The sequence below is a fragment of the Lepus europaeus genome, chromosome 3 (genome assembly GCF_033115175.1).
Source record: "Lepus europaeus isolate LE1 chromosome 3, mLepTim1.pri, whole genome shotgun sequence".
Classification (NCBI taxonomy): Eukaryota; Metazoa; Chordata; class Mammalia; order Lagomorpha; family Leporidae; genus Lepus; species Lepus europaeus.
Window position 1 is genome coordinate 44,226,476 of NC_084829.1, and position 142,560 is coordinate 44,369,035.

Below are 142,560 nucleotides of genomic sequence, written 5' to 3' on the forward strand. Positions count from 1 at the left end.
AGCACTTGGGCCATCTTCTACTGCTTTCCCAGGCCATAGCAGAGAGCTGGATCAGAAGAGGAGCAGCTGGGACTTGAACCATCACCCATATGAGATGCTCGCACTGCTGGAGGCAGCTTTACCCATTATACCACAGCGCCGACCCCGGAAAGTGGCATAGCAAGGATTTGAACCCAGGCAGCCTGGTCCCACAACCTATTCTATTAAACACCACGCTCCACTTGGATCCCTTCTGATTTGTGTGTGTGTGTTTAAGACATGCAGCTTTAAAAAGCTTAGGTATTTGGTTTTCCACCTGTCAGCAGATTAGGAAGTAGGCTCATAAGAGACAAATACACCTCATACTGAGAGGCAGACTGGCAGCCAATGGTGACCGAGGAGATGGGGAATCTGTAAACTCAGGCAAGCTGGGCCTTGCTAGGCGTCAGCCCTGCACACTTCGTATGTCCTTGTGGGAGCCACCTCAATGCAATGGAGCAGCCAGGATTAAGGTTTATGAAGATGGGGGCCGGCACCGTGGCATACTGGGTTAAACCACCGCCTGCAGTGCCAGCATCCCATATGGGCGCCGGTTTGAGTCCCAGCTGCTCTTCTTCTGATCCAGCTCTCTGCTATGGCCTGGGAAAGCAGTAGAAGATGGCCCAAGTCCTTGGGCCCCTACACCCACGTTGGAGACCTGGAAGAAGCTCCTGGCTCCTGGCTTCAGATTGGCTCAGCTCTGGCTGTTGTGGTCATCTGGGGAGTGAACCAGTGGATGGAAGATTCTCTCTCTTTCTCTCTACCTCTGCCTCTCTGTAACTCTGCCTCGCAAATAAATAAATAAACCTTAAAAAAAAAAAAGGTTTATGTAGATGACCATGGCAGACATGTAAGCTGTCCCCAACATTCAATTTCCTCTTCTCTCTTAGCAGTAGAACAACAGGGGCCACAGCTGCCCAGTCTGTGACGGCTTGGCATGGCCTTGGGCTGCATGTGACCCCTGGAGTAGGAGCAGAAGTGGCAGGCGCCGAGTCGCACAAGCTCTGCCCTCCCGCCTTTCCCTCTTCACCAGCTGTGATAGGATCTTAGGGGGTCAGAGGTCACCAGGGGTGGCTGAGTGAGAGGATGGAAACAGCCCGGGGCCCTGGCCCTGTGGGAGCCTCGAGCTATTAATTCCCGCAGTGGCATATGCAAGAGAGAAATAAACTCTTGTCAAAGCCGTTTTAAGTCTCCGTGTGGGGGCTACTCAGAGGTCACGGTTATGTGGAATCCAGACAGGCAGGTCTTCCACGAACTTCGGGAAGCCCCCTCTTGTTCGAGCAGCCCAACTCACAGGCTGGTGAATCCATCCCAGGAGGTAAAAGAAAGGTTGTATTATGTTTGCTGCATTTTGGTAACAAGCCAATGAAATATTTAAAATAAAAAAAAAATCCAAAACCAGATAGGCTTTGAGGCTCAGTAGGGGTACTACTCCTACTGAAATCTCCCTGGGACATTCCTTAGTGATGGCAGAGAGAGGAGGAGGCGTCCCCGACGTGGCCGATGTGATAGGAGAGCACAGGTGTTTCTGGGAAGGCTGCTGTGTGCCAGGCTGGGCTGAGGAGGTCTCGCCCTCGGGGTTCTCTCGACCACAGGGTGTGCGGGACAGGGAGAGGCAAGCATGCCAGCTCCCCGCCTGTGGACCCGTGGTGCAACAGCCTGGCTCAGCGTTGGGGCAGCGAGGTGTGGGGGGCGGGCAGGGGAGAGACGTCCAGGCAGAGTCCGAAGTTCCCGGAGGAGAAGCTTGGCTGGGCAGCAGTGTTGTTGTTGACTTTTTTCTTTGTTAAGGATTTATTTATTTATTTGAAAGGAAGAATGACAGAGAGGGAGAGGAAGAGAGAGACAGAGAGAGGTCTTCCATCTGCTGGTTCACTCCCCAGATGGCTGCACCAGCCAGGGCTGGGCCAGGCTGAAGCCAGGGGCCTGGAACTCCTTCTGGGTCTCCCACGTGGGAGGAGCACTTGGGCCCTCTGCTCTGCTTTCTCAGGCACATTGGCAGGGAGCCGGATCAGAAGCGTAGCGGTCGGGACTCGAACCAGCGCGGTGATGTGGGGTGCTGGTGTCGCAGCAGTGTCGCACCTGTGTTTCCAGGCGGCAGGGGCTGGAGGGCCCATCCGGAGGCTCCTGGGCCGTGTGAGAAACCCACGTTGAGGTTGCCCCTTTGCTTCTGGCCCCAAGCGCCTCTCAGCTCGTCCCAGGGGCACTTGAGGGTGGCCGTGTGCTCTCTGGGACACGGGTAGGAGCCGCAGCCCCGCTGATTGTGGCTTTTCCTTCACCTTCCAGGACCCTAGAGGTGAAGGCCGAGGGGCAGCCAGGCCTGAAGATTGAGGCAAAGCCCACAAAAGCCCTGTGTGTGCCAGTCCTTGTCAGTGACAGGCGGGCCGGTGACCGGGACATCGCTCAGCCCAGGTGTCGGCTCAACGGATGCTGCTGCGGCCCTCCCCCAGCCGGGGACTGTGCCGGATGACAAATGGGAGGTATTAGATGGCACTTGGCAGCCGGAGGGAAAGACGCCCGTAATTCATGGCTTTGGAGCCGGCTCACGGAAACATGATGCCTGAAAGACACCGGACATTTTTTTCCCCTCACACAGTGTTGACTCAGGAAGAGCTCAGATCTGAGGAGCTGGGGCGGAGGGGCAGGACACAGAGGAGGGGCGGAGGAGGGTGGGTCACGAGAGCTTCCGTTGCCTGAAATGTGGTTTGAGGCTGGCTTCCTGGGGTCTCAGCCGCACCGTTTCCCCTCACTCCTGTAGTTGTCACAGATCTGGCTCTGATCTTGGCTGAGCCCTAAGTCAAAGCCAAAATCCAGCAGTACACGTGGTTATGGACTTTTCAAAAGATTACCTGTGATTCATTACAGCTTAAGGGAAGTTGTTTTCTTTCAAATAAACAGTGTGTGTGTGTGTGTGCGCGCTCACACACACATATATGTACACACACATATACACACGTGCATATACATAAATATACAAATATATGAGGGCACTTTAAAAGGTTTGTGGGAGAGGCCAGCGCTATGGTGTAGCAGGTTAGTTAAGCCATTGCCTGCAGTGCCGGCATCCCATGTGGGCGACAGTTCCAGTCCCGGCTGCTCCACTTCTGATCCAGATCTCTGCTATGGAAAAGCAGCAGAAGATGGCCCAAGTCCTTGAGCCCCTGCACCCACCTGAGAGACCTGGTTGAAGCTCCCGGCTCCTGGCTTCAGCCTGGCCCAGTCCTGACCATTATGGCCATCTGGGGAGTAAACCAGTAGATGGAAGATCTCTGTCTCCCTCTCTGTGTCACTGTGCCTTTCAAACAAAATAAATAAATCATTTTTTAAAAGATTTTATTTACTTATTTGAGAGGTAGAGTTACAGACAGTGAGAGGGAGAGACGAAAAGAGAGGTCTTCCATCCGATGTCACTCCCCAAATGGCCGCAACGGCCGGAGTTGTGCCGATACGAAGCCAGGAGCCAGGTGCTTTTTCTGGGTCTCCCATGTGGGTGCAGGGGCCCAAGCACTTAGGCCATCTACTGCTTTCCCAGGCTGTAGCAGAGAACTGGATTGGAAGAGGAGCAGCCAGGACTTGAACTGGTGCCCATATGGGGTGCCAGCGCTGCAGGTGGAGGATTAACCTACTGCGCCATGGCACCGGCCCCAATAAATCTTTTTTTAAATAAATAAATCTTTAAAAAGAAAGATTTGTGGAAATTGAATTAAAAGTTATTTATTTTGCTGCAAAATTTGTTTTGAAATCCATGCACAGGCTTTTCATATTATATATTTTCCATGAACTCTTTGAAGGTCCTCGTATGAATGAATTTTAAAAGGTTTTGCACCAAGATAAGCGTACCTTTTAATTCCCTTTTCTGTAATTTTTTGACATACCCTCATAGGTGTGTATGTATGAGCATATGTATATCACACATACACACATAATATAAATATTTTATTTGGCTTTTAATAAAGATTTATTTCTTTGTTTTTCATGCAAAAACTTTGCAGCTAAATTTTTTAAAAGATATTAAAATAGAATAAATAAATGCTAAATGAAAAGCCTTGAAGTTTGCTGAAATGAAATTTTTTTTTTTTTTTTTTTTTTTTATTTTTGACAGGCAGAGTGGACAGTGAGAGAGAGAAACAGAGAGAAAGGTCTTCCTTTTGCCGTTGGTTCACCCTCCAATGGCCGCCGCGGTAGCGCGCTGCGGCCGGCGCACCGCGCTGTTCCGATGGCAGGAGCCAGGGGCTTATCCTGGTCTCCCATGGGGTGCAGAGCCCAAACACTTGGGCTATCCTCCACTGCACTCCCTGGCCACAGCAGAGAGCTGGCCTGGAAGAGGGGCAACCGGGACAGGATCGGTGCCCCGACCGGGACTAGAACCCGGTGTGCCGGCGCCGCAAGGCGGAGGATTAGCCTGTTGAGCCACGGCGCCGGCCTGCTGAAATGAAATTTTAATTGGAAATGAGAACTCTACCCTGAGGTAGCTTTTTCCAATTTGTCATAATAGATAAATATATTGAGGTGTAGATAGTTGACACACTGCACTGAGTTCTTGATTTTAACTTAATCTCTCCCTGCACTCCCCACCCAAGAAGAAAATGTATAAATTTCTTCCTGATGTTCTTAGGAGAGTTAAATTCATAGCATAGTCTACCAAGTTCTATGTCCTGAGCCCCGTCTCTCCCTCCTTCATTCTGCATGCCTTCACCCTGTGTCAGTTTCTTCATAGCATTTATTTATTTCTCTCTCATTTTCTTACTTATTTTTCTGCCATTTCAGTGTTCATCATGGAAGTATAACAGGTGCACATAGGTGAATGCATCTGATAGGTTTCTCCAGTGGTATGGACTTAAAAACATTCTACTTGTATATTTTAATATAAAATATAGCTAACATTTGCCATTTTAACGATCTTAAAATTTGTGTTCACACTGTTGTGCAACCGTCACCACTATTTATCTCCAGAACTCTTGCGTCAACCTGAGGCTCTGCACCCCTAAGCACGAACCCCCCGTCTCCCCTCCCCCAGCTGGCAGCTACCACCGTTGTACTTTCTGCCTCTGTGAGTCTGACCATTCCAGCTTCCTCTCCTACGGGCTTTGGCTATGCAATGGCCTGGCCGTGACCCTGAGCACCACGCGAGCGACGTGCCACCCGATTCTCTGTATGCCGTGTGAGTGTTCAGCCGTGTGATCGCAGCCCCCAGCTGGCTCTTGTGCCTGGAAGACAGCTGTCACCGGTTTTCTCTGACTTCCCACCGTCCCTGTGAGACACTGCCCTGCGGCACGTGTCTCAGTGTCCGGCCAGCCGTGGTCTACAGCTGGAGGCGGCAGTTAGCGTCACAGCCAGCCCTGCCTTCCTTCCGCTTACGCGGAGCCGACAAGGGCTGGCAGGTGGCCGAACATCTCTCAGAATAAGTGGAAGCCACGTGGGAAGGGTGCTGCTGCTGTCAGTGAGGATGTTAGAGTTCTCATTTACATCTGCTCTGAAAGATTTCTGCGGAAAACTGCTGGTTTTATACCCGAAAGCATGTCTGTTTTTAAGGAATGTGTTCAGTCTGCAATTCTGCCTCCTTCCCACCCTCCCCCGCCCCCTGAGCCTGAATCCTGTCTGGCTGAGCCAGGGACATCTGGCCCCTCCCATCCTCCAGAGAAGGCACATCTGGCTTAGAATCTTGCCGGAGGGTGAGAAAGCAGAAAAGGAATTTGCAAAGGTGGAAGTGTGTTGGGCAAACACGTCTGGGGTGAAGTATCCAGAGCATGAGAGTGTGAAGACGTGTGGGTTGAGGAGGTGGGCAGCAGGGCAGCAGGCGCCTTGCTCTCCCCAAAGCCCAGTAGGGAGTGGCGGGCAGCCCCATTGTCACAGGCGTGGACCGCAGGTATCTCGGGAGTGGGAGAAGACTGAGGAAGGAGGCATTTTCTCCTCCATGGGTAAAGCAACAGGGACCACCCCTCCCCCAGCCCCAGATGCCTTGGAGGAGCTGTTGAAGACGGGTGCAAAGCTCAGGATTAAATCATTGCTGTTGACATAGCCCAGGCTCCCTGGACTAGAACCGCACAGCCGCACCCTGAGCCCTGTGCCTTTGTGTTCTCTCCCACTTGTGCGGAGAGGGTGTGACCTCACTGCGCTGGTTGCAAGTTTCCCCCTGGGACTGGCTTTGGCCAGCTCAGGAAGGGTGGAAGTGACAGTGCAACAATATCAGACGGAGGCCTCTGGTGCCATCTGATACCAGAAGAACACGCCTCGGGCAGCTGCTGACCCCCGGGGAAGTCAGATTCCAGGGGGCGGATCTGAACATGAGCTGCACCCAGGAGCTGGCTCTGGCTGGTCTCCAGGCCCACCGGTGAGAAAACTCTTGTGTTGTAGGCCCCGTGATAGGCAGTCTGTTACACAAGACGATTGTGGCAATTGCCCACACATACGAAGACCAAAATGCAGAAGGCCAGAGTCAAGAGGGAGAGCTAAGCAAACAGCTGACCCGTGCGTCAGAAGGAAGTGGTGGTGGTGGGGTCTGAGCAGGGGGCAGGGAGGGAGGGGCCTCCAGGAGGAACAGGGTAGAGATCGTGGCAGGGAATCAAATACTGCAGCAGCTCCACCACTTGCTGGCTGAGTGGAGGGAGGAGGACACACAAAGACACACGCACACAGACACACACACAGACACACACGCACCCTCCTCTGGGCCTCTCTGCTGCCTGTGTTCAGTGCTGCCAGTGTCTGGGAGGCACCCAGAAAGTAGCCCTTTGATTCCTAATGCAGTCCAGACTTCCAGTTCTGAGGGCGACTTGGACTCATGGTCATGTTCAGTGTAGCAACGACAGAAAGCAGGTGCCTGTGAGTGCTAAGGACAGAACTCTCCCGAAGGGAATATTGGCACCAGTAGCTGAGTGCTCCCTAGCTTTCAACAGTTGTTACACAGGGAATCAGTCCTCCAAAGTGGAGACTCGGTGCTGTACTAGCAGGAGCTGGGCTCCGCCAGGTCCTGGGAACTTGGGGAAGTGCCTTAGCCCGTCCGTGCTGAGGTTCGGAGACACTGCAGATAATAACCGTACCTAACCCACAGGGCAGATACGAGAGTTAAATAAGAAGGAGCATCTAGCACACAGCCTGGCCCAGGAGGAAGCCCTCCATGAATTAAATCAACAGCTGTGCTGTCGCTGAACTGGTGTCTGCTGCAGTAGGAAATGGACCCACCGTGTTATTCTGAGCCTAGAAGTTTGATGGAAAGCAGGAGTCCTGCCCAGTGGGCTGTAGCACCAAGTCTGCATGCTCACCGGCCATACCCTGAGCAGCAGTCACGCCTCTGGTACCTCAGCCAATCTGCCAGCATTTGCTTTCCTCTTCCTTGGGGCAATCTGTCTCTTCTCATGTACATAGGGGAGAAAGGTGGAGGCGGACTTGAAGGAGCAGGTGGCCGAGCCCAGCCGGATGCTCTACCTCACCACCAGCCTGGGCTGTGCACACCAGGGGCACTCCAGGACGTTCAGGGAGAAATAGCACTAACGGGTAAGCTCAGGGGTGGGTGTTGTGGCATAGCAGGTAAGGCCACTGCATGGGAAGCCTGCATTGTATATCAGAATGCTAGAGATTGAGTCCTCTTCTGCTTCCAATCCAACTTCCTGCTAATGTGCCTGGGAGGCACCCAAGGGCTTAGGTTCCTGGCACCCACGTGGGAGACCTGGATGGAGTTTCTGGCTCCTGGCTTCAGCCTGGCCCAACCTTGGCTGTTGTAGGCTCTGCAGGCTCTCGGGGGGAATGAACCAATTGATGGAAGATTCTCTCAACCTCTCTCTCTCTCTCTCTCTCTCTCTCTCTCTCTCTCTCTCCCTCTCGCTCTATCACTTTGCATTTCAAATTTTAAAGAAGTTTCACTTTGATGCAAAAAACTTTGAAATCCATGCACAGCTTTCCCCACAATATGCATTTCCCACGAGCTGTTTGAAAGAACTCTTGTATGCATAGATTTCAAAACATTTTTGCACTGAAATAAACTTCTCCTTTGGCTTCATAGTCCGTGAACTTTCTGGAGTGCCTGAATCACTTTGGAGGGGGCTCCGCCACCAGGAGCCAGGCAGCTGCCCTGCTGTGCCTGTGGTTTGGGAGATGGAGCAGGTGATCCTTCTGCACCGCAGTGAAGGCGTTGTTAGCCAGACCGATCTGTTGACGGGAACTTGCGTTTCTTGTCCTAGCCTACTGGCGGGGTTTGCTCCATTTCGGCCTTGCATGCTTCCTTTCTAGGGGAGAATTTCCCAGAGCAGTGGGCTCCCTGCCCAGCCATTTCTGCATTTATCCTTGAGTTTGTGTGGAGAAACCCATCTGTCCCGGGAAGGCTCGCTTCTCTGTCTCCTTCCTAAAGCCAGCCCTCCTGGAGGCTCTTTGTCTGTCCCTGGTGCTGGCCTGAGGTCCTAGTGGGGATGTGAGAGGATTCAGTAGCTCCCTCGTGCAGTGCGTGGTGAGCAGGGTTGGGGGTGACCTAGCTTCTTCCCAAAAGGCCCGTAGCAGGAATGACGATCTCTTCTGCTGTTTCCTCTCCTCGATCTTTCTCCAAGAGAACGAGCCGAGTGCTGTTCCGTTCCGCCGGCTTCAGGTCTGATCTTGCATTTCATTATGATAGCGGTCCTGCAAAGAAACGCTCTCCATGACAAAACCACACAGTTCTTGACTTTTAAATGGATTTTATTATTTATTTTGTTTGAGAACCAAAGTGATAGAGAGAGAGAGAGAGACAGACAGACAGACAGACAGTCAGAGAGACAGAACTTCCATCTGCTGGTTTACTCCCTAATGCCTGCAATGGGTCAGCCTGAAGCCAGGAGCTAGGAACTCACTCCGGATCTCCCACGTGGGTGGCAGGGACCCAGCTACCTGTGCCATCACCGCTGCCTCCCAGGGTCTACATTAGCAGGAAGCTGGAGTTGGGAGTGGAGCTGGGCACTCCAACATGGGATGTGGCATCCTAATAGACATTTAGCTGTCAGGCCAAATGTTCACCTGCAGTTACTGGCTTCTTACCATGTGTGTGTCACTCTAAGTGACTGAGAGGGATCTGCTCGCCAGTCATCTCAACAGCCTTGTGACGTAAGTATTGTTGTGGTCCCCCTTTGCAGATGACGAAGCTGCGGCTCACGCGGACTGAGTAACCTGTGCGGCCAGGAAGCAGGTGCGGCAAGATCTGCATCCAGGGAGCCTGGCTCCGACGCCTGCTCTTGCACCTGCTGGGTCAGGTTGCTTATTTTCACAGTGTTATCTGGTTGGAAGGCCACAGTAACATGTACTGACCTATTTTTTTTTTCTGGGAAAGTAACAAGCATTCAGCAAGGTTCAGAGGTTTGGCAGCCTCTTCTGAGGCCCCGGGAGAAGCCAACCTCCACTGGTGATTATCCTCTGTAGAATATGCATTCCTTAATGCCTCTTTGTGTCCAACTGGAGCCCAGATTCGTCCCCATTCCAGGCGACAGGAAGAATCCTTTCCACATCCTATTAGCTGGCCAGCCTCTCCCACTCAGCCTGCCTGAAGCCAGCCTCAACATTTCCCCCACCACCCGTTTTCCTCTCCAGTTCACACCAAAGCTAACGGACAGTTACATCCGTTTTCCAAGACCTGGTGTCCTCCTGTTTGGTTGGCTTCTCACATCCAGCAAGTCCCTTCCGGCCTGGCTGAGAGCCTTCCTCTGCAGACAGGGGCCTTCCCATGGGCCTCTCCGCCTCACCACACTGATCTCCATAGGGCTCCGGGCTACCAGTGCCACCCTCAACCTGGGAGATCACAGGGAGGAGTAAATGGACTATGCACACAGGTGCAGGCGGGGCTTAGGAATACCAGCAAGGGATGGGGCATTGCCCAGGGCAGCAACAGTGGGACGTCACAGCCACCCCTAGGCCCACAGGATCCAGGGAAAAGCAGTTATGGGGCTCCAGAGAGAGCTGTGTGCAGAAGGCCCCATGGCAGGAGCTGTGGCCTTACTGAGAGGGACAGACGACTGAAACCCCAAGACAAAGGCCAGGGAGTAAGTACCTGCCTTCAAGCCCCTCCGCCTGGCCCCAGTGGGAGCTAGGGGTTGTAGTCCACGTGAGCCAACCTCCCACACCCACAGCAGGGTGGGGACAGCGGGGAGTGGGCCTGGATGGGCAGAGGGAGGGCATAGGGGTGCTGGACACGCACCACCTTTGCCTCATCCTCTGATGCCAGAGATTGGCAGGGACTTCCTATTCCAGCCTGGGTAAAACCTGGTGCTCCAGGAATTCCCCCACCACCCCACCTGATTCAGTCTGTTCCCTTCCTGCTGGCGAGAACAGGTCTTCCACTCATTCGGCCAGCGTCCTCATTCTGTCTGTTCTGTATACTGCGCACGTTAGGGCTGTTCTTAGATCTCTGTCATGGGGTTATGCTACTCCGAAATGCAAGTCCAAAGGGGTTTTTGTGCTTCTGGGGATGGGCATCTTCCCAGGCCTCTCCTCGATGGTCTGACGGCTTTTGCTGGGCGTGATGGTAGCCTGGCAGGCACTGAGAGGACACGTGGGCCTTCCATGCTCACAGCACACATAAAGAAGGCTCTGGGCAGTGCTGAGAGCCCATGCTTGGAATCCAGAGAGCCTGGGTCCAGGCTCCAGCTTAGCCAGTTACTAGCTGGACTGACTAGTCACCCCTCCCCAGGCCTGGCTTTCTCATTTGTAAAATGGGGATGACTCTGGGGGCTGGTGTTCTGGCACAGGGGGTTAAGTCACCGCCTGTGACGCTGGCAATCTCATGTCCAAGGGCTGGTTGGTGTCCCTGCTACTTCACTCCCAAACCAGCTCCCTGCTAAGGCGCCTGGGAAAACAGGGGAAGATGGCCCAAGTCCTTGGGCTCCTGAACCCATGTTGGTGACCTCAATGGAGTTCCTGGCTGCTGGCCTCGGCCTGGCCCAGCCCTAGCTGTTGCAGCCATTTGGGGAGAGAACCAGTGGATGCAAGATCTCTATCTCTGTCTCCATCTCCATCTCTATCTCTATATCTCTATCTTTGTCTCTGTCTCTATCTCTCTCCCTACCTTCCAAATACAAATAAAAAAAATCTTAAAAACCACAGGGCTGGGGCTGGTGCTGTAGCATAGTGGGTAAAGCCACTGCCTGCAGTGCCAGCATCCCATATGGGCACCAGTTCGAATCCTGACTGCTTCACTTCCAATCCAGCTCTCTGCTATGGCCTGGGAAAGCAGTAGAAGATGGCTCAAGTGCTTAGGCCCCTGCACCTGCTTAGGAGACCCAGAAGAAGCTCCTGGCTCCTGGCTTTGGATTGGTCCAGCTTGGGATGTTGCAGCCATTTGGGAAGTGAACCAGCAGATGGAAGACCTCTCTGTCTCTCCCTCTGTCTGTAACTCTACCTGTCAAATAAATACATAAATCTTAAACAAACCAACCAACCAACCCATGGGGCTAACTCTATTTTCACTTTACTGTGCAATAGCCAAGACAGGTAACAAATGTGAAGGGATTGTGTTCTGCCTACCTGGGAACTCCTGTGCCTGGCACAGAGCCTGGGACATAGTAGGCGCTTGACAATTGTTTCCTGACTCGAACGGCTGGTGATGCATTTTGAAGGCTTGGGGGCTGCTGGTGGCGGCCAGTTCTGAGCTAGCCGAGCTCCCTGGCGCCTGTGTTGGCCGGGCCCCTCTGCCTGCCAGGCAGCTGTGCTCAGTAATCCACGCAACACCTTTTCCCAGCGCCCTTTTTAAGACCCTGTGGCGCCTCAGCCTGGAGGCCACAGCAGAGATCCTGGGCTCGCGCTGTGGTTCCCAAGTCTGGGTCTACACTGCCCTCTGGTGTGGTTTTATGGGATGAGCTGGTTAGATGCAGTGTGTGGTGGGTGACCTTTGTCTGACATTGGGAAAGAGCGGTTCCTCCCAGACCACCCTCCCCAGTGCCCCGCCCCCACCCCCTCTTGTAGCTTGCAGCTCCTGAGGTTAGCAAACGGGGATTTTTCTATCAACGTCTAAGATCCCTCAGCCGTCGAATAACACCACCCTGCTAAGCTCAAATTTCCCTCCATGCAGGCACTTTTTGCTCTGCTGGGACCTGAGAGAAACAGGCTAGAATCTGTTTGGTATCTCTCCTCCCTCTGCTTTCTGTTCTCCTCATTCTTTTTTTTTTTTTTCTTAAAGATTCATTTATTTATTTGGGGCCAGCGCTGTGGTGCAGCAGGTTAAAGCCTTGGTGTGAAGCGTCGGCATCCCATATGGGTGCCAGTTCAAGTCCTGTTGCTCCTCTTTTGATCCAGCTCTCTGCTATGGCCTGGGAAAGCAGTAGAAGATGGCCCAAGTCCTGGCTTCAGATCAGTGCAGCTCTGATTTATTTATTTATTTATTTATTTTGACAGGCAGAGTGGACAGAGAGAGAGAGACAGAGAGAAAGATCTTCTTTTGCCATTGGTTCAACCTCCAATGGCTGCCGTGAGACCGGCGTGCTGCGGCCGGCGCACCGCGCTAATCCAATGGCAGGAGCCAGGTGCTTCTCCTGGTCTCCCATGGGATGCAGGGCCCAAGCACTTGGGCCATCCTCCATTGCACTCCCTGGCCACAGCAGAGAGCTGGCCTGGAAGAGGGGCAACTGGGACAGATCCAGCACCCCGACCAGGACTAGAACCCGATGTGTCGGCGCCACAAGGTGGAGGATTAGCCTATTGAGCCACAGTGCCAGCTATTTATTTATTTTAAAGTTAGAGTTACACAGAGAGAGAAGGAGAGGGAGGGAGGGAGGGAGGGAGGGAGGGAGGGAGAGAGGGAGAGAGAGAGAGAGAGAGAGAGAGAGAGAGAGAGGTCTTCCATCTGCTGGTTCACTCCCCAATTGGCCACAACAGCCCGAGCTGCACCAATCCGAAGCCAGGAGCCAGGAGCTTCTTCCTGGTCTCCCACGTGGGTGCAGGGGCCCAAGGACTTGGGCCATCTTCTACTGCTTTCCCAGGCCATAGCAGAGAGGTGGATGGGAAGTGGAGCAGCCAGGTCTCAAACTGGCCCCCATATGGATTGCCGGCATTACCTGCTATGCCATAGCACTGGCCTCTGGGCACTTCATTCTTATGGCTTCCCCCAGGTGCCTCATTGTTTGTCACCCTTCCCAGAGCCACACTCCCATCCCTGGCAGCAAAATGGGGTCCTCCTGGGTGGAGGAGGGAAGCTGGGGGCTAAAGTCCAGCCCCCTCTTCCTCTGACTTTGTCCCGGAAACTACTAGAAAGGCCCACCTTCCATGACTAGGTTGGCTAGCGTGAAATTGCTGATGTGCGATCCTGTTTGACCTCCAGAACAGCAACTCCACGTGCTTAGTACTTAATACTTAGTTAGCACTGAATTAGCATGTAATTCTTCCTGCCCAAACCCCGCATGTGCTGAGGCCACCTGCAGCCCCAAGATTCCTGGGCTCATTCGCATCCGGGAGAGCCAGGCTCTGGGCACATCAGGTGTGTGGACTGTGGAGCTGGAAGGAGGGCCCTGAAGCTGGACAGCAGGCAGAATTGGCTTCCAAAGCCTGGGGCCAGCCCCATGCCCCTGCGTTCCTGTGCAGGTGCCACAGGGACCTCCAAACTGGGCCTGGTTTGAGGCCCCCAGCCAAGGGCTGGTGAAGGAACCCTGGAGAAGCCCTTCTTCTCTATGGCATTCGCCCTCCTGGTGGTGCGCCAGGTTTTCTGGGAGTTTCAGCAGGCTTTGAGGGCAGACCAGGATCCTCCACTCCTGTCTCTGCTGCTAAACACAGGTGACAGGGCTGCTAGGCGTGGGAAGTCCTGGGCACCTGTAGGCTGCACGGGAGGCCAAGTTGAGCTGGGAGAGCTTTGCAGCCCCAGAGACCCCCTTAGGTGGCTCCGGGGTGCACCAAGCCTCAGGATTGCTGCCCAGCAGGCCCCATGCAGCAGGCATCTCAGATTTCTAGCACTGTAGCCTCGGATGCCCACGTGCTGTATCAGAGTGCTGGGTTCAAGTCCTGGCTCTCAAGCTTCCTGCTACTGAGTATGCACCCTGGGAGGCAGCCGGTGATGGCCTGAGCACTTAAGTCCCTGCCACCCACATGGGGGGCCCAGATTGAGCGCCAGGCTCCAGTCTGGCTCAGCCATGACTGTTGTGGGCATTTAGAGTGTGAACCAGCAGATAGGAGCTCTCTCACTGTCTGTCTGTCTGTCTCTACCTTTCAAATAAAAACAAATACATGGAAATAAACAAAACTTGCCCAAGGATGGAGAACAAAGTGGCTGGGAGGTTTAAGCAGCAGTGTAACAGAAGGGTGTGAGCCACAGGTCACAGAACTCCACTCCAGGTTTCACACACTTGTGTTGCCGTCACTGGACCAACAGCTAGATCTTGACATCTTGGCTGTGTGTGTGTGTGTGTGTAGAACCTGGTTTCTTTCCTCTCAGGAGAAGGCAAACAGGAGAGAGCGAGGCTCAGCTCAATCATTTTAATCATCCACCCATCCTTCCATCCATCCATCCATCCATCCATCCATTTGCCCACCCTCCTATCCACCCAATTATTCTATCATTGAAACAAATGGTCATTGAGTGTCTCTGTGTGCCAGACACTTTGCTAGGTGCTTAGCCCAGAGCAGTGGACTAAGACAAAAATCACTGTCTTCCTATCATTGCCAGCATCCTGGGTCACGCCATTAATAGCTCTGCTGTTGCCCAGCAAACATTTCTGTGATAAAGCTATTATCTCTTCTATCACAGGAGAATTAAATAGATAAAATGCTTATGTTTTGAAAAACTCTAATCAGACGGAAATGCTCAGGATAAAATACCTTAAAAGCCCAATTGGATGTATTGCTAGATTGTAATTACATTAACATATATGGCTGGTGCTGTCACGCAGCGGGTTAACGCCCTGGCCTGAAGTGCCGGCATCCTATATGGATGCCAGTTCTAGTCCCGGCTGCTCCTCTTCCAATCCAACTCTCTTCTATGGCCTGGGATAGCAGTAGAAGATGGCCTGAGTCCTTGGGCCCCTGCACCCGCGTGGTGCTCCTGGCTTCAGATCGGCACAGCTCTGGCCATTGCAGCCATCTGGGGAATGAACCAGTGGATGGAAGACCTCTCTCTGTCTTTATCTCTCTCTGTAACTCTGTCTTTCAAATGAATAAGATAAATCTTAAAAAAAAAAAAAAAAAAAAGAGAAAGGACAGAGAGGAAGTAACCTTATACTTAAGAAGTGTGGCATCTTGTGTTCTCCAGGACAGCAGTAAGATTCCCCCATCCCCCAGGCTCTTCATTCTTCTGCTGGGAGGTGGGGCCTAGGTTCCCTCTCCCCGAAGTGGAGACTTGGAAGGCAGTACTGTTTCTGCCTGGTGTTTCTGGGATGCGTGCTTCTGGAACCACGAGGAAGCACATGGATGCCTGTAGGTAGGTGACCTGGCAGAGGCCCCAGCGGACAATCCACTTGAGTCATCAGACTCCGGCGGAAGCTCTATCTGCCACCTGATGCCACTGCAGGAGAGCCCCCGAGGGTGAACAGCCCAGCTTCACGTAGCCAGCCCTCAAAACCCAGAGATACGGTGACTGTTGTGGCTAAAAACAACAGAATTTGAAGTGACTTGTTATTCAGCAGTGGCTCAGTAGCTACCTACCTGGAACAGTGGTTGATCGCTGAATTGTGAGACTGTGGGTATTAGCGATAACTTTCATTGTTCCCAAGATTTCTATGAGGACCACTTACTTTGTTATCTGTACATTTTTTAAAATCAAAAATAAAAGCACATTTTTGGGGTCACTTCACCAAAGGTGAAACTAAGCCTAAGTATGAATTTAGGGGCTTAAGCTAGATTTGGAACAAAAAGTTTTGTGTAAAAGACCTAATAAGGTTGGAAAGAGTCATCAAAGTTGTGGAGGATTTGGAATGAGCAGACTCAGAAATGCAACCCCGCCTTCCCGGCGACCTTGAGCAGGTCCTTGCTCAAGGTCGGTTTCCTATTTTGAACAATGCAGCAGGCTGTGTTAGGAAGATAGCATCACCAGGGCGCCTGGCCCAGAAAAGGCACTCGGTAAGTGGCAGGTGAATCCTGTCCAATCCAGGCCAACTGTAAGGGCACCAGCCAGCTTTGTGGAGGCGCATCCCCAGCTCCTGGAGGGCTTCCGTTCTAGCAATAAAAATGTCCTGGAAAACACCCTAACTCTTAAAAAAAGAAAAACAACCGAGAACATTTAAGCTGCGATGGCTGGCCCTGGCAGGAGCCGCCTCTCTGGAGGCTCCATCCTGCACGGAGGGACCCGGAGCCTGGATGCCGCGGGAGAGGAGGACCCGGAAGCCCGGCCCGCCTGGGCGCGGGGCGGGCGCGGTGTCCCAGCAACCGCGGAACGCGTCTTGGCGATGGAAGCGCCCCGCGGCGGCGGCCTCCCTCTCGCTCTCAGCGCTGGGCTTTCGGCTCCTCCGCCGGGCACCTGGCAGTTCAGTGGGTTGATCCGGGCACAGCCTGGGGCCTCCCTTGGGCAGGTGCTGGGCAGCCGCGGAGGCACGAACGACCTGTAGGGGGAGGCCAGCCCTGACCTTGGCCTCTCCGGGGCGCGTGGGGTGCCGCGGTTTGTGGCGACTGGCGCCTTTCTCACAGGGCTCTTTCCTTTATGTCTGGGTTGCTTCTGATGTTTCCCATCACCTCGTGCGTAGAGGATTCCATGTTCCCAAGGGGGCCGCATGCGGAGTCGCCACCTCCACTGCACGTCGAGAGCTATCTGCAGCACAGAGCTGGAGAAGGTTCCAGAGAAAGGGGATGCCGGCATGGCCCAGGACGAGAGGAGATACAGTTGAGTTCTTGGAGAGGCCGAGGGCTGGGTGTGCATCCGGCGGTCGTGGTATCCCAGGGCCCGGGGGCATGGTGGGAAGCTTCCGAGCAGGCCAGTTTGGGGCACACGGAAAGGACTGAGGAGTGGTTGACGTCTCCCTTACCCGGCCTGGACCTCCCTCGGAGCAGCGCGGGAAGTCTGTTATGGACCAGGCAGGGAGCAGAGGCTGCCCTGTCCAGTGCTTGGCGCACGACCGTGAGGCTGGGGTTTGGCGTGAGGCTGGGATTTGGCGTGAGGCTGGGGTTTGGCGTGAGGCTGGGATTTGGCGTGAGGCTGGGGTTTGACGTGAGTCTGCGTTTCCACAGGCCCCTACCCTTTCTGTTTTTCTTCTGCTCGGACCTTAGCAGAATTGTGGCACTGTTGGATGGGCAGCCTGAGTGGAGATTAGGAACACTCTAAGGAAAGGCTGAAATTGAGTACCGGCTGGTAGCTCAAAAATGGATGCTTTTTTTAATTTAAATTGTTTTTAATTAATTTGGGAGGCAGAGGAAAAAAAAGAGAGAGTTCCAATCCACTGGTTCACTTCCCAAATACCTGCTGCAATAGCTGGGACTGGGCAGGGGTTAGTGCTGGGAGCTGGGAACTCAACCCGGGTCTCCCATGTGGGGGTCGGGGACCAACCACGTGAGCCATCACCGCTGCCAGGCTGGGTGTGCAGTAGCAGGAAGCTGGGGTGAGCAGCCAGGCATTCAACCCAAGGACTGATTTGGGTCCCCGGCTTCTTACCTGCTAGGGCCAATGCTCCCCCGAAGTAATAACTGGCTCCTCCGGCAGAGGAGGTGTCTGGGAGCACATGGAGCAGAACAGTCTCCCAGAATGCCTCGGGCTGAGCGTGTGCTCTGAGTGTGGCTTTCCTGTTCCAGCGTGCTGTGTGCTGCAGGAGGGGTTGTAGAATGGGCTATCTTTGTCCCAAAGGATCTTAGCTTGCTCCCTGGTCATCTATAACCCAGAGGGGTGGCCTTCTTCCTCACGGTGGGGAAAGGAGAGGCAGGTACAGTTTGGGACACCTCGGGGCCAGGAGAGCTGCAGGAGGAAGAACCAGTAAGAGCTCCATATGGCTGAGAGGCCGAGGAGAACAGGGTTCTGGGATTCTGACTTCAGACTCCAGACTTTCTGCCATTCCTACTCTGGTTTGGGGTCAAGAGCGAAGCTGCTATTTACAGGGTAGGCCAGGTTAGCTCCATGTTCCTGAGTTAGTGGTGCCAGGAGAGCGGGAGGCCCTGGGATTCACCAGATCACATTAACCGAAGACTTCTGGTTTCCTTTTCTTTTGAAAGATATATTGATTTGAAAGGTAGAATGATAGAAAGAGTGATTTTCCATCTACTAGTTCACTCCCCCAATGGCTGCAGCAGCTAGTGCTGGGCCAGGTGGAAGCCAGGAGCCCCATCCAGGTTTCCCAGGCTCATGCATATGGGCCATCATTCTCTGTTTCCCAGGTGCATTAGCAGGGAGCTAGATGGAAGTGGAACAGTTAAAATTGGAACCCATGATCTGATGTGGATGCTGGCTTCTCAAGTCGGGGAGCTTAGCCCAGTGCTCCACGGCACCTGCCCCTCCTTTTCTGCTCTGTTGGTGTGTCCACTCGGACCAGCTTAATATAGAGTTCCTGGGTCTTAGGAAGGAAGGGGCTCCACAAATTAGTTGACGATACATGCATGTGTGTGTGTGTGTGTGTGTTTCTAGAAGGGAGAGCCACCCACTGCTTTTTTCTTTTTTTCTTTTTTTTTCTTTTTTTTGGACAGGCAGAGTGGATAGTGAGAGAGAGAGAGACTGAGAGAAAGGTCTTCCTTTGCCGTTGGTTTACCCTCCAATGGCCGCCACGGCTGGCACGCTGAGGCCGGCGTATTGTGCTGATCCGAAGCCAGGAGCCAGGTGCTTCTCCTGGTCTCCTATGGGGTGCAGGGCCCAAGCACTTGGGCCATCCTCCACTGCACTCCCGGGCCACAGCAGAGAGCTGGCCTGGAAGAGGGGCAACTGGGACAGAATCCGGCGCCCCCACCGGGATTAGAACCCCGTGTGCCAGCGCTGTAGGCGGAGGATTAGCCTGTTGAGCCACTGCGTTGGTCCCATTGCTTTTATTGCTCCCAAGGAGGGAAGCAGGTCTATAGTGTGGAAAGGGCTACATAAGCCAGTGCTCTAGAAACTTAAGGTGCTTATGGAGCAGATAAGCATGGCTGGGAAACCAGGTGTTTGGTTAAAAAGGTCTCCCCAGTAAAGGAACATAACTCGATGTATTGTTTTTCTCCCCGGTAGACTGAGCGTTTGTGAAAATCAGCCAAGATGAGAAGTGTGTGAGAGCACTTTGGTTATGTAAGGTGTTATTCCTGCCTGAAGAAATGGAAATCAGTTTCTTGAATCCCACAGATGGTACCAAAGAACCAGACTTTCTTCTAAACTCTCATTCCCCTCAGATTCTTTTGTGGCCGCCAGAACCTTCTCTTGAGATTTTTTTTATTGCATCATTTTTTCTTATTTCCTAGTGTTTAGAGTCTTGTTAGTGTGTCCTGGTTTATGGCTTACTTGGCATTTATCGCATTTGAGTGATGATTTTCCTGAGGAACAGGGACCCTTTCTAGAAGGGTGCACCAATGGATGGAGGATCTCTCTCTCTCTCTGTAAAATAAATCCTAAAAACAAAAAACAAAAAATAAAACACCTTGGTTTTATGCCTGGATTCAGTTGCTGATTCCAACATTAGGCTCACCCAGACTCTGAGAGGCAGCAGTGAGGCAATTATGTTCCTGGGTTCCAATTTCTAGCCCTGGTTTTCAAAGACATTTGGGGAGTGAATCAGTAGGTGAGAGCTAGTGCTACCTGTCTGCCTGCCTCTTTTTCTTTTAAAATATTTTTTTTATTTGAAAGACTAACTTACAAAGAGAGGTAGACAGTGGGAGAGAGAGAGAGCGAGAGCGAGAGAGAGAGAGAGAGAGAGATATCTTCCACCCGCTGGTTCATTCCCCAAATGACAGCAATGACTAGAGCTGAACTGATCTGAAACCAGGAGCCAGAAGCTTCTTCCAGGTCTCCCATGTGAGTGCAGGAGCCCAAGCACTTGGGTCATACTCTGCTGCTTTCCCAGCTGCATCAACAGGGAACTGGATCAGAAGTGGAGCAACTGAGACTCAAACCAGTGCCCATATGGGACGCTAGTGCTACAGGCTGGGGCTTTAACCCGCTATGCCACAGTGCTGGCCCCTGTCTGCCTGCCTCTTTTGAAAACATTTTAGAAAAGAGAAAAGGAAATTTAGTAGTTAGACTTAAATTTTATTTATTTGAGAAGCAGAGAGAGAGAGAGAGGGAGAGAGAGAGAGAGAGAGAGAGATCTTCCATCCACTGGTTTAATCCTCAAATGCCACAACGGCTGAGATTGGGCCAAGCCAAAGCCAGGAGCTGGGAACTCAATCTGGATCTCTCACATGCGTGTCAGAGACCCAGCGACTTGAGCCATCACCTAAGTGATGCATTAGCAGGAAACTAGAATAGGAGGCAGAATCCAAGAACCATGATAGGGGATATGCATGTTCCAGGTGATGTCTTAACCACTGGACCCAACACCTGTTGCACTATTCAGATTCTTTTCTTTTTTGACAGGCAGAATTAGACAGTGAGAGAGAGAGAGAGAGAGAGAGAGAGAGAGAGAGAGAGAGAAAGGTCTTCCTTCCATTGGTTCACCCCCCCCCCCCTCCCAAATGGCCGCTATGGCTGGCGTGCTGCGCTGATACAAAGCCAGGAGCCAGGTGTTTCCTCCTGGTCTCCCATGCGGGTACAGGGACCCAAGCACTTGGGCCATCCTCCACTGCCTTCCCTGGCCACAGCAGAGAGCTGGACTGGAAGGGGAGCAACCGGGACAGAATCAGGCGCCTCAGCCGGGACTAGAACCTGGGGTGCAGGCGCCGCAGGTGGAGGATTAGCCAAGTGAGCCGTGGTGCCAGCCAACTATTCAGACTCCTGAGTGTGAATAAGGCTCAAGGATGTCTTAACCAATTAATTTTGCTTATATTTTATATATGCATACAGGTGACTAATCAGCACGTAAGGAAGGTTACAGGAATGTTTGTAGTGAGTTTAAAATAAACCTTCTGCTGCTAAAGCACTGGGCCATAGTTTAGTTGGCAGTCTCTGTCCTTTGTGCTACAAAAAATGTTCCTGACACTGATGGATTCTTTTTTATCTTTGAAGATTTGTTTATTGACTTGAAAAGCAGAATTACAAGGCTGGCGCCGCGGCTCACTAGGCTAATCCTCTGCCTGCGGTGCCGGCACCCCGGGTTCTAGTCCTGGTTGGGGTACCAGATTCTGTCCCGGTTGCTCCTCTTCCAGTCCAGCTCTCTGCTGTGGCCAGGGAAGGCAGTGGAGGATGGCCCAAGTGCTTGGGCCCTGCACCCGCATGGGAGACCAGGAGGAAGCAGCCGGCTCCTGGCTTTGGATTGGCGCAGTGCGCCGGCCATAGCAGCATTTGGGGGGTGAACCAATGGAAGGAAGACCTTTCTCTCTGCCTCTCTCTCTCTCACTAACTCTGCCTGTCAAAATAAAAATAAAAGCAGAATTACAGAAAGAGAGAGAGAGACAGAGACAGAGACAGAGAGAGAGAGAGAAGGAGAGATTGGTCCACCTGTTCATTCTTCAAATGGCTGCAACAGCCAGGGCTGGGCCAGACTGAAGCCAGGAACCCAGAGTTTCTTCTGGATCGCCCACATGAATGTGGGGGGGCCCAACCAGTTGGACCATCCTCCTCTACTTTTCCAGATGCATTAGCAGCGAGCGGGATGGGAAGTGGAGCATCCAGGACTCAAACCAGCACCCATATGGGATGCTGGCATCTCAGGCGGAGGCTGAACCTGCTGTGCCACAGTGCTGGGCCTAGTGGTGCCTTACATTTAGTGGAACACCGTATATGCACTTAGGGCTCCAGGTCTCTAATCACTGCTTTAGCTGAGTCCCACAGGTTCGATGTATAGTTCATTAGTTATTAAGCACCTCGAGATTTCCATTATGATTTCTTCTTTTATCTGAATTATTTAGTGGTTTGACTTCCCACGCTTGTGGATGTGTTTTGGCTGTCGTTTGATGGTCTTGCGCTGTGATCTGAGTCACACCTGTGGGTACTTGTCTTGTGGCTGAGGATTTGGGTGGCTGCTCCTTTGGCTGCTGGGGACCCGTCCTCTCCTCCACACAGCTCTGCTGCCTTCGTGCCCTCTGCTGGCCTTGGCTCCGTCCCAGTTACTCACGCCGCAGGCCCTGTCTGTGCCTGGGGCTGCTGCACGTACCAGGGAATATTCCAGAGCGGCACTTCTCACACGCGGCTCGCCCCCAGGGTCACCTGAGCTTTTTCCTAAACACACTCATCTCCAGACGGCCCATCTGCCCAGAGCCCTGGAGTGCACGTTAGGTGAGTGCACCAAGGGGATTCTGATGGCAACTTTGGGAAATCCGGCGCAGCTGGGCTTCGGCACGTGGGGTTGGCTAGAATGCGGGGCAGTGGTGGAGTTGGACGTGAAGAAGAGAAAGAGCACAGCCAAGGCCACGAGCTGCTGTGGGAGGGGGCATCTCTAAGGGGCAGGTTCCTAGGCCTCTCTAGGAAGGGTTCTAACTCAATTGGTCTGTGATGGAGCCCAGGCATCTGCATTTGTAAGTGACCTCCTAAGCATTGCCAATGCAGCCAGTCCTAATGCCATACTCCCCGATGGAGGGTGTAGGAGGAAGGAAGCAGCTCAGATGTTTTTTGTTAAGATTTATTTATTTATTTGAAAGTCAGAGTTACACAGAGAGGAGAGGCAGAGAGAGAGAGAGAGAGGTCTTCCATCCTCTGGTTCACTCCCCGATTGGCCGAAATGGCCAGAGCTGTGCCGATCCAAAGCCAGGAGCCAGGAGCTTCCTCCAAGTCTCCCACGTGGGTGCAGGGGCCGAAGGACTTAGGCCATCTTCTACTGCTTTCCCAGGCCACAGCAGAGAGCTGAATCAGAACAAGAGAAGCTGGGCCTCGAACTGGTGCCCATATGGAATGCTGGCGCTTCAGGCAGCGGTTTTACCCATTACGCCACAGCGCCTGCCCCGTTAGCTGGTTTTTAAACTGTCTAGAATCACAGGGGAAATCCTCTTAAGAATGAAGGGTTGTGGGTGGCGATGGAACATGAGAAGAGTGGGAAAGATAGGATTCACTTGATACTCGACTCATGGAGGAAATGAATGGAAAGATGACCCGCAGAGCAGTCCTGCTGATGGAGCGTGGGGATTTGCCGAGGTTTGTATAACACGTGGTTTATATCGTATGCTCAGGAAGCCTGACGCTGTGCAGGTGGAATTGCGGCCAGTCTAAGAGTACACTCAAGAGTCAGGGAAACCTGACTGACTTCTTGTCATTTTCTTATAGCTGTTGGGTTAACACTGTGCGTACGGAGTTTCCGTGCTCTACGAAGTTATGCATGAAGAAACCCATGAAGTTATGCATGTGATCCAAAGGTACACAGCTATGTAGAGTTATGAGAGAACAGATTGACTCACAGAGTGGTGACTGAATAGAAGAGTGGGTGCGGATGGTGGTTCCATCTCTCCATCTGACCGTCTCTGGCTTTTGGGACTCCCTTACTTGTGGCTGTGGTTGGAGAGTTACACGTCTTCTTCATTGGTTCATTCGCTCAAACACTTATTGAGCATCTACTTTGTGCCAGGCGCTGTCCTGGATGCTACTGAGATGAGTAAGACCAGTCTGGTGGGGAAGCCATGTTCATCGATGAACAATGACGCTGCAGTGGGAGGGAGCCCTGGGGCGTTTCTGATCTCCAACTGTATTAGGAGTTGTTCTGTGGATGAATCCCTGGGCAGATTGCACTGGCAAGCTTGGTTTGATGTAGAGCGTTATTGAACTTGATTCAGATTCTTCCGCTTAGGTCAGAGCAGGTGAGCTGTGTGTAGGGGCAAACAGTCTAGCATGGTGCTTGGGAGTTTTGGACTTTGCACTGTGAACCATGATCGAATCTAGGCCTAAAAGTTTATTTGCTGTGTGATCATAGGCAAGCTGCTTACCTCTCTGAGCCTCTGTTTCCTTGGCTGTGAAATAGAGGAGGTAATAATTATAAATTGTCACTGGGGTTAAATTGGATAACGTGTGTAAGGCATTAACATTAATCTCCAGTACACTGTAAGTGCTTGCAGATTTTTTTTTAAAGATTTTTTTATTTATTTGAAAGGCAGCATTACAGAGAGAAAGAGAGAAATCTTCCATGTGCTGGTTCATTCCCCATGTGGCAGAGGGCTGGGCCAGGCAGAAGCCAGGAGGCTCATCCAGGTCTCCCACATGGATGGCAGGGGCCCAAGTACTGGGGCCATCTTCCACTGCTTTTCCCAGGCTGTTATTGGCAGGGAGCTGGGTTGGAAGCGGAACATCTGGGACACAAAGCAGTGCCCATGTGGGATGCCAGCGTCTCGGGCGGTGGCTTTACCTGCTGTGCCACAGGGCTGGCCCAGATATTTCCAACAATGCAAGTAAATAACGCTATTTGTGTGTTGCAGGTGCTAACCATGGTGATTTCCTGGAGTCCAAGGCTGGCTGTGCCAGTACAGCCCTCTCCGCCCGGAGAGCCGACTCCTCATCTTCTGTTGGAACAGGTGCAAGTGTCCGTGAGCCTCCAGGCATCCACAGAGTGAATGCTCAGCTAGAGTAAGTAAGAGGCTGGTGAAGAGCTGTCACTGTGGGGGAAGTTCTGTCCAAAAAGCCAGTAGTCTGACGGGGGCACGAGCATGGATTCTGGAACTAGACTGTCAGGTTCAAATCCCAGCTCTGCTACATGGTATGTGCATATTATACTTCACCTCCTGGCCCTCAATTTTCCTCTCCCTAAAATGGGCATAAAATTTCATAGGATTGTTGTAAGTATTGCATGAGTTGATAGATGTAAGGTGACTGAAAGACTCCCGGCATATGATAAGTGCTTAGTACTTACACAAAGTGCTTGCTGTTAGGAGGTTCAAAAGTGAGTGGAACTAAACTATAAATATTTTGAATACATAGGCACATACATAGGTGTGAAACTTAAAGAAAAGCAAGGGAATGAACGGTTATTCTGAGAGTTGCAGTCAGGATGGCGGCCACCTCTCAGCACAGGGACACACGGCGGGGGGGGGGGGGCGGTCAGTGCTTTGTTTGTTGACCTGGACATTGGCTTTGCTATTCTTTGTAAAATTTTATTAACATAGTTTTCTTTTTTTAAAAAAATCACTTATTTATTTTATTTGAAAGTCAGAGTTACACAGAGAGAAGGAGAGGTGGAGAGAGAGAGAGAGAGAGAGAGAGAGAGAGAGAGAGAGAGAGGTCTTCCATCTACTGGTTCACTACCCAATTGGCTACAACAGCCAAAGCTACACCGATCCGAAGCCAGGAGCCAAGAGCCTCTTCTGGGTCTCCCACATGGGTGCAGGGGCCCAAGGACTTGGCCATTTTCCATTGCTTTCCCAGGCCATAGCAGAGTGATGGATCAGAAGTGGAACAGCTGGGACATGAACTGGTGTCCATATGGGATGCCGGCACTGGAGGTGGCAGCTTTACCCACTGGGCCACAGTGCCGGTCCCTATATAGTTTTCTGTTTATGTTTCTTCTAAAGTAAAAAGTTTAGAAAAACCTTTTCTCAACTTGCTTGTTATAATAAAAGTATTTTCCGTTTATTCTAGAAAAGTTACAAATATAAAAAGAGTATTAAAACCACCCACACTAATTTCACATCTTAGAGAATAAATTTGGTATTTGTTTTTTCCTTATCCATAGATACATAAATTTATTTTATACGTTAAGAGCATAGTATACCACTGTTTCATAAAATCTACTTTTTTTTTAATTTCAGTATCATTTTTTCTATATCTGAGAAGAATGTCTTTGGTATTTTGATTGGTATCACATTGAATCTGTAAATTGCTTTTGAAAGTATGGACATTTTGATGGTTTTGATTCTTCCAATCCATGAACATGGAATATTTTTCCATTATTTTATATCTTCTATTTCTTTATTTAATGTTTTGTAATTCTGATCATAGAGATCTTTGACATCCTTGGTTAAATTTATCCCAAGATATTTCTTTTTTTTTTTTTCTTTGTAGCTATTGAGAATTGGATTTTTTATTTTTCTTTTTTTAATTTTTGACAGGCAGAGTGGACAGTGAGAGAGAGAGACAGAGAGAAAGGTCTTCCTTTTTGCCGTTTGTTCACCCTCCAATGACCGCTGCGGCCGGCGCACTGCGCTGATCCGAAGGCAGGAGCCAGGTGCTTCTCCTGGTCTCCCATGGGGTGCAGGGCCCAAGCACATGGGCCATCCTCCACTGCACTCCCTGGCCACAGCAGAGAGCTGGCCTGGAAGAGGGGCAACCGGGACAGAATCCGGCGCCCCGACCGGGACTAGAACCCGGTGTGCCGGCGCTGCTAGGTGGAGGATTGGCCTATTGAGCCATGGCGCCGGCCAAAATCTACTTTCTAAAAAGACGTGTTAAGGATTTTACTCTTTCAAAGCAGTTTTAGGTTCACAGCAAGTTTAAGGAGGAAGGTTCCGCAAGTTTCCGTATACCTCACTGTCCGTTTGTGTGCATAGCCACGGCCGATATCAGCATCCCCACAGAGAGATGCACTTGTTCCGGCTGGTGAAGCTCACTGCCACAGCCGTCCACAGCGTCTGTGGGTTCATTCTCGGCCCTGTGCCTTCTGTGCACTTGGATGGATGCACAATGACATGTGTCCCTCATTGCAATTTCGCTCAGAGAGCCTCACGGCTCCGCACACCTGCCTCGCTCTGCTGCTTCACTCCCCGCTCCTGCATCCCGAAACCCCCACCCACAACCACTGACCTTTTTATTCCTTAAAGGGTCTTTCTTTTCCCCGATCTTTTAAATGTCTCCATGTTTCCTCCTTCTCCAGAATGCCGTATAACTGGACTCACAGAGCATATAGCCTTTTTCAGATCGGGGTCTTTCACTTAGTAGATGCATTGAAGGCTCCGCTGTGTCTGTCCCCGGCTTGTTAGCACATCCTTTTCAAGCGTTAAATAGTACTCCCTTGTCTGGGCGTACCAAGGCTTAATCATTCATTCACCTGCTGAAGGACATCTTGCAAAGCCTGCATTTCCACTGAACAATACACAGAGAGAACTTTCTCATATCCTGGAGTGTTTATCAAGAGCACGTTTTTTGAAAATTACTTGCTAGAGATGAATAGGCAGCAATCCAGCCAGCACCCTATGGACTCAAAGAGTTTGCTCTTACAATCAATGCTCTGATGAGCGAACCTGTACGCGTCTTTTGCCCGTCTCTGGTTTTATCATGAACGTAAGTCCCTAGAAGTGGAATCAGTGTGTCAAATGGAAGAGAAGTCACTCAAGTGATTCTGTAATAAAATCCACTCCAAGTGGGCTTCTCGGCCCCTCCCACTAGGTGTGAAACAGGTTGGCAAACATTTCAAGATCTGCCGCTTCGGTTCCTCTGCAACGGGTGTGATTTGCCGCAGCAGCAGTGGGCCCCTGTGCTGGGAGGGGGAGAAAGCTCGGATGGCAGGCTTACGTGCTGCAAAACGGGGGGCTGGGGGATCAGTGCTGATTCCACATTCATAACTCCCCCATAAATAACTCTTTTTCATCTGTCGTGAGGCCTGGGATAAAGAGGACCTCATTCAAAGTATGCACACTCAGGTCTGAAACTCCAGGCCTCAGACTGATACATTCAACTGCATCTGGATGTCCCAACAGGCTCCTGCAACTCCTCATGCCTTGACTGAATGGATCACCCCTCCCCCAAACCAGATTCTCCTTCTGGGTCCCCTGTCTCAACAGATAGTCTCTGTTTGTGCAGTTGCAAGGGACAGAGAGATCCAGGGGTCAGCTCGGCTCCAGGCATCCATCCACTGGCATCAAGTCCTGAAGTGTGAGTCCATCTCTACTCCATCTGTATTGCCACCAACTCACTCCTGGTACCGCCAAGCTCTTGTCTGGACCAGCACAAGACCTTCTGCATTAGTTATCTGTTGATGTAACACATCACCCAAAATTTAGTCTGAAAAAAGGAACATTTATTGTGTCGCATCTTCTGTGCGTCAGGAAGTGGGATATGACTTAGTTGTGTGCCCCTGGCTCAAGGTGTCTCTCACAAGATTGTCCTCAAGGTGTTGGCCAGGGCTCCCCTGAAGGCTCCACTGGGGCAAGGATCACTTCTAGGCTCACTCACGCAGTTGGTGGCAACAGCTAGTTCCTTGCAGGCTGTTGGGACTGAAGCCTTCCGTTCCTTGCTGGAGGTTGTCCAGAAGCTTCTTTAATTCTTTGCCTCTCCAAAAGGCAACGCCCACCATGGCAGCAGGAGAGCCAGAGTGTACGCAGGACAAAGCCAGTGTACCCAGTCTCAGGAGTGAAAGCCCCTTGTCACTTCTACTGGGTTCTGTCTGTTAGAAGTGAGGCAGGAGATCTGGCCCACACTCGAGGGGAGGAGATTTCAAACAGGAGTAAATACTGAGAGGCAAGGTCATTGGCAGGGAAGGATTGCCTACTGCACACTCCTAAATAGACACCCTACCTTATGTCATTGATATTATATTATATTATACTACATATAATATATTAGATTTTATTTATGTATTTGAGAGGCAATGTTACAGAGAGGGAAGGAGAGACAGAGATCTTCCGTCTGCTGGTTCACTCCCTAAATGTCTGGCATGGCTGGAGTTAGGCCTGGCAGAAGCCAGGAGCCAGGAGCTTCTTCTGGGTCTCCCATGTGGGTGCAGGGGCCCAAGCACTTGGGCCATCTTCCACTGCCCCCCCCAGGCACATTAGCAGGGAGCTGGATTGGAAGTGGAGCAGTCGAAGCTCCAACCGGCACCCATATGGGATTCTGGCACCAGTCCCCATGCTATACTTTTTTTTTTAAGATTTATTTTATTTATTTGAAAGTCAGAGTTACAGAGAGGCAGAGGGAGAGAGAAAGAGAGACGGAGAGAGAGAGAGAGAGAGAGAGAGAGAGAGAGAGGTCTTCCATCCACTGATTTACTCCCCAGATGGCTGCAATGGCCGAAGTTGCGCCAATCCAAAGCCAGGAGCTAGGAGCTTTTTCTGGGTCTCCCACACAGCTGCAGGGGCCCAAGGACTTGGGCCATCTTCTACTGCTTTCCCAGGCCATAGCAGAGAGCTGGATGGGAAGTGGAGCAGCCAGGACTAGAACCAGTGCCCATATGGGTTGCTGGCACTTCAGGCGGTGGCTTTACCTGCTACACCACAATGCCAGCCCCTCTATAATATACTCTTTTTTTTTTTTTTTGACAGGCAGAGTGGACAGTGAGAGAGAGAGAGAGAGACTGAGAGAAAGGTCTTCCTTTGCCGTTGGTTCACCCTCTAATGGCCGCTGCGGCCAGTGCGCTGAGCTGATCCGAAGCCAGGAGCCAGGTGCTTCTCCTGGTCTCCCATGCCGGTGCAGGGCCCAAAGACCTGGGCCATCCTCCACTGCCTTCCCGGGCCACAGCAGAGAGCTGGCCTGGAAGAGGGGCAACTGGGACAGAATCCGGCGCCCCGACCGGGACTAGAACCCGGTGTGCTGGCGCCACAGGCGGAGGATTAGCCTATTGAGCCGCGGCGTTGGCCTCTATAATATACTCTTAAAGTCCATTTCTCATGCAGCTTCCAGAGTTTATGAAGACAGAAACCTGCCCAAATGTGAGCATGCCATGTCCTTGCCTACCATTATTAAGTGATACCCAATTAAATTGTGATAAAGGAGCATCTGTTCCCCCATCCCCCACCCCCAGACTGCAAATCCTCCAGCTCGATCTTGTCCAGCCTCGTGTCCAGCACTGCCACCCCCGCATGGACTTTCTTCATTGCCTGCCATTTCTCCCCTCCTTTGTTGTCCCTGAGGCCTTTTGCTGTGTCTACAGATCCTTCCTGGTGGCTTTGCCCATGCTACCCTCTGTTTTCAAGGAGCTGTTCCGCTGTCCCTCTCTGCCCGGTCTTGATGAGGGTTTCCCATTGGGAGCTGCCATCTTATGTGACTTGTTTCTCGTCGGATGGATTTAAGCGGACACATGGCCCAAGCTGGTGCAGCAAGAGCCCTTCCCTGCGCTTTTTCACGCTGGAGGTGGGGCTGGAGCTTGGCTGGAGGGCTGTGAGAATCTGCATCTGAGGTTGGCAGACCCCTTCCTGCCTATGTGGAGACGCTGGTCTGTGGCTGGCAAAAGCGACGCCAAGATTTCAAGACAAGCAGACACCAGCGGGGCAAGTGACAGTTATGGAGATCCTGAGCTCCAGGTCCAGCTGTCTCCAACTATACCCTTGTCATGGAAACTGGTACCTCCCCATCATTCTTTAAACTTCCATGGTTTGAGCTGGGTTTCTGTCGCTTCGGGCCCAGAATATTGACGGCCACATATAGTGACTTCATACCCGCTTTTGAGATGCAGTTCAGGTATGCAGCTATAAAATCTTTCCAAGCATCTGCTCCGCTGCTGCCAGCCTACCTGGGTTAGGTACGCTTTCTGGATGCCCCTTTAATTCCCCAGAAGGGTCTCTTGCTGCATTTGCCCACTCTCCCTCATTCATCTGTGTTCATATCCACGCCCTGTTCCTCTAGACCTGAATTCCTTTGAGGGCAGGAACTGTGTGGAGTCATCTTTGGGTTCCCGAACATCTAGAATAGTGCCAGCCACAAAATGAACGTGCGAGCTCAGTAAACAAAGTAGGTCGATACTTTGAAAGTTCTTTTGGGAAGTTTTCTGTATCCTTGCAGTGTTTTATACACAGTTGGTTCAGCAAAACCTTTTTGCCTTGTGTTTAGGTGAGATGATTTTTGCCCCAATGTCAAGACTGTCATATGCTGAGTTGGTGGTTGGGGGAGCACCAAGTTTCTGAGCTCAGCTTCTCCATGACTTCTAGGTCATACAGTCTCAAGTTAGGAGATCTGGGCCTCCGATCCAGCTCTGACCATGTCTAGGTTCGTTTTTTATCCAAAGAAGTTAATTCTGACAGTCCATTTCCTTTTTTTAATTAAAAACATTAAAATTTATTTATTTTCATCTTATTTGAAAGGCAGAGAGACAAAGAGAAGGAAAGAGATAGAGATCTTCCATCTGCTGCTTCATTGCTCAGACGCCTACAACAGCCTGGGCTGGGCCGGGCCAAGGCCGGGAGCCTGGAATTCAGTCTGGGTCTCCCATGTGGGTTACAGGGCCCTAAGTCCCTGAGCCTTCACATCCTGCCTCCCAGGGTGTGCATAAGCAGGAAGCTAGAATCTGAAGCAGCATACGGACTTGACCCCAGGCATTCTGACATAGATGTGGGAGTCCCAAGTGATGTCTTTGCTACTGTGCCAAACGTCCACTCCAGTCCATTGCCTTGTTAAATGGAAATGATTGCCTCAGTCCCACCCACATTGCAGGACTATGAGTAGGGGGCGGTCTGGACAAGCAATGAGGAGTTGCTTTAAAACCACTTAAGGATGAACAGTGATGCAATAGGATGAAAACAAAAGAAGATCCAAAGACTTGGTAGAAGAGAAGTCCACTTGGAAGCTTTGTCTCTCCGTGGCTAAGCCGCTTAGACCAGAGTGATTGCTTCTTCTGCCGACACTACGGCAGTTTGTGGTGGGCCTTTTCCAGCTGCCAGCAAGTTCAGTGCTAAATATAATGCTCCATTACGGTCATCCTTTCAGTTTAGGTTTGCTTTTGATTGTTTCTTCCTCTGCTCCATGTATGTAATGATTTTTTTTAAAGTTGCATTTAATGATTTTATTGAACATGTATCAGTTTTGGTAACAGACTTATTGAAACATAATTCATATACTGTATAAATTAGAGTGCTCCAGAGAGAGCTGATAGGATGCATATAAATGGGATATGTATGAGAGAGGATTTGTGTGCTAGGGGAGTTGGCTCACCCAGTCCTGGGGGCTGAGAAATCCCATGACAGGCTGCCTGTCAGCTGGAGACCCTGGGGTACTGCCAGTGTGGTGCCAGCCAAGACCCAAGGTCTCAGCGGCACTGAGTGGTGGTGGTGGCACTCTGAGTCCCAGGCCAAAGTCCTGGGAATGTGGGGTGGGGTGGGAGGGGACAGGGGCACAAAGGCCAGGAGAGCCTGGGGTTCTGGTGTCCAAGGGCCAGAGGAGAAAGGTGTCCAGTTCCAGGAGACAGGGAAAGGAAAGGCCTCTTTTCTCTGCCTTCCTCTTTCGGTTCTGGCCCCAGCCAATGGGATGGTGCCTGCCCAGGCTGAAGGAGGATCTGCCCCACTTCGTCCATCAACTCTCATTCCAGTCTCCTCTGGAAACACCCTCCCTGACACACCAAAAAGCCCCTTAATCCAGTCAAGCTGACACCCCAAATCAATTGTCACACCGTGCAATTCACCCATGTCAAGTATATAACTCAACAGTTTGTAGTAGATTCACAGAGTCGTGCAGCTCTTTGTGCAACCAATTTCAGAACACTCTCATCACCTGTTAGCGTTCACCCACACTGTCTCCCTCACCCCCAGCTCTAGACAATGGTCACTCCACTTTCTGTCTCTGCAGTTACATTTCACATAAATAGAAGAATATTAGCATGTGGTCTTTGGTGTCTGGCTTCTTTCACTTAGCATAATGCATTCAAGGTTCTTCCGTGTTGTAACATATATCATTATATAACAGTCCCTCCTAAACAATATGTGAAGTAGCATCGCCATTTCATCTGTTATTAAGTATACAATTAAGTGCCATTAATTCCACATATAATATTTTTTAAAAAGATTTATTTTTATTTTTAATTGAAAGAGTTACACAGAGAGAGGAGAGGCGAGGGGGTGGAGGGAGGTCTTCCATCCACTGGTTCAGCCAGAACTTTGCCGATCTGTAGCCAGGAGCCAGGAGTCAGGAGCCAGGAGCTTCCTCCAGGTCTCCCACGCAGGTGCAGGGGCCCAAGCACTTGGGCCATCTTCTACTGCTTTCCCAGGCCTTAGCAGAGAGCTGGATCAGAAGTGGAGCAGCTGGGACTCAAACCGGCACCCATATGGGATGCCAGCGTTGCAGGTGGTGGCTTTACCCACTACGCCACAGCACTGGCCCCCACATATAATCTTGTGGAACTGTAGCTGCTATCTGTTTTGAAACATTTTCCCACTCCAAACAGAAACTCTGTACCCATTAGGCAATAACTCATCCTTCTTCCCTATTCCCAGTTCCCATAACTTCTACTTTGCTCCCTGTCGCTATGAATTTACCTGTTCTAGATACGTCACGTAAGTGCAATCACACAACATCTGTCCTGCGGCTGGCTTCTTTCCTCCATGCGGTAGCATTGTCAGAACTTCATTCCTTTTGATGTCTGAATATTCTTCCATTGTATGCATAGACTACATTTCGTTTATTCATGCATCTGCTGATGGACACTTGGGCTGTTTCCACTTTGGGGCTATTATGAATAATGCTGCAACGAACATTTACGTGCAAGTCTCTGAGTCTCTGTTTTCAATTCTTTGGAGATATACAGGGGAATGGAAGTGCTAGGTCATGAGCCTTGTTGAGCTTTTGAGGAACTATCTCATTCTTCTTCAGCCTGCATCTTTGAAATGTATTTCAATCCCCTCAAGTGTGAACAAAGAAACAGTACCCTCACGGACTCTTTAAAACGGATTTACGCATTTATATGAAAGGCAGAGTTAGAGAGAGAGGAGGAGACAAAGAGGGAGCGAGCGCTTCTATCCATTGGTTCATTCCCTAAATGGCCATAACGGCCAGAGCTGGGCCAAGCCAAAGCCAGGAGCCAGGAGCTTCTTTTGGGTCACCCACATTGGTGGCAGGGTGCTGTTTTCCCCAGGCCGTTAGCAGGGAACTGGATCGGAAGTGGAGCAACTGGGACTCGAACCAGCACCTGTGTAGGATGCTGGCATCGCAGGAGGCAGCTTTCCCTGCTGCACCACACACTGGCCCTGCTCTTTACAGAGGAGCAGGCGCAGTTCTTGGAGAAGAGGGCGATTCTAGGGTGAGATGTGTAAGGCCAGGCTCGAGCTGCCTGCTGACTCACGCGGAGACAACGACCCTTCTGCTTTCTTTCCAGCATTGTGGCAAATTTGGATCAGACATTCTCCTCCTCGCATTCGAATCACTCTGAAATGTCTCCGACTGAGGGCCGAAAGGAGAACCATCCCGAGGAAGTCAGCCTGCTCAAGTTGCAGACGAGTGAGTAACCTGGAGCCCCTCCTCACCGGCCTCTGCCCAGGGCCTTCCCAGAAGTCTGCCACACTGCTGGCCACAGTCTTGAAGTCCCACAAGTGCCAGGCATGGGACATGTTTCCTTTCTAATTCTTGCAGCAGCTCTGCTGGGAGCAATGGTTAGACATTTCTCCAAAAGGAGGTGCCTTTATATAAAACTCATAGGGGTATTGAGCAAAACACAGTCACACGTCTATCAACAATGAGAGTGTGCTCCAAGAAATGTGGCCGTCATTGTCACCATCACAGAGTGTGCTTACATCAGCTAAGACGGCAACAGCATCACTAATCTTATGGGGCCACTGTCGTGTATGTGGTCCCTTGTTGACTGGAATATTGTGATGGGGTACATGACTGCACGAGTGTGAAAATCACGTGGGCATCCAAGAGAGTGTAAAAACCCCATCTCCAATAGTCCCCAGTATCCTTCACTCCACCCCTGAGTGTGAAGAGTTGATACACATTTTCCCAGAATTTTGAAATGCACTTGTGTGTTTTCAGAAATACATATGTAGTCATACATTTGGCCAGTGATGGGCCACATAGGTGATTATAATGCAGGGGAGGGGAATCTTTTTTCTGGCAAGTGCCATTTGGATATTTATTTTTTTAAAAGAATTATTTTATTTATTTGAAAGACAGAGTTACGGAGAGAAGTAGAGCCAGAGAGAGAAAGAGGTCTTCCATTCCACTGGTTCACTCCCCCAAATGGCCACAATGGCCAGAGCTGAGCTGATCTGGAGCCAGGAGCCAGGAGCTTCCCAGGTTCCATTAGAAGTATATAATGATTGGGGTTGGTGCTGTGGCATAGTGGGTAAAGAGAGATCCAGAGAGCTGGAACAGAAGAGGAGCAGATGGGGACTTGAACCCGTGCCCATATGGGATGCCAGTGCTTCAGGCTGGGGCTTTAACCCGCTGCGCCACAGCGCTGGCCCCGCCATTTGGATATTTATAGTATTATTCACGGGCTATATACAATCATCAACTCAAAAATTAGCCTGCTACAGACTCATTGAATTTCGAGTTCCATCTGCGGTTGACTTGGCAGAACCAGACCCCATGATTGAGCCTTATATGGCCAGTGGGCCAGGTGTTCCTCATCCCTGATGGAGCTGCAAAATTCCTATTGCCAAGTGATCTGGGAGCTGTTGTGATGCAGGGCAATGCACGTTACTTGTGAGTTCATGTGATGCTGCACTGCTGGCCATGTCAAAGAACAGCACACATGACCTTGTGCTGTAATGGGTGCTTGATAATAAAGACTGTGTTGCTAGTTTGTGCATTTATTATACCATTTATACTGTTCTTTTTTTAAAAATTTATTTATTTGAAAGTGGAGTTAGAGAGAGAGACAGAGAGAGATTGTTCATCCAAATGGCCATAACAGCTAGGGCTGGGCAGGCCAAAGCCACGAGCCTGAAATTCCATCCAGGTCTCCCACGTGGATGCAGGGTGCCAAGCACGCACTTATACATTTTTTATTGCTTTCCCAGGTGCAGTAGCAGGGAGATAGATCAGAAGTGGAGTAGCTGGGGCTTGGGACCAGCGCCCAAATGGAATGTTGGCATCACATGCAGTGGCCCAACCCACTATGCCACCATGTCAGTCCCTTTCTTCATTGTTTTAGATCGTATTCCTACTTAAACGAATAGACAGTTTACTGTAAAACAGTCTGCCATGTTACACCGGCAGCAACCTCACCCATCTCATGTTTATGTCAAGAGGCTGTGGGGCTGGCACTGTGGTGCAGTGGGTTAAAGCCCTGGCCTGAAGTGCCGGCATTTCATACGAGCACTGGTTCTAGTCCCGGCTGCTCCTCTTCTGATCCAGCTCTCTGCTATGGTCTGGGAAAGCAATAGAAGATGGCCCAAGTCCTTAGGCCCTTGCACTCCTGTAGGAGAACAGGAAAAAGCTCTTGGCTCCTGGCTTCGGATCGGCACAGCTCCGGCCGTTGCAGCCAACTGGGGAGTGAACCAGTGGATGGAAGACCTCTCTCTCTATATATATCTCTCTGTAACTCTGACTTTCAAATAAATAAAATAAATCTTAAAAAAAAAAGAGGCCATGTCCATGGGGCAGGTGTTTTGTGAAGCCAGCATCCCCATGTTGGAACACCCAGTTTGAGTCCCGGCTGTTCCGCTTCCAGCTTCTTACTGATACACCTGGGAGGGCAGTGGATGATGATGGCCCATGTGGTTGGGCCCCTGGCACCCACCTGGGAGACCTGGAAGGAGTTCCAGGCTCCTGGCTTTGGCTTGGTCCAACCCTGGCTGTTGTAGGCATTTGGGGAGTGAAGCAGTAGCTGGGAACTCTCTCTCTCTCTCTCTCTGGGTGTGTATGCATTCTGCCTTTCAAATAAATGTCTTTAAAACAAAAATGAGGCCACTTCAGTGATTCTGTAGTATCTAGGTTTGTGTAAGTCACTCTGGGGTGTTCACATAATAATGAAATGGCCTAATGAAGACTTTCTCAGAATGGATTCCTATTGTCAAGTGGTGTGTGGCTGTATTTATACATACATAGACACATATGTGTATGTATATTGCATATATCTCTATTACATATATATGTATAACAATGTGTATATATGTAATAGATCACCTTCTGTGGTCTACTTGCCTAATATAGACCTACCTATTTTCCAGAGAGGGAAATTGAGGTTTGGAGAGATTTAATCACTCAGGAAGTTGAAAGATGGGATTGAAACAAAAAGTTGCCTACCTTTAACATCTGTGTTCTCTCTTGGCCCCTCCAGAGCCCAGGTTTTTTTTTTTTTTCCCAAGCAAGCCTAGAGCTGCTAGAGGATCTTTTCTTGTTTAAAATCACCATTAGCAAAGTGGGCGTTTAGCCTGGGGGTCACCATACTCGTGGCCCGCATTGGAGTGTCAGGGTCCGATTCTAGGCTCTGGCTCCTGACTCCAGCTTCCTGCCAGTGCAGACCCTGAGAGGCACAGGTGACGGCTTAAGTGGATGGGTTGCTGCTACCATGAGGGAGATCCAGCTTGAGTTCCCAGCTCCTGGTTTCAGTCTTGACTCAACCCCTGCTGTTTTTGGTATCTGGGGAGTGGACCAGTAGAGAGGAATGATCTCTTTCTCTTTCTCTGCCTCTCAAATAAACTTTTTTTTTTTTTTACAAAATGAAATCATCCTTAGCAATTATACATGGGGCTGGTGCTGTGGTGTAGCAGGTAAAGCCACCACCTGCAGTGCGAGCATCCCATATGGGTGCCAGTTCTAGTCCTGGCTACTCCACTTCCAATCTAGCTCTCTGCTGTGGCCTGGGAAAGCACTAGAAGATGGCTCAAGTCCTTGGGCCCCTGCCCCTATGTGGGAGACCTGGAAGAAGCTCCTGGCTCCTGGATTCAGATTGGTGCAGCTCCAGCTGTTGCGGCCAATTGGAGAGTGAACCAGTGGATGGAAGACCATTCTCTCTCTCTCTCCCTCTCTCTCTCTCTCTCTCTCCTCTCTCTCTCTCTCTCTCTCTCTCTCTCTCTCTCTCTCTCTGCCTCTCCTTCTCTCTTCTCTCTCTGTGTAACTCTTTCAAGTAAATAAATAAATGTTTTTTTTTTTTTTAAAAAGCAGTTATACAGGAAAAGTATTGAATGATGAGACAGAGGCACCGAGAGGTCCGGGAGCTAGCCCTGGGTCTCACAGCCTTGGGGTACATTTGAGCTTGTCACCTGTGCACGGTTCCCTATATCACTGTAGTGCATGCCTGTGCCGTTGTCACTGCCAGCGCCATGTTACATCCAGGTAGGGTGCCACAGTTGGCCTAGTTACTCCCTGGTCGAGGGCTGTTCTGTTTTTCCTACACAGTTCTTAGAAGGAAGGTTGCATCATAGGTACTTGTGAGGTTATCTCTGAGCTTCTTAATACATGACGTCTTCTTCTTTTATTTATTTATTTGGGAGGCAGTGTTACAGACAGAGAGAGGGAGAAAGAGAGAAAGAAAGGTCTTCCATTTCTGGTTCACTCCCCCAAGTGGCTGCAACGGCCAGTGCTGAGCTGATCCGAAGCCAGGAGCCAGGAGCCAGGAGCTTCCTCCAGGTCTCCCACATGGGTGCAGGGTCCTATGGGCCATCCTCCACTGCTTTCCCAGGCTGTTAGCAGGGAGCTGGATCGGAAGTGGAGCAGCCAGGACTTGAACCAGTGCCCAAATGGGATGCTGGCACCACAGGCAGAGGCTTAACCTACTATACCACAGTGCCAGCCTGCATACATTCCTTCTAAACATAAAATTGTTGAATTTTTGAAGGAGAGGGTAAAATGGAAACAAACAAAAACACGGGGTCTCAGGTAGCTTCCCTCTCATTTTTGTGGAACCATGGAATCTCACACATTGATAGAGCCATATGGCCCAATAATACCTGGGGGTTCACAGCTCCGTGTCGTCGTTGTGTTATGAGGCTGGAGGTGGTATTCATGGAAGGGTTTCTGATGTCTTGCAGAGGATGGACAGCGACCAGAGTGGACGTTTTACCCCAGGTTTAGCAGCAATATCCACACGTACCACGTGGGAAAGCAGTGCCTGTTCAACGGGGTCTTCCTCGGCAACCGGAGGTCGCTATCAGAGAGGACGGTGGACAAGTGCCTTGGGAGAAAGAAATATGGTACAGCTTCCCCCTCGGGCCTCGCCTGTGCGCGGCCTGCTTCTGCAGCCCCGTGGGGTCACCGTGCCTCCCTAGTGCAGTCAGGAAGATAGGAGAGTGAAGGGGACGCTTGGCAGCCTACAGGTTTGGCAAAGAACTCGCAACATATGCGGATCCACATTTCTGCTTTTCTCTCAATTTCATAAAATGCTAATGTGACATTTAAGTCATCAGATAAGTTCTCTCAGATACTTATTAATAGAAGCCCTCATTGAAGTCCGGAGAAAATCACTTATGTTTTTTCCACTAGATGCCACCTGTCCTATGTGTTAAAGTGTATTTTATATTCCCCACTAGGAAAATAGCCCCTAAACCTCAGCCTGAAGTGCCTGTGGTTATTTTATAGCTCATTTAACTAAAGACAATTGAGATGAACACGTGATAAGAGAGGTCTTCAAAAAGTTTATGAAAAATGCAGTGTGAAAAAAAAACTGTGTATGGGTTCAGGATTTTTTTGTACCAAAATACACATTACTTTTTTTATTTTTAAATTTTTATTAGAGAGAAAGAAAGAGACAGACGGAACGACAGACAGACCTCCCACCCACTGGTTCACTCTTCAAATGCCTGCAGTGGCAGGAGCTGGGTTGGGCCAGAAGCAGGAGCTGGGAACCCAGTTGAGGTCTCCCACGTGAACGGAGCACTGCTGCCTGCCAGGGTCTGTGTTAGCCAGAAGTCAGAGTCTAGACAGAGCTGGGAATCGAACCCGAGTGCACTGATACGACGTCAGTGTCCTAGTCGGTATCCTAACTGCTAGGCCAAACACTTGTCTCCAGCTTATCTTTCTTTTTTTTTTTTTTAAGATTTATTTATTTATTTGAAAGTCAGAGTTTCACAGAGAGAGAAAGAGATGAAGAGAAAGAGAGAGAGAGGTCGAGACAGAGTCAAAAGAGAGAGAGAGAGAGAGGTCTTCCATCCGCTGGTTCACTTCCCAAATGCCGCAACGGCCAGTGCTGCGCAGATCCGAAGCCAGTCTTCCAAGTCTTCCACGCAGGTGCAGGGGCCCAAGGATTTGGGCTATCTTCTACAGCTTTCCCAGGCCATAGCAGAGCTGGATTGGAAGTGGAGCAGCTGGGACTCGAACCTGCTCCTATATGGGATGCCAGCGTTGCAGGTGGCAGCTTTACCCACTATGCTGCAGCGCCAGCCCCAACCCAAGCTTCTCTTTCAATTCCATTTCCCATGAATTTTTTGAAGTACCCCAATCAGTATAATATAGGTTCCTTTGGATTTTAGATTGGTGAGTTTTCTGCTCCAGTTTCCCTTACCAGGTCTATTGAAAGATCCTAGAGTTGCTGAGTACCCACGGGCGTGGCTGTCTCACTCTTCCATGGAAACATGTGTGTAGGAGGCAGCCATTGCTTCAGGGCTGGATACGATTGCTGTGGCAGGGCTACAAAGGGAGAGAACCAGAAAGCTTTCGTCTCTGAGCTTCTGAATAGACGTTTAAACTGATTGCAGAGACAAATAGTCTTCAGAATTGAGGCTTGTATTTCTTTGGACAGAAAACATATGAGAAGCTCACAGCTAGGTGAGCTGGACAGGGATGTGGGAGTCTTTGAGGACTCAGGCATCCTCCTGACACATCACAAATACGTGGGATTATCGTGAGGATCCAATCCTAACCTTAACCCATCGCTTTCCCAACTCAGACGTAAACGTTGTCCTAAAGGTTTATGAATCTTCTCTCCCCTTCCCTCCCCTGCCCTGCCCTCCCCTGCCCTGCCCTGCCCGTCCCATCCAGTCCCGACCCTTTCCTCTTCCTCTTCTTCTTTTCTTCTCTCCATCCCTTCTCCCTTCACTCTTTTTTCCTTTCTTTATTTTATGACGTTAAAAATGATGAATAAAAACAAAGTAATGTTTATGGAATATTTGTTGAATATATGAAATAAAATTCCACAATTATGTATTTCTTACATAATTTAAGAAATAGAATATTATCTCTTTAAATTTTTTTTATTTATTTGAAAGGCAGAGTTAGAGAGAGGGTGACACACACACAGGAGAGAGAGAGAGAGAGAGAGAGAGAGCGCGCGCTGTTTCACTCCCCAAATGGCAACAATGGCTAGGGTTGGGTCAGGCTGAAGCCAGGTGCCTGGATTCCATCCACATCTCCCATGTGGCTTCCAGGGACCCAAGTACTTGGTCCATCATGCACTGCTTTCCCAGGCACCTTAGCAGGGAGCTGCATTGAAAGTAGAGCAATGGGGACTCAAACTGGCTCTCATGGGATGCTGGCATCCCAAGTGGCAGCTTAACTCCTTGTGCCAGCGCACCAGCCCTGGAATATTATCTTTATGCTTGAAGCGTCCAATATGCCTTTCCCTGAATACTGCATCTTTCCTCCCCCTCTGTTGGTGACCCCTAATTTGCCTTTATTAAAAAGAAAATCAACTTGTTAGATAAGTTTCCAGAAGTCCTCAGGTAGGGAGATTAGCATGATGTAATCTGATGTGCGCATGCACTTGGCTTCAGTAATCATCAGCAGACAGCCACTCCTGCCACCTTCACCCCTCCCCTCAGAGACTATTTTAAAGCAAATTCCAAGCATCATTATCATTTTATCTGTAGATTTATCGTTATATACTTATTTTTTAAAAAACGATTTATATTTATTTATTTGAAAATCAGAATTACACAGAGAAAGAAGGAGAGACAGAGAGTCTTCCATCCGTTGGTTTACTCCCCAGTTGGCCTCAACGGCTGGAACTGTGTCAGTCCCAAAGCCAGGAGCCAGGAGCTTCTTCCGGGTCTCGCACGTAGGGGCAGGGGCCCAAGGACTTGGGCCATCTTCTACTGCTTTCCTGAACTATAGCAGGGAGCTGGATCAGAAGTGGAGCAGATGGGACTTGAACCAGTGCCCATATGGGATGCCGGCACTGCAGGCGGTGGCTTTACCAGCTACACCACAGCACCAGCCCCAATATCATGTCTTTAAAACATTGAGGGGCCGGCACTGTGGCAAGGTGGGTAAAGCCGCCGCCTGTAGTGTCAACATCCCATATGGGTGCTGATTCGAGTCCCAGCTGCTGCACTTCTGATCCAGCTCTCTGCTATGGTCTGGGAAAGCAGTAGAAGACAGCCCAAGTGCTTGGGCACCTGCACCTGCAATGGAGACCCGGAAGAAGCTCCTGGCTCCTGGCTTCAGATTGGTGCAGGTCTGTTTCTGCCTTTTAGGCAAATCAATAAAAATTTTTAAAAAGTTAGCTGGCGCCGTGGCTCAATATGCTAATCCTCTGCCTTGCGGCGCCGGCACACTGAGTTCTAGTCCCGGTCGGGGCGCTGGATTCTGTCCCGGTTGCCCCTCTTCCAGTTCAGCTCTCTGCTGTGGCCAGGGAGTGCAGTGGAGGATGGCCCAAGTGCTTGGGCCCTGCACCCCATGGGAGACCAGGAGAAGCAACTGGCTCCTGCCACCGGATCAGCGCAGTGCACCGGCCACAGTGCACCGGCCGCAGCGGCCATTGGAGGGTGAACCAACGGCAAAGGAAGACCTTTCTCTTGTCTCTCTCTCTCTCACTGTCCACTCTGCCTGTCAAAAATTTTTTTTTTTAGAAGTTGGACTAGGGGCATTAGTCCAGTAATAATCTATCCATTGGCATTACTTGAGTGCCAGCTGTGTGCTTTATCCACCCTATCTAGTACTCATAGTACCTGCAAAGTAGACATTTGGAGTAAGCAGTGTATAAATGAGGTTGCTAAGCCCTGGAAAGTTAAATAAAGAGTTCAAAGGCACAGAGCTAGAAATTGCTGCATTGAATCTGCACTCACGTGTGACTGACCTCAAAGACCAAACCCTTCTCATCTCCTCTTGCTGTCAGTGGAGCCTTGGCTTGGACATCAGAAGATAGGATCACTCCGCTGTGCCTGCATTGAAGCCTCAGCATCCCATGCCCAGCAGGCACTCAGGCGAGGGTACAGTTGAGCTAAGCAAGATAAAGATAACAAGTTAATTCCTCCAGTAACTCGAGCCCCTGGATGTCCCGCAGATGGCTTAGTGAGAGGGGTTTGGGTGAGTAGAAATCAGCTTGTATTAGGTTGTTTTCTGTTGCTATAACAAAATACTGAAACTGAGTACTTCCTGAAGAGTTGGCTTAGCTCACGGCTTTGGAGGTTGAAAGCCCAAGGTCAGGCACCCCGATCTGCTCAGCATCTTGGTGGCTTCACAATGTGACAGAGGAGTGGGAAAGCAACCACCAAAGTGCCGATGAGCCACGTGCAGGGGTGGCCTCACCTCATAACAGTGTATGCTCAGGGCCGGTACTGTGGCACAGCGGGTTAAGCTGCCATTTGCAATGAGGTTGAGTGTCGGCTGCTCTGCTTCTGCTCCAGCTCCCTGCTGTTGATAGCCTGGGAAAGCAGTGGAAGGTGGCCCAAGTTCTTGGGTCCCTGTGCCCACGTGGGAGACCCGGATGAAGCTCCTGGCTCCTGGCTTCAGTCTGGCCCAGCCCTGGCTGTTGCGGCCATTTGGCTAGTGAACCAGCAGATGGAAGAACACACACACACTCTCTCTCTCTCTTTCTGTTTTCTCCTCTCTTTCTCTGCAACTCTTTCATATAAATAAATAAATCTTTAGAAAATTTAAAAATTACCACCCACACTCAAGAGAACTCACTCCGTGAGATCAGCATCCACCTTCTGAGGTGTTGCCCCCAGGCCCTAATCATGTCCCCACTAGGCCCCACCTCTTAAAGGTCCCACCACCCTCACATTGTCACACTGGGGACCAAGCTTCCTGTACATGAACCCTTGAGGGATGCACTCAAACCATATCATAGCGTAGTTTATTGGAAGTCCTCCCTAGCTCTTCCTTTGGTTTTGCATATCGTGGGTACAGTTGAGTTAAATCATATCAAAATAAATCTTGAGGGTCCAGCACTGTGGCGTAGCGGGCAAAGCCGCCCCCTGAAGTGCCAGCATCCCATATGGGTACCGGTTTGAGTCCTGGCTGCTCCACTTCCAATCCAGCTCTCTGCTGTGACCTGAGAAAGCAGTAGGAGATGGCCCAAGTCCTTGGGCCCCTGCACCCATGTGGGAAGACCCGGAGGAAGCTCCTGGCTTTGGATTGGCCTAGCTCTAGCTGTTGTGGCCATTTGGGGAGCCATACAGCAGATGGAAGACCTCATTCTCTCTCTCTCTCTCTGCCTCTGCCTTTCTGTAACTCTGCCTTCCAAATAAATAAATAAATCTTTAAAAAAAAATGAGCCTTGAGGGGTGGGTGTGGGAGGCTGGGGCCCTCTCCCACAGCCCTCTGGACAGTGTACGTGCTGGTCGACCTGACCTTGTGCAGTTCTGGACGGCGTCAGGGAGTCTGGCAGCAAAGATAAGAACTTGCATAATAACAGGCAGCGAAGAACATACCAAGGACATGATGAGAAAATACCAAGCAATGCATGTGACACGTAGAAGCAGCATGGACAGGAGGATGATTGGACGGCGCTCTCGTGATCTAAGAACTGATTGGTTGAGCAGAATATATATGCCAAACAAAGGACTGGCTGGGACTTTCTCTCTCTCCTTCTTCTCTCTTTTACTTTTCTATATGCTGTTCTTATTCTTTGTAATAAAGCCCTACTGAAGGGGAATCAACAGCGTTCCTGGTCGTTCTTCTGCAGGTGGGGGAGCGACAGGTGGGCATTGGCATAGTGGTTAAGGCACTTCTTGGGGCTATTGTATTCCATATGACAGTGCCTGGGTTTGACTCCTGGGTTCATTTCTGATTCCAGCTTCCTGCTAATAAGCACCATGGGAGGCAGAGAGTTGTTGAGTCCCTGCCACTGGCGTGGGAGACCTGGATTGAGTTCCTGGCTCCTGGCTTTGCCTGGTCCAGCCCTGGCTATTGTGGACATTTGGGGAGTGAACTAGCAGATGGAAGACCTCTCTCTCTCTCTCTCTCTCTCTCTCTCTCTCTCTCTCTGTAACTCTGCCTTTCAAATAAATAAATCTGAAAAAAAAAAAAAAAAAAGTGGACTTTCTCCAGACTGCCTCTGGTCTGGAAGGAATCCACTGCTGCTGCTGCACAGCCCCAGGCCTGAAAACAGCCGGATGCAGGATGCTTATCACCTGGTTTTCTCCCACACCAGCTCAGAGGGGCTGGGCCCCACGCACAGCTGCTTGCTGGGACTCCAGGAGTCAGGGATCTTTTGGATCATTGCTAAGACCCCTCTGATTCACCTTATATGTGTTTTGAACACAGCGCCTCATCAGAGCCTACACTAGCATCCCACACATGGGATGTTGAATGATCTTATTTTCAAATATTTCTCACAGATATTGATTCCAGGAATGGAATCCCCAAGTTGACTCCAGGGGATAATCCATACATGTCCCCAGAACAGAGTAAAGACTTCCACAAAGCTGGATCAACTCTTCCACCAGTGAACTTTTCAATGTAAGTGTATCTGCTAGTATGTAGGTAGCCTTAAAGGAATTCGATCTCTCTCCACTAAATATAAAGTGGTAGGGCTCAACAAGGCATGATTGGTGAAGATTCCTTAAACAGTTTGTCCTTGATTAGTACATATACACATGCATGTGTGTAATTGAAATTATACACAGGATTTCAAAAAGAAGTGGTTGTTAATTTTGTGTCTATTTTTATTACCACAAATTTGAAGACTCAAATTTTCCTACCAAACCGGATTGTTGGGTAGTGACTATTATGTGGGTTAACTTAAACTTGGAACTGAAGTTAGATCAACGTGATTGAAGAGAATGGAGCATCATTAAACAAGTAAAATAGATGGTGTATTAGATTTAAAATATGTTTTTAAGAAATTAATCAAGTGGCATTTAATGATTTGATTAAAAGTGATCCAAATAGTAAAAAGATGGCTCGACGGTTTTAAAGTCTGTACTTGAAAATCAAAGCAAGGAAACAGGACATTTTATTGACCAAATAAGGTATTGTTCTCTATGCTTTGAAGCCATACCAATTTTATGGTTGCCTTTTCTGTTTTTCAGAGTGCCTTACGTAAAGAAATTTGATACCTTTATTCCACTTGAGCCTCTGCCACAATCTCCCAAGTGAGTTCTCCCACTGTGTTTTATCAAGTACGTAGTCATTTCTCTTGTGGTGGAGCCTATGGACCAACACTTAGGGATCTTTTGAATCCTTGCAGGTGGGCATTTGGGAGACCCATGGAGGTCAAGTGTCTGCGGATTTTATCAGTTGGGATGGTCACAACAGATGTGACTGGGAAAGTATCAGCTGTCCTGTGCTATGGTAGGTTGTGTGTGTGAGAGAGTTTACAAGGGGTAGAAAGAGAGGATTCCTGCTTCCAGAACATAAAAGTTTGTTGGTGGGGCTGGTGCTGTGGCACAGTAGGTTAAAGCCTCGGCCTGAAGCGCCAACATCCCATACAGGTGCCGGTTCAAGTCCCTGATGCTCCACTTCTGATCCAGCACTCTGCTGTGGCCTAGGAAAGCAGTAGAGGATGGCCCAAGTCCTTGGGCCCCTGCAACCACGTGGGAGACCTGGAAGAAGCTCTTGGCTCCTGACTTCAGATCAGCTCAGTTCTGGCTATTGCAGCCCTTTGGGAAATGAACCAGCAGATGGAAGACCTCTCTACCTTTATCTATAAGTTTGTCTTTCAAATAAATAAAAACAAATCTTAAAAAAAAAGAGTTTGTTGGAAAATAAAGACACATACTTAGAGGTGGGTATTCAGCCTAGTGGTTAGGACGTATGCCTCCCACATACGGGTATCTTTGTTCCATTCCTGACTCTCACTTCTGACTCTAGCTTCCTGCTAATGCACACCCTGGAAGGCAGCATTGACGGCTCAAGTGATTCCAGTGATCAGGTTTCTGCCACCCACCTGGGAGACCTGAATAGCATTCTGGCTTTGGCCAAGTTTTGTCATTGCAGGCACCCATGGGTGAACCACCAGATGGTTAGGCTCTTTCCCTCCCCGTCTCTCTCTCTCTGTAGCTGCCTCGCAAGTAAATGAATGATTTAAAAATGACGCATATTTAGATGACTGCACGCAGGGAGAGTTTTGAGAGACAGAAGGCCAGCTGAGCACTGCTGGATTTGAGGGGCAGCGTCATCCCTCTAACTTCATACTTCTCAGCTGCATTCTGGCTTGAAGCAGTTTCTGAACAAGAGAGTTTTGTTTGTTTGTTTGTTTTTGTTTTTGTTTTTACCTTCCAATATTAAGTAGTCTCATGTAAGTATGGCTAGTGCGGGCAAGCATCTCACAGTCTTACCCACCAGGAACAAGCTAGGGGGACAAACCCTGAGCTTGATGGGAATAAATGTTTTTTATAAAAAACTTGGGACCTTTGATACCTTTGTTATACAGCATTATTATGTACAACACACACATAATTAGGGCATCTCAGGTCTATAGCCTACATTTTTTATAACTACTATTCTAGAATATTCAAAATAATAGCAATTGTCTAAATGACATCACCCTACCAATATACTTTACCTTCTGTACAATTGCCATTCATATGCAAATATGTTTTATGTGTATAAATCATAGACTACTAATTAATCTGGATTTTTTTAAAAAAATGGCATTTTAAAAATATTTATTTATTTACTTGAAAGACAGTGACAGAAAATGAGAGACAGAGAGATCTTCCTTTTGCTGGCTCACTCCCCAGATGGCCTCAAGAGCCAGGGTTGGACCAAGCTGAAGCCAGGAGCCAAGAACTCCATCTAGGTCTCCCACGTGGGTAGCAAGGACTCAAGCACTTGGGCCATCATCTACTGTCTCCCAGATTAATTCCTTTTTTCTTTTCTTTTTTTTAAGATTTACTTATTTATTTGAAAGGCAGAGTTACAGAGAGGCAAAGGCAGAGAGAAAGAAGTCTTCCATCTGCTGGTTGACTCCCCAAATGGCCAATCCAAAGCCAGGGGCCAGGAGCTTCTTCTGGGTACAGGGGCCCAAGGACTTGGACCATCTTCTACTGCTTCCCATATGCATGCCATAGCAGACAGCTGGATTGGAAGTGGAACAGCCAGGACTTGAACTGACACACATATGGGATGCTGGCACTGTGGGCAACAGCTTCACCCACTACCCCACAGCGCCAGCCCCCTAGATGCATTTCTAGAGTAGCCTTTACTCTAGGAAAAGTTCAACCCTGCTACTAAGGTGGACCCTTTTGAGGTCTCCACTGAATGGCTTGAGTGATGAATAAGGAGTCTTCTCTTTAGTTTGTGGGAACTCAAAGGATTTTTGGCTCTTTGGGAGCCCTGGAAACCATCCAGTTCAGTTCCCTAGTCACCTTATTATCCATTCTTGTGGCGTTCTACTTTATACGTGTGCCTTAGTATTCAGCAAAGACTCAAAGGGTGTGCTTCGCCAAGTTCTGAAGCATATTTTCTGTCTGGCTCCTCCAGAGCTGTGCCCTGTCGCTCCAGACCACTAAAACACTCTGGACTCTGCTCTCGACTCTTTAAACTCAGCAAGAACATCATGCTCCGCCTGGGCTTGCCCATCTCTGCTCTGTGGCCTTCAACGTGCCGAAGCTGGTGACCACAGGGCTCTCCCCTCTGTTTGCCTTTTCCCCAGGAAAATCCTATGCTGTCTGTTGCCTCCTATCTGAAAGCAATTGTGTCACACATTTTGTCCAGCTTTCTAGTTGATTTAGTCAGGAGAGTAAATATCATCCTTGCTACTCTATATGTCTGGAAGCCAGACTCCTGGTTACCTGTGAATAAAAACTGTAGGTATTTTCTTGCCTGAGTTATTTGATGAATCAGTTTTGTATATGTACAGTACTCTCATTAAAATCATTCACATCTTTTTTTTTTAAGATTTATTTATTTATTTGGAAGTCAGAGCTACACAGAGAGAGAAGGAGAGGCAGAGAAAGAGAGGGAGAGAGGGAGGTCTTCTATCCGCTGGCTTACTCCCCAATTGGCCGCAACGGCCAGAGCTGTGCAGATCCGAATCCAAGAGCCAGAGGCTTCTTCTGGGTCTCCCATGCAGGTGCGGGCGCCCAAGGACTTGGGCCATCTTCTACTGCTTTCCCAGGCCACAGCAGAGAGCTGGATTGGAAGTGGAGCAGCCGGAACTCGAACCAGTGCCCATATGGGATGCCAGCACTGCAGGTGGTGGCTTTACCCGTTACAGCATAGTGCTGTAACACTGTAAACACATATTTTTTATGTGCTGTCAACACATATTTTTTTAAAAAAAGATTTATTTATTTTGAAAGTCAGAGAGAGAGAGAGAGAGAGAGAGGTCTTCCATCCACTGGTTTTTCACTCCCTAGAGCAACAGCCAGAACTGGACCGGGCTGAAGCCAGGAGCTTCATTGGGGTCTCCCACATGGGTGGCAAGGGCCCAAGCACCTGGGACATTTTACACTGCTTTTCCCAGGTCATTAGCAGAGAGCTGGATCAGAAATGGTGCAGCCAGGACTCGAACTGCACCCATATGGGATGCCAGCGTTGCAGGCAGTGGCTTTACCTGCTACATCACAACACCAACCCTGTTTACATTTTTAAATATTGTACAAATTGTGTTTTAAAATCTAAAAATGCAAAAATTTGCAAATGCAACAATCCAACTTTAAGACAAGGACTAAACTTGATAACAAGAGTTTTTTTTATGACTTGCTCAAGTCTTTCCTAGATAGTTGGTGACAGAGCCAGAATTAAAATAAAAATTAGGTGGATGAGATAAGTTACTGAAAAGATCCCTATCATTTGTACTATCAGTGACGATTTCATCAGCTCAGCAGATGTCAATAAAGCACCATTTGTGCACTGGGCCTAAGGAGAGATGGGAAAGCGGTGAGGTGAGAGAGGCAGGGGGCCCCAAGGGAAAGAAGACATGATGCTGGTTTCAAGGCTCGCTGGCTGGAGGCAGATAGAGACCAGTACGGGAGCAATCATAAAAGAGCTGAGAGTGAACAGGGTACAATGTGCACATAGAGGGAGGATGATTGTGGGGAAGCTGGGAATGTGTTGTAGAGGGGGCAAGTTCTGACATGGGTCCTAGATGAGTAGTAGAAGTTTGCCAGGAAAGAATGGAAGAGGGCTATTACAGTGGTTGTGTCCTCCAAGGAGAAGGTATTAGGGTGCCCTTCCATATTATCACGTGTAGAACTTATTTTTCAACATTTTAGTCATTCTGAAGTCAGCATTCATCTTTCACTCAAAGAAGGGCAGGTGTTGTTGCTTCATGAGACTCTTCCATGTTCACTGGAAAAGAAAGCATATTCCACCTAATCCGGGTGCAGAGTTAGATACCCAAAAGGCTGAGCCGACTATTTCTGTGGTTTCGTTTCTGTATGTCCTTGCTTTTTTTTTTTTTTTTTTTTTTTTTTTTTGTGGTCCTCTTGGCCTAGATTGGACTGAGAGCTGGTGTGTTCAAGAGTCTGAATAGCAGTGTGTTCCTCTCCTTGTTGTGGAGTGTGCCTTGTCGTATTATACAAGTACCTTTATTTTTCTGCTGTAATGCTTTTTGCCCTAATTATACCTTGCCAGATATTAAGATAGTTCTTACTTTATTTTGTTTGTGTTTGACTGATATACCTTTGCCAATTCTTTTGCTTTTAAATCCTTCATTTTTGGGTTTGTCTTTTACATTTAGAATTGGATTTTGCTTTATGAGCCAATTTGAAAATATTTTTTTTCCTTAATAGGTGAATTAAGGCCATTTTTATTTATTGTTTTGACTTATGTATTTTATTTCAGATCTCTCATGTTATGTTGTTATATCTATTTTGTGTATTCCATTAAATTTACTGTGACTTTTTCACTGTTTTCTTCAATTGCTTCAAGAAAAGAAAGTCTTCCTTTTCATACTGATAAATGCTTATGTTGTTGCTTTAGTGGTTTTTTGTGCTTATATATATATGTGTGTGTGTGTATATACATATATATATACACACACGTATATATATATATATATATATTAAGATTTATTTATTTGAAGGAGTAACAGAGAAGGAGAGAATGACAGAAAGACAGAGATCTCCCATCTGCTGGTTTATTCTCCAAATGGCTGAAATACTTGGGACTGGGCCAGGCTGGGCTCGGAGCCAGAAACTCCATCTGGGTCTCTCATGTGGGTGGCAGGAACTCAAGTATTTGAACCATGACCCACTGCTTCCCAGGCATATTATCAGGGAGCTGGATGGGAAGTGGAGTAGCTGGGATTCGAACTAGCACTTTGATATGGGCCGTGGGTGTCTCAAGCAGCAGCTTACCTTGCTGTAGCACAGCAACCACCCCTATATTTAATTTTTAATCCTGTTTTTCTTACCAGGGCTTCTACTATTTGGCTTGTCAGCTCTAAGTGATCACCTTGACTCCTGCCTCTTACCCACGTGCTGGCCCTCTTCCTTCTCGTAGAAACTTCCTACCTCCAGTGGTTCTAGCAGGGCATTTTCCTAGTCATGGCACATTCCTTCTTAAAAGTACAAGAATTCCAGCTGCCGAAAGCTAAAACCATTCTCGCCCTCCCTGCTCACACTTACCCCAGGAGTCCTACTTCCTGCAACCTCTTGGAGCACACTCAGTGTTCCCGCACACGCCCAGCATGTGCCCTTTCGAGGTGCAATGGACCTACGAGGGCCTTGGTATCTGCCTTAGCCAGGGCCTCAGCAGAGAGTAGAAAGCACACCCAGCTGGGATTCTGAAGACAGCTTAGTGAAAGGGACTCCTTACGGGTATGTGGGCAGAGTTGGGGGAGGGTGCAGCGTCCAGAGGTTTGAGTAGCAAGAACAGAGATCATGGTTCACAGAGCCATGAGAGCAAAAGCCTTGCAAGAAGGGCTGCCCCACGGGAGCTATGACGTTGCAGGATGAGCCACCACTAGGGTGAGGTGTCTCAGAAGGTAGGGTGACAATCAGGGTAAGAAATACCCCAATCTCTCTTTTTTCACCTTCCAGTCTCCAGCTGGTGCCTCTTCTTAGCCAAGCTCAACCTCAAAGGCAGGGGTAGGGAGGAGCCAGGGTGATGCCAGTTGCCAGAGTCAGCCTCCTGGCAGAGAAGGGCAGCAGGGAGACCTGGGGAGGGCGAATGGTGAACAGGTAAGGTGGTCTTTTGTTTTGAAGCTGGTCTCCTGCATGGGAGGCCTTTTTACTTTGGAGCCTGTAGTGCCTTATTCACCAACAGTGCTTGTGAATTTTGCATTGGACAGATTCACACTCAGGGTTCTCTTCTCCCTACAGCTTGCCCTTCTGGGTGAAGGAGAAGGCCAACAACCTGAGGAATGAGATAACAGAAGTTGAGGAGCTCAACAAGTGGCAGCCAGCGGTGTCCTTGGCCAACAGTTTATTTGCTTCTGGTGGGTTAAAGAACCTTCCAGAAATACCAGAAAAACTGGACGAGTGCAGAAAAGCAGGTCTTTGAGAGGTTTTGCAATGCTGAGGAGAGAATGTGAAGCCTTTCTGGGGTGGATGTATCGTCTGCCTCGAGATGGTCCCTTGGGCAGGGGCCATGGCTGTGCATCCAGGCTCAAAGATGTTGTCAGAGAACTCCTAGTCTTGTAGTGGAACACATCACAACTCCGTGCCTCTACCCACAGGTGCTTTGGACTTTCCAAGACAATCCTGAGCCTCAGCAGGTCCTGCAAGGATGTACTGAGCACATCTGGTTAGCCTCCTGCAGTCGATGGTTTTTGACAGTCTGACCACTGGAAATCAAAAGTTTGATTCTAAAGGGAACGCTGTGTTTTGCCTTTTTTAATCTTATATTTTGTAAAGGTTTACACTGAAAACCTGCCTACATCAGCGTGGATTCCCCCAAGATCATGGATATCCTCTAACGACCACAATACAGATGCCAAAGTCAGGGAACTTAATGTTGATACAATACTGCTAATATATAGTCAGTCCACATCCAGTATCATTCAGTTGTATTTTGTTTCTAAGGATACCCTCAAGTCCATGGTAAAATGCAGATACCATGCAAATGTCTTAGTCTGTTTGGGCTGCTGTAACAAACTATCATCAACTGGGTGTTTTTTAAAAGAAGCTTATTTATATATTTTTGAACTGCTTGAAAGGCAGAGTGACAGAAAGAGAAAGACAGATCTTCTATCTGCTGGTTCCCTCCCCATACACCGACAACTACAGGGGCTGGGCCAGGCTGAAGCCAGGAGCTAGGAACTCAGTGCAGGTCTCCTACATGGGTGGCAGGGACCCAGGTACTTAAACTATCATCTGCTGCCTCCCAGAGTGTGCATTAACAGGAAGTTGGATCTGAAGCAGAGGTGAGACTTGATCCCAGGCATCTGACATGGGATGTGGGCAGTCCAAGTGGCAGGTTAACCCATTGTGCCCAAATGCCCACCCCAACTGAGTGTCTTATAAACAACAGGAATTCATTTTTCACAGTTCTGGAGGCTGGGAAGTCCAAGCTCAAAGTGCGGTAAATTTGGTGTCTGGTGAGGGCCCTGTCCTGTTTCATAGACTGTGCCATAGATTCTTGCTGTGTCCTCACACGGTGGAAGGGGCAAGCAAGCTCTCTGGGCACTAATCACACCCCTGGGAAGGGATCCTGCAGGACCTGGTCTTCTCCCAGTGACCTTACCTCCTAATACCATAACGTTTGGGGCTAGGTTTCAACATAGGCACGCGTGCATGTGTGTGTGTGTGTGTGATGGCGGCTGAGTGGGGGAACACAGACTTTCAGACCATAGCAGTGAGCTTTCATTATTTATTGGTAAAACCAGTCTCATTTTCTGAATACCTTTTGGTATTTTCTTGAATATTCACTTGGTACATGTGAGAAAAATGTGAATGGTGGATCCATACTAGATAATTATTTTGATTACCCTGTAGCCCATTCCCTACTTCAGTGTTTGCCTACACAGCCAACTACAGCGAGAATTCAGTGGCCACCAATCATGAATATAGGACCTCCCACCAATCAGAAAAAAACCAGATATTTGGGATGAGTGTTTGGTGTAGCAGGTAAACTGCTGCTGCGATGCTGGTTCATGTCGCTGCTGCTCCACTTCTGACCCAGCTCCCTGCTAATGGGCCTGGGAAGGCAGTAGAAGATGGCCCAAGAGCTTGGGGCCCTGCCACCCACATGGCAGACACAAAAGAAGCTCCTGGCTCCTGGCTTTGGCTTGGCTCAGCCCTGGCCATTGGGGTCATCTAAGGAGTGAAACGGGATAGAAGATCTTTCTCTTTGTAACTCTGACTCTCAAATAAAATCTACTTTTTTTTTTTTTTTTAATAAACAACATTTAGAGGAAAAGATGGGAGCAAAAACCAACCTTATACAGTCGGGCTGTGACAGTCAAACTAATGACTCCCAGCATTCTCATAGCCAATCTCCTTTCCTCCTAAGGGGGCTAGTGAGGTGAACGAGGGCTGCAGCTCTGATCACTCCAAAATCTTAATGTGGAAAGGGAGACTTGGGGCCCGTGATGAGACTAAAAAGGATTTGTGAATATTCTGGGGAATCCACTAATTGTCTACATTTCTAATATGAGATATTCAGTTTGGCTAAACTGTTTCCTCTTAAGCCCTCTAAAACTAGATAGATAAAAATGTTGTGTATAGAGCTTGACTTGGTAAAACATTTTAGAGCTTGAGGCCCTCAAGATTATGCCAGCAGCCTAGAGAGGATTTCCACCCCTCCCCGGCTGGATATATAAATACCTCCATTCAGGACTGAACAGTATGCTAGGTGGTGGTAAGGCAGTCACCTTGTAGAGGGAAAATAACATGGGCATTGAATGGTGCCCTTCTGATGCTGGGGAGATCCAAGAGGGACTTGACCTGACCCCATCTTAAGAAATGGGGAGGACACCGCCAACTTGAGAGCCAACCCTGAGGCTGTAGCGCTGGCCCTAAAATAAATAAATCTCGGGGCCAGTGCTGTGGCACAGTGGGTTAAAGCCCCAGCCTGCAGTGCCGGTATCCCATATGGGCACCGGTTCGAGTCCCCGCTGCTCCACTTCTGATCCAGCTCTCTGCTATGGCCTGGGATAGTAGTAGAAGATGGCCCAAGTCCTTGGGCCCCTGCACCCACGTGGGAGACCTGGAAGAAGTTCCTGGCTCCTGGCTTCAGATCAGCTCAGCTCTGGCCGTTGAGATCATTTGGGGAGTGAACCAGTGGAATGAAAGATCTCTCTCTCTCTCTCTGGCTCTACCTCTCTCTGTAACTCTGTCTTTCAAGGAAATAAAATAATTCTAATAAATAAATAAATAAAACTTTAAAAAAGTGTATTTGCTTCCTAGCATTGCTTTAACAAAGGACCCCAAACTGCATGCCTGAAACAAGACAAATGGATTCTCTCAAAGTTCTGGAGGCTGAGAGTCTGAAATGAAGGTGTCAGCAGGGTGGGCTCCTTGTTGGAGGCTCAGAGGGAGAATACTTTCCATGCCTCTCTCATAGCTTCTGGTGGTTGCTGGCAATCCACCGAGTTCCTTGGCTGGCATATGCACCGCTCCAATCTCTGCCCCCGTCTTCATGAGGACTTCTCCCTGTAAGCCCATCTCTCTTCTCAGAAGGACACTGATCATTGAATTTAGAGTCAGCCCTACTCCGGTGTATCAGCCAGCTTTTTGTCACTATAACAAAATACCTGAGATGGCCAAATTTTAGAAAGGAAAAAGGTTTGTTTTGGCTCTTGTTTCGGAGGTTCACAGTTCAAGATTAGGCAGGCCCCACTGATTCAGTCTCTGCTGATGGCTTCTCGCTGTCAGGGTCCCAAGGCAACACAGAATACCACATGATAAGAAGAAGCATATGTCTATGTTTTTGTCTTTTATAAAGCTACCAGGATTTAATCATGGAGGTTCCACCCTAATAACCCAATTCAAGCCAATCCCCTCCCAAAGTTCCACCTCCAAAAATCAAAATTGGATTATAGGCCGGCGCTGCGGCTTAACAGGCTAATCTTCCGCCTGCGGCGCCAGCACACCGGGTTCTAGTCCGGGTCAGAGTGCCGGATTCTGTCCCGGTTGCCCCTCTTCCAGGCCAGCTCTCTGCTGTGGCCCAGGAAGGCTGTGGAGGATGGCCCAAGTGCTTGGGCCCTGCACCCCATGGGAGACCAGGAGAAGCACCTGGCTCCTGCCTTCGGATCAGCGCGGTGAACTGGATGCAGTGCGCCGGCCGCGGCCATTGGAGGGTGAACCAACGGCAAAGGAAGACCTTTCTCTCTGTCTCTCTTTCTCACTGTCCACTTTGCCTGTCAAAAAAAAAAAAACTGGATTATGTTTCTACCTTCTTAGTTAACTTTAGGACAAAAGCCCTGAGGTCAAGGGGACAAATATCAAATTGTAACATCCAGTATGACAAAACCTTTTAATTTTTTTAAAAAAAGATTTATTTTATTTATTTTGAAAGGCAGAGTGACACAGAGAGAAGAGAGATAGGGAGGGAAGTCTTCTATCTGCTGGTTCATTCCCCAATGGCTGCAACAGCTGGAGCTGGGCCGATCCGAAGCCAGGAGCCAGAGGCTTCCTCTGGGTCTCCCAAGTGGGTATAGGGCTTAAGGACTTGGGCTATCTTCCATTGCTTTCCCAGGTGCATTAGCAGGGAGCTGGATAGGAAGTGGAGCATCTGGGACTCAAACTGGTGCCCATAAGGGCTGCCAGCACAGCAGGCAGCAGCTTAACTTGCTATTTCACAGCACTAGCCCCTGAATTTTTTAATTTGAGAAGCAAGTGCATAAACATACACACAGACACAGAGGGAGAGTGAGCTTCCACAAGCTGGTCTACTCACCAAATACTTGCAATGGTTAGGACTGGGCTGGGCTGAAGCTGGGAGCTGGGACTCAGTACAGATCTCCCATGTAGGAAGCAGGAACCCAATTACTTGAGCCATCACTACAGCCTTTCAGAGTCTATACTGGCAGGAAGCTGAAATTGGCAGCTGGAGCCAAGAATGGAATCCAGGCACTCCAATATAGGATGTGGGTGCCCCACCAGTGCCTTAAATGCTAGGCCAAAAGCCTGCCCTGGTACGACCTCATTTTAATTTCATAACATCTGCAAAACCTCTTATTTCTCTTCATTAGGGGAGCCCCTCAGACTTGGCTGGTGAGGCTGTGGTGATATAGTGAGGGAAACTGGCCAATCCATGCCATCCTATAGGACAGTTTGTTTATGGCCATGGGGCTCTGGTTTCAGATATCCCAGAAGTTGCATATGTTGTATTTTCTGAATCCGGAAAGGGGACACACAATTTGTATGTTCAAGGGTAACCTGAAGGAAAATTGACAGGGCTACTCTCTTCAGGTCAGCTGGTTGTACAATGCATGTCCCTACGGGAGTCTAATTCACATCCTAGATGTGGTAGATTTAATTTTCTTCTAGCAGAGTGTTCTGTTCACAAAACATAAGTATTTTGCAACAGTTCCCCCAGATGTAGCAGCAAAATATCTTGATGCAGGGGCACCTTTTTCTAGCTGGTGTAAAAGTGACATGTGGCATAGAGGTAACCCTGAGTGGGAAGGAGGAAGCCATTATCATGAACTCTTGAAAATGATACTGAGAGAGAAATGACACTGGATTTGCTAGAACTCTTGCTTACAAGTAATAGAAACCTGACTCTAACTGTCTGAAGCCTAAAAGGGAACTAACCACCAGAACCCAAGAATAGGGATGTGGGTAGGACTCAGGAACATAATAGGTCCAGGGATGCAGCATGGTAGAGACCTACCTCTATCTCTCTACATGTTCCAATCTGCTCCTTTCACTGCAGCTGAGAGCGGCCTTCTTAGTCCACCTAGTCCAAAACAAGGTGGTAGACAATACCTGGGTGTCACACATGGGTCCCATCCTGGAGGTTCAGCAGCCAGCAGAGCTATTGACCTCTTCTCGTTTGCAGAGTCAAAATTCCTTGAGAGAAGATTTAATTGGTTCAGTCTGGATCAGATCAATCAAATGGCTAGTGTGTATGTGTACATGAGATCATAGCCATGGCAACAGAGTGGACATTGTGGGTGGAGTAGGCAGGAGGTAATAGCCACACATGACACAGGGGAGCACTGCAGAGAGGTCCACACAGAAAATGGCTATCACCAGTCACACCTCCAGTTGACAACAGTGATAGGAGTGAGCCTAGATCTTAGATGGCCAACTCTGAATGCTCTTCATAATTCTACACTGCCTCCCTTTCAACAGAGGGAGTGATTTTGTTGATAACAGACCCCATTTCAAGATTAGAGGGGTGGAATGGGGGTAGATAGATTCAAGAGATCCTGAGGAGGTAAAATAAAAAAGATAGAGGGGGCTGGCACTGGGGCATAGCGGGTTAGGCCGCCACCTGTAGTGCTGGCATCCCATATTGGTGCCAGTTCAAGTCCTGGCTGCTCCACTTCTGATCCAACTCTCTGCTATGGCCTGGGAAAGCAGCAGAAGATGGCCCAAGTCCTTGGGCCCCTGCACCCATGTGGGAGACCTGGAAGAAGCTCCTGACTCCTGGCTTCAGATCAGCACAGCTCCAGCCATTGTGGCCAATTGGGGAGTGAACCAGTAGATGGAAGACCTCTCTCTCTGCCTCTGCCTCTCCTTCTCTTTCTGTGTAACTCTGATTTTCAAATAAATAAATAAATCTTCAAAAAAACCCTTAATTGTAAAAAGGTCAGGGAGGACACAGATCAGAGTCCTGGACTAGAAGCAGCACACCTGGTCCATTCCAGCCCCCCATTACCTCACTGGTCCAGGGACAGCATCCCCAACACTCACAAGACAGTCTAAAATGGCTGCAAAAGATCAGTCCTCTGCCTGGCCCACTAATGTTGCAAGTCACACGCTGCAATCCAAGACCTGAACTTCCAGGAGCGGAATTTGTTCAGGTCACTAGGTTGAACAAACCCACAAAGATCACAGCAGAGCAGGGTGGCCCACACTGGCCTTCCCAACATGGTTCCTGGACGTGTTCTGTTAGATCTGAATACTGTTTTCAAGAAAGGGCTTGGAAAACAGCAATGCTGTCATTAGTTGCTGCACACACAGGGAGGTCAAGTACACATTGGGAATTATGAGAAAAATATTTGACTAAATGTACAGAATAAAAAGTATAGTCATTCTAAAGATACTACATTGTGGGGCTGGTGCTGTGGCATAGTAGGCTAAGCCTCTGCCTGTGGTGCCAGCATCACATATGGGCTCTGGTTCTTGTCCCTGCTGCTCCTCTTCCAGTCCAGCTCTCTGCTATGGCCTGGGAAAGCAGTAGAAGATGGGTCCCTGCACACGCGTGGGAGACCCGGAAGAAGCTCCAGGCTCCTGGCTTCTGATCGGCCCAGCTCCTGCCATTGCAGCCATTTGGGGAGTGAACCAGTGGATGGAAGACCTCTCTTGCTCTCTCTGTAAAGCTACCTCTCAAAAAAATAAATTAAAAAAATCTTAAAAATACCATGTTGTATCTGAATAATTTTTATGCCAACAAATGACATCAGCATCATTAAAAACACCTAAAAAGTTCCCATTTCAAGATAAAAAAAACCCATCAGAACATTCTGTAGTTTTTCCAGAAGACGCAAATGGAGAAATGAAGAAACCTAAAGAAAAAGGCTCTCTATAAAGACCCAGGACTTTTCCTCATCCATTAACTAAATATTTCCATATTTCCCAGGACTGGCGTCAAAGCGATGTTCTGAAATGGCAAAGAAGTCTGAGTAACTGGGAAGTGGGGTGGTGGAGAGCTGGACAGCTCTTATCCAAGGTTAGGTGTTGGTTTGTCACAGCCAGTCCTGCCCCTCCGACTGCTGAAGCGGGTGTTGCTGGCTCCACTTTTCAGACGAGCACTCTGAGATTCAGCAAGGGCCTGACCCAAGCTGACGAGAGAGCCAAGATTCCGGCCCAACTCCAGTCCGTCTCCCTTAGTTCCAGCGCCCATAATGCTCTTTGTCATTAATTCACACAGACTGAACGGCGATGGACGAAAAGCGCTGAGGGGACATGGGTGGGGGCTTCCGGGACAGCCGTGCCCCCTCCCCGGGGGTGGGTGTAGGCGCTGGCCCCCTCGGAGTCGCAGCGGCGCGGTTTGGGAACCGTCGTCTGTCAGGTCTGTACTCCGCGGGGGATCTCAGTTCTCGGCAGACTCCCTCTGGGGGGGGGGGACTATTATTACTACTCTGTATTACAGGTTGGGAAACCGAGCCGCAGATCAGCTGTTCTCCTCCTCCTGCGTCCTCTACTAGCGCAACGCTCAATAACGCGCTAGATCGCAACGCTCTCTTCGGACCGGCTACTCTGCAAGGCCACACACAACCCGTCTGCACCCCCACCGCCGAGTGACGTCACGACGCCGGGCCGGCCGCCGCTGCGGATGTCTCGCGAGAGCCATGGCTTCCTCCAGCCTGACTTGGACATGCGCGCGGCGCGCGGCGCTTCGGCCACAGCAGTTTGACGGTTTTCTGTCAGTCTGTACACTAGAGCTTTGAGAAGGCACTTCTAAGCCTTTCAGCCTCCCGAGATATCGCGAGACTTGCTATTCTGCCACCGCCCCCCCCCCGCCCGCCACCTCCTTGCGCCTGCGCAGATCTCTTCAAAGCAGAAGGTCGCGCTTGGAGGAAGTGGCGGCTCTGGGTCCCGTGACCGAAGCGCCGTTACTACTTTTCTGAAGCTCCTCTCGGCCGCTTGCCGAGACCACCTGTCGCCAAGATGCCTCGAATTATGATCAAGGGCGGCGTGTGGAGAAATACCGAGGTGAGTCTCTTTTCCCGCCGTCCGCTGCCCTCCGCCCCCTCCGGCAGCTTGTGCGCACGCGCGCGCGGGGGGCCGGGGAGCGGACGACGATGCCCTGCGGGGTCTGCGTGGGGCGGGCTGGGCCGCGCAGCGCCGGGGCCGGCGACCCTCGGCGCATCGGCGCGGTTCCCCGCCAGGGGTGACGCGAGCGCCCCAAGGACCGGCGGCTCGGCTCCGAGCTCACCGTCAGGCACTTGTTAGGCCCTTCGCGAACATTTGTTGACTCGAGGCCGCGCCGCCCCGGCCCCCTGTCCCCGAGGTCCCCGCTGGGTGGCAGGAGGGGTGGGACATCCAGGAGAGGTGATCTTCCGGGACGCTACCCACCCCCCCACCCCCAGCTCGCGGCTGCCTCTGGCACCCCAAAACTGAAGAACTTGGTGCGGCCACAACTTTGTTTTTTCGCTGACTTCTTGCAGAGAGGGAAAGCAGCTTGCATACCGAGTTCTCGGCGCCCGTTTCTGCCTGCGTCCGTCGGGTTATCCGTCAGCCAGGCACAGCCTGCGCGCTCTCCCGACAGATGCCAAGGCCTGTCTCTCTCTTAGCTTCCCGTCTCTCCGCCTTGGCGTGGCGGGAAGCCAGATAGGACAGACTGCCGCGGGTAGCGTCGTAGTGGATCGTGCCATCCGAGAGCCGGAGAGCAGTAGAAAGGGAGCAAGACAGAAATGAGATTGGAGTGCGTTTCGTGGCGAGTGCCGTGGACCGATCCGTTTCTGAGCTTATCTCGTGCCTTTTTATTACATCTGTGCCTCCTGGCGGTATCCTCGACCCGCTTTGGCATCCTCCTGACCTGGTTCAGAAGCCCTTGGTGGCCAAATCTTTGCCTGCTCAGCCTGTGAGCGCTGGTAGCACCCCCCTGTGGGCCCACGGTGCCTGTCATCCCTTTGTTGTCGGCTTGCTTTGACTTTTGCCAGTGTCACAGCCTTGGGAGTGATGCTGGCAAGTTTCTCCATTTCTCCAAGCCTTAGATTCCTCGTGTTTCTGTGGGGATTAAGTGAGCTGCCACATTTGGGACATTTGGAACAGTCGGGAACACAGTAGCCTTTCAGCAAGTGCTAGGCACCTCTTACCTCACCAGACAGCACTGGGGTGGGGTGGGGAACAGGTCCTGCTCTTCCTGGAGCCCAGGAGAGTAGCCAGCATGAAGTAGTAGGTTGCTTGGCAGATCTTTGTGGAATGCATCTAGGCGGGTACGCGGGTACGTAGCTGCAGTGTATACTCGGTTGAAGTTGTGATCTAAGTGTTAGAGGTGCAGCACCACGTGACAAATGAAGGCAGTGCAAGTTCCCTCCCTTGCGCTGAGGGAACTAGGCTGTTTGAATTAGAGAGGAGTTGACTTGTGAGGGAGAGACCCGTAAAAAAAATCAAGTAGTAGCAGGATTCCTGTGCTATGGTCAAATCTGCCGACAGATTTCCACAGTTGGGTGTGGAACAGAGCCTGCAAGTGAAATGTCTCCAGTGCATTCACATCTGGCTCCATCGTCCTCGGCTCCAGTGGCTTGGCTTGCCAGGCTGCTCTGGGGTTGGTACATTCCGTGTTTGGATGGCAGCCCTGGTGAAATAGTATCTAGAGTCTGGGGGAGACTGGAGAGAGAGATGACTTGGGAGGGGTGTGCGGAGAGAAATATTTGAATCTCAGGTTAGAACTGAGATATGGTCTAACCTGAGATGTGGATTCTTGGGTCGTGGTGGGGCGGATGGGGCTGGCCGTGCTTACACTGGAGGCAGGAAGTGTGAATTGGAGAATGGTTTCATCTGAGTCCCAACTTGCTTTTTGAGGCCTGGATGTTGTCCTATTTGATTCTCTTACCCCGAAGTACACAAGACCTGGTGCAAGGCAAGTGTTCAGGAAGTGTTTTCTGAATGAAGGTATAAATGCATGAGCTGTACCTGCTTGAAGAAAATGACAGCCACATATTGGAGAATACTTTTTGTTAATCTCTGTCCGAAAGTAGGATTGCTCAGAGGTGGCTGTTCCTACACACAATTGGGTGTGTGTTTAAGGAACAGTAAGATGTCCTAAGGGATTTCTTAATTTATTGAATTTTGCTGGTTGCTTACTGTTTATCATTATGGTCAATGAGGTTTTTTGTGCATTTAAAAATTCTTATTTCTTAAATACCATTTGAAATATTTATTTTAAAGATTTATTTTTTATTTATTTGAAAGAGCAATGGGGGTAGGGAGGTGGCAGGGAGAAGAGATCTTCCATTCGCTGGTTCACTCCCCAAATGATTAGGGCTAGGCCAGGAGCCAGGAACGCCATCTAGGTCTCCCATGTGGGTGGCAGGGGCCCAAGCGCTGGGGCTGTCTTGCACTGCCTCCCGAGGTACATTTAGCAGGGTGCTGGATTAGAAGTGGAGAAGGTGGGACCCGAACTGATGCTCCAAGACACAAGATTCCAGCATTACAAATAGAGGCTTAATCTGATACGCCACAATGCTGGCCACTTATGTCTGAAAAGTGGAGTGACGGAGATCTTCCATTCACTGGTTCATTCTTCAAATGATCATAACAGCCAGGGCTGGATCATGATGAAGCCAAGAGCTAAGAACTCCATCCAGATCTCCCACATGGATGGCAGAGACCCAGGTACTTGAGCCTTCATCCGCTGCTTTCCCAGGCTCATTAACAAGAAGCTGGACTGGACGTGGAACAGCTGGCGATTTTTTTTTTTTTTAAGGTTTGTTTATTTGAGGGGTAGAGTTACAGACAGAGAGAAAGGTCTTCCATCTGCTGGTTCACTCTGCAAATAGCTGCAACAGCCAGAACTGAGCTGATTGATCAGGAGCCAGGAGCTTCTTCTGGGTCTCCCATGCGGTTAGGGGGGCCCAAGCACTTGGGCTATCTTCCACTACTTTCCAAGGCCATAAGCAGAGAGCTGGGTTGGTAGAGGAGCAGCTGGGACATGAACTGGCGCCAATATGTGATGCCAGCACTACAGGCAGAGACTTAACCTACTATGCCACAGCACCGGCCCCACAGTAGGGGATTTAAACCATTACTCCAATATGGGATGATTTGTGGTGTGCTGGTGTCGTAAGTGGGGCTTTGACCTGGTGGGCCACAGCGGCAGTCTCAATTTATTACTACTTTTTACTTGAGAGACAAATTACGAGCTCCCATTCACTGATTGATTCCCCAGATGCCCACAGTGGCTTGGGCTGGGTGAGTGCCAGAGCCAGGAGATGAAAACACCATCCAGGTCTCCCATGTGATTGACAGGAACTCAGTTGCTTGAACCATCACCACTGCCTCCTGGGGTCTGTAGTGGCAAGAAAATGGAGTCGGGAGCCAGAGCTGGGATTGAACTCAGGTGCTCAGATGTGGGGTGCATGTTACCTGCTAGGCTAAACACCTGCTCCTGTAGTTTTTTTTTTTTTTTTAAACGTGTGTGTGTGTGTGTGTGTATGTTTCCCTGTAGCAACCCTCTCAGAGCTAATTTAGATTTTGTCTTTCCTCACTTGAAATTTTTGATTGAATGTACTCTTTTTCTTTGGCTTTTTAGGATGAAATTCTGAAAGCAGCGGTAATGAAATATGGGAAAAACCAGTGGTCTAGAATTGCCTCACTGCTGCATAGAAAATCAGCAAAGCAGTGCAAAGCCAGATGGTATGTAACAAAGAATAAGTGGAAAACAAAATTACCTTAATTATGTGAGGAAAATGTTCATTCTTTGGAACATATCAAAGAAAGCAGGCATTGTGATATAACAGAGTATGGAGTAAGAGATGGAAATCTGGATTTAAGACTGTCATTTGCTTCTTAGGTGATCTTAGGCATTTTTTTGTCCTCTGTTCCCTGCCCCTGTTTCCTCCCAATTAAGGATGATAACACTTGGCACTAACTGATGAAGTGTGAGGCCCCATCTAAATGAGAAAATGTATTTGAGAGTGCTTTGTGGAGCATAAAGATCTACTTTTAGAGACAGATGGGCCTCACTTATAAACAAATAGATTGTGTTCCAAAAATGTATAAAGTGGTTCTTTCAACTTCCTCCAAGAAATAAATAATAAAGAATGGTTAATTTTCAGGCAAGCTCATAGTAGTTGAGATTCTTTATAGCAGAATTGAAAGAGTTTATATTTACTACCATAGAATATAAAATAAGCCAATACTACACCTATGGTGTCACATTTTAAATCAAAGGACACATTAAACTATTTACTTATTGTGTTCTTGGTATCAGTCCCAACCCATCTGGTAGTGTGAACATTCTTGGGTTGTACAAGAGTGATCTGATTTTTCAGGCATCTGCACGGGGTAAAGATCAGAATGCAGGGCTTGAACTCCAAAGAGGAAGATGATTCTCACACTGCAAAAAGGCTTCTGATTTGTTTCTGTTAGCGACACAAAGCTCCTGGTCCACTCTATGGTAGGATTTACATTGTGTCTGCCAACCTCTCATCCAGCTAAGCAGACCATCTGGAAAAGATAGGTTGGATGGCGCTTTAAGAAAGATAAAGGATGCCATAATAGTTTTACCTAAATTTAAAAATACCGGATGAAAGCATATGAAGTTGAGAAACATCTAGCAAAGATCAGATGCTGAAAGAAGCAAGCCAAGGTGTTGTGAGAATCAAACCATGAGAAAGTACTGTGAAAATTAGAAGCACATAAAAAATATGAAGTGGTATTGTCTTACTCCCAGGTAACTTCAAAATCTCTAATAAAATAAAAATTGATAGTTGAGAAAGAAGGCACAAGATCATTTTCAGTCAAGTTCTTAAAGCATTACTTACATAATTAAAATATAGTAGAATGTAGTGAGATGGGCCTACTGAATAGTTTAAGTTTAACCAAACAGTATTATGTTTTCACAAAGAGTAGCTGTAGTAATTGAAGGATGAGAGCCCGTGTTTTTCAGACATTAGAAGGCATATATTTAATGTATAAATTGGATATTTGTACTAGGTGAGTGATTAGATATCTTTTTATAGGTATGAGTGGCTGGATCCAAGCATTAAGAAAACAGAATGGTCCAGAGAAGAAGAGGAAAAACTCTTGCACTTGGCTAAGTTGATGCCAACCCAGTGGAGAACCATTGCTCCAATCATCGGAAGAACGGCGGCCCAGTGTTTGGAACACTATGAATTTCTCCTGTAAGTGAATCTCCAGAAGTGATATGAAATATCTGTATGTGCTGAATGATGAATGAGCTGAACAAATCTTTAGCATTACCTGTCTTTAAACTTTTCATTACAGATGAAAAGACCAAAAATCTAAAGCATATATTCCAAATCTCATATGATTGGTCAGAATTTTGTAGTCTATTTATACTTTTTATTTTATTTTGTTTTGTTTTTTAAGACAAAACAGGTGTATTTCTGTTGGACTACCTATACAGAAGATAGTGTGGTATGGATGGATAGTAAGAGTAGCAAAAAATACAAATATCTTTTGTTTGAAATAAACAAGAGTTTTTACACAGCTCACCAGGTCACTTGGAGACAGACTCCTGCTTGACTGTATTTCTGAGCAAAAACAACTCTGAAGAGCAAACACCCCCCCCCCCTTTTTTTTTTTTAAACATACATTTGGAGACAAGTAGGAAGACACTACTGAGTTTCTTAAAACATGGACATTTCCTTAAGGCCTGATCATAGAAGTGTAAACAATGCAAATGAATCTACCATTTTCAGTTGTCATATCGTTATTGTATCACTTGTGTATTCTGAGATCACACACATACCTGCCAATATGCCTGGGAAGGGTTGCTGTATCATACTTAGATTCGCGTTCTTGGCAGGCAGGACTGAGGAAAAGTAATTTGAAACAAGTAATAAATCCTATTTAGAAGAAATCACTACTATTCTGTTTTATTTAAGATTACAGTAGAAAGATACTGCTTGACAGTTATCCTTTTCACTTTGGTTCACTTTTTGTGTTTGTGATTTACACAGTTGATTTATTTGCTTATAGCACAGTTCTGCGACAAAGTAATTATAATTCCTTTAGCAACTGCAGTTTTCAAGTTTTATACTCTGTTATATCCACAGTAGGTCAGCAGTTCTTGAATTAAAAAAAAAACATAAATGGGTAAAACTGTTCTAAACAGTCTATAACTACAGCAGTACTAGGCGGAAAGGATACAGTGAGAGAAGGGAGAAAAGCACACATGTTTGTGTGCAGGGAATGTGGTTCAAGTCTTTGGATTTAAAAGCAAGTTCTGCAGAGAAGCTGGCTATAGTGGGAGTTCCAGAAAACCTCCTTTGCTCCTCAAAGAGAATCTGAAAAGCCCCAGTTAAAACTTTTGAACTACCATTATGGGATGTCATAAATGATCAAAGAGGTTAGGAGGAGAATGAATGTGTCTGCCATTTAACTGTAGTTTGTAGCATAGCCTCTTTAGCTGTTGGTGGATCAGTAAAAACCACCAAAGTACCAGAAGTGCTTTGAAGGACAGGGGTTAAAAAGTACTGAAGATATTATCTGTTACATCAGTAATGGGTCTTTGTGGCTAAGAAAATTTTCTGAACATTAAATGATTTCAGGATAGATTTCTCTCTCTAACATTAAATGTAAGAAAAAAAGATTTACGAGTAAATTCAGTGATAACAGAAAATTACAAGGTAGAGAACACAAAAGAAATCAAGGCAATGCTATAGTTTTCAACAGTACTTTAAAACCTGTTAACTTTGAAAGCCCTAGCAAGATATCACTCTTGGTTATAAATCGCTTATAAGACCGCATGTTGAATCCTTTCGTTCTGCATACTGAAGAATCTTAACAGTCAGCTTTTAAGCATTCTGCATTTCTTTGCCCATCTTGGCTGAGCATCTTGTTCTAGTCAGTTTTGGTGCAGGTAACTGGAAGTTGCTAGTGTAAGGTCTTGAGTGTGGCGTCAGACATGGTTTGATAGTTTTCCCTGGTTAGTCTGATACTCATTTTCTGTGGTTTGGACTTAATTTGACACAATTACTGAATCTGGTACAGATTTATGACTAACCAGCTGAGCATTGCCATCTTCTTTAGCGAACCTGAATCTTGAACACTCCAGCCACTTGGGTTGTGGGTGGTGTGATGGTGAATTTCCACTCTGATCTCCAGCAACCATTCCAGAGGTTTTTAGACTGAAACTGGTGGTTGTCAGTACATGCAGTAATAGTCTGTTGCCCGTCCATAGTTTTAGCATACACAGTACAGAAGCTGTTGGAAGAATGATCTTTTACATAGGCTCTTAAAGCACTATCACAGGATTCTCTCCAAGACTTCAAACCTTTAGCTACTTCCTATGACTGGGGACCTGTTGCTTCTTTCTGTGAGTGGTCAAACTTAAAGGAAATTTTGTTTCTTGGATCTAAAAATCTTCTATCACCCAGGTCATTGTTCTCTGTAATTAAGACCTGATCTTCTTTGGGGCTGGCACTGTAGTGCACTAGGTTAATCCTCCACCTGAGGCACCGGCATCCCCTATGGGCGCCAGGTTCTAGTCCCGGTTGCTCCTCTTCCAGTCCAGCTCTCTGCTGTGGCCCGGGAAGGCAGTGGAGGATGGCCCAAGTGCTTGGGCCCCTGCACCCGCATGGGAGACCAGAAAAGAAGTATGTGGCTCCTGGCTTCAGATCGGCGTAGCTCTGGCCGTTGTGGCCATTTGGGGAGTGAACCAACAGAGGAAGGCCTTTCTGTCTCTCTCACTGTAACTCTACCTGTCAAACTTTCTCTCACTGTCTGTAACTATACCTGTCAAATAAATAAATAAAATCTTTAAAAAAAAAAAAAAGGCTTCATCTTCGTATCCTTCTGTCTTCACAGGTATGAACTGATCCCTGTTATATTGGGCAAATGCATGTGCTGTCCCTTCCCTGAAGAGATTGTCATTATTAAGTAGCAGCCAGACATCATTGCATACTTTGTTAAATTCCCCTGGGGATGCATGAGTGATGAATTTAGCAGCTACGTGTACCTTCTCCTCATCTGACACCCAGTCCTCAAAGTCTGCTGTTTTGGGTTCCTCTGGCACGTTACATACTTTTTAAAATAATTAAAAAAAACAAAACTTATAAGTCCTATGTGTTCATAATAGAAAATCTGGGCAAATTAAATATTGGATGAAGCATTTGATTCTTTGTTAATAGGGTTTGTATTAGTATGGCTGTGTATTTGTGCTTAAGAGTTATTTCATAGAGAATGAAAGCACTCAATGAAAGTAGAAGATTTCAATATCATGTATTTCAGATGAAGCAACACTAGATATGCTTTATCTTGTTAGTATCCAGTGTTTTTTTGGTGAAAAAATAGAATACCAAGAGTTAGGAAATCTGATAATTGTCATACCAAATAGTTTGATAGTGTAACTGACTTATATGGGCTTTTTTGTAGGGATAAAACTGCCCAAAGAGACAATGAGGAGGAAACAACAGATGATCCACGAAAACTTAAACCTGGAGAAATAGACCCAAATCCAGAAACAAAACCAGCACGGCCTGATCCAATTGATATGGATGAAGGTAAATATATGCTTCTGAAGAGTTTGCTTCTTTGGTTACTGTAAACTCCTCAGGCCTCTTTTTTCAACTTTTTAGCTCCTTTTTGAACCCTGACTTTTTGAGTCCACATTATCAGTTGTTACTTCAAGTATCTAAGTGTGTCCAGTCATTCCTGTTACAGAATATTTTGGACAGTGCTCCCTTATCTTCCTTCTCTAATTCATTTGATAAATGAAACAGTGTAATGCCACTGGGCACATTTACTGGAGGCTAGAGTGAGCCCTTGAGTTTTGTTTCTCATTCCCCTTCCACAGAGGTAACAAGTCAGGATATCAGATCTCAGTTCTCCTGTTAACTACTTCTTTGATGGTCATTTAATCTCTGAGATGGCAGCGTTGCTGAACTCTAATAGAGACTTAATGATTCCAGGAGGCACTGAACCAAGACTCAGAGGAATTGGATTTTAGACCTGTGTCTACCACTGACTAGCTATTTGACTTTAGGCAAGTCATAATCTTTCTGAGTCATGGTATCCTTTCCTGTCAGCTAGAGAATCTAACACCCGCTTTCCCTCTCATGGTTGTTGTGAACAGTAAATGGTTATTTGTTGAGTTTTAAAAGTGTTTGAAGGTGGTGTTTCCCAAAGGAACACTGGGTAGATTGGCTGCATCATTGCTACTTGGGGAACATCTTTTTATCTTTTTTTTTTTTAATGATTGATTGATTTATTTGAAAGGCAGAATTACAGAGAGATAGGGACATAGAAAGATCTGCTGACCACTGGTTCATTCCCCAGAAGGTTGCAGCGATCAGAGCTAAACCATGCTGGAGCCAGGACCAGGAGCTTCTTCACTCAGGTTTCCTATGTAGGTGACAGGGGCCCAGACACTTTGGCCTAGCATCTTCCACTGCTTTTCCCAGGCTATTAGCAGGGAATTGGATCAGAAGTGGAGCAGCAGAGACACGAACTGGTGCCCATATGGGATGCTGGTATTGCAGGTGGCAGCTTTACCCACGTCACCACAACCCTGGCCCCTTGTGGAACTTTTGCAAATATGTGTACCAAGTCCTACCCTGCAGATAGTGACTCTGTACATCTGGAGATGAGAAGGGGGTTGGGTATAGCTGGGAGGCAAGGGAGACCAATGATACTAGAATGTGGGTTATTTGAAAGTTCATGTGATTTCACTGGATAGGAGTTGCTCTAAGGCATTAGTAATGGCTTTTTTTTTTTTTTTTTTTTTTTTTTGACAGGCAGAGTGGTAAGTGAGAGAGACAGAGAGAAAGGTCTTCCTTTGCCGTTGGTTCACCCTCCAATGACCGCCGCGGCCCGCGCGCTGCGGCCGGTGCACCACACTGATCTGAAGGCAGGAGCCAGGTGCTTCTCTTGGTCTCCCATGGGGTGCAGGGCCCAAGCACTTGGGCCATCCTCCATTGCACTCCTGGGCCGCAGCAGAGAGCTGGCCTGGAAGAGGGGCAACCGGGACAGAATCCGGCGCCCTGACCGGGACTAGAACCCGGTGTGCTGGTGCCGCAAGGCGGAGGATTAGCCTATTGAGCCACAGTGCCGGCCAGTAGTGGCATTTATTACTCTGTTCTGGAGAACGGTGGAAGATGTGCTGGAGGAGAGAAATAGTTCTAAGAAAAAAAATTTTTAATGAAGATGAGCAATTCTCCCTAATTAACTAATTTTTATAATATTTCATAATTTGTACTCTGCCTGTTGATGATAATGAAGGATATGGTAATTAGAGCTACCATGTAATAAATACTTACTGTGTGCTTTACATGTTTCATTTTACTTAGTGCTTTTTCACATCCCTGTGAAGTAGGAATTATTCCAGTCTCATAGGGGAACTTGGTCAGGGACAGTAAATAAATGAGTAAGGTCACAGTGTTAGCAATAGTAGCCTGGTTTTTAACCTGTTTCTCGGGCCTCAAAACTCAAGCTACTTTTATTGTGCTATTCAATTTTTTTTTTTTCTCATTTTAAGCATTACTGTATGTCTGTTAGGAAAGAACTAAGTTTTTCTTCTTTTTATTTTTGCAGATGAACTTGAGATGCTCTCTGAAGCCAGAGCTCGCTTAGCTAATACTCAGGGAAAGAAGGCCAAGAGGAAAGCAAGAGAAAAACAGCTGGAAGAAGCAAGGTATGATTGTCTCCATCCATGTTCAGTGATTAGTGTCTGTATCTGTAGGCCTGACAAACCTGTGTGATTTATCAACCTTGTTGGATAAATAATAATTGGAATTATCCGGTTCCCATTTTGCTAATATTCCTTAGCTGCTTTATTACTTTGAAAAAGTCTTGTACTTTTTTCCCTCACCATTTCAGAGCAGTTATAGAAAAAAATACATCTTTACAAAATTTTATAAGACATCACAGAAGTGATGCCCAGTGTACCAGGTATGTTGGGTTGTTCTGGAGGACACACAAGACCATGCGACTTTAGGATGACTGCTAGTTAGTTACTCTTCCTAGTTATTATTGGGCAGGCACTGGCTGTGAGACAGGAATTTCAAATGAGCAGAGAGAACTAATGAACTTTGAACCAAATTTTATGGTCATAGAAATTGTCATTTGAAAAATGAGTATATATTAAGCACCAGGATTTTCTCCACTTTACCTTTTCTTCCTTGTGGTTAAATTCATGGTTGATCTCATCCGTGTTAGCCCAGAATGAAGTCAATAAAGGGAAAAATTTGAACTGTATAATAACTTATTACATCTGAGATTTAGGCATTAGTGTTTTTTGTGCTCCCCAAGCTGGCTGGAAAGTGCTTCTGGACCTGATGGGTAGCATTGTGTTGATAGTTCCCCCAGTAATGACTTAAAAGTGCCAGATCCTGGGATGGAGGATTCATTCAGTCTGAGGATGGTTGTTGGCATAATTGGCCAATCATCAGGCTAGAATAGATACTTTTGATGGGACTGTGACTGACTTGGGGTAGAAGACAGAAACCAGGAGGAAGTGCTAAGTTTACTACTCAGTCTGTTCTGTATACAATTTAGGGTTAAGTAACGTAAGGTTTAAAAGAATTTACTTTTCCATTTGCGCCAGGGTTGTTTGAGGACTAGATTTTCAGAGCCTTTCACCCATGTGGTTTGTGCCAAGAGATACAGCAAATACATATGTAAAAAATTTCTAAGTGTGGCTAGCATTGAATGATTTAAATACAGGGTGACAGAGAGAGAGATACGGATCTTCCATCTGGTGGTTCACTCCTCAGATGGCTGAGATGGTCAGTATTAGGCCAGGCCAAAGCCAAGAGTCCAAATCTCCCACATGGGTGACATCTTGGGCTAACTTTCTCTGCTTTCCCAGGCACATTAGCAGGCAGCTGGATTGGAAGTAGAGCAGCCAGTACTCTTAACTGGTGCTTGGGATGCCAGCATTGCAGGTGGTAGCTTAACTCACTGCACCACAACACAGACCCCATATTTGCAGATTTTAATTCGCCCTACAATTTCTAGTAGGCTTTCTTGTAGAATCTACATGTGTTTATAAGTTGTGTCATACATACATCTTGGCTGGATGCAATGTGCAGTGCAGGATTCTTTACTTAAAGGAGCTGTTAAATTATAGATCTGTTTTATTACTCAAAGCATTTTTGTTGATAAAAGTACTTTTGATACTTTTATTTGGGACATGGTTGACACAATGCTTCATGACTTGGTTATAGTCACAGAGCATTATATTTAAAAGCCTTCTAGTATAGTTTTAAGTCTTTTTTTTTTCATTTAAAGAATGAAATTTTTTCAGCATTTTGAAATAGATATGCATTTATGTATATGAGAGTACTTCAAAAAGTTCATTGATAAATAAAATTTAAAAAATTGTTTATTTTGAAATTCATGCAGTTTTCTCACAGTACACATTTCCATGAACTTTTTGAAGACCCGTTCCACTAACATTTATACAAAGTTCGATCATACAATAAGTTTGAAGTTAGCTGTTGAACTTATTGAGGGTTCACTTATAAGTGTTGAATCATTTTTGCCTTACTGCTTTCAAGATTTTCTCTTTGTCTTTGGCCCTCAGCAATTTTAATGATTTATCTGTGGATTTCTTTGTCTTGGACTTCCTTGAGCTTCCTGGATGTAAAGATTGATGCATTTCAAAAAATTTGGAGACTTTTCTGTGATGATATCTTTGAATATTTTATTTTGCTCTTTTTTGGGTTCTCCTGTTAGATGTGTTGGTACATTTAAAGGTGTTCCACATATACTTGAGGTGCTGTTTATATTTCTTCTTGTTTTCCTTTTTCTTTGGGTTGCAATAATCATTACTGATCTGTCTTCACCTTTCTTCTAGTTTGAAATCACTCGTTGAGTCCTTTTCTTGAAGTTTTCATGTCATTTTTGAAGTTTTATTGTAAAAAAAAAAAAGATTTATTTATTTATTTGAAATGCAAAGTTACAGGGAGAAACAGAGATCTCCCACCTGCTAGTTTACTCCTCAAATGGCCGCAGCAGCCAGGGCAGGTCCAGGGAGGAGCCAGGAGCTCAGAACTCCATCTCCATCTCCCATGTGGGTAGTAGGGCCCAAGCACTGGGGCTGTCCTTTGCTGCTTTCCCAGGCACAATAGCAGGGAGCTGGATGGGAAGTGGAGCAGCCGGGACTCAAACAAGCACCCATATGGGATGTCAGCACTTCTATATACTTTATTGTAACTTGTCTCCCTCTTTTAATATTGTGAATAATGTTTCTCACCATTGAGGCATGGGAAAATATAAAGAAGAGTAAAAATTAAATGAATTTCGCCTTGAAAGGCAGAGTTACATAGAGGCAGAGAAAGAAAGGTCTTCTGTCTGCTGGCTCACTTGCCAAATGGCCGCAACCACCAGAGCTGAGCCAATCTGAAGCCAGGAGCCAGGAGTTTCTTCTGGGTCTCCCACATTGGACCATCTTCCACTGCTTTCCCAAGCTATAGCAGAGAGCTGGGTCGGAAATAGAGCAGCTGGGACTTGAAGTGGCACCAGTATAGGATACTGGTGCTGCAGGCAGAGCCTTAGCTTACTGTGGGAGCATTCCCTGCTGTGTTCCCAGGTATATTAGCAGGAAACTGGGTTGGAAACAAGCAGCTGGGACTTTAGCCAGCACTCTGATATGGAATGGTTGCATCACAAGTGGTGGCTTAACCTGCTGTGATGCAATGCTGGACCCCCCAATGCAGAATCTTACCTGCTAAACCAAACATTTGCCCTGGAGTGCATTAAAAAAAATAAATAAATAAAATAAATGAAAAGCTTTGCATGGACTCTATTTAAGCATTTCTAATATTAATTGTACTTTTCCTGTTTGTCTTTTAATTTCATTTTAGGATTTTTTTTACAGTGCTACAAAGTTACAGAATTTAAATCTCATAGCTGTTAATCTTTTCTTGCCATTTATTTAATTACAAAGTACATTCCTATCTAGAGATGATAAATCTTATCATAGTTCTTTCTTGTTTTTCTTTTTGTATTATACTGTATATGCTTATGTTGTATACCTTTAAACCAAAACTGGAATTTATTTTAGGATGGTGTGAGGTGAGGATTTAAGGAGATATTTCTTTCCTAAATAGCCAGCTGGTTTTCTGAACTCTGTTGATCAAATCTCCCTGCCCATGGTATGTGATTTTCAAGGTGATTTTGTATTCACTTTGTTTAGGCGTCTTGCTGCCCTCCAGAAAAGAAGAGAACTTCGAGCAGCTGGCATAGAAATTCAGAAGAAAAGAAAGAAGAAGAGAGGAGTTGATTATAATGCTGAAATCCCATTTGAAAAAAAGCCTGCCCTTGGTTTTTACGACACTTCCGAGGAAAACTACCAGACCCTTGATGCTGATTTCAGGAAATTAAGACAGCAGGATCTGGATGGAGAGCTGAGATCGTGAGTTGCCTTTCTGACTTGGAAAATGGAAAGATATAGGAAGAATTTTCTGAAGGACCAGCTATTGTTTTTATCAGAGCCAGATTTTTATTATTTAGCAGAGTGTGGTCTTCGTCTGCTTTATTATGGATTCACCTTTCTGAGAAAAGGTGGCCTTGGTGGTCCTCTTTTTAGCACTGAATGCTGTTTGCGGCTCTTGAATTGTAGTGCTTGGCTCTGAGTGGCTGTTTACTCACTGAGTCACATCTTACCATGTATGCGTGTTTGGAGTAGATCAGTTGTTTCACTAATAGCCTTAGGAATCTGTCATCAAAATCTAGTCTGGTGGTTTCTTTTTTTGGTAAGAGGGATCTTTACTAGTTGAAAATTTTGCCCTGTTTTTATTAAAATTAAAAGGAAAAAAAGTTACCAGTACATCCTTGAATATTTTCACTTGATAGAGATAGATAGGCATATTAATTTTGTAGAGGATTTATGGTGCAGAGGATTTTTCTTTCTTTCTTTCTTTTTTTTTTTTTGACAGGCAGAGTGGATAGTGAGAGAGAGAGACAGAGAGAAAGGTCTTCCTTTTTGCCGTTGGTTAACCCCCAGTGGCCGCTGCAGCCGGCGCATGGTGCTGATCCGAAGCCAGGAGTTAGGTACTTCTCCTGGTCTCCCATGTGGGTGCAGGGCCCAAGGACTTGGGCCATCCTCCACTGCACTCCCGGGCCATAGCAGAGAGCTGGCCTGGAAGAGGGGCAACTGGGATAGAATCCGGCGCCCCAACCGGGACTAGAACCTGGTGTGCCGGCGCCGCAGGGCAGAGGATTAGCCTGTTAAGCCACGGTGCCAGCCTCTTATTGTCAGAGTTTTTTAGAACTTCTTTTAATCTTATATGTGAGTATTGTGGGGTGAACATTTTATTATCATTAAGGATTCTTTTAGTTTTCTGTTCTTTGATGCCTTTCTATTTCTGTTGACACGAATTGTTACTAACCAGATACAAGTCACTGTAAAACAGTTTTCTTGGATATACGCCCTTTTATTTACTTATCAAATCAGGACCTTGCTGAGATAGGCTTTACAAATAAAGAGATTAGAGAGGAAAATGGGTCATTTGGAAGTAATAGGCCAGTGGAGGGAAAGAAAGACATTTGAGAGAAGACAAGGAGGTATTGGAGGTTTGAAAGATCACCTTCCCCTAGCTGTAGGCTTTCTATTGTCCTTTGAGTGTCATTTCTCAGTGCTCAAAATCCTTTTTTGGGGCAAACGTTTGGAGTAGTGGTTAAGCCACTGCTTGGGACGCCGCTGTGCTGTGTATTATAGTGTCTGGGTTCAAGGTCTGGCTCCACTTCCAGTTCCTAGTGTGCACCCTGGGAGACAGCAAGCAGGTGATGGCTCAAGTGTCTGGGTGCTTGCCACTCATGTGGGAGATTCTGATTAAGTTCCTGACTCCTGGCTTCAGCAGGCATTTGAGGAGTGAACCAGTAGATGGGAGGTTCTTTCTGTCTCTCTGCCTTTCAAATAGTTATAACCCTTTTAAAAATGTGTGAATTTATTTATTTAAAAAATTTTTTTTTATTTGACAGGTAGAGTTATAGACAGAGACAGAGAGAAAGGTCTTCTTTCCGTTGGTTCACCCTCCAAATGGCACTGTGGTTGGCACTGTGCCAATCTGAAGCCAGGAGCCAGGTGCTTCTTCCTGTTTTCCCATGCGGGTGCAAGGGCCCAAGCACTTGGGCCATCCTCCACTGCCCTCCTGGGCCACAGCAGAGAGCTGGACTGGAAGAGGAGCAACCAGGACTAGAACCCGGTGCCCATATGGGATGCCGGCACCGCAGGCAGAGGATTAGCCTAGTGAGCCGTGGCACCGGCCCCCTATATATTTATTCTTAATATTTATTTGAGAGGCAGACATATACTCACACACACACATACACACACAGTTTGAGAAATAGAAGACATAGAGTTCCTATCTGCTGGTTCATTTTCCAATGTCCACAGCAACTAGGGCTAGCCCTGGCTGAAGTCAGGAGTTGGGAACTCAATCAAATCTCCCACGTGTGTGTCAGGTACCCAATTACCTGGGCCCTTACTGCTCCCTTCCAGGGTCTGTATTAGCAGGAAGCTGGAGTCAGGAGCCAGAGTTGGATATTGAATCCAGGTACTCTGGTGTGGTGTGCGGGTGACTTAATTGGCATGTTAACCACAAGGCCACATGCCTACCTCTGTGAATTTTAAAAATCATTACAATTTAGTAACAGCTTCAAAGGGAAATTTCAGAATTTACAGTGTGTTTTAATTTGATTTCCTTCATCCTTTTTGGCATATCACTTCATCCTTTTCCTGTGTGTCATACATTTTTATATAAATATGTTAATGTGTGAATAGTTTTAGTCTTTTGACATTAAGTAATGTTTTGCATATCATTCTATAGTTAATATGTTTTGATATTTAGTATTTACTTAATGTACCCTGCTTTCTTAATTCTGTATTGAATTTTTGTATTTTTCTTGACTATAGTAGGTAAGTAATGGTTTAGGGAAAAACTTAAAAAATGTATTGTTTTCGTCTTTGTATTTAGTTATTTTCTTAGAAATGGGGTTGTTTTTCAAAGGGTATGGGAATTTATATATGACTTTTAGTGTTACTGCTTATATGTAACTTACAAATGCCTTCTTCTTTACCTTGATCCATGACAGTGAAAAAGAGGGAAGAGATAGAAAAAAAGACAAACAGCATTTGAAAAGGAAAAAAGAATCTGATTTACCATCAGCTATTCTTCAAACTAGTGGTGTTTCTGAATTCACTAAAAAAAGAAGCAAATTAGTACTTCCTGCACCTCAGGTAATCTCATAAAAGCAGTTTTTCATTGTGTGAATGTGTATCTTGTATTATTCAGTAAATGTTTAAGGGCCTATCTATCACAATTGTGCTAGAATCTTTTTAGAAATTCAGTCTTAGGGGTGATTCACACATAAAAATAAGTTGGGATACAACAGTATGATGAATAAACAACAGGTTCTCTGTGTAGGTTGTCATATCAGGTCTTAAACTGCTTGTGTGATGATTCAGTTAAGTAACCATCAGCTGTTCGCCACTTTTCAGCAGGTTAGGGCTTCATCCTCTTTTGTCGTTGGAGATGTGTGTTGGCTCTGTGAACTTGAAGCTGCTTTCTCTCATGGACTCTTTTGTATGTCTTGCTTCTCTTTGAGACAATAGATATGATAATCAGTGTGGGAGTTGTGGAGGAGACAACAAACATTCTCTTACTCAGTTTGTTGTATACTCTATTCTTTTGTCTTAATTATAGTTGATCAGGAACATGGGAACTTTGAGTAACTGCTGGTTTTGTTTTGAAAAGTGCAGCTCTGTAGAATCATACAGGTTTAGTGGGATATAGGAAAGGACTTAGGAAATCAGAAGAGCTGCTTTTTTCAAATGAGTTTATTGTCTGCATCAACACAAGATTCTTGGACATGAACTAATTTTGTCATATGCTGCTTTTTCTAGTAGTGATATTTCTCAAGTTGAAATTTTGCCTTTTTTTTTAGTATTCCTTGAAATTACTAAGATAACACTTTTATATTTTCTTAGGATTTGTGGCTCAGTGAACTTTATGATATTTTAATTGGCTTTCAATCTTTTTTTCTACTGATATTGATAATTGTTTTGTGCAAATGCTATTATTTTATGTCTTTTTAAAAAACAGATTATTTATTTGAAAGGCAGAGTTAAAGAGAGGTAGAGGCAGAGAGAGAGAGAGAGGTCTTCCATCCACTGGTTCAATCCTCAGGTGGCCACAAAGGCTGGAGCTGGGCTGATCCTGGCTGAAGCCAGGAGCCAGGAGCTTCTTCGGGATCTCCCATGCCGGTGCAAGGGCCCAAGGACTTGGGCCATCTTCTACTGCTTTCCCAGGCCATAACAGAGAGCTGGATTGGCAAGTGGAGCAGCCGGGATTCAAACTGGCACCCATATGGGATGTCAGTACTGCAGGCTATGCCACAGCGTGGGCCCCATGTTTTCTTCAAGATTTTTTTTTTTTTTTTTTTTTTTTTAAGATTTACTTATTTATTTGAAAGTCATAGTTACAGAGAGAGAGAGAGAGAGAGAGAAAGAGAGATCGATCTTCTATCTACTGGTTGATTCCCCAAATGGCTACAACTACCAGGTGGGCCAGGTGGAAGCCAGCAGCCAGGAGCCAGGAGCTTCATTTAGGTCTCCTATGTGTGTGTTAGGGGCCCAAGCACTTGGGCCACCATCTGCTGCTTTTCTAGGTGCATTAGCTGGGAGCTGAGTCAGTAGTGGAGTAGCTGGTGTTTATATGGGATTCAGGCCAGCCCCTATTTTATGTTCTTGGTACATTAATATGTTGATTTGAAAGAATTTTGGCATGGAAGTATCATGGATTTTTTTCACCACACTTTTTATTTTAAGATTTATTTATTTGAAAGGCGGAGATACAAAAAGAGAGCGAGTGAGTGACTGTGAGCATGCAACAGAGAGGGAGAGAGATCTTCCATCTGCTGATTTTCATTCAAATGGCTGGAGCTATGCCAAGCTGGAGCTGGAGCTAGGAGCTGAATCCAGATCTCCCTGTAGGTGCAGGGGCCCAAGGACTTGGGCCATCTTCCCCTGCTTTCCCAGGCACATTTGCATGGTGCTGGATCGGGAGTGGAGCAGTTGGGACTCAAACTAGCAACCATATGGGTTGCCTAACTCACTGTGCCACAATGCTGGCCCCTTCACCATGCTTTTTAAAACTTCAATATGGATATTTTCAGAGCCTCACAAGAAAGGAGAGTAGTGCAAGGAATTCCTGTGTGTTCATCTCACACACAGCTTCAATAATTTCTCTTCCTAGAATATGGACATTTTGAGCTGTGTTGATTCTTGGTTACGATGTTGCTTACTGTAACAATTATGTCCTTTTAGATTTCAGATGCGGAACTCCAGGAAGTTGTAAAAGTAGGCCAAGCAAGTGAAATTGCACGTCAGACTGCTGAGGAATCTGGTATAACAAACTCAGCTTCCAGTACTCTCTTGTCTGAGTATAATGTCACCAACAACAGCATTGCTCTTAGAACACCACGAACACCAGCTTCCCAGGACAGAATTCTGCAGGTAAGGTGTCACATAGCAGAGTGAGCCTTTGATTTTGTTTATGGTCCTTAAAATCAGGAAGGAGATCACTCAGTGATTTGACTGTGTTTCTTTCAGGATAAACTGTGAAACTGAGTCCTGAAAGCATAGATCACCTCTGTGGTAGAGAAGCAAAATCAGCAGACTCTGTATTTAGATGGCTTAATTCCTGTATTCATTAATTTATAGCTTTTGAGACCAGCTCTTTGTACTGTCAGTAAAGCATAACGTTTAAATTTTTAAATTTTATATCACCCACAATCCTAGAAAGAAATCAGATGTGTAGTCAGTAAGATTTAGAACTTCCTTGCATTTCTAAACTTAGCTTGGCATGGTGCCAGTAGTACTGCTTCCCTCCTTCTTAACGCACAGGGTAGACATAGATCTTTGTGTTCCCAGGGTGTCTACATGCCAGAGTGCATGCACACCTACAAAATGCTATTGTATATTATGAAAAAGCTCACTAAATTATTGCTCACTGGTTATTTTATCAGCCAGCTCAGGGCTTTTAAAACAAAAAAGTGTTTTTTTAATTAGAATTTTCATGTACTGGCTTACTCCTCAAATGCCTGCAATGATCCTGACTAAACTATGCCAGGTCTCCCACATGAGTGGAAGGGACCTGACTACTGAAGCTGTTACCTGCTGCCTATTTGCATTGGTGGGAAGCTGGAATCAGGAGCCAGTCAGGAATTAAACCGAAATGCAACACTGGTCTCCTAACTGCTAGACCAAACGCCCTACCCCAACTCAAGGTTTTGAAGAGGTTTGGACACAGGGCTTTCACAAGTAAATAAGTCATATATCCGGCATCTCAGAAGCTTTAAAAATCAATCTTGTGATTTATTGTCCCGGACCCTTGAGTACCAATCAGGAATGTTTTCCACAGTGTTGAAGGCGAGGTAAAGTGTCCAGTAAGCCTGTTCAAGCAGATAGGGAAAAGCCAACTACCTACAGAGGGAATAGAGAGGGTCCCAACAGCCCAGAATACGGCCAAGATCCACTTCCGCAGAATAAACCTATTACTAAAGAGGACGCTAGTGACTGTAGGTGTGGTAAGACTCCCGTTAGCCACCTTGCCCTGGTGACCCTGCCGTGGTGTTGGTGTTGGGAGGTGCTCCCCGACACACACAGTGCTTGCTCACTGCTTTCGTGTCAGCGTGGAGCACAGCAGGATGTGCTTGCCTGCCCTGCAGCATCCCCATGTCCTCTTCACTGGCAGATAGGAACACCTGCCCCTTCTCCTTTTCCTCACTATTTCAAAAAGTTTGCCAAGTGTGATGATTAGTAACACTTGAAAATTTTAAGAAAAATAATAAAGCTTTTTGTTTTGGGGAAAGGTTGTATCATAGGGTAATATATAAACAACATTTAATAGGAATCCTTTGCATTGCCTTTGTTTGTTTGTTTGTTTTGACAGGCAGAGTGGACAGTGAGAGAGAGACAGAGAGAAAGGTCTTCCTTTTTGCCGTTGGTTCACCCTCCAGTGGCCGCCGCGGCCGTTGCGCTGCGGCCAGCGCACCACGCTGAACCGAAGGCAGGAGCCAGGTGCTTCTCCTGGTCTCCCATGGGGTGCAGGGCCCAAGCACTTGGGCCATCCTCCACTGCACTCCCGGGCCACAGCAGAGAGCTGGCCTGGAAGAGGGGCAACTGGGACAGAATCCGGCGCCCCGACCGGGACTAGAACCCGGTGTGCTGGCACCGGCCTGCATTGCTTTTTAAACAGTTTTTATAGACAATTCATGCAACATTCATTTATTCCAGTATATTTATGGAGTTGTACAGCCAACACTCTGGTGAGTTTTAGAGTATTTCCATCATCTAGGGAAAACCTCGTACCCATTAGCAGTCACTCCTCATTCCCTTCAAAGCTGCCAAGCCCTGGGTCACCAGTGATACACTTTATCTCTGTAGAGTTTCCTTGTTTATACGGTTCATGTGAATGACTCAATGTAATCTGTGACCGGCTTCTTTCACTTAACATGATGGTTTTGGGGTCTGTCTCATTTTTGTGGCACTTACCAGTACAGCTTTCCTTTTTATTGCTGAATAATACTCCATTGTATGAATCTACCACATTTTATTTATCCATTCATCAGCTGATGAATGATAATGTACATTGATGATTTGTATCTTTTGGCTACTGTGAATAATGCTGCTTTGTGCACGTGTTTTTCACAGATATATGTTTTTCATTTCTTTTGAATATTTATACATAGGAGTAGAATTCTGAGGTTTTTTTTTTTAGGATTTTTTTTTTTAAAGATTTATTCATTTACTTGAAAGTCAGAGTTACACAGAGAAAGAAGGAGAGGCAGAGAGAGAGGGAGGTATTCCATCCAATGGTTCACTCCCCAACTGGCCGCAGTGGCCAGAGCTGCACCTATCCAAAGCCAGGAGCTTCTTCCAGGTCTCCCGCATGGGTGCAGGGGCCCAAGGCCTGGGCTATCTTCTACTGCATTCCCAGGCCATAGCAGAGAGCTGGATCAGAAGTGAAGCAGCTGAGACTCAAACCAGTGCCTATTTGGGATGCTGGCACTGCAGGTGGCGGCTTTACCTGCTATGCCAAAGCACCGGCCCCTTTAATTCCATTTTTACACGTCCTTTTAAAGAGTTTTTTATTTACTTTCACTTGGGCAGATTGCCAATTATACATGGTAAAGGCAATATATATTGATATGAATATATATTGATATATCAAACTATTAAGATGGCTGTATCAATTCTTTGGGGGAAAAGTATAGAGCCAGGTTCCCGGTCAGTTTCCCTTCCAGGCAGCACGTGGCATCCGGTCCCCTGCTTTCTTGCTTGCTTGCTTGCTTGCACCCTTCACTAGACCTGCATTGTAGAATTGCCCAGAGGCTGTCAGAGTAAAGACAGCCTATAATAACACTGCTGAGTGACTCATAGCAACAATGGCATCAGCAGCTGGCGCGAACCCATTTCACTGCCTAGCCTGTGTCTGAAGATGTTCACCAGTGTTCTGTGTACAGTGAGGAGGCAGCATGCTGAAATGCTTCTGTTCAGTTCTGTATATTTGAAAATAGTGTGTTCTCTGATGGTTACCTGCAACGGCACCCTGTATGAAAAATAAAGACTCACTGCCATAAAAAAAAAAAAAAAAAAAAAAAGAGTTACAGAGTTACAGAGCTGCAGGGGCAGAGAGAGAGACAGGGAGGGAGGGGGAGAGAGAGAGGTCTTCCATCTGCTGGTTCACTCCCCAAATGGCCACAATGGCCGGAGCTAAGCCAATCGGAAGCCAGTAGCAAGGAGCTTCTTCTGGCACAGGGACCCAAGGACTTGGGCCATCTTCTACTGCTTTCCCAGGTCACAGCAGAGAGCTGGAGCAGCCGGAACACGAACCAGCACCCATATGGGATGCCGGCACTGCAGGTGGTGGCTTTACCTGCTTGGCCATAGCACTGGCCTCAGAATTCTGGATCTTGTGGTAACTGTGTTTTAACTTTTTGAAAAACTGCCAGATTGTTTTCCAAAGTTTTTGTACCATTTTACTTTTCTGTCAGGAATGTGCAAGGGTTTTGATTTCTTACATACTTGACAGCATTTATTATTATCTATCTTTTTATTATAGCCATCCTATACTTACACACTCTCTGGGTGTGAAGTGGTGTCATGTTGTGTTTTAATTTGAAGTTTCCAAATAGCTAATGATAATGAATATCTTTTCATGTGCTTATTTTATTAAGTTGTATAAGTCTTTTATGTAGTCTGAATGTTAGGCCCTTATCTGATTTATACTTTGTAAATATTTTCTCCCATTTTGTGGGTCTGTTCATTTTCTTAACATTCTCACTCAACATAAAACGCTCCGGTTTTCATGAAGTATAGTTTATTGTTTACTTTTGTTGCTTATGAATTCAGTCTTATCTTAGTAGGCCTTGCTCAACCCAGAGTCATGAAGATTTTCCTGTGTCTTTGTTTCTAAGAGTTTTTTGGTCGTAACTCTTACTTCTAGGTCTGGGATCCATTTTGAGTTAATTTTTGTTGGTGGTGTGAGATAAGAGTCTCCATTTTTTTTGTGTGTGTATAGATATCCAGTTTTCCCAGCACCATTTGTTATTCTGTCCCAATTTTATGGTCTTGACACCCTTAAAAAGTTTAGTTGATCTTGAATATCAAGGTTTATTTCTTCCCTCTGAATTATTTTCCATTCATCTATATATCTGCTCTGTGCAGTCTTGATTCCTATAGCTTTGTAATATTCCTTTGTATTTTAATATGGGCTTTGAGGATCATTGTTAAAGAATACTGAGGTAATGAGAAAGTTGATTAATTATTTAGAAAAAATATAGAACAGATTTGGATGCCAGGTTGTATGCAGTAAGTCTGGGGCTTATAATTTTGGATTTACCGCCTAAAAGATGAGGCAGGTTGTTTGTAGAAAAAGGGTACATTTGTTAGAATTAAATTTAGTTATAGCCGGCGCCGTGGCTCAACAGGCTAATCCTCCGCCTTGCGGCGCCGGCACACCGGGTTCTAGTCCCGGTCGGGGCACCGATCCTGTCCCGGTTGCCCCTCTTCCAGGCCAGCTCTCTGCTGTGGCCCGGGAGTGCAGTGGAGGATGGCCCAAGTGTTTGGGCTCTGCACCCCATGGGAGACTAGGAGAAGCACCTGGCTCCTGCCATCGGAACAGCGCGGTGCGCTGGCCGCAGCGCGCTACCGCGGCGGCCATTGGAGGGTGAACCAACGGCAAAAGGAAGACCTTTCTCTCTGTCTCTCTCTCACTGTCCACTCTCCCTGTCAAAAAAAAAAAAAAATTTAGTTATAGCAGAAAACACCTAATGGGGGCCTGCATAGAAATTTATTTTCATTTCAAGTTCTAATTGTTGAGAGGTAAATCAGAATGGCACTGGTGATACTCACATGGTGTTAGAAACCTCTTTTGTTGTCCCGTTCTCAGGGTCTCCTTGTGGTGGGTAAAGTAGCAACAGAGCAGCCATTATGCCTGCATCTGACTGGCAGAAGGGAGGAAGGGGAACAGGGCCATACTTTCTCTTTTTAAAAACACATCTCTTGCACATACCATTTCTGTTTCTGTCCCACTGATCGGAATTTGGACACCCAAACATATCTAGCTGCTGGAACGTGTAGTTTTTGTTGTGGGTCATCAGGTGCCTGGCGGAGGCTCCTGTCTCTTGGAAGAAGAGAGTAGATTTTTTTGGTGACAATTGGCAGTTTTTGCCACAGGTAAGGTATTGGATCATGTCTGGTTCAGGTCCTTTGGGTTCCCTATGATGAACTGATAGAAGTTGAGATTTAGTCAAGTTAATTCTGATATGTTTTAAATTACTTTCATGCAAAAATTTGATAAATTGGTCTTTGTGAGCTGTTGGTTGGATGTCTCTTCTGCATATGAAGCAGGTGACACCTCTGTCACTTTTGTGTGTGGCTCTCACTGAAAGCTCAATCCCTGCCCCTGGTGCCAAATCAAATAATGGGGACAAGGTGCGAGGGTAAAGGAAGAATCTTTAAACAGTTGAGGGGGTAGCAGACTTCCAGTCTCAAGAACTATGGCCTTTCAGAATGAGAGTGTTTTGAGTTTTAAAAGAAGCTACAAAGGAGGGGAAGCTGATCTGGTGAAGTTGTGAAGGAGCTGCAAGCCTCTGGTGAGGGCCCTGCGCTGAGGCTTATACATCCCTTCTCCGATTCCTGCTCTTTTATCTGCGGAAATCTTGACATAAGGAACAAGACAGTGTATACCTTAGTACATGGGGAGTGGGAAGCCAGTGGTCTCACTCTGAGAGCTAGAGAAGATGCTCTGCTGGTGTGATAGCCAGGTGGGCTTTCATCAGCTTGCAGGCCACATGCAGGTGCCGCAACCTGGAATTCCCCTTCCCAGACCTGGAATTCTGCTAAATGAAGCTCCTTGAGACAATGCTGTCCACCAAAGTGTTAGCTGTTAGAGAAGCAAATGACCTCATGGGTCCTGGATTAGAATCCTGGAGGACCAGCTGTACCACTCCCTCAAGTCAGTGAGTTAAGCAAAGGACGGCTGCTAGGAGACTGGGGCCTGATTTGGGGCACTGTTTGGGGGGTTTAGTTCCATAGCTAGTGACTTGAGGAGTTTGGCTCTTGTCTCCTGTCTCCTTTGATCTAGTTGTAGGGTGCATCAGTCAAGGTTCAGTAGGGGAACAGAACCACTGTGACTGTCAGGGAGGAGTTTGGTTACAGTAGTTATACACGGTTCTGTGAAAGCTAGGGGAGAAAAGTTCTGAAAAGGAGGATTAAAGGATTACAGAAAGGTCATTAATTAGCCCCTGGTGTGGGAAGTGAGTCAGCTCAGAGTTTGTGTGGAAATCTGGAAGCTTAGAACAAAGCAGGCTGGTGATAGAAGTCTGTGGAGGTTTTTAAAAAAGTTTTCTGTATTTATTTATTTTAATGATTTATTTGAAAGAGTCACAGAGGGAGAGACTGAGAAAGAGATCTTTCATCCTCTAGTTCTCTCCGCAGATGGCCTCAGTGGCCAGTGCTGAGCAATGCTGAAGCCAGGAGCTTCATCTGGGTCTCCAATGTAGGTGGCAGAAACCCAAACACTTGGGTCATCTTCTGCTGTTTTTCCCAGGCCATTAGCAGGGAACTGGATTGGAAGTGGAGCAAGCAGGACTTGAGCCAGTGCCCATATGGGATGCTGGCATTGCAGACAGTGGATTTACCCACCATACCACAACACCTACCCCTTTTTTTATTTTTATTTTTTTTGAGATTTATTTTATTTATTTGAAAGGTAGAGTGACAGAGGGGTAGAGAAAAGAGAAAGAAACCTTCCAGGGGCTGGCGCTATGGCGTAGCGGGAAAAGCTGCCTCCTGTAGTGTTGGCATCCCATACGGGCGTTGGTTGAGTCCCGGCTGCTGCACTTCTGATCCAGCTCTCTGCTGTGTCCTGGGAAAGCAGTAGAAGATGGCACAAGTCCTTGGGCCCCTGCACCCACTTGGGAGACTCAGAAGAAGCTCCAGACTCCTAGCTTTGGATTGGCCCAGCTCCGGCCATTGCGGCGGCCGTTTGGGGAGTGAACCAGCAGATGGAAGATTTCTCTCTGCCTCTGCCTCTGCAACTCTGCCTTTCAAATAAATAAATCAATAATTCTTTTTTTTTTTTTTTTTTTTTAAGAGACCTTCCATCAGCTGTTTCACTCCCAGAATGACCAGGAGCCAGGAATTCCATCTGGGTCTTCCACATTGGTGGCAGTAGCCCAAGCCCTTCTTCTGCCTCCCTAGGCACATCAGGAAGAGCTGGATCAGAAGCAGAGCAGCTGGGACAGGAACTGGCGCTCTGACATGGAATGTTGTCATCACAAGTGGTGGTTTCACCCTCTGCCACCTACCCAGGGTTGTTGGCTCCTGCTTCTGTGAGTTGATAGCTGGAAGTCTAGAGATGGGCACAAAGTTGGCTGTACAGCAGGACTGGACGTGGATCAGGGGATATAAGGACATGCTGAAACTTGCCAGCTCCTGCATGTCCTTCACTGCCTCTAACCAACCCCAGCCTTCAGAGCATAGCAGTCACTGCTTCCCCTCTGCCACCTTTAGCTTCTACCTCTGCCTCTTCCTCTGTTCACTGTTGGTGAACTTTAACCCAGAACCTTGTGAGGAAGGTGTGGGAAACATCCTGGTGTAATCAAGTTGACAAGAGAATAATCTGCCATGTAGGAGACAAATTTTTTTTTTAAAGATTTATTTATGTATTTGAAAGAGTTACACAAAGAGAGAAGGAGAGGCAGAGAGAGAGGGAGAGAGGGAGGTCTTCCATCCGCTGGCTCACTCCCCAGTTGGCCGCAACGGCTGGAGCTGTGCCAAACTGAAGCCAGGAACCAGGAGCTTCTTCCGGGTCTCCCATGCGGGTGCAAGGGCCCAAGGACTTGGATCATATTCCACTGCTTTCCCAGGCCACAGCAGAGAGCTGGATTGGAAGTGGAGCAGCCAGGACTCGAACTACCACCCATATGGGATGCTGGCACTGCAGGCAGAGGCTTTACCGTCTACGCTACAGCGCAGGCCACTAGGAGACAAATCAGAGATGCACAGCATCCTACTAGGTCATCTCATGCCAGAGTGCTCCACTTCTTGGCCAGATAATTTGGGGAAATTTTTTTTTTTTTTTTCGAAGGAGGTCACTGGTGGTACAAGTGGCCTTTCCCTGTGACCTGCATCTGGCTTCAGGGTCCTGGGCCCCGATGCTGGATGTGTGACTCTTCCTCCCTTTTTTTTTTTTTTTTGACAGAGTTAGTGAGAAAGAAAGAGAGGTCTTCCTTCCGTGGTTCACCCCCAAAATGGCCGCTACGGCTGGCGCGCTGTGCCAATCTGAAGCCAGGAGCCAGGTGCTTCCTCCCGGTCTCCCATGCCGGTGCAGGGCCCAAGCACTTGGGCCATCCTCCACTGCCTTCCCGGGCCACAGCAGAGAGCTGGACTGGAAGAGGAGCAACTGGGACCAGTACCCGGCACCCTAACCAGGACTAGAACCTGGGGTGCCAGCGCCGCAGGCAGAGGATTAGCCAAGTGAGCCGCGGCGACGGCCACAGATAGGATTTTGATAATGTAAAATTCAGGATTGATTCTCTTGATAAAGATCTTTAGAGTAATAGGATAAATTTGTGCTGGTTGTATTAATTTTGCCTTATAAGTTAGTGGCTTAATATATTTCACTGTGCTTATGATTTCTGTAGGTCAGAAATTTGCACAGGACACAGAAGGTATGGCTTGTCTGCTCCAGGATGTCCAGGGCCTTAGCTAGGAATACTCAGCAGTTGAGGATGATGTTATAGTCGGGCGTTTCATCTTTCCATGAGGTTGATGACAGCTGTTGGTTGAGTCCTCAGTTAGAAATGTGTTGAATCTGGCCGGCGCTGTGGCTCACTAGGCTAATCCTCCGCCTTGCAGCACCGGCACACTGGGTTCTAGTCCCGGTCGGGGCACCGATCCTGTCCCGGTTGCCCCTCTTCCAGGCCAGCTCTCTGCTGTGGCTAGGGAGTGCAGTGGAGGATGTCCCAAGTGCTTGGGTCCTGCACCCCATGGGAGACCAGGAGAAGCACCTGGCTCCTGCCATCGGATCAGCGCGGTGCGCCGGCCGCAGCGCGCCAACAGCGGCGGCCATTGGAGGGTGAACCAACGGCAAAAGGAAGACCTTTCTCTCTGTCTCTCTCTCACTGTCCACTCTGCCTGTCAAAAAAAAAAAAAAAAAAGAAATGTGTTGAATCTGCTTGTGTCCTGTCCATGTGGCTTGGGCTTTCTCACAACATGGTGGCCTTAGAACAGTTCTCATGAGGTATCTCGGGCTCCAGTGTATTACACTGAGTGAGGTGGGAAACAGCATCTCTTTTTCTAATAGCCTTGAAGTCAAGCACTGTAATTCTTGCCGTGCTCTGTTGGCTACAGATGCATCACAAACCCATGCAGATTTGAGAATGGATTGTAAGAAAAACAAAAAGCATGAGAGGCAACAGTTGTGACCATGTTTGAGAAATAAAGTCTCCCACAGACCCGGAATGCAGTTACAAAGGTAGTTAGGATAGGTTTGTAGTGGAGGGACCAAAGAGAGCATAATTAGGTCTGCCTGAAGAGATCAGGCAAGACTTCTGAAGGAGCTAGACCGAGATGTCTTGTGAAGTGGATAGGGTACCTGGGAGTATCTTAACTTGCTGTGGCACAAGAAAATGAGACAGAGAAGGCAATGAAGACTGGATAAAGAATTAGTGATGAAGCCAGACTAAAACCTAAATGTTCTGACATTTGGCCCAAGTTCACACTGGGAAAATTTGAGTTCTTGCTGCTTTTTAAAAGAGATTTGGCACAGGTAATAGGAGAAGCTTTTAGGTAATGATAATTTCATACATGAGATGATAACAGCATACTTTAACATAAAATTTACTCCAGACCTTCTGATGTGATGTGTGAGGTTGACAGAGGAAGTATTAAAATCTGCCAAGACTGGTGTTCATTTTCTTTCTTGGTTTTCATTGAGAAAACGTTTAAAAATTCTTCCTTCTTGGCTGGCGCCACGGCTCACTTGGCTAATCCTCCGCTTGTGGTGCTGGCACCCCGGGTTCTAGTCCTGGTTAGGGCGCTGGGTTCTAGTCCCGGTTGCTCCTCTTCCAGTCCAGCTCTCTGCTGTGGCCCGGAAAGGCAGTGGAGGGTGGCCCAAGTGGTTGGGCCCTGTACCTGCATGGGAGACCAGGAGGAAGCACCTGGCTCCTGGCTTCAGATCCGTGCAGTGCCAGCTGTAGCGGCCATTTTGGGGGTGAACCAACGGAAGGAAGACCTTTCTCCCTTTCTCTCTCTCTCTCTCTCTCACACTGTCTAACTCTGCCTGTCCAAAAAAAAAAAAAAGAAATTCTTCCTTCCTGAAGATTTGTATAGTAGGTACAGAAGAGAGGATTCTGCTAGCCTGTTTTAACTGTTAAACATGTTTCTTTACCTTCTTGTTAATCAGGAAGCCCAGAACCTCATGGCCTTGACTAATGTGGACACCCCATTAAAAGGCGGACTTAATACTCCATTACATGAGAGTGATTTCTCAGGTGTGACTCCACAGCGGCAGGTTGTACAGACTCCAAACACGGTTCTTTCTACTCCATTCAGGTATTGTAAATAAACATGTTTGATATTTTAGAAAAAGAATCCCAAGACTTGGACAGTGTGTTTGCTTTAGTAATGTTGACAGATAATGGAAGTAAATGTTCAGTTTGCCTTGATTTCTTTTTACTCATATTAATAAATAACATAGTAGTAAACAGGAAATGGCTAAGTACTATGGAGCTTTGTTTTTTTTCAGAGTTTAGGCTGTTTTCATGTTATTTTTGAATATTTTGGTTTTGATTTTAAAGAAAAAAATGGATTCATCATTGATGTTTACTTGGTGAATTCATTTTATGTGTGTATTACTATTGCCCTGCCCCAACATTTTATTATGAAAATTCAAACAATCAGAGAGGTTGAAAGAATGGTAAAGTGAGCGTCCATAGACTTCCCACAGTTTCTATGATTTGTTTGCTTTACTGCTTCCCTGTCCATTAGCTCATCTTATCTTCTAAGGAATTTTAAAGTAGGTTGCAGGTGTTATTCCCTAAACACTTCCACGTACATATCATCAAGTCCAATTTATTGTTTGCAGTTCTTTTAAGCTACTGTTTTTCAAGAATTTCTAATATACAACTAAAATAGAAGCAAATTGTGTTGAAATAGAGTTGGAGTGTCTAAGGGCTAGAAATATTTGGAGTTTTAAGTGTTAGGATTTGTCCTCCTACTGGTTGTTTAGTATCCAAAGCTGTTCAGACTGTGAAAGCTATACATGACAGCAAAATCGAGGGCATTGGCAGCTAATCCTTATATAAGATTTAGTAATTCTCATGAGGCTTGTAAGAGAGCCTAATCCCTGTTTTCCTGTGTATGTCTTGTCTCTCAACTAGATTGTAAGCTCCTTGGGGGCAGGGACCATGTCTTATACGGTAACACCTCACCTATCCGGAACAGCTGTCTGGCAGCACCACCAGTCTGGAACACAGCCAAGATACAGGAAGTAAGCAATTAAAAAAAGGGCTTTAAACATTTATAAGTTGCTGCAAGTCTATGGACTTTATTGCTAGGAGAGTCTCTTAGGCTTCACTCAGAGCCTACTTATATTTCGATGTGATTCTAAAAGTGTGACATTTGGTGTCCAAACAAAATGTAAAGGGAGGAACTTCTTACGTGTGCACTCGGTGATAATGACAATGATAATGATGTAATAGCCAACAGCATAATAGGGAGGGAAGAGACAAATGATAAAATGAAGATACTGAACCCAGAAAGAGTCATCTGGGGTCACTGAGTGTGGTAGCCGGCCTCCCTGCACATTGCATGATCTTAGCCTCATTAATGTGTCAACAAGTAAGTTTTCTGGGCCCAGCTTAGGAAGGCAAGACAATGTGAAATGAAATGATTAGAAGTCAGTAAAATAAAAATACTGTGTGTCAGTTTTACACTTGCTGCACCAGATCTTTATTCAACATAGAGATTTGACTTAAAACCAGGTAGACAGAATTTCAGGAGTCTTACTTTTTTATCTGCATTCTCTGTGAAGTAATTTCTACAAAAAACAATGCAAAGCACAGTGTAATTATAAGTGGCCTTTTTATTGGGATTTTGCTTTTCTAGGACTCCTTCTAATGGAGCTGAAGGACTGACTCCCCGGAGTGGAACAACTCCCAAACCAGTTGTTAACTCCACCCCGGGTAGAACCCCTCTTCGAGACAAATTAAACATTAACCCAGAGGATGGAATGGCCGACTACAGCGATCCTTCTTACGTGAAGCAGATGGTGACTATCAGTTCCCCTTTAATACACTGAAAAAAGTTCTTACATCTCATGGGTGCCAAATTAAAAATTTCCCCCATTAGTACCTATCACATATAGCTTTGGATGCTGTAGATAAGACTTGATGAGAATGAAACCTTTCTTTGGGATCATAAGACTACTTTTTATTACTCTTTATATATTTAAATATTGATGAAAAAATGCTCCTGGAATCTCTATGATTTTAATTTTTTATCATTTACTAATAATGTCCTTTGTTGAGTAATAGATTTTAATTTTTTCTATTTCTATACGTTAAGTTTTGATTATCAACTGTTTCATAAATTTTGAGTCTTGAATTCCTCAGTAGCTTAGGTCTTAAAGCTAAGTTGATTTAATGTCTGTTGATTTCAGTCATGTTTTCTTTTGTATATTTTACAAGGTGAGAACGAGTAAAAAGTTACACTTTTTGCTTCTGCCCATGGTTCTGCCTTTCTTGCTTCACTGTTGCTCTTTTTTGCCTGATCTCCTAAGGGATCATTGTGAAATTTTTAAAAAATGAGTTCTAATGATAATGACCTGTCTTCAGTTTATGAGTTAATTCTGATTTCATGTGTAGATTTGATTAATTTATAATGTAAGCAATTTTTATTTTTTATTTACTTGAAAGAGCAACAGAGAGAGGCATACAAAATACAAAAAATAATCAGGATATCAGATGAACATAAGCTTTTTAAAAGAACCAACATGCCTGGGATGCTAAAAGAAAGTAATGTATTCGTTGGGTGTCAGGAAAGCCTTCATTGAGGAAGTGTGTTCAGAAGGAAAGTGAGGGTAGTACCAGATGGTGGCTGTAGTCTGGAAGGCATATAGCATGTTTTTGCCAAGCAGCTTCTCTGGTCCTCATGTCTAGCACACAGGAAAGGAGTAGTAAGGAATGGGGCTGGAAAGGTGAGCCAAGATGTACTGAGGAGAACTTTGTGTACCAGATAGATTGCCTGCAGTCTGTGAATTAATATTTCCATTAAAAAAAGGCACACTGTATCTTTTTCAGTTTAGGTTTTATTAGTCTAAGGACAAAAGGAATCTTGAACTTGTTATTTTCATTTGTTATTAAATTTTATTGTCAGAAATGTGTTTCTTTTAAGGGGCCTATGTTATGGTAGAGTTGGTAAAGCCACTGCCTGTGACACCAACATCCAATATGGGCACCAGTTTGTATCCCAGCTGCTCCACTTATGATCCAGCTCCCTGCTGATGGCCTAGGAAAGGCAGTGGAAGATGGCCCAAGTGCGTGGCTCCCTGCCATTTGCGTGGGAGACCGGGATGAAGCTCTTGGCTCCTGGCTTCAGCCTGGCCAAGCCCTGGGCATTGCAGCCATCTAGGAAGTGAACCAGTGGATGGAAAATCTCTCTATGTCTCTCCTTCTCTTTCTGTAACTCCTACAAATAAATGAATAAATCTTCAAAAAAAAATTTCTTCAAGTGAAAATTCTAAATTTTTTCCCTGTCTCTGCAGAGGTCATTTCCAAACCTTCTATTAGAATATTCCTGAGTGTTTTCATTGATCACAAATCAGAGTTTATTTTCATCTTTAAATTTGAGAGGCAGATAGAGCATGATCACTCCCATCTGCTGGTTCATTACCCAAGTGCTTTGTGAGGGCAGGGAGCTGGGAACTCGGTCTAGGTCTCCCATGTACATGACAGGAGCCTAATTACATGAGCCATCACTGCTGCCTTCCAGGGTCCACATTAGCAGGAAGCTGGAATTAGGAGTGGGATCTAGGAATCAGACCCTTGTGCTCTGGATGTAGGCATCCTTACTGGTTTTGTAACCGCTAGACCAAATAGCTGCCCCACAGGTTAAACTTGATTGTGCTTAATGTAAAGAAGAAAGGCACATAGAAAATAAACAGAATTCTTGTCTCAGCTCTGAAGTTGAATATCATTTTTCTAGAATTAATATTAGGCTCTTTTATTTTATTAGTTGAATACTTAGCATATATGAATTTAGAAGAACCAATATTTTTTCTACAGGAAAGAGAATCTCGTGAACATCTCCGTTTAGGGTTGTTGGGCCTTCCTGCCCCTAAGAATGATTTTGAAATTGTTCTACCAGAAAATGCTGAGAAGGAGCTAGAAGAGCGTGAAGTAGACGAGACTTACATTGAAGATGCCGCTGATGTGGATGCTCGAAAGCAGGTGGGTAACTGCTGGAAAGAAGTGTCACCTTGGTTGAGGGTCTTAGTAGGCCTAACTAATGAAGAACATGACAAGTTTTTCAACATTTAAAAAGAATTAATCTCAAAAGTCAGTGACTTACATCATTAATAATATATTGCCACAACCTCCTGATGGGCATTCTTAACATGTACATGTGTGTGGAGATGTAAATACTCCATCAAATTAAGTTTGTTCCTGTAACACACAGTCTTGTAGACTTTGCTTCAGTCTAGTGAAGAAGAGATGTTCTTGGTCAGTCTTAAAAACAAAGTACATCTTGGGTTGGTTGAGTAAATGATTTTCAGCCAGTAACTAATAAAAATACATTTAAAATTTTAGAGAGTATGTCAGAATAATAGTAGTAGTACCTTGTACTAATATATCTTAGAGTTCATTACTTCTTCATTTACATGTAACAGCCCAATGATGTAAATTGGAGAGATATTGGCTCCTCTTTAGACATTAGGAAACATTATCAAATGAATGAATTTTGCCAGGTCTTGAAGCTGCTAAGTGGTGACTCCTGAGCTACAACTAAAATTATGGGACCCCTTTCAGAAAATCCTGTGGTAGTCTACTTCAGGGTGGCTTTAGGGAGCTTTAATCTCAGGGCATTGGAATGAGAACTATCATCATTGAAAATCACTTTTTGAGGAGAATCATAAATATGCTTTTTGGTGAGGGACAGAGGATACTTTTTCTGTTTAGTTTTTTGAGCTACCATGAGTTACATTTACTTTCTCTGAAATGGTGTGAAATTTTAATGTGTTACCACATTCATAATTTAAGGATCAGGAAACATTGTCTAGCCTTTTGAATTAAAAGTCAGGAGCTTTGAGATGAAAGAGAAAAGTTGTTTTGAGGGAATCTCTTAAATTTAGGATTCCTACTCAGATAAGAGGATTATTTATCTGATGAATGCAGCCATGTAAATTTGGAGAATGCTCTAGGAGACATTGAACTTTCTTAGTTTTTATGAGAATCAGTAATTTCTGTTGCCTTACCATTATCTTCCTATAAACTTACATAGATTTCTACAGCTTTAGCTCTTGAACATACCTGATCCTACAGACCAAAGTGTCTTCAGCTTTATTGAGAAGTGTCAACTATTGTATAGCAGCAATAATGGACATAAAAATCATTTTTTAGGCCATACGAGATGCAGAGCGTGTAAAGGAAATGAAACGAATGCACAAAGCTGTCCAGAAAGATCTGCCAAGACCATCAGAAGTAAGTGTTAGAATTTCTGGTTTAGGAAGTTTTAAATTTCTTTTATATGGTTGATATTTTATATCATCCATAAAGACTATAAAACAGAATTTCATCTACTCTCTGGAATCTAGTAAAGTAGTTCTCAAATCCAGTCTCCAAAATGTTGCACTGGGGATGGGAGTATGGGAACATTTAGCCTAGTGGTCCAGATGCCTCTGTCCTCTATTGGAGTATCCGGGTTTGATAGCTAATACAGATCTCGGGGGGCAGTGATGATTTAAGCCATTCGGTTTCAGCCACTCATGAAATGCACCTACATGGGAGACCTGGCTTTGTCCTAGCTCACTCCTAGCTATCATAGGCATTTGGGGGATGAACCATAAGATGGGGGAACAGTGGAGTTGTCTCTCTGTGTCCTCCCCTTTCCCCCCCTTCCTATCTACCTCAAACACATTTTAAGAAGGTAAAGAAATTAAAATGTTGCACTGTTACCAGAATTTTTTTAAAAAAGATTTATTTATTTGAAAGGCAGAGTTGCAGAAGAGATAGAGATCTTCTACCCACTGATTCACTTCCCAAATGGCAGCAATGGCCAGTGCTAGGCTAGGCCAAAGCCAGGAGCCAGGAGCTTCTTCCGGGTCTCCCACATGGGTGTAGGAGCCCAAGGACTTGGGTCATCCTCCACTACCTTCTCAGGCACATCAGCAGGGAGCTGGATTGGAAGTGGAGCAGTTGGGGCTTGAACTGGCACCCTTATGGGATGTAGGCATTGCAGGTGATGGCTTAACCTGTTACACTACAGTGCCGGCCCCACCGGTAAGAATTTTGGAGAAACAAAAATCATTTTTGAAAATGTAAAACTGCTATTTTATTCATGTTGTAAAACAAACAGGCAGTAACAATAGTTTTTGGAGTGATGTGTTTGGTAATTGTACTTATTTTAAAATTTTAGGTAAATGAAACTATTCTAAGACCCTTAAATGTAGAACCACCTCTGACAGACTTACAGAAAAGTGAAGAACTAATCAAAAAGGAAATGATCACAATGCTTCATTACGATCTTCTCCATCACCCTTATGAGCCATCTGGAAATAAGAAAGGCAAAACTGTGGGATTTGGTACTAATAATTCAGAGCACATTACCTATCTAGAACATAACCCTTATGAAAAGTTCTCCAAAGAAGAGCTGAAAAAGGTATGTGGAACAGGAATATTTCTTCCATGACATGACATTTAAGCATTTGTTTAAGTGCTATGTGTCATGGACAGAGATGAATGTATTTTACCACACTGGTATTCATAAACAGCGGAAGCATATGACCATAAGAGATGAATGCTCACATTAAGTGTTAGGAAAGGAACATACTGTAAGTACCCCTCTCCCTCATGCTTTGGAATAAGTGTTTATCAGGTAAACACTGGCCTTCTTAGCAAGGTGTTATTGTTTCATGAGTGTTTGGCTTGATTGATAATTGAATGGCAGTAATATACAGGTGCTCCTCAACCTGTGATGGGGTTATGTCCTGATTAACTCATTGTAGTTTGGAAATAACATAAATCAAAATTGCATTTACCACACCTCAGCTGTTGAACTCCTAGCTTAGCAACATGGTACACTATAGGAGTGTTAGTTACTTAGCCAGTGATCATTATGACTGACTGGGTGCTATGGCTTGCTGCTGTTGCTCGGCATTGTGAGAAGAATATATTGTATATCTTTAGTCCAGGAATAGATCAAAGTTCAAAATATGAAGTAAAATATCGATTTGATGCCTGCTTTTTTACACTGTTGTAAAGCCAAAAAGTCAAATCATCACAAGGAAGGACTGTCTGTATTAAAAGTATTTGCAGATTAAACCTTTCACTTATTCAAAGAAAGGGATTACTTTTGGTGAATTTATTCCCCTGACGTGATTTCTCCCTATTCTTTTGGATGAGGAAATGAAAGATTCCTTATGTAAGGTTTGTGTTTCTTCTCCATATGCATTTTACTCTTTGTGCTGTGACAGCAGACAGCTATGATTATGTGCTAGAAATCCACAGTGGTGTAAGAAAATACAGTTGGTTTCATAGTTGGATGCTGTGGTTTGAATGTCCCCTCCAAAACTCCTGTTGAAATGTAATTGCCGTTGTAACAGAATTAAGAGGTGAAACCTTTAGGAAGTGATTCAATGAGGGAGCTTTGCCCTCACGCATGGATTAATGCTGTCATCTTGGGAATGAGTTACCTGTGAGTGGTTTTGTTATAAAAGCAAACTCTGTCATGCCCACTCACACACTGTGATGTCCTCCTGTGTTAGAGGACAGCAGAAAGGCCCTTCTTAAATGCACACCCTTGATCTTGAACTTCCTGACATCGAAAGCCTTTTTGCCTTCAGCCTTCAGCCCTGAGAGGCACTGTCGGACCCATTGGTTTTTTAATGGACTGCTGCATACTTGGGAGAAAACAAGACTTTTTCTCCTTTCTTCTCTCCAGTGCGTTTCCTCTCTGTCCCTCTGTTTCTCACGCTTCATTTTCCCTGTTGCCTAAGCAATGCATCTATATTACAGGATTTTTAGATAAGGAGGGTTTCCGTTTATATTCCAACAACTTGCTCCTGATTTTTAAGGAGCTTTGAGTTATTCTTTTTCAGTATTGCAGCAGGAAAGCTGACATCTGTTAAGTTTCTGCTTTGTGGCAAACACCTTTAATCCTTGAATTGGGGTTGATAAATCAGGCCGCAGAATTAACGCCTCTTTAACACCTCTTTTTAAAGTGAAAATATGAGGAGCAAAGGAATTTAGTAAATAAATTTTCCTAAATTTACTGTACATGCAGAAATTTGAAATGAAGATCACATTCATTGTTGCTTTTTGAGGTTCTATGGGGGTAAATTGTAATGCAACTTTTGAAAATATTCTCAATACTGCTGTAGGATTGTTTGAAACCAAGTACTTTAAATGTTCTCCTATATTTTGTGTATCTATTTATATATCTTTTTCTATTATTAAAAAAATTGGGGGTAGCTGTTCATTTAGCAGATTCCTTTTGGACAGTTGAAAGATAAGCTAGCTATACTTTCCTAGACTATAAGAGCTTTTCCTATGACAGTTTCAGAGTGAAATCCATTTCTCTTGTAAGAGCTGTCAGATTTTCATTAAGTACATTAGAATTGGTTTGTTTCTGTTATTTCCCTTTTAAGAGGTATTGCTTGAATATATCCTTTTTTATTATTTTTTATTTTTTTTTTAATTTTTGACAGGCAGAGTGGACAGTGAGAGAGAGAGACAGAGAGAAAGGTCTTCCTTTGCTGTTGGTTCACCCTCCAGTGGCCGCCGTGGCCGGCGCGCTGCGGCCGGCGCACCACGCTGATCCGAAGCCAGGAGCCAGGTGCTTCTCCTGGTCTCCCATGGGGTGCAGGGCCCAAGGACTTGGGCCATCCTCCTCTTCACTCCTGGGCCATAGCAGAGAGCTGGCCTGGAAGAGGGGCAACCGGGACAGAATCCGGTGCCCCGACCAGGACTAGAGCCTGGTGTGCCAGCGCCACAAGGCGGAGGATTAGCCTGTTGTGAGCCATGGCGCCGGCTTGAATATATCCTTTCATTCTCTTTTCTATTCTTGATTCCAGCATAAAAAATTTTTTTGGTTTACTGATCATCTGTATTGTTTTCTGCATTTTGTTAATTTTTTCTTCGAGTTTTACTAGAAAGATCGAAAGCCTTCCATAGGACACAGAAGGTGGTTGCCAGTTTTTCATAATCCATGAGGTGAAGGGCTTCTAGAAAGAAATTGTGTGTCTCTTGTTGAGCTAGGCTCTCTCTGTAATTTATTCACTTAATCCTAATAAAAAACATGTCAGGCAAGTATTAGGCCCATTCATTCTACAGATGAGAAGCAGCTCACAGAAATTAAACAAATTCAGTTAGCTACTTGAAGGTAAAGTTGTGATTTGAACCCAGGCCTACCCAACTCTTCCTGTTGTTCTGCCATCTTTAGCTCTTTATTTAGTAATGAACTAAAGGTGATTTGTGATCCATAATTTGTGTCTTCAATCTCATTCTCTGACCATGTCAGAGGCGTTCCTGAAGAATGAAGAAAAGGCACATGTCAGAAGGCTGCCTGGTTCCCTTCACATCCTGAGTATTAGGTGGATTGTTAGAGTGGGAGGTGTGTGCACCGCCAAGCTTTGCTACCATCCAGCTTGGATCCTGTCTTGCCTGCTTACTAGCTGTGTGGTCTTGAACAAACTGCTTAATTTCATTAGCTTTAAGATGAGGTTAATATTGGCTTCTTGTAAAATGGTTGTGATCTTTGGAGATAATGTAGGTAAAACTTTTAAGTCCAGTTCCTGGCATATAGTAGATACTTAGTAACTGCGCTGACAATGATAGTATGCATATAGGATGCTTATACTATCGGGAAGATCTGGATGTTTGACCTTATAAGATCAATCTACATGTACTTATGTAAGCTTCTTGATTCATTTTCCTTATATATGGCCCCTGCCTTCCAAAAATCAACCAACCCACCAACTGCCCCCTTTTTGACTTTGCTCCAAAAAAGGAGGATGAACAAAAGCTAGCTTTTTCAAGTTCTCTGGTGATGGCAGGTATTAGTAATACTTAACACTTACTGAAATCATTATTGTAAACAGGCCCAGGACGTTCTGGTACAGGAGATGGAAGTGGTGAAACAAGGGATGAGCCATGGAGAACTCTCCAGTGAAGCTTATAACCAGGTGTGGGAAGAATGCTACAGTCAAGTTTTGTATCTTCCTGGGCAGAGCCGCTACACACGGGCCAATCTAGCTAGCAAGAAGGACAGAATTGAATCACTTGAAAAGAGGCTCGAGGTTAGTATCCTTTTAAAATTCCAGTTTAAGTGAACCTTGATTGAAATTATGAACGAAATAATGCCACTGATGACAAAAATTGACCTGAGGTGCTGACTGCCTTTGCGGTTTTGGAAGAAAACTGCACTGGGGTTTTTTGATCTTTGTTCATTGGTTTTTCACGCTTGCTGGCCTTGGTGACTAATGGTGCACATTGACCAGAGGTCGGCTGGAACCTTTCAGCTGGCGAGCCAGGAGCCAAGACATTAACGTCAGACATTCAGAAGAGTGTAAATCAATCATGGAAGAGTGGGTCTTCTCTAATGAGAGAAATCAAGGAATCTTCTCTTAGTATCCAAGAAAGCACACTTATAAAATTTTGATGCCTTATTGTTCACTGTGATTCTTAAGTTTGAATTGGAGAGGGCTGAGCTGCATTACCTAAACAATGGCTTCCATGATTTCTTGTGTCTATGAAAATGCAGACCCATACATGATGCGGTTTCATGGTATGTGGCTCCTTTATGTAGTGTGCATGTCTTGAATCCCAGGATCTGTGTAGGCATTTTGCCAATGGTATATGAATCATGGTTCACAGACCACCAGACTGCTTTGTGGATTCTTAATGGTGATTTGCAGGGAAGTTTCTGAGACCAGTAGGGGATGGGAAGAAGAAGGACTTCAGGCCGTTGTGTGCAGAAAATAGTCCTATTTTATGTTATTACCAGTTTCTCTACAGAAGGCAGGTTTGAAATTATTTTTGTTTCATTTACGAGTTAAAACTAGAAATAGTGAAATCTCTTGAGGTGGTTAGGGAAATGAGCAGAATAAAGCAGTATTTTTTTTTTTTTAACTTTTTTAGGAGAGATCTTCAATTTGCTGGTTCACTCCCCAAACGTCCATAACTGCTGGGGCTGGGACAGGCCGAATCCAGGAGCCCAGAACTCCATCTGGGTCTCCAATGTGGGTGGCAGGAGCCCATGTTCTCGGGTCGTATCTGCCACCTTCTAGGTGCATTAGCAGGAAACTAGATCGGAAGTGGAGGTGGGACTCAGACCCAGGCACTCTGATCAGGGAATGTTGACGTTCCAAGCCAGTGCTTAACCTACTGCACCATAATCTCTGCCCCAGTGGTATCTCTTAGTTTGAAAGTTATTCTGTCTCAGTTTAACCTTTAAGGCCTTGAACCTTTTTTTTCCCCCTCCAGTTAGTGGGAAATTGATGTTTCTGAAGTAATTTTCATCTTGGGGAAAATTTGAGAGTTTCAGTGCTGCCATTTACTCTAGTTGTATAGTTTACTTCCAGCAGGGTGTGCTGTTGCTCTGTGTTTTGGTTCAGAGTTAAAGTCAGGGAAAGTAGAACATCAGTGGTTAAACTGTAAGTTATATTTTCTGTTGTGTAGGCTCTATTTCTTATAAATGGTAGTTAGCAGTGTAATTCTGATCTAAGGTCAGCAGCATAATTGATTGGAAAGCCGTTTGGAAAGCTTCCTTGTAACATTTAAATATAAATACTTAGGTCTACTTAAGTTTGAAAATCTTCTCGTTTGAGGTGGGTAAACTCTGCCCCAAATGGCAAGGATGTTTTGTGCTGTTTAAAATTTAAAGAAAAATTTTTCCTTAAATCTCATTTACTTTGTTGGGGTACTAACTTTCATGACAGCAAATAAATGTGTCACAAACTGAGTGGTGCCATAAAGTACAGTAATTTTTATTTCTGTGTTGAATTGGTCTTGTGAGTTTTGAAGGGAAAAATACAGAAAGGCCCATTGCTGTTCTTTTGGAGATTTATTTGGGTCGTTTATGAGCAACCATTAAAAACATGTGGTTCTCTTTGTTCAGTTCAGTACCAGGAACTGAAATCTTCCGTTGAACTATTTTTGTTGAAGGATTGGTGATTTTGGAAAAATGTTCATAAAATGGTTTGAAGTAATTTTTCTCTTCTTTACTCCTGGATATCTGTTGTTACTCGACTGGTTACTTTTAAAGAATATTTAATCAAATTCTCTAATTTAGTAAAATATCCTTATTTCAAATGGAAGTTCACTAAATCTTTAAAAAGAAGAAAAGGAACCCAAAGACCCAAACAAATCCCCATATTATTTGTATCCATCCCTAACTCAGAACTAGGTTTCTCATAGCTTTGGAAGGCACAGTTTTACTGGTTTGAAATACATAAATATTTTATTTCAATTGTGGTAATTCTTTCATCATTTCAGTTGATTGCTAAATTATAAACATTATTCAAAGTTTGTTGTGGAGAAGGAACTCCAGTTATATTGTATAAACGAAGCACTATCCTGAAATTACCCTCTCCACTCCTCGGCTCGGGGAGATAGCCGTTCTGTGCAAGCACAGTGCACTGTGGCTGCATGAACTGTAGAACAGTGAATCTAAATTATGGCCCTATCACAGCCTATCAAGCAAGATGAGATCCAGCTTTGTCGTGGCTGGTGTGTCCTAAATGGATTAAAAAAATATGCCCTGAGATTTATATTAGAGCTAATCTTGGAGCTATTACTCATGATTAATATTTGAAACTTTACCACTTAACTGAAAATCCTTAAGATACTCATTTAAAACTAATAGAACCATCTTGGATTTTGTATAGAATGTGGTAGGGGCTACATGTATGCAAGCAATCTGTTAAGTAAATAAAATCAGAGCATAGTTACAGATCAGAAGTAAGTGGAAAAGACGTAGGAATTGTAACCAGGCTCTGTGTGTGTTATTCTGCCTTGGGAGCAAAATTAACTTTAGAACCGTTGTGTGTGAAATACAGGCAGCAACAGCAAATAGAGAAATGACAACTGCGAGGAGAAAGAAAAGTTGTGAAAACAGCACACTGAAGATGTCGCACCATGGTGGCAGGAAAGGCCTGTGTGCTTTAATAGCTTCTGAGGGCATTGTAGGCATATGTTAGGGGAGTAGAATGATTGCTATTTAGTAATGAAACCCCAAATTAATAAGGTAAACTTACTTTCTTTTCATTTTTACGTTTTCCTTTAAAAGGGAGGGCTTAGGGGCCAGCGTTGTAGCACAGCCAATAAAAAAAGGAGGGATGATTGTAACTCACTATAGGAAATTTTTCATCAAATGCTTAAAAATAAAAGAGCTTCACTGTTACTTATTTGCGTATGCAGTGAACATTACTGACTATCTGCTGTGGACATGACGCTCACTGTGTTTGGCCTGGGGAACAGAGCCGGTACTGAGGCAGGTGAATTCTGTGTCACTTATCTGCAGGATGCTTACTGTAGAGGAGAACCTCATTTTCTGATGATGCCAGATAAATGAGTCATTACTGTATTTGAGAAGTGCAAATAGAATTTGAAGTACTCTAATTTGTTTCCACTTTAAGTGGAAATAGGAAATCATCTGAAGACATAATTATTTTGAGTGAAATAATTTCCAGTAGGTACAAAAGTGAAATGAGAAGTGAATTTAGGCCTGCCATTAAATTTAATAGTACTTGAAATAGTATCTAAACTGCTGTGTTGAGGAAGTTTGGCTGGAAAGTAGATTTTGTCATGTTAGCTATAAAAACGGAAAGGCTTTCCTTAGAGGTAGAAACTAGTTCCAGAAGTAATACTTCTCCCTCTGTTTTACTGGCATGGTCTTTGTAGTCAAGAAATATTATGTAACATTGACTTCTTGGCAATAAAGTAATTTAAAGGGTATAGATAACACAAAATCTTTCTTAGTATATTTGGAGAGCTCTTAGGAGGACCCCGACTTTACTGAAGTTATATTTCAACAAAATTGATCTGTATTTTTCAGTGATTTTTATTATAAAGTCAGATATTTTTACATAGGAAAAAATTTCCTTAATACTTTTAAGGAGCGAAAATTTAAGTCAAGGATTGAGGTAGTGGACAGTCCTGGGTAGAGGGTGTGTGTTGTAGTGTCAGTGGGTTTATACTATGTTGTTTCATGTGAAGGGGGTGGTGAATGGTGCCGTGGAGGACGGAAGGTGTTGACAGGCCTTGGGGATAATCTTGTTCCTAAATTCTGCTCTCTGCTGTGATCCTTAAAGACAGTGATGGGTTTCTTAGTTGCCGCTAGCTACTAAACAACACTAGGGATCTGCTTAGTCCAACTACATTTTCTCTGTTAGCCTTCAGCCTAGAGTTTGTTTCTTATGGTTTGTGTTTCACTCCCTAACACATGTAGCTGTCAGGGGTCTCCCTCCAGGTGCTTTGTTACTGTGTTATTGTCCTTGGAAAGATTTTTACTAAGGTGTGTCTCACTGCTTGGCTTGCTTATTGTAAGCAAGACTAATTTTTTTTTAAAGATTTATTTATTTGAGAGAGAGAGAATTACAGACAGAGGGAGAGACAGAGAGAAAGGTCTTCCAGCCGCTGGTTTGCTCCCCAAATGGCTGCAATGGCTGGAGCTAGGCTGATCTGAACAGGAGTCAGGAGCCTCCTCCAGGTCTCTCACTTGGCTGCAGGGACATCTTCTACTGCTTTCCCAGGGCGTAGCAGAGAGCTGGATTGGAAGAGGAGCAGCTGGTACTACAACTGGCTCCCATATGGGATGCCGGCACTACAGGCAGAAGCTTAGCCCACAGCTCCAGCCCCAAGATTAAGTATTTTTTAAAATTTGTTTATTTATTTATTTGAAAGGCAGAGTTACAGAGAGAGAAGGAGAGACAGAGAGAGCTCTTCCATCCGCTGGTTTGCTCCCCCAAATGGCCACAACAGCCAGGGCTGGATCACAAGCCAGGAGCATCTTTCAGGTCTCCTATGTGGGTAGGAGGGGCCCAGGCATTTGCGTCATTTTCCAGTGCTTTCCCAGGTGCATCAGCAGGGAGCTGGATCGGAAGCCAAACAGCTGGGACTGGAATTGAATCGGTACCCATATGGGATACCAGCACTGCAGGTGGCAGCTTAACAGTGTGGATCTTGTGACTAACTTTTCAAGGCTGACAGTAACCATTTGCTTGGCTCTGGATTCCATCAGTGTAGAGAGGGTTCACTGATAAAGCTTAATGCTAGTGAGTAGCATAGATTACAGGAGACTCCTTCATGGGCTCTTGTTTGCAAATGCTTTGGTGGTTAAACCACATCTTTACTACTAGAGGATCAAATTACTGAATGATGGACTAGGAAGTGGAGCTACCATTGGCTTATTTATTTTGGGTATCGTTAAACCTGTTTTTTCAGTGGTATAAGGTTATATCCTGGGCCCCCAAGTAAGGGATGCGCTTAATGTCTGCCAACCTCACAGTAACAGACTTTAACTGAAGACAGTACTGGAGACCCCAGGATAATGTGTTTATTTTGGAATTACTTAAGCTTAGTAACCTTAACAAACTTACTGAGCTTGAAAGTAACAATTACACTTTTATAAGTCCCATACAGCTCCCTGTTGTAATGACCTGAGGAAACACTTACGGTTCTACTGATTCATCTCCTGGGGACCATCAGTTTTCCATTGGTCTCTGGCCAGTCTTTTTTAGACAGCTTCTCTTCTATGCATTACAGAAAAATAACATTTGTAGGAGTTTTTCTAAAAATAATACCTGTACTTTGTAGAAAATTTAAAAGTAATAGAAAAAATAAAGGAGAAATAAGCTGCCTCCCCAGACCCCCATCAGTGGTACACACAAGCACGCTGAAAGGCTGGCATGCACGCTCGTGGGTCTTTGCTTTTTTGTACGTATGGATGAAGGAAAGTGTTTAAAACCAAATTGGGATCCTTGTGTATTTAATAGAACAATATTATAAATATGATCGAAACAAAGAGAAAACTGATTACTTGCTCTCATTTAAAGTCGGTGACTATGATTAGCTTTGGTAGTCTCCAAGAACTAAATGCTAGTTATATTTTGCTCTAGTTATGGTAAATGGTAACTTTTTCTTATGAAAGTTTTTTGAGAGATATTTTTCTCTGGTTTTATAGCTTGTTAAGAATAAAAGAGTTAGAATTTTAACATATAAACTGGGGAAGGTACAAGGTTTTCTCAGGTGTCAAGTAAAGTTTTTGTACGCGGTCACATGAAGATTAACATCTACATCGGAAAGAATGACGGGCAGTCTTTTTGTTACCATCTTGTTCACGTGTGTCTGGAAGAATGTGTTTTTCTGGGAGCTGTCTGGTGGCATTGAGCCATTCATTCCTACAGCTTGACTGTCCAGGCAGGTTTGCATCTTTCACGGAGGCATAGCGGACACTGGTTTATTGGTAGTGGTATGTCTTAATGTGTTGGACTTTGAGGTGGGTACATGGATTAGCTTCATCACTTAGTAGTTGTGTGGCCTAGGACAAGTTACTTTACTTCTCTGGGTTTTAAATTTCCTTACCTATAAAATTTGGATGAATAGTAGTTTTTATTCAATGGAAATATGAAGTTTGAGAATGTAAGATTAAATGTGATACTGTGTGAGAAGAGAACAGCAAGTTAGGGTTCTTGCCTGTGTGTCTTCAAGTCTGCATCACCATTAAGAGTTACCTAAATTGCATTAAGTTTGATTTGATACTGAAGTATCAGATCTAACTTCATCTTGAGATTCAGTGATTGTTTTTATATTCTTTGAATTTTTGATGATTGTCAGAAATTTGAGATGTGGGTTGATTTTAGGAGAAAGATTATGATAGTGAGGCTCAGATTTTGGTCATTGTAATTGAATTTTATATCATTGTGGATTTTAATTTAAAATTTCATGTATACATTTTGGTGTGCTGAAATGGTTTACATACTTGTACATCTTAATGTTTCCATTACATTTCATTAAATTGATGTTTTATGGTTTGGGATGTATGGTCTTAAGTGTTACCAGAGTAATTTTTTAGAGTAGATGTTGAATTTGCACTTAAAAAATATTTTAGGAGGGCACATCAAGAAGTTCATGCAAAATGGAATGGAAAGATGAGTTTATTTTGGTGCAAAAAAGTTTTTATAGAAGGGGTCTTCAACACATTCATGAAAAATGCTTATAGATTTCAGTTTTTTTTGCACCAAATTATTATTTTTTAAGATTTATTTTATTTATTTGAAAGGTAGAGTTACAGGAGAGAGAGGGAGAGACAGAGAGAAAGGTCTTCTGTCCACTGGTTCACTCTCCAAATGGCCGCAACAGCTGGAGCTGGCTGATCCAAAGCCAGGAGCTTCCTCCAGGTCTTCTACCCGATGACAGGGGGGCCCAAGCATTAGCAGGAAGCTGGATCCAAAGAGGAACATCTGGGACACAAACGCCCATATGGGATGCTGGCGCCGCAGGCAGAGACTTAATCTACTACTACACAGCACCAGACCCTAATTCCATTCTTAGGTGTACTTTTTGAAATACCCTCATAGTACAGGAATTTTCAAACAAAATAGGCTAGTATAATGAGGCCTAATGTATGTTCACCCTGTTATGATACATATAAAGTCTTAGCCATTCTTGTTTAACGTCTTGCCTTTTAGAGTTTTAAAGCAAATTTCAGATACTGCATTATACATTTACATGTAGTTACATTTTCATTCATCTTCTGCTTTGAATTGAAATTTACTCTTTTATATTGGAAAAGCCAGCTTTCATTCTATCTAGTATTGGTCTACTTTTAACTCTTAATAGTACTAGTGAAATTGGTGTTATGTAAGATTACATTGGGGGCTTCCAAAATTCATGGAAACATGAATTAAAAGATCTGTTTATTTTGATGTAAAACAATCTGAGAGCCATACATTCATTGCTTTTCATAATACCCATTTTCCAAAACTTTTGAAGACCCCTTGTATTAGAAATCTTGTGTTGAGAAATATATATAACACAGTAGTGGCTTCTAAACTTCCATCATAACTATTTGGAAAGTTTATATGATGATCAGAACAATGTATTTAATCCTAGCATCACTACCAACTTTTAAATGTTCTAAGAAAGTATATGGGGCCGGTGCTGTGGCGCAGCGGGTTAAAGCCATGACCTGAAGTGCCGGCATCCCATATGGGCGCCGGTTCTAGTTCCAGCTGCTCCTCTTCTGATCCAGCTCTCTGCTTTGTCCTGGGAGGGCAGTCCTTGGGTCCCTGCACCCACGTGGGAGACCTGGAAGAAGCTCCTGGCTCCTGGCTTCAGATTGGCACAGCTCCAGCTGTTGTGACCATCTCGGGAGTGAACCAGTGGATGGAAGACCTCTCTGTCTCTGCCTCTCTCTGTAATTCTGTCTTTCAAATAAATAAAATAAATCTTAAAAAAAAAAAAAAAGAAAAAATGTATCCACAAGCAGATGTAAAGATAAGAAGAGCTTTTGGTAAGTAAGCTCTAAGATGTGGTGATTTGAAAAGTATTTTTTGGGTGAGCTTCCGTTAAATCAGCTAAAAGATGCAGTACAAGCTCTTTAAGCCAGTTTTGTTTTGTTCAAAATAAATTGTCTTTCAAGACAGCTGTTAATGCTTTTTTTTTTTTCCTAAGGACTTAAGAAACATGATTCTGATTAAATCAGAGCCTGAGTTGTCCTGATTCTTTGTCTTTTAAACAATAAGATTTTATACTCTATTGAGCTTCAGTGCTGTTTCTTTGTGTGGAAGGTGGGGTTGATTTAAGGTAGTTCTGTGCCATGCATGCAAGTGGGTTCATTGTTGAAATTTTATTAGCTTGAAAAACAGCAGAAGCTATAGGTAAGGTTTTTGCCTCCTAAAGTATAGAGCAGACATCAGCTGAGTCTTTTACAAAGCATGTAGATCTCTTCCTTCACATGGTCAGATGGCAAGTGTAAGATAACTAAGTGTAAGATTACTAAGCTAAAATTGAATATTGAAAACTGCCTTCCATTTCTTTATGTCTGATGACTAACTGTATGTAGTAATTTGGCCAAATTAATTTTTTCTGTGCTTTATGTTTTTATAACTTATTTCCATATTTCCTTAGGATCTTAGTACTCTTTCTCTAATCTATAGACATACACACACATACACACATATATAGTTTTAAGATTTATTTATTCTTTTTTTGTTTGAAAGGCAGAGTTAGAGAAGGGAGTGGGGGAGAGAGAGAGAGAGAGAATCTGTCTTCCATCTTCTGGTTTACTCCCCAAGTGGTCACAGTGGCCAGGGCTAGGCCAGGCTGGAGCCAGGAGCTTCTTCTGTGTCTCCCACATTGGTGCAAGGGCCCAAGCACTTGGGCCGTCTTCCACTGCTTTCCCAGGCACATTAACAGAGAGCCTAAATGGAAGTGGAGCAGCCAGGGCTCCAACTGGCTCCATATGGGATGCCCGGCTTCATAGATAGAGGCTTAACATGCTATGCCACAATGCTGGCCCCAGCACAATGTATTTAAACCAGAAAACTTTTTTTAAAACTTGTACTGAGTGAAGTAATATTACTGGCATTAAATGGAAACTAAAAACTTCCAAGTCTTAAAATCTTTGTTGGGGCCTGCACTATGGCTTTTCCCTTCAAATAAATAAATAAATAAATCTTAAAAAATTATATTTGTTGGTTTGGGAATAGTAAGCGACTCAACTATATGAGGTGAGGTAATTCCCAGATACAGAGTATTCATAATAAATGTACCTCAGTGACTAATGAAAGTTGTGAGCATAGGTATTAGGCTGTTTTGTCGAGCTGGAAATTATATATCCATGGAGTATAGTCAGTATACAGCTAATTGTAATATCTTAACCAATGAAAATGTTAATTTGCATGACAAAGTTTTAAAAAGCACTGTATGTATTAATTTGAAATTTACGCTTTTAAGATTCTTTGAAAGTGTATTTGGACCCACATGTTATTGAAGTATCTCATGTGAATATTCTTAGAACCTATTGAATTATAGTGTAAGGAATTAGATGTAACTTGTTGGATTTAGTTGTTTATTTCTTGATGGGACTGAGGACTGTAACTGGCAGTTGAGAGAACAGCTGATACCTATTAGAGAAAAATGGTTCTTTTTATAAAAGACATTAACAGTTCTCATGGATTTATTCAGTTAAAATACAGAGAAATAAAAGCTTAACTTTTATAAAACGCTGAAGAAAGGAATGGTTTAAAGGAGGTTTTCAAGTTAATGTTAGATCCATCTCACATTCATCCAACATATGTAAACGCAGTGCCACACCCACCTTCTCCCTAAGCTTATTTGATGTTGACTTCATAAACTGAGCTGGAGTTGGGTAAATGTGAAGTACTCCTCTTCCAGTAGAAGTACTGTACTTTACATTTTGAGGGACATTTTGTGTTTTGGCATTTATGTATTCTAATCATAAAAAAAAATTGTATGTTTTTAAGTCAGATGTTAAGCATTGAGGTAAATGTTTCCAAATTGTTATCATGCAAAGCTTTGTATTTTTGTTGTTTATATTGTTTCTAAACATTTACAAAACATCTTAGGTACAGCTTTTTTTTTTTTTTTTTTTTTTTTTTTAAGGTTTATTATGTGAAAGGCAGAGTTACAGAGAGAGGTAAAGGCAGAGAGAGATCATACATCTTCTGGTTCCCTCCCCAAATGGCTACAAAGGCCAGGGCTGGACCAGGCCAAAGGCAGGAGCCTGGAGCTTCTTCCACATCTCCCACATGGGTACAGCGGCCCAAAATGTTGGGCCATCTTCCACTGTTTTTCCAGGCAAATGAGCAAGGAGCTGGATCGGAAGTGGAGCAATGGAGTCTTGAACTGTTGTCCATATGGGATGCTGGTGCTGCCAGCGACAGCTTTACCTGCTGTGCCACAGTGCTGGCCCTGTAGGTACAGTTTTCATATCAGTATTTTGCATTTGACAATATTTTCTCTATGGCACCAGTTCTGCTTATGCAACCCTGCCCTCCCCATCCCCCACACACATTTACACCATCATACTATCTCTTTTACTGTAACATGCTCTTAGTTATATTGTTTTGAATTAGAGTATCATTTGAGTATACGTTATCCTGAAAGTACATAGATTTGATTTCTTACATAAGTCACTTGGTAAACTCAGTTTGGAAGAAAGAGAAAGGTAGTAGGGCAGGAAGGAAGGGAGGAACAGGTAGACACCAAGAAATCAGCACAGATTTAATCATTATTCCCAAGGTGTTGGCCTCGCAATTGTAAAATGTTATGCATAGAGAGCAAGCATTTGTAGTTCACTTTAAAATGATAACTTCTTATTATGTTGTGGGGATGTATCTAAAAAAAAGTTATGATGATGGAGTTCTGTGTGGCATCTGTCTCATTCTCATCCCCATCTACCTGGGCCTTCTAAGCTGCGGCTTTCCCTGCCCACGTGCATCATTTGCATGCTCCAGCATTTTGTTGAAAGCTTTCTTCTGTTCATTGTCCCTCTCGTTCTTTTGTGTTCACACATTTGTTAATTCTTTCCCTAATTTTAGAGTGATTTGATAAGACAGCCAACGTGTGCTAAGTGTACATTTTTGATAGGAAAACTAATTTCTCTTAATTTTATGGTATCTTTTCACTCCTAAAAATTAAAACAGAAAAATTTTTATTAGTTGTCATACTGATATTCTTTCCTTTATGGTTTTTATGCCAAATTTAGGATTATAAAAATCTAGTAAATTTATAGTTATGTTTTGATCCCAGCTGTAGTATAGTAATTAGATGAAATATTATTCACTTATTAAAAAGTACCAGACGTGTAATGCAGAAGTATGTTTTTGAGTTGTAGATGATGAGGATGGGTTGCCAGCAGTACAAAATCAATGCAGATTTTCTTGTACTCTGGATTTCTAATCTGCTTTGAGAGCAAAATGATTGGCAAAGTTACCACAAATGGATTATACATTTATAATCTAGGGGACTAACCTGTTAAACCTTCAGTTGCAAGATTAATCCTTGATCCTAATTTTGTGTTGTACTTGTTGAAATTCAAGGAGCTCTAAATGTATTTTTGCTTTCAGGCTCTAGGTGAAGCAGTGGGGCCATTAGCCAGTTACTTAGTAGCTTTTTCATGTATGCTGATGGGATCTTCCCTGTCTCAGATAAACAGGGGTCACATGACCACAGAAGCCAAGAGAGCTGCAAAGATGGAAAAGAAGATGAAAATTTTGCTTGGGGGTTACCAGTCTCGTGCTATGGGGCTTATGAAACAGTTGAATGATTTGTGGGACCAAATTGAGCAGGCACACTTGGAGTTACGCACTTTTGAAGAACTGAAGAAACATGAAGATTCTGCTATTCCTCGGAGACTAGAGGTAAGGATTTCCCTCAGAGCGTTGCTTACAATCCTGATGTGCAGGCTGTTTCTGAAGCTGGTACTGTCAGGCTTTTTCCAGTGAAAGCCTAAAGACTAATCTAGAACGGCCAGTGTGTAGAGGGATAGACCAGGCAAGTGGTGGGTGCAAAGGGTTTATTCCCTTTCCAGGTTTTCTGTTTGGTGTCTAGGTAGACTGTGGAATGGAATAACTAACCCTTGTAATTTGTCTCCCTGAAACTTAATTTACATCCCTTTCGTATAGTTCTATGAGTGGAAACCAAACTAGTGCCTTTGTTCTTTAGTTTAGGATTCTGGGGACATAGTCATCTCAAAGCATCAAATTCCTTTGGCCAGATTTTGGTTTGGCTTTATCTCCCAAGTGCAATAACAGCCCAATAACAGCCCCTGCCCCTGCTGGTTGGAGGGCGGTCAGGGCCTATTTAAGTGCATCTGTGGGAAATTGATAGGATAAGAATGGCTTGTTTGTTTGAGGTAGCAGCAGAGATTGTACAATAAGATTGTAGTCAGATAACCAAATCAAAGAATGACTGCAGTACTTACATCGAAAGTATCCTTTGTATTTGTTTCTCTTTGGGTAATATTACCTCTTAAGATGACAGAGTACCATAAGATGTTTTTAATTTCCAGTGTACTTACATATGAAATAATTATTCAATGTTTTTATCTCTTGAAGTGTCTAAAAGAAGATGTTCAGCGGCAACAAGAAAGAGAAAAGGAACTTCAGCATAGATATGCTGACCTGCTGCTGGAGAAAGAGACTTTAAAATCAAAATTCTGAAGTACAGTTTACCTTCTGCCACAGAATGAATTAGTTGCTGGTTTTCATACTCTGCAAGGCTGACACTGATGTTCATCTTCATTGACAAATTTACCCACCATCTTGTAGTTTTGAGGCTCTTTATTTTAAATGATGCTGACTTTCCACATACTGTGTTAAAGACTTAACCCCTGCCACGAGGGATAAGGATTTAAATTATTAAGATAATCATTCTTTACCAATGTCACATTTGCAATTTTTTTTTTTTATTTTGGCCTTTACCTTAAAAAGCCTGACTCTAAAGTGCTGCCTGTGAGTAAACTCTTGAATAAAAACAAAATATAAAAGACTGAGAATGTAGCCCTTTGTTTGATGTAATTAGCTACTTAGAGTGCCTACAAACAAGTAGCTGGGTATTTTGTGTCATTTGTAATGAGCAGCTCTTGGCTACTCAGAATGGTGATCCAATATCTCAAATCTTTCAGAGGTCATTTCTCTATATACTGACAGGATTCACTTTTTAATACCTCAGTTTTTTTTTTTTTTTTCCTTTCCTTGTTTTTTTCTTTTTACTTTTTGATTTAGGGATGGTCTCTTGTCTGTCAGCTACTTACACACTTTATGAATTAGGATTTAAAAGATTTAATGTTGTTGACCTGTTATGGTATTTTTTTTCACAAAGGCATTTAAAAAGTTTGAATGAGGCTGTTTATTAAGGTTCTGCATTAGCTTAGCGAGTCCGTCACATAAGTGTGGAATTTGGAATGGGTAGACATAGGGCTCATATAGAATGATCTAGTACAGTATTAGTTGGCTACAAGCTCCATATAGACTATAGATACGTTGGACTCACCAAAAAAGTTTATCCTGTTCAGAATATTAGGGACTAAAGGGAGGGAAGGAGAGGTTCATTCATTCATTCACCAACTACTTATTGAATATATATCCTGTGCCGGGGTCTTGGAGACAGAACTGTGAATAAGAACTCTTGGTTTCTGTTTTGTGGAATTTAGGCTTTATTGAGAGTGACTTGTGTATTGGACACTTTAAGTGTTGGAGATGAGCATTTATTAAAGCAAAGTTCTTGCTCTCAAGATGGTGATTGGTGGGGGGTGGATACTAAACGTGCAGGGTTTCAGATTCTATTTCGGAAATTACAGTAGGGTGGTATGCGATCATGGCTGGGTGGATTGGTGGTCGAAGGGATCTCTTGAAGAGGTAGCATTTAAATCACGTGACTGATGTTTCAGAAAGAGCCATTCTTGTGAGCCAAGGAAAAGAGCACCAGGTAGGGTGAGTAGCTAACACAAAGCCATTCCGCTGCGTTTGAGGGGCAGAAGAGGATGGTTGAGGCTGGAGTGCGAAGAATGGCCTGGTTGTATAGGGTTGCAGATATAGGCTGCAACTGGGGAAAGAATTTGGATCTTGTTTTAAATGTGAGAGGGAGCTATGAGGACATTCTAAACAAAGGAAATTAGCTTTGGTTTTGGAAACATCACTGTGACCATATTGTGTATTGTCTTACCAGGCCGCAGATAGGGAAGGCAGTGAATTTGGGAGCTTGATAGAGTAATCCAGGCAAACAATAATAGTGACTCAAACTTGTGCAGACAAAAAATGCTGATGATGGTGACAGATTTGAGATAATACCTCTAGTCTTATAAGACCAAAAATTGAAATTTTCCTATCTGATCACTTAATTCTAGCAATTTTTCCAGTAACTTCTCCTGAGTTTTCTAGCAAAGACTTTGATATCATGTATGAATAATGATGATGTTTTCTTCTAATAGTTTCATTTTTGCATGTTTTGTTGATTGGTTAATATGTTTAAAATAGTGTTAGGTATCCGTGATAATGGCAGACAATCTTGTTTGTGATTTTAATTAAACTGGCCATTGTGTTTTACTTTTAAGTTGACTATATTATGTCTATTTTTAGTTTTTTTAAATTTAAATTATAAATGGCTCTGGAAACTTGTCAAATATACTTTTTGAGCATCTGTTAAGATGATTGTGTGGTTTTCCTTGTTTGATAAGTTAATGACATAATATATTAGATTTTCCAACATTAAAAACACCTTTGTACTCCTGGAATCCAGTAGGTTAAAATTTGCATTTTATGTAGACTTGATTTATGTGGGATTAAAATAAGTTTCACTTTGTTCTCAAAATTTGAAGTAATGCACAGATTTATAGCCTAAAAAATATTACCAAGAGTAGAAAATTCTCGGAACTGGCAGTCTCAGGGCATTGGCCACACTTTTGCCATGTCGGCTGCCAAACAGACATGCATCGCCCTTTGTCAGCAGCACCCTGGAGAGCTCAGGGGTCCTCAGCAGCACTCGCTGGGCATGCTTGGCCACCATGTTAACTGGCATTCATGTTGGTCCTGTTCTCGCACGGCATTCACTAAGTGGTTGTGTTAAACAGGTGTCGGAAAGCACATCCAAGTCTCAGTAATGTAGAATGCAACAAACGCTGAAAGAAACCATCATCAGAGTGAAGAGTTCTCTGAAGTATTAAAAATAATGCTGGGATAATACAGAAGATACAAAGGCAAACTATATTACAGTGATTGTAGACTATGCTGCCCAGCCACACTTCCTCCCTGGGAATGCACTTCTCTCTCCTAAAATGCGACTGCCCTGTTGATATTTTAGAATTTAATTTGCTAATCTTTTATTTAGAAAATTTACATTCTTAGATGACTGAGATAGGACTTTGGGGCTATTGCACAAATTTTGACACTGGGGTTTTGCTAACTCTAAAAATTAAATAGGATAAGTATTTTTCTGTGCATTAAGCAATTATAGCATGAGACTGATTTGTTGTATGACAGGTTAAAAGACTACTTGTAAAATTTCTGAATTCAGAGTCCTTTTTGGAAATAATTTGATAATTATCAGTTTCTTTGGTGTCTGATTTTACATTTAAGTAAATTTAAACTTAAAAAAAAATTTAAAAAGTTTTCCCTTTCGTGTTTTTGCATATTAAACTTAAGTAATTTATATTTTTCCAGAATATTTTTAATTTTGTCACTCCTGAGTTCTAAGAAACATCTTTAATTCTATTTTTTTACTTGGTTAGGCTTAAGTATCTTTTTTTCCTTCAAAATACTGTTGATCAATTGTGATTTTGTGTTAAAATATATTAGTATCTCATTTTATGTTTATTACCTTCATTTTCTCTAGATTTGTTTCCCTCTAACTTTTTGAGTGATGTTTATCTTTTGTCTGTATATAAATGGATACGTTGAAGGCTTGTGAGTTATGTGTGTTACCGTCCCATACATTTTGATGCGTAGTGGTCTTGTTTTGTAAGTAGTTTATCATTGTGTTTTAATCTTTTGGTTCAATAATTAAGAATATTTAAAAATTTCTGTGGTTGGCTTTTTTGTTTTTTAAAAATGCTTTCTGCTTGTAGGATTTTATCTTATGGAAAGAGTATGGTTTATGTAGCTAGAATTTATTGAAGTTTTGGAACCTCGCATCCTTTACTATTGTATGAGTGAGTGCAGGTTTATTCAGTTGGTATGAGACAGATTAAATGTGTCTCTTTAACGAGTTCTATTATTCAAATCAGATTTTCTTTTTGCTTACATATATAGGAAAATGGTGGTGTCTTAAAGTATCCTATTATAGTTATTTCTTTCAGTTTTCTTTGTGTGGAGATTTTGTATATTTCAGTACTTTTATTTAGTATAGAAATACTTCCATTATGTACAATTCATAAGGAACATTTACTAGAGTGACTGTTTTTGTTTAGTTGATGCTTTTTACCTTGAATTTTATTTTCTTTAATACTAGAATGTTTCTCTTTTTTGTTTGTAATTGTTTGATAAATTGCCTTTTTTTAAACTGTTATATATAAATTTTTAGTTGTCTCTTAAGCAGCGTATCTTGTTGGATTTTATTTTATTCATTTTATTTCAACCCACTTGAAGAATGTTTGCTTTTGAGTAGGGTCTAGTCCATTTGCTTTTATGTTAATTACTGACTTGTCTTCTGTGATTATTTTATTCTTTCTCTATTTCCTAAATGGACTGTAATTTCCTGGCTTTAATTGTCTTAGTGAGTTAGAAAATATATATCCTCTTTTAGATTTTAAAAATAATTATAGTATTATTCAGAGTTTGGGACCCACTCAGGAGAAAGAAACCACGTCAGTAATTTGGAACAAGGAAGATTCAGATGGAGAATTATTGGCCAGTAATGAGGAATTATCTATTAGTGGACTGAAAATATGTCTAAAGAATACAAGACAAATTTTACATTTTACAAAAGGGAATATAGGAATAGCAGGTACAGGGAACAGCCGCTGCCTGTAGACCGAGCGAGTGCCCGAGGAGGAACAGACTTGAAAGAGTGCCCGCCTCCTCTCCCAGGGCAGCTTTCTCCTCTCTGTGAAGGGGGTGTGTGGAGAGAAGCTTGCTGAGGTCCCACAGACTGGAGTGGCAGGCAGCGTGCCAGAGACACTTGCCAGGGGCTCACTTGCTGGGGTGCTGGTGATGTGTAGAGGACTAGTGCCTTTTGGGCACCTGCACAGCTCTGGAGAGGCTGTACCACTGTGTCTCTCACCTCAGTGGCAGAGAAGCCTCCCGCTACCAGGAAAGCCACATCCGACAGTGGTGTAGCAGGAGCAGGCAGAGAAGCCCCGGATCCAGCAGTGAGGCCCCTTCTCCGCGCAGCGCCCCTCCGAGCCTGGTGATTGTGTCCACTGGCCCTGTGGCCTGAATGTGTCCCCTGAAGTTCAAAGGTTGGAAAATGAACCTTCAGTGCAACAGTATTGAGAAGTGCCCCCTTGAGGTCCTGGAGTCTGCCCCCATGAGTGGATTAATACCACTTATCAAGGGGGTGGGTTCCTGATAGAGGACAAGGTCAGCCGCTTCCTTCTTTTTCTTGTGTGTGCTGTCTTTCCATTCTGTCTTCTGTCATGCAGTGACCAGCTGGAAGGCTCTCACCCTTGGACCTCCCAGTCTTAGAAGTGTAAGAAATAAATTCCTTTTCTTAATAAATCGCCCAGTCTCGGGAATTCTGTGATAGCAGTAGTAAATGATGGTCTAAAATGGTGAATTGGAGATATTTCTAAGTCGCAACTTCAGTGTCACAAAAAAGGGCAGAAGATGAATTTGTAGCTGGCGCTGTTACCATTGTTTCATCTCTGTCTGTCCTCTTGGACTTTGCTTATTTGTGGGAAGTGATTCCTTCCCTATTCTTCCTGTGGTCCTTTATTTTTCTTTTATTCCACATTTGCCCCTAGACGTAATGCCAAAGAATGGAGTTCAGACATTATCTCTTTAAAAACTAAGCAGTATATGCATACTTTTTACAAAGTCATATTCTGAGAAAATGGTGATAGCCAGAATATATTTGAGTTTTGGGATTGTCTTACACTCTACATAAAAATGTCAACTAAAAACCCCTGGATAACATTCACAACACAGCTAGGTTACTAGATACCCCATGAACTCCGAAATAGGAGGAGTCGAGGGGAAGCCAGCTACAGTACCACGAGCGATTGGTATCTGTGCAGAGAGAAATGGAAGCGGTGAGGCATCGACAGATCGAAGGACAGGGGAGTTCTGAAGTGGCCAGTAGGTATTCCGCTGGCTGTGGGGTTGTCGAGCTGGAGAACGGTGGCTGAAGCTGGGAGAGTTTGGCCCACTCCTTGGGTGAGGGAGAGGAAAGGTTGAAAGTTTGAGGTTAGCAACCTCCATGATTAATGAGTTAGCATTTTTTTCTTTTAGAAGGGCTGGAATATTCCAGAAGTCTTGTTTGGTCTCAAGGCAAGATTTTTTTTTTTAAAAAAAAGGTATAGTAACTTCGATGGATATTAGAATTATCAGCCACAGCACATTTGTTAACCTGTCATGTAGGGCTGTGCTGTCCAGTATGGTAGCTCCTAGCCACATGTGGCTGGATCAAACAGAAATGAGCCATTATATATAAAATACTGGATTTTGAAGACTTTAGTATGACAAAAGAATCAAAGTAGCTCAGTTGTGTTTGTATTGCTTACATGTTGAAATGAGAGTACTTGGATATATTGGGGTGAAGTAAAATGTTTTATTGAAATTCATCTGCCTCTTCATACTTCTGTGGCTAGTAGAAAATTTACAGTTCTGTATGTGGCTTGCATTCTGTTCCTGCCACATAGCATGACTCTAATGTGCTTGTTACTGATTTCTAATTCCATTGTGGTCTGAGAACATACCCGGGATGAGTTTGGTTCTTTCAAATTTATTGAAACTTGTTTGATGGCCCAGCATATGGTCTTTCTTTGTGAATGTTCTTTGTTCATTTGAAAATAATGTGTGTTTTGCAGGCTGTAATCATCAATAAATACCACTTAGGTCGGGTTGTTGATAGAATTCAAGTCTCCCAAAATGCTCAATTGCTTTTTCTCCGTGCTTGTTCTGAAAGTTGTTGCTGAGTGAGGTGTGTTTACATCACCAGCTTTTCACCGCTCTGTATCTTTTTTTTAAAATGTATTCATTTATTTAATTTATTTGAAAGGCAGAGAGAGAAACGGATCTGTCTCTCTCCCATGCACTGTTCACTCCCCAGGTGTCCACATCAGCTAGGGCTGGGACAAGCCAAAACCAGGAGTTGGGAGCTCAATCCAAGCCTCCCACGTGGATGACAAGTACCCGATTGCTTGAGCTGTCACCTGCTGTCTCTCAGGGTGAGCTTTCTCAGGGAGCTGGAGTCAGGAGCCAAAGGTGGGCACTGGCCGGGGTGCCGGCATCTTTGTTGACAACAAGTGCCTTCGCTGCTAGGCTGCGTGGCCGCCCCTGAAGTGGGTTTCTCCAGGAGTCCTGTCACTGGGTTGAGGTAGGCAAGTGCCTCGGGCCCCTTGTGAGCCTGCAGGTCACTGGGCTGTGTTCCTTTTGAAAATCATCATTCCTTCCCTTGTCTTCATTTTGTAACGATTGCTGTGTGGTTTCCCGATTTTCTCCTGCAGCGTCTTCATTTGTTGTTAATCTTTTCCAGTGAAATCCTTGTTTCAAACATTGTTTTTTTCTTATTTAGCAGTTCCACCTTTTTTATTTCTTTTAACCCAATTCGTCGCCTCATCTTGTTCACGTTCCCTGTACACCCTTGAGAGGTTTGACTGCGCTTGCATACTAATTCCTTCCTCTGTCGTTTCTGGCTCGTTTCTGTGACTGGCTTTCTCCTCCTTTCCCAGCACCTACCAAGGAGGAGGGTACACACTGGGAATGTTACTTAGCTGGCCTAAGTTCTGCCTTCAGGGTCTTCTTGAAATCCAGCTGCAAGATCCCTTTGGTCCCTGGGAGACTCTGCCCATCAGCTTACAGGAGCTCGTGTTGGTGTTGCTTACTTGGAAACAGACAATTCCAGCTCATGCCAAGGTCAAGGTCAAAGGTGGGAGACTTCAGAGGGTAAGGAGGAGTTTCCAGAAGAGGGAAAGAGGACCTCTGGAGGTCAGGTTAGGGGTGAGCAGAGAGGAAAGGAAGACTGGACACAGGGCAGCCGTGACACTGAACGCCACGCTGACAGGTGTGAAAGGTGTTAAGGTGGATGGAGGTGGGAACAGGCAGCATTGCGGGTGACGTCCATGCTTATTGCCCATGTGGGAAATACAGGAAGATGGTATTTTCATCTATATGTATATTAAAATTATTTTTAAATTTATTTGAAAGAGAGAGGGAGGGAAAGAAAGGTCTTCCATCTGCTGGTTCACTCCCCAAATGGCTGCTACGGCCCAAAGCTGGGCTGGTCTGAAGCCAGGAGCTGGGAGCTTCCTCCCAATCTCCCACACAGGTGCATCCTGTACTGCTTTCCCAGGTCATAGCAGAGATCTGGATCGGAAGTGGAGCAGCTGGGACTCGAACTGGTGCCCATATGAGATGCTGGTGCCACAGGCAGATGCTTAGCCTACTAGGCCACAGCACCAGTCCAAAAAAATTTTTTTTAAGATTTATTTTTTATTTATATAAAAGGACAGATAGGGAAAGACAGGTCTTTCATCCATTGGCTTACTCTTCAAATGGCCACAGCGGCCAAGAGCTGGGCCAGTCTGGAGCCAGGAGCCAGGGGCTTCTGGGTCTCCCACATGGATGCAGGGGCCCAAGCCCTTGGCCATTCTCTATTGCTTTCCCAGGTGCATCAACAGGGAGCTGGATTGGAAGTGTAGCAGCTGGGAATTGAACCAGCACTCACGTGGAATGCCAGTGCTGCAGGCAGTGGCTTAACCTGCTATGCCACAGCGCTGGCCCTTCTTAATATTTTTTATATCTCCCTAGCCAATGTCTTGGGGCTTTGGTCCTATAATCTGGATGGTTCTGGCAACTTCACGGAGGTCTGTTGACTGCTGGTTGTAGTTGGGTGGGTTTATAAAGCAGGGCTGAATTTCTAGAAGGGGCAGGCTTGGCTCTAAGATGCTCGTTTTAAGAGAACCCAGCCTTTGGCCTGCAGAGGGGGACTGGGAGATGTACAGTGGCAGCCAGCCACCAGACGGGGCTGTGCTCAGTGGACCCTGTGAGCTTCAGGGAACTGGGGCCTGGAACCTCACTGCACCGATGGCATTAGCATCGCTGGGCCCTGCGGGGTGGGAATCTGCGTTTAACAAGATTCCCTTGGTGGTGTGCGTGATTCGGGAAGAAACACTGCTGGACTCTCACCAGGAGCTCCACGAAGCAGCAGCTTGTTTTCCTCCTGGTTGCCCCTGCTCTTAAGTAGGCTTGATTAATATTCTCCCTGCTCAGAAGGCTGCAGCCGGTCCTGCCTTCGATCGGCCATTACATGAACAATTTGTCCATTATCTGGGACCAGTGAAGAAAGCTTTCTCAAAACACGCCCTGAAGCTCATGGGGCATATGTGATAGCTTACCCAAGCCAACCTGATACTTACTTAATTTTCCTGCATCATCCACTCCAAAGGGTTTTTGAGAAGTAATTTTCCGAGACCTTTGGATAGGCTATTTGTTGTACTCTAAGACTTTATCCCCAAAGGGCTTTGTGACTATAACTGGAATGAGAAAGCTCTGTTATTAGAAATAATATTTGGCCCCAGAAAAGTCTGGCGAAGTTGGGTGGGAGGGGAAATGCAGAAAGGGCAGGGGGTTGGGGATGAGGGAGAGAACAGGGGCTCTTGCTCTGAGGCAGAGAAACCCAGGGAACAGGGGCCGATGCTGTGGGTAGTGGGTGAAGCCGCCGCCTGCGGTGCTAGCAGCCTATATGGGCACTGGTTTGTATCGCGGCTGCTCTGCTTCCAGTCCAGCTCCCTGCTAATGTTCCTGGGAAAGCAACAGAAGATATAATGCCACATTTTACTTAAGGAAGGGCTTGTTCCTTTCCTGCCTGAAATTAAAAGTACTTGCTCCCTGCAGTGTTTTCCTGGTCAGTAGGAGAAAAGTTCTTTTTCTTTTAACTCATTCAGTGCTATTGATTGGTTCTCCTTGGGGGATAAAACAGCATCTAGGATTTGAGTCTTTTTTTTTTTTTTTTTTTTTTTTTTTTTAGATTTAGTTATTTAACTTGAAAGGCAGAGTTACAGGGAAGGAGAGCAGAGGCAGAGAGAGAGAGAGATTCCATCCACTGGTTCACTCCCCAGATGGCTGCCATGGCTGAGCTGGGCCAATCTGAAGCCAGGAGCTTCTTCCGGGTCTCTCATGCAGGTACAGGGGCCCAAGGACTTGGGCCATCTTCTACTGCTTTTCCAGGCCATAGCAGAGAGCTGGATTGGAAGTGGAGCAGCCGGGACTCAAACAGATGCCCATATGGGATGCCAGCATTGTAGACAGTAGCTTTACCTGCTACACCACAGTGCCAGCCCCTCAATATAGATTTTTTTTTTCCCCCAGAGAAACCTTTTATTCAAGGAATACAAATTTTATAAGTAAAACTTTAGGAATATAGTGATTCTTCCCACCATATCCGCCCTCCCACCCACATCCACATCCCTTCTCCTCCTCCCTCTCCCATTCCCAGTCCAATTCTTAAGATTCATTTTCAATTAACTTTATAGACAGAAGACCAACTCTATACTAAGGGAAGAGTTCAACAATTTGCACACACACATACACAAAAAAACTGAGAACAAGTTTTACAGTTAATTCTCATAATAGAATTCATTGAGGACAAGGGTCCTGCATGGGAAGTTAGTGCACAATTTCTCCTATGTTAATTTAACAATTAACACTCTTCTGTATGACATCAGTGACCACTCGAGACTGTTGATATGAGCTGCCTAGGCTATGGAAGCCTTCTGAATCCAAAAACTCCGTCAGTATTTAGACAAGGCCATAAACAAAGTAGTTCTCTCCTTTCAGAGAAGAGTACATTCTTCTTTAATGGCCACTCTTTCCACTGGCGTCTCACTCACAGAGATCCTTCACGTAGAAATTTTTTTGCCACAGTGTCTTGGCTTTCCATGCCTGATATGCTCTCATGGGGTTTTCAGCCAGACCAGAATGCCTTACAGGCTGAATATGAGGTCAGAGTGCTACTTAAAGAAACTGTCACCCTATGAGTCTGCTGTGTGGACTGCTTCCCATGTTGGAACATTCTCTCCTTTATAATTCTGTTATTAGCAGACACTTGATCCTATTTATTTTGTTACTTTAACACTTAATCCTTTTTAAAAAAAGATTTTATTTATTTATTTGAGAGGTAGAGTTGCAGACAGTGAGAGGGAGAGACAGAGAGAAAGGTCTTCCATCTGCTGGTTCACTCTCCAAATGGCCACAGCGGCTGGAGCTGCACAAGCCAGATGCTTCTTCCCAGTCTCCCAAGTGGGTGCAGGGGCCCAAGGACTTGGGCTATCTTCTACTGCTTTCCCAGGCCACAACAGAGAGCTGGATTGGAAGAGGAGCAGCCGGGACTAGAACCGGTGCCCATATGGGATGCCAGCACTGCAGGTGGAGGATTAACCTACTGAGCCACAGCACCAGCCCCAACACTTAATCCTATCTATATGTTCACTTTAGCACTTTAGATGGCATTTTCACCACCCAGCTTAATAGGATTTGGGGTTCTATGGCAAGTGTTTAAATTGTACTCTTAGAAGTAAGTCCATAGGAATGAATGCAGAACAATACAGCTTTACAGTTACAAACTTCCTCCTCCCTCTCTTATTCCTACTGAGATCTATTTTCTTTTCTTTTCTTTTCTTTCTTTCTTTCTTTTTTTTTTTTTTTTTTTTTTTGACAGGCAGAGTGGATAGTGAGAGAGAGAGAGAGACAGAGAGACAGAGAGAAAGGTCTTCCTTTTTGCCGTTGGTTTACCCTCCAATGGCCGCCGCGGCCAGTGCATCTCGCTGATCTGAAGGCAGGAGCCAGGTGCTTTTCCTGGTCTCCCATGGGGTGCAGGGCCCAAGGACTTGGGCCATCTTCCACTGCACTCCCAGGCCATAGCAGAGAGCTGGCCTGGAAGAGGGGCAACTGGGACTAGAACCCGGTATGCCGGCGCCACAAGGCGGAGGATTAGCCTGTTAAGCCACGGTGCCGGCCGAGATCTATTTTCAATTGACTTTATACACATACGATTAAGTCTATATTAAGTAAAGAGTTCAAAAATAGAATGAAGAAAAAAAAAAACAACTGCTCCTTGATAGCCAAGATAGGGGGTGTTCAAGTCATTGCTTTTATTTATTTATTTATTTTTTTGACAGGCAGAGTTAGACAGTGAGAGAGAGAGACAGAGAGAAAGGTCTTCCTTCCGTTGGTTCACCCCCCAAATGGCTGCCACAGCCGGAACTACGCCAATCCGAAGCCAGGAGCCAGGTGCCTCCTTCTGGTCTCCCATGCAGGTGCAGGGGCCCAAGCACTTGGGCCATCATTCACTGCCTTCCTGGGCCACAGCAGAGAGCTGGACTGGAAGAGGAGCAACTGGGACAGAATCCGGCACCCCAACCGGGACTAGAACCTGGTGTGCCGGCGCCGCAGGCAGAGGATTAGCCTAGTGAGTCGTGGCACCGGCCCATTGTGGTTTTGATTTGCATTTCCCTGACAGTTAGTGATCCTGAACATTTTTTCTTGTGTCTGTTCGCCATTTGGATTTCCTCTTTTGAAAAAATTTTAAGTCCTTTGACCATTTCTTAACTAGGTTGTTTGCTTTATTCTTGTGGAGTTTCTTGATCTCTTCATATATTCTGGTTATTAATACTTTATCAGTTGCATAGTTTGCAGATAATTTCTCCCATTCTGTCAGTTGCTTCTTCACTTTCCTGAGTTTTTGTTTTGCAGTACAGAAGCTTCTCAATTTGATGTAATCCCATTTTTTTAAAAAAAGATTTTATTTATTTGAGAGAGAGAGAGTTACAGTACGAGGGAGAGTCAGAAAGAAAGGTCTTCCTTCCGTTGGTTCACTCCCCAAATGGCCACACAGACAGAGCTGCACCTATCTGTTGCCAGGAGCCAGGAGCTTCTTCCTGGTCTCTGACGTGGATGCAGGGTCCCAAGCACTTGGGCCACTTCTACTGCTTTCCCAGGCCATAGCAGAGAGCTGGATTGGAAGAGGAACAGCTGGGACTAGAACCGGCTCCCATATGGGATGCGGGTGCCGCAGACGGATGATTAACCTACTGCGCCTGGTGCTGGCCCCGGCCCAATGTAATCCCATTTGTTAATTTTGGCTTTTATTGCCTGTGCCTCTGGGTTCTTTTCCAAGAACTCTGCCTGTGCCAATGGCTTGAAGGGTTTCCCCAATGTTCTCTAATAATTTGATGCTGTTGTTAAGGCTTTCCACTACATTTTTATTTGTTCTATTGTATTTTTCATTTCCAAGATTTCATTTTGATTTCTCTTTAAGATCTCAATTTCATGGGTGAATTTTCTTTCTCGTCATGTTTGGATTTTATTAGTTGGTGCATTTGCTTCTGATTACTTCTATGTAATCTTGTCAATTTTTTGAATTCCATTTCTGGCATTCCTTCAATCTCATGATCTTCCCAATGTAGTATTGAAGTGTTGTGTTCTTTTAGGGGTATCATGTTGTCTTCCTTATTCTTGTTTCTTGAATTGGTGCACTTGTTATTTGGCATCTGTGGAGATATTTGTTGGTTTCTTCTTTTTCCCTGTGGCGGCTTTTATCTTTGTACTATGTAGTGGAGTGTCTGCTTTCAGTGAATACCTAGAGGCATGTGGTGGGTGTGGCCAGGGAGCTATGTTCAGTTCTCCAGGGTGAAGGACGTGTCTAAAGTGACACATCCAGGTTTGGCACTGTAAGTCTCCTTTTTTTTTTTAAATCAGAGGGGAGGTTTATTCTGCTCATCTGAGCTCCTCAAATGAGATCAGTGCCTGGGCACTATTCGTCTGCTCTATCCCAAGGACACACAAAGGATCTGTGCAGTCCTTAGTGTACACTCAGATTCCCCAGCAATGTCTCTCACATGGTAACCAGGGATCCCTGAGCATGTGGAGTCTCCCACAGTGACTGCCCAAAGTCCCAGCCACACCGTGAACACTCCCATGCACCTCAGTGTTTTCACAGTGCCAGCACACAAGCCTCCCACTGTCATGAGCACCCAGCCCCCATTGGTTCTCCCCACCAGATTTAAGAGTTTCCACTCAGCTGGTTGCTGGGCGTGGACATGAGCTGGTTCAGCTGTTACATATGTCCAAAATGGCGCCCACTCTCTATTAGCTTGTTACAGGATGCCATTGCAGAGTGAAACGTGCCCCTCCATTGTTTTCCCTCCTCTAGTTTGGCAGGTACACTATACCTCATGGGGCTCCAAGCTGGGTTCCCTCTAGATTCTTCTTGCAACTCTTTCACCAGTGGCTTGGGCTGCTGCACTCTGGTCTCACCTCCCTCTCCAATGCTGGTTCACAGGCTCTTGGCTGCTGGGGTCCTGAGTTGTGGTGTTCACGCCCATCACCTAGGTCCGCTGTGCCCCTCTAATTTGTGTACAGTTTCCTCTGCCGTTTTCTCCCTAATTCTCCCCTGAGACTGTACTCTCTCCTTTTTTTTTTTTTTTTTTTTTTTTGACAGGCAGAGTGGATAGTGAGAGAGAGAGACAGAGAGAAAGGTCTTCCTTTTTGCCGTTGGTTCACCCTCCAATGGCCGCTGCGGCCAGCGCATCGCGCTGATCCGAAGCCAGGAGCCAGGTGCTTCTCCTGGTCTCCCGTGTGGGTGCAGGGCCCAGGGACTTGGGCCATTCTCCACTGCACTCCCTGGCCACAGCAGAGAGCTGGCCTGGAAGAGGGGCAACCAGGACAGAATCCGGCGCCCCAACCAGGACTAGAACCCGGTATGCCGGCGCCGCAAGCGGAGGATTAGCCTATTGAGCCATGGCGCCAGCCTCAATATAGTTTTAACTTAGTTGAGATCACATCTTATGTGAATACGAACTTTTTAAAATATATATATTTATTTATTTGAAAAGCAGTATGGCCCAGAGAGGAGGAGGAGGAAAGAGAAATATCTTCCATCTGCTGGTTTACTCCCCAAATCCCTATAACAGCCAGAGGTGGCCCAGGCTGAAGCCAGGCACCACCACCTGCATCTGGGTTTCCCACATGGGTGGAGGGAACCAGGTACCTGAGCCATTACCTGCTGCCTCCCAGGAGCATTGGCTGGAAGCTGGATCAGAAGTGTGGAGTAGCTGGGACTTGAATCGGCGCTCTGATAGGAGATGCAGCTGTCCTGAGTGGTAGCCTAACCTGAACCCCTGTGCCTCTCCCGTGGCTACAGACTTCAAAGGATGCTGAGGGGAGAGAGAGAATGCGTAAGTCAGGATCAGCAGTTGACAGTTAGGATGGCAGGACGGTTCACTTGGCCAAGTTCTCCATCTTGTGCCTGCTTTGCCATCCGGCCTGGGGTTAGAGCTTCCTGCTGCAGGCTGAAGTTCTCTCCACACCATTTTAAACAAGCCCTGGGGGTGATGGTACTGAAAACCTGGACAACTTTCCAAAGCACAACAAGGAGAGAAAGACGCATCACTGAATTCAGGAGTCTGTGTGGGATTCGCTACCCTGCGCGGCTGAACTGCACGGAAGCGGGAGAACAGCCCTGCCACTGCCACCCCGGCCCTCCCACCCCCATCACCATCTCTGGCACCCACAGCCGTAGGCGAGCCTGGCGAACGTTTGCTGCAGACGCCAGGGAAGGGGACGAGGGAGACGGCGGGGAGGAAGAACTTCCTGGGGGCAGGAGCGAGCTCTGGGTTTGAGCCTCGACTCTGTCACTGTAGGCTGTGTGTCTTGGGACAGATGACTTGGCGTCTCTGTCTTGACTTCCGGTGTGAAATGGTGAAATGCAGCGGTTGCAAACCGCATGGAGGGTTATGAGTCGGGTTGTGTGGTCCGGGAGCCGCCGAGTGCCCACGTCTGGAAGGCTTCCTTTCCACCACACTCGTGCTCATCCTGGACCGCAGCTCGCCCAGCAGACGCAGGAGCGCTCACCCCAGCCGTGAGCCACAAGCTGGGTTGCTTTGCCCGGGACACAGTACTTGAGGCAGGACAGGGCCCCCATGGCTGGAGAGGCAGGGGTGCCTGGGGACGGCGTCACGCCGAGGACTCTGGACTCGGGCGTCCTTGGCGTGGCTTCATAGCAGAGCACACAGACGTGTTGATGAGTTGTACTTGGTGAACCAGAAGCGCAACCCAAATATGTTGTTCTGTGGGCTTTAAAAAATGTTAACAGGCGGTGTGGGGTGATGAGTGGGAAACGGCACTGGGAGTTGAGTTTTCACCCATTTAGCACATATGTGCTAGAAGCCATTCTGGGAACCCAAGCTCTGTCTCCTCACCTCCCTCCGCGCCCTCCGGGGAGGGGTGAGGGTGCACTTGTCATCTCCTGAGGGGCAGTTGGTGGGGCAGGAGGAACTCTGGGTTCGGGCAAGCTCTGCAACAAAGGCGCTGTGTGACCTCGGGCAAGTGTCCTCCCTTCTCTGAGCCTCGGTCACCTGAACTGTGAAGAGGGGACCCTCCGAGAGGGGCTCTTGTGAGGGTTGAATGTTCAGCCTCTGGGGCAGCGCCTGGCACACAGCAGGCGTTACTGTCACTTACTACATTCAGACATGGGAAACAGAACCAAGCCACTGCTACTGCGGGGTTTTCTGTTACAGCTGAACTTAATCCCGACTAATACACTTGACAAGTGCACTCCCCGCTTTTCTCTTACAAAAGACTCTGATGTTACAAGCCCCGAACTTCCTCCCTGGCCCCAGCCTCTACGCCTGTTTTGTATTTTTCCAGCACAACCACTGCTCTCTCAGCGGCTGCTCCCAGCGCTGGGGCCCAGCCTCTTTTTAGAGCCCGTGTGTCTGGGCGCCGCGGGACAGCAGCAGACACGGCCACGGGAGCCGTGTTCTTGGAAATGGCCTGTGCTGCTCTTGCCCCTGGTCCTCCTGCTGGCCGCCCCGCGGGGGCAGATGGGGCACAGGCTCAGGGACCCGGCTGACCCCACCACTCGCACACACGGTCATTTGGAGAAGGAGTTCATAGCTTGTCCAAGACACTCAGGCTTGGTCAGTGATTCGGTCTCCAGCCTCGGTGGGGTACTCTTGGATTTCAACTAAAATCTTCGAAATAAACGGCGACAGTGCAATGATGATCATGTATCATGGAAACGGGGCTTGAGCGGCTTCAGGTCAGTAATTCTGTGTGGCTGCTCGGCATTTTTATATTCTTTTGGCTGACATATAATATTTCTATCTATTTATGCAGTATCCAGTGATGTTTCAGGGTGTGTGTGCGATGTCCGGGTCAAGGCCAGTGTGTCTATTTCCTTAAACACTTGTCACTTCTTTGCTGTAAAAGCATTTAAAACCCATCCTCCTAGCTTTTTTTTTTGGAAAGACACAAGGCATTGTTATCCGTAGTCACTCTACAATGGAACACACCAGAACTTCGTTCTCCTGACTATAACTTCGTACCCACGGATCAAACTCTTACCACCCACCCCTGCCTCTGCTACCCACTTCTCTACTCTCAAGCAATGTGAGACTAACTTTCTTGTATTCCACATGTGAGTGAGATCGTGGTGATATCTGTCCTGTGTTTGGCTTATCTTAACATAATGACCTCCAATTCCATGTCACACATGACGAACTTTCACCCACTTTTTTGGCTGAATAGTATTTCATTGTGTGTATGTGCCACATTTTCTTTTTATTTCAAGATTTTAAAACATATTTTATTTGCAAGGCAAAGAGAAAGAGAGGAAGGAGAGAGAGAGAGAGAGAGAGAGAGAGAGATCCTCCATCTTCTGTCCACTGGTTCACTCCCCAGCTGGGGTTGGACCATGCTGAAGCCAGGAGCCCAATCTCTCTCTCTCTCTCTGATTTTATTTATTTATTTATTTGGAAGTCTCCCACATGGGTGCAGGGGCCCAAGAACTTGGGCCCTCTTTTGTTGCTTTCCCAGGCACATTAGCAGGGAGCTGGATCAGACGTGGGGCAGCCGGGGCACGAAGCGGTGCCCATTTGGGATGCCGGCATCACAGGCAGCGGCTTTACCTGCTGTACCACAGCGGTGGCCCCCAGGATCCCAGCCTCAGTCCAAGTTTCCCACAGGTATGGCAGGGACCCAGGTCCTTGAGCCGACACCCATTGCCTCCCAGGGTGTGCCTCCGCATGAAGCCGTAGCAGGAGCAGGGTGGCCTGGACTCGAAGCAGGCAGTCCAGTAGGGATGCAGATGTCACCAGCGGCCACCCGCCCACTGGGCCAGCTGCCTGCCCCTACGTGTTCTCTTTCCAGTGATCAGCTGGACACTTAGGTTGTCTCCAAGTCCCTAGACTTGTGAATGGTATTGCGGTGAACCTGCCACTGCAGGTGTCTCTTGGACAGACTGATTTTTCCCCCTTTGGATATATACCCAGTAGGGGGACTTTCTGAGTCCAATGGTAGTTCTATGTTTAATTTTAAAAAATATTTATTTATTCATTTTGAAAGAGTTATAGAGAGAAGAAGAGACACAGAGAGATCTTCTAGCCGCTGGCTCACTTCCCAATGGCCACAACGAACAGGGCTGGGCCAGGTCGAAGCCAGGAGCCAAGAGCTTCATCCAGGTTCCCTACGTGGATGGCAGGGGCTCAAACACTTGGGCCATCTGCTGCTGCTTTTCCCAGGACATTCGTAGGGCACTGGGAACCCATAGGGGATTCCAGCATCGCAGGCAGCGGCTTTACCTGCTCCGCCACAGTGCCGTCCTCTCCAAGTTTAACTTTTACAGGGAGCCCTTGTGCTAATTTGAGTTCCCACCAGCAGTGCAACAGTTCCCTTTTCTCTGCCTCCTTGCCGGTATTTGTTACCATCCATCTTTTTGATAATAGCTACTCTAATTGGAGCAAGGTGGTGTCTCACTGTAGCTTAGCTTTAGAGTTCTCTGATGATTAGTGGAGTCGAACATATTTTCATATGCTTCTTGGCCAGGCCGTATCTATACCTACCTATCTATCTATCTATCTATCTATCTATCTATCTATCATCTTCTTTTGAGAAATGTCTGTTTACATATACAGTCCATTTAAAAATTGGATTTTTTTTTTTTTTGCTAGAGTTTATGGAATCTGGATGTTAACCCCTCCCTGGACACATGGTTTGAAAACAGTTCTTCCCATTCTGCAGGTTTCTCTTCACTCGCTGATGGTTTCCTGTGCCGTGGGGAAGCCATTGGCTTTGATGTAATACCATTTGTCTGGTTTTGGTTTTGTTTTCTGCGCTTTTGGGGCCTTAGCCCCAAATATCCTTGCCCATTCCTGTGTCCTGAGCACTTGCCAAATATTTTACATTTAAGCCTTTGGTTCATTTTGCGTCGATTCTGTGTATAATGCAGGTAAGGGGTCTCGGCTCTTGCTTCTGCGTGGTAGACGGTTTGCCCAGCAGCACTTAGAGAAGATGCTCCTTTCCCCGATACATGTTCTCGGCAGCCTGGTTGAAGATCAGGTGGTTGTAGATGCATGGGTGTACTTCCAGGCTTTCTATTTCTAGTCTGTTCCATTGGCTCAATTTCTGTTTTTATGCAAATGCCATGCTGTTTTGATTACTGTAGCTTTGTAGTCAATTTTGAAGTCAGGAGTCCTTTATTCTTTTTTTTACTCAAGGTTACTTTGGCTATTTGGGGATTTTTGTGGTTTCATAGGAATTTTAGGATTGCTTTTTCTAGTTCTGTGAAGACTGTCATTGGTATTTTGGTAGGAATTGCGTTGACTCTGCAGGCTGCTTACATAGTATGGACATTTGAACAGTGTTGATTCTTCCACTCCACAAACATGAGACGTCTTTGCAGCTTTTTCTGTCCCCTTCATTTTTAAAAAATATTTATTTTTTTGTTTGAAAAAGTTACACACAGAGAGAAGGAGAGGCAGAGAGAGAGAGGTCTTCCATCTGCTGGTTCACTTCCCAATTGGATGCAACAGCCAGAGCTGCGCCGATCTAAAGCCAGGAGCCAGGAGCTTCTTCCTGGTCTCCCACGTGGGTGCAGGGGCCCAAGGACTTGGACCATCTTCTACTGCTTTCCCAGGCCATAGCAGAGAGCTGGATCAGAAGTGGAGCAGCCAGACTCGAACCAGTACCCATATGGGATGCCTGGACTGTAGCAGCGGCTTTACCTGCTGCGCCACAGTGCCGGGCCCCCCCTTCAGTTTCTTTCTTCAGTGTTTTATAGTCTTCATTTTAGAGTGCCTTTACCTCTTTGATTAAATCTGTTCCTGCTTTGTGTGTGTGTGTGTCTTTTGTAAATGGAATTGCTTTCTTGATTTCTTTTTCAGGTCATTTGCTATAGCTGTATAGAAATGCTGCTGATTTTTGTATGTTGATTTTGTGTTCTGTAACTCTGTTGCTTTATTCATTTATTCTAATAGTCTTTGGATGGAGTCTTTGAGGTGACAGTTTGGCTTCCTCCTTTCCAACTTGGATGTCTTTTATTTCTTTCGCTTGCCTGATTGCTCCAGCTAGAATTCTTATTTGTATTCAAAACTTAAGCAGTTCACCAGTGTTAATTCTGAGTTCTAATACTTTGATAACTTCAAATTATAGCCCACCATTTTTTAAAAAAATATATTTAAAAAGTAGGATGTGGTAAACTATGACTCACTCTGGAGAGGGTCTGTGCTAAATAGGGATGGTGTTAGTAGTAACAGGGTCATTTGAGAAAGTGGGCCACCCTGGGGAGACCTGGACGTCCTGTCTCTGCTCAGAGGTCAAAGACTTCTTTCTCCTTCCATTCTCAGAGACTAGACGAGGCCTTGCCAGGAGAGAGACGGGGGCAGGGGGACACAGAGACACTGTCGGGAAAGGGAGGACTGGATGTAGCCTTGGAAACGTGTACGCTTTTAATAAAAATGCATTAAAAGGGGCCAGCGCTGTGGTGTAGTAAATTAAGTTTCCACCTTTGGCACCAGCTTCCCTATGGATGCCGGTTCGAGTCCCGGCTGCTCCACTTCCCATCCAGCAAGAACTGAGAGGCTGACACAGAAGTCACAAAATTCAAATCCATGGACTCCCTAGGAGGCCTCGATGTCCCTCTCATGAGGCTCCCCCAAGTTGATGGCCTCTTAGCAGGGCACACCCAAGAGCTAGTAGAAAATGGAATTAAAAGATAAATTCAGGGGCCGGTGCTGTGGCGTAGCGGGTAAAGCTGCTGCCTGCAGTGCTGGCATCCCATATGAGCGCTGTTTCAAGTCCCGGCTGCTCCACTTCTGATCCAGCTCTGCTATGGCCTGGGAAAGCAGTGGAAGACAGCCCAAGTGATTGGGCTCCTGCACCCACATGGGAGACCTGGAAGAAACTCCTGGCTTTGGATCGGTTCAGCTCCGGCTGTTGTGGCCATTTGGGGAGTGAACCAGTGGGTGGAAGATCTTTCTTTCTGTCTGTAACTCTACCTCTCAAATAAATAAATACAGTAAAAATGGACATATGGGGGCCGTTACTGTGGTGTTGTGGGTGAGGCCTCTGCCTATGGTGCCGGTGTTCCATATGGGTGCCAGTTCGAGTCTCAGCTGCTCCACTTCCAATCCAGCTTTCTGCTATGGCCTGGGAGAGCAGTAGAAGATGGCCCACATCCTTGGGCCTCTGTACCCACATGAGAGACCCAGAAGAAGCTCCTGGCTCCTGGTTTCGGATTGGCACAGCCTGGGCCGTTGTGGCCATTTGGAAAGTGAACCAGCAGATGGAAGACCTCTCTCCCTCTCTCTTTCTCTAGCTCTGCCTTTCAAATAAAGAAATAAATAAATCTTTTTTTTTTTTTTTGTTAAAGTGAACATTTAAGGTCTTCCATGTCAGGGCACCTTCCTCGGCAGTGTTTTAGTGGCTCCTGTGTAACTCCCCAGTTCCCTGCCCTTACCCCCACGTCTCATGTCGTGCCAAAGAGTGCATCCCATGTGCTCCAAGAACTTAACATCAAAAATCCTGGAACGGTTAGCGAGAGAGGCAGCCGCCTCAGCTGTCCGGCAGAGCGAGGGTTCCTTGGAGGAGATGCCCACTGCTCACTCCGGAACCCGAGCAGGAAACAGTACATTTGATTGCATTTTCAGGAAGACAAACAATACGTAAAAATGAAACGACCCTCCTCCAAAGAAAAAGAAACATAGGAAGATAGGAGGAGGCGCTTTACAGAAGAGGGCTCGGACACCTGCGCACCTGCGGAAAGACGGCCAACCTCAGCACGCCAGGGAACAGAATGAAAACCTCGCCACCGGGCCGTTTTCACTTGGCTGATCAGAAAAAATCAGGTGGAGCAGTATCAAGTACGGATGGGGATAAAAGGCAAAATGGGAGCTCAGGCGCTGGAGGGTGAGAGAAAGACAGTGACTCAGCGGAATCCAGGTAAAATGCAAAGTGAGGGCGCCCTGTGGCTCCCGGTGCTGTTCAGCTTTCCTCCCCAGAGAAGCTGCAGCCAGTGCACGGGGGAAGCCGGTGAGGGGCAGACAACCCCGGCGGGCAGGCGTCGCAGCAGGGAAAGGAGGCCTAAATGGGGGCGAGTGCGTCCTAAGAGAAGGTGCTGTAGAGTGGTTAAAGGGACCAGTGAGGAAAAAGAGGATTTGAAATGGCACATTTGGACAGCGTTTCTGAAAGCCCAGTTCGCACAAAAGGCTTTTGTGTTTGCTGGTTCGGGACCGGAGCCGCTAACTCAGGTCTTTGGCGGGGATGCCAATGTAAAGCGCCTGATGCAGCAAATACCCAAGGATGTTATTCTCTAGGTTGTAGTTCCAATGGTTCATTGACTAAATTGCCAAGCTTCCAGATGACCTGTAAGCTTTTAGGAATGGCCGGTGTGAGCTTTTGTTTGATGAGCGTACTCAGGCCTGGGTTTGGGCTGGACCTGGACCCAGGAATTGGCAGCCAACCCTGTCACCAATTCCTGGGTTCAGTTGTAGTCGTTAGGAAAACCGTAGCCTCGCTAGGTGGAAAATCTTTCTGAAATCAATTACTTTATAAATGGTGTTGATTTCTTCTTAGCCTCTGCTGAACTAACAGCAATTAACTGAAACATTTCCTAGGCCTTGTAAACATGTCTGGGGGCTCCACATATTTCATCCCTTGCTGGTTGATGAAATCGTAGCAACCGGCCCCTTGGACTGTCCTATCTAATTAGCTCAAGCCTAATCTTTCAGGTGGGTGAGAGGAGGCGCCCAGTGCAGGAGCTCTGTCCTCGGTGCCTGGCTGGTGATGACAGCAGTGGTGTGGCTGGCATTTAGCACGGTGTCAGAGGTTTAAAGTGGGTCCTGGCAGCCAGCACATGCAAGGTGTCAGCTCTCACTTTTATTGATTAGGTTGCTAGTGCCAGTGATGGGCAGCTATTTCAAGTTGGAATGTGTATTCCCCCCAAAGGAGGTGGAACTCTAAAGGAGCTGGCTTTCTGGCCCCCAGCTGTCCCTCCTGGCCTGGCTCTGCCGCCCTCCTCCTGTCACGTGGCTGCCCCATGCTGTCAGATCTGCCTGTGCCACTCCCTAAGACTGCCAGCCGCTTCTGCCTCTCCTAGCTCAGAGGCTGCAGTTCCCCACATGGCCATGGGAGGGCGATGCCAGGGGCGGGGCAGTGACCGCTTCAGGTAGTAAGGATGGAGGGTGGTCACTTCCAAGCCAGGATGCCTACACAACTGCCCAGGAGTCCAGGCTGTGGGGCCAGGCGGGGATACATGGTTGGGATCTGCCCTCTGGGGCGTGGGGAGCTGGAGGGTTCGGGGACTCAGCAGCCAGGTCTCCCCGAAAGCCCTTGTGCAGGCCAGATGTTAACTCTTTAGCTGCTGGATTGCAGGCTGGTTCGGGGGTTGCAAGGAAGAGCCTAGGCTGTTCACCACCCAGTATGTAAGAATTCCATTCCCCAGTATGGGTGGGGACCACCCAAAGTAGGTCCTTGTTATGGATCTGTAATAAAAGTGGAACAGAAGTAATGATAGCCATTCACATCTCAGAACATGAAAACAAACACCTCTGAATTTAAGGTGCTGTAAATGCAAGTGATTTTTTTTGTTATTTTTAATCACTTATACTGAATTATTTTAATTCTCAGAAAAGTTGGATTATCCCAAACATTTGTTTTATGTTTATTGGAAGAGCAGAGCAGCTGCTGTCTGCAGTTCCCTTCGTAAATTGCTGCCTGTCCCAGGCTGGGCCAGGGCCGGAGCTGGGAGCACAACCCGGGTCTCCCACGCAGGTGGCAGGAACTCAGCTCCTTGAGCCATCACCGCTGCTTGCCAGGGTCTGCGTTAGCAGGAAGCTGGAGCCGGGAGTCTGAGCTTGGAATTGAATCCAGGCACCCCAATATGGGGCACAGGCCAAATGCTACGCCCCAAAACATCTTTTAAAAATTTATTTATTTATTTAAAGTCAGAGCTACACAGAGAGAGAAGAGGCAGAAAGAGAGAGATTGGTCTTCCATCTGGTGGTTCACTCCCCAATTGGCCGCAACGGCCGGAGCTGTGCCGATCAGAAGCCAGGAGCCAGGAGCCAGGAGCCCGGAGCTTCCTCTGGGTCTCCCACGTGGGTGCAGGGGCCCAAGCACTTGGGCCATCTTCTACTGCTTTCCCAGGCCATAGCAAAGAGCTGGATCGGAAGTGGAGCAGCTGGGTCTTGAACTGGCGCCCATATGGGATGCCGGCGCTTCAGGCCAGGGCTTTAACCCGCTGCGCCACAGCGCCGGCCCCCGGGCTGCTCTGACCCCTCTGCGTTGCCTTCCCTGCCAGACACCAGCACTTCCTTTCTTCTTCCCAGCAGGCTCCCAGAAGCTCAGTTTATTCTCCCCAAGATTTGTATTTTATTTATTAACCTTTTTGTTTGAGAGGCAGACAGAAATAGAAAGAGAAGAAAGAGAGAGTGTGCACTCCATTCCACTGGCTCATTCTCCCAAGGTTCACAGTGGCCAGGCCCAAAGTAGGTGCTGGGGAGACAAGTGGGCAGGAGCCCAATCACTTGGGCCATCATCACTGCCTTCAGCTCACGTCAGGAGCTGGAGGGGGGACTGAGCCCAGAAAATCTGATGAGGGACAAAGGTATCTTAACTGCTAGGGCAAACACTGTGTGTGTGTGATTTCTATTGACTTCCAGAGAGAGAGAGAGAGAGAGAGAGAGAGAAAGTGCGAGCCACATTAGCTGGGACTGGGCCAGGCTGAAGCTGGGAGCCGGGAACTCAATCCAGGTCATCGGTGGCAGGGACTCAACAACTTGAGCCATCACCTGCTGCCTCGCAGGGTAGCATTAACAGGAAGCTGGGATCCAGAGCGGAGCTGCAGTGTGAACCCAGACGTGGGGGGGTGCAGGTGTGTCCCAGCCGGCTGCCTCACCCCTAGCCCACATGCCACGCCCACCCCAACATTCCCCTTGGAGAAGGGGACAGTGCAGCCATGAGCAGTGAGAACCCTGGGTCCGATCGCATTCCATCTACCTGGCAACCCTGCAAAGCTTTGCTTCCCCATTGCACGGACAGGGAAGTGGGGTGCGGGAAAGGCGCAGGCGCTCGGTCAAGGTCACGGAGCTGCACGCTCTCCAGCAAGGCTGCACTTGCAGGAGTGTCTGGTCCAGGCTCAGCCCCCAGGGGGCTGCTGCAGCCCCTTCCTCTCCCAACCTCGCCTCAGGGTGCCTGGGTCCTGGGCCCACCCAGCGGGGAGCAGGCCCAGAGGGAGATGCCTGGGCAGCGGTGGGCGGCGGGGCACGGGCTCGCTGCTCCGGGCCGCCGTTCTGCGGCTGGAACAGGAAGGAGACAAAGGTCCCATTTTAGAGCTGCTGTCTGTCTCCCGTCTCCGGCCGCTGCCCCGCCAGGAGGAAAAGCATCTGAGGTATTTCCATGGGAAACGGTAGCCAACACAAGCGCCGCTGGGTGGGATTCCAGTTAATTGCAGGAAGGCGGCGGCCCTCCAGGATATTACCTTTCTTGGGGGCTGGAAAGGGTTTCTTTGAAAAAAAAAAAAAAAAAAAAAAAAAAAAAACCGCTCCGGTTCAGCCGAGGCCTCCGAAGTTCTCGCAGATTGGCTCCCTGAGAGTCACCAAGTCGGTGCACCCGCCCCCCGCCGACCACGCTGCGCTGAAGGATGGCTGGAAAACACTGGATTATATTTCCCAGCCGGGACGGAGCCCCTAAAGGGCCCCGTTCCCCCCCGGGACCCGCCTGCCCCCTTCCCCCACCCCCGACGGAAACAGAATCCGCGACCCTGAGCGAAAGGCCCCCGCCCCGGGCCGCGGGGCAGGAAATGAAGAGAAGTGATGGCTCTTCTCAAACACTTAAGCACCATATTGAAAAGCTCTGCACAGGCGCGAGTGCGAGCGAGCGTGTGACTCCCGACACCCGGGTTTTGCTTGTGCGTCCGCCTTTTCAGCGTTTCCAGCCCAGCGCAGCCGTGGGAGGGGAGCCGGGCGCCATCAATTCGCACCTTGCACCTCAGGGGTGAAGGACCCTGGGGGTGAATGACTGCACAGTGGCTGGTCACCTTCCGTGCCACCACTGTCTCTCTGTGGGAGCACATGCCCGGTGGTTTCTTGAGCTTATAGTTATTGATCTGTTTGAAAGGCAGAGAGAAGAAGAGAGAACTAGAGAGATCTTCCATCTGCTGGTCCACTCCTCAGATGCCCTTACCAGCCAGAATCTGGGAGCCGGGAACTCCATCTGGGTCTCCCATATGGGTGGCAGGGGTCCAAGCCCTTGGAGCCATCCCTCCACTAACACAGGGTCTGTGTTAGTGGGACACTGCCGTTGGGAGTTGAACCCAGGCACTCTGATGGCAAAATAGGTAAATTATCGGGCATCTTAACAACTAAGCCCAAAGCCTGCCCCTCACATGTACCGTTTTATAATCTGCTTGTGTGTGTAAAGGGTAGTGTTATACGCAGATAGCCCCCAGCTTGGCAGTGGCTTCGCTGCACTCTTGGTACTAGATGATGGTGCGAAGATGCTAACCATTCAGTATGGACCACGCTTTGAATTTTGAGGGCTGGTACCTCCGCCAAGCTAGCCACGTGCAGGGTGAGGCTTCCCCAGCCTTGGGCTGCAGCTCACCGTCGGCCCCACAGTCACAGGGAAGCTGCCGACACGTGGCCGTGCGCTGTGCCACTGAGCTGTGATGCGGGGCACTTACGAGCATTCAATGTGACGTTTTCAGCTCATGGCGAGCACATCAGGATGGAACCCGTCTTAAGCCGGGGCGCAGCCGCGTATCTGTTTCTCTATCTGAATTTCCTTCTTTTTTGAATTTCCTTTTTTAAAAAAAGAGGTGATTTTTCGAAGTTTCTTTTTTTTTAAAAAAAAGATTTATTTATTTATTTGAAAATCAGAGTTACACAGAGAGAAGGAGAGGGAGAGAGAGAGAGAGAGAGAGAGAGAGAGAGAGAGAGGGATCTTCCATCCACTGTTTCACCCCCCAAATGGCCGCAACAGCCGGAGCTGTGCTGATCCTAAGGCAGGAGCCAGGAGCTTCTTCCAGGTCTCCCATGCAGATGCAAGGGCCCAAGGACTTGGGCCATCTTCTGCTGTTTTCCCAGGCCACAGCATAGAGCTGAATTGGAAATGGAGCAGCTGAGACTCAAACCAGCGCCCATATGGGATGCCGGCACTGTAGGCGGTGGCTTTACCTGCTACGCCACAGTGCCAGCCCGGACTGGAAGTTTCTAAGAAGTTAGTTTCCTTTATTTTTTTTTTCCCCAAGTTTATTCTATTTATTTGAAAGAGTGTCAGAGAAGCACAGAGAGAGGGAGAGAATCTTCCATCTGCTGATTCACTACGCAAATGGCCTCAATGTCCAAGGCCAGGAGGCCTGGCTGAGGGCAGGAGCTCCCACATGGGTAGCAGGAGCCCAAGTACTGGGCACCTTGGCTGGATCAGACGTGGAGCAGCTGGGACTGGGACAGGCACACCAGCATGGAATACACGAACTGTGGGCGGCAGCAAGGCCCACTCCAGGTCTCCTGTTGAGTCAGCATTGCATTCCACTGGGTGGGTATGAATTATTTATTTAACCAGATCAACAATTGATTATCTAGATACCGATCAACAGTCTTCTCTCTGCCATGGCCGTGACTGGGGGGCGGCCCAGAACTAGCCCTGTGCACCTGGGAGCCGGATCCAGGTGGCAGATGGGACCAGCACCCAGTGCAGACCCTTGGCCCTGGAGGCAGGTGACAGCTGGCAGGTGCTGAGGCCCCTGTGTAAGGGCCCTGCCATGAGGCAGGGAGTGGACAGTGGGCAGCCCAGGGGAGGCCTCTGAGGGCCACGTGTATACTTCTATATACCCCCCAATAGTTACTTCTGCTGGCCGCCCTGAAGAGAGACCCAGCTGTTTGCACTGGGATCGAAGCAAAATGAAAAATGAAGATTCTGAATAATGCTTTATCAGGGTTGAGCACAGTTCCATTGGGAGCTGTGCTGCGTTCCTGGGACCCCCGGGGGTCCTGAAGAGGAGCCAGGTCTCGGGGAGAGGTCTCTGGAGGCAGAGAGGCTGCGGGAGGCCACGCTGTTGAGAGCACGCGCACGACCTCCCCAGGGACCCAGGGTCTGCCGGGCGCAGGGGCCCAAGGGCCAGAGAGGTACCGGCGTGGGGCCACCCGGCGAGTCCGCCGCGACACCGGGCGGGAGCGGCCAGCAGGTGTCGCTGCTGCTCCAGCGGAGGGCGCGGCTGAGCCCTCGGGCGCCCGCACCGCCGGCTTTGTTCCCAGTTCGCTTCCTAGTGTGTTTGTGGCAGCGCTGGAATGCTGTTCTTCCCGCATCTCTGTGGTTCTCCAAGAGCCCCCATGGGGGACTCTGCTGGGCTGCCTGGGAGCGCTTGGCACCGTGGGACTCCCTGGCCCCTAGAGTGCCCGCTCTGTCCTGGGGAGCTGTGCCGGTGCCCAGACCGGCTCTGGTACCCTGAGACCACCTCCTCACCAGCCTACTTGATTTATTTGAAATTTTATTTGAAAGGTGGAGAGACAAGACAGAGAGATCTTCTGTCCACTGGTTCACTCCCCAAATGAGGGAGACAAATCAGGGCCAGGCTGAAGCCAGCAGCCAGGAACTTTATCCTGGTCTCCCCCATGGGTGGCGGGGGACCAAGTCCTGAGCCATCCCCTGCTGACCCCCAGGGTGTGCATTAGCAGGAAGCTGGGTGGGATGCGGAGGAGCACTCCAATGTGGGGTGCAGGTGGCCAAAAAGCTGTGAGGTCACATCAGCGCCCCCAGTGTTCCTCTGGACTGCAGCAGCTGCAGGCGGGGCTTGCTCCAGGCTCCTCTGAGTCATGGGAGACAAGGAAGCAGCTCTCCTGTATGGGGCTATGGCTGAGTTCCAGTTTGCCCAGCACCCAGGGGCTCCTGGCATGCAACACTCTGTGTTAAATCTGAAAAGTCCCAGACGAGCCGGGACAAGTTGGCTGCCCCAGCTGGACACAGCCACTTTCAAGATTATCTCATTTAATCCACATTGCCAGTAATATGGCCAGTTCCACCGTACAGAAGAAGGGTCAGAGCTGCCCAGAGCCTCAGAGCCTCGGGATGGGCTGGGAAGAGCTGGCATTTGAGTGCAGCACCACCTGGGCTGTTTGTTTATTCATTTGTATTTGAAAGGGAGATTATCTTCCATTCACTCCTGTGTTGCTGTGGATTCATTCTGAGAGGAGGAGCGGAGGAGCGTGGTGAGGGCAAGGGGCGTGGCGTCACCACACAGACCCTGGGAGTCGGGAGTCAGGTGAAAGCAGGCCAGAGGCGAGCAGCCCACAGACTCGTTTATTTCAGTTGGTACAGCCGCTTATATAGCCAAGGCAGCCAATCTGGTTAAGGGGCGGTTTATGCCATAACCAATCACAGCCTGTTGCCAGGCAGTATCCGAAGTGAGGACGATGATGCTGTGTGTCGTACTGCCCATCTGAGCTGAGAGGAGCTCAGGAGGGCATGGAGGTTCTGGGGAGGCAGCAGGGTCAGGAGCAGCGAGGGAGATGGGGTGGGGGGCAGTGTTGCTGGGCCCGGCGGCAGAGCACAGGCCACAGGAAGCACGCACTGGGCAGGCCGAGGTGCACCTAGAGGCCCACCCAGAGGCCCCGCTGAGGGCTGGGATTGGAGTGGGTGGGGCAGGGGCTGGGTGAGC

The 142,560-nt window shown here is 46.2% G+C and overlaps 2 protein-coding genes and 1 pseudogene across 2 annotated transcripts; 2 read left to right on the top strand and 1 right to left on the bottom strand.

The window, feature by feature from the left end:
• The first annotated feature begins 16,649 nt into the window (after positions 1-16,649).
• SPATS1 (spermatogenesis associated serine rich 1) lies at positions 16,650-52,165 on the top strand. The gene is made up of 8 exons (XM_062187204.1): positions 16,650-16,758; positions 24,310-24,457; positions 33,834-33,955; positions 38,437-38,598; positions 44,905-45,025; positions 45,598-45,660; positions 51,781-51,896; positions 52,137-52,165. Exons 1-8 carry the CDS (start codon positions 16,650-16,652, stop codon positions 52,163-52,165), a joined length of 870 nt encoding a protein of 289 aa, XP_062043188.1.
• A 7,878-nt stretch (positions 52,166-60,043) lies between these two features.
• Positions 60,044-113,464, top strand: CDC5L (cell division cycle 5 like). The gene is made up of 16 exons (XM_062186202.1): positions 60,044-60,231; positions 63,776-63,879; positions 65,208-65,369; positions 68,587-68,714; positions 70,744-70,843; positions 74,351-74,569; positions 77,251-77,395; positions 79,484-79,672; positions 90,135-90,283; positions 91,838-92,000; positions 94,015-94,179; positions 95,350-95,430; positions 96,365-96,607; positions 100,047-100,244; positions 112,122-112,334; positions 113,031-113,464. Exons 1-16 carry the CDS (start codon positions 60,187-60,189, stop codon positions 113,133-113,135), a joined length of 2,409 nt encoding a protein of 802 aa, XP_062042186.1. The 5' UTR covers positions 60,044-60,186; the 3' UTR covers positions 113,136-113,464.
• On the bottom strand, positions 67,008-68,233 carry LOC133756342 (F-actin-capping protein subunit alpha-1-like; annotated as a pseudogene).
• Positions 113,465-142,560: the final 29,096 nt, after the last annotated feature.

What these genes read in the sequence shown, in the direction of transcription:
- SPATS1 (XM_062187204.1), top strand. Translation starts at nt 16,650, where the DNA reads ATGCGGAGTCGCCACCTCCACTGCACGTCGAGAGCTATCTGCAGCACA. An exon ending in CCAGGACGAGAGGAGATACA is followed by an intron (nt 16,759 to 24,309) that starts GTTGAGTTCTTG and finishes TGTGTGTTGCAG; the next exon opens with GTGCTAACCATGGTGATTTC. An exon ending in CAACAGTTTATTTGCTTCTG is followed by an intron (nt 51,897 to 52,136) that starts GTGGGTTAAAGA and finishes CTCTACCCACAG; the next exon opens with GTGCTTTGGACTTTCCAAGA.
- CDC5L (XM_062186202.1), top strand. Translation starts at nt 60,187, where the DNA reads ATGCCTCGAATTATGATCAAGGGCGGCGTGTGGAGAAATACCGAG. An exon ending in ATCTGCCAAGACCATCAGAA is followed by an intron (nt 95,431 to 96,364) that starts GTAAGTGTTAGA and finishes TTAAAATTTTAG; the next exon opens with GTAAATGAAACTATTCTAAG. An exon ending in CACTTGAAAAGAGGCTCGAG is followed by an intron (nt 100,245 to 112,121) that starts GTTAGTATCCTT and finishes TCCCTGTCTCAG; the next exon opens with ATAAACAGGGGTCACATGAC.